The 144,179-nt window shown below is 43.1% G+C and overlaps 1 protein-coding gene and 1 non-coding gene across 5 annotated transcripts; one reads left to right on the top strand and one right to left on the bottom strand.

Moving 5' to 3' along the window:
• Nucleotides 1-31,693: 31,693 nt before the first annotated feature.
• On the bottom strand, nucleotides 31,694-127,677 carry RAP1A (RAP1A, member of RAS oncogene family). 4 transcript variants are annotated; one of them, XM_035124223.2, is made up of 9 exons: nucleotides 127,610-127,677; nucleotides 75,295-75,365; nucleotides 55,652-55,735; nucleotides 47,915-47,983; nucleotides 45,892-45,948; nucleotides 44,680-44,820; nucleotides 39,513-39,656; nucleotides 34,121-34,236; nucleotides 31,694-32,428 (listed from the first exon to the last, which is right to left on the bottom strand). In XM_035124223.2, the coding sequence occupies exons 3-8, from the start codon at nucleotides 55,706-55,708 to the stop codon at nucleotides 34,150-34,152; spliced, it is 555 nt and encodes a 184-aa protein (XP_034980114.1). In that variant the 5' UTR covers nucleotides 55,709-55,735; nucleotides 75,295-75,365; nucleotides 127,610-127,677; the 3' UTR covers nucleotides 31,694-32,428; nucleotides 34,121-34,149. The 4 variants fall into 4 exon arrangements, with proteins under 4 accessions (XP_034980114.1, XP_034980116.1, XP_034980115.1 ...); XM_035124225.2 differs by having other exon boundaries at nucleotides 127,601-127,620; XM_035124224.2 differs by lacking the exon at nucleotides 127,610-127,677 and adding an exon at nucleotides 126,119-127,177.
• TRNAA-UGC (transfer RNA alanine (anticodon UGC)) lies at nucleotides 107,539-107,610 on the top strand. The gene has a single exon. It is a non-coding gene; the product is annotated as a tRNA-Ala (tRNA).
• Nucleotides 127,678-144,179: the final 16,502 nt, after the last annotated feature.

The following is a 144,179-nucleotide window of genomic DNA, read 5'->3' as shown; positions in this document are numbered from 1 at the left end:
CTCCAGTGGATGATTGTTGAAGTGTGTGTGTGTGTGTGTGTACATACACACTCAAACAACTTTGATATCTTTTCTCAAGCTATCACAAGCTGACTTTGCAAATGTGGAGTTCTCCTTCTCCCCCACCCCCACCCCAATATTCGCTTTGTTTCCTTCTGAAGCTTTTGTGAGCTCCCGATTTAATTAGGATGCAAACAATCCCCGAGGAATGTTTAATTAATATTAAAAGGGAAAATGGGATGATTAAGTTGCAAAAGCAGGGCGGGCGGGGGATAGATGCTATTATTTATACAATGGAGCTGGCAGCCATTTGCTGAGAGTAAGAAAAGTTACACCAGGGTAAAATCCTTCTTGGTGGGAAGTTATCCCCACCCCCTAATTTTCTGCTTGGGGCTTCTCTTAAATTTCTTTGGGGTTTTTGCATTCTCTCAAGCAAAGGTTTTAAGTTCACTGTCACTTGTGTCCTCTTGACATAGCTGCCAAGTCTCCCGTTTTTCGCGGGAAACCCCCGGATTTTAATCCGTTTCCCGCTGTTATCCCGAATAGAAAAAAATCCCAGAAATCCCCCGGATTTCCTACCTGCCAGCGAGGCTCCATTTCGGGTGCCGCTCTGCCCGTGTCTGGGCACCGGAAATCGGGCAGAGCGGCACCGGAAGTCGCTTCTATGTATGTCTGGACATGCGTAGAAGCGACTTCCGGTGCCGGCCTGCTGCTGATCCTGTATTTGTCAGCGGGAGACTTGGCAGCTATGTCTCTTGATTATAAGCATTTGGGGCCACGAAGCCTAAAAATAACCAAAAAGATGTCAGTTGAGAAGTTGGCTGAGTAGGAAACAACCTTCAAGAGAACACCACCACCAACAGGAGAATCCAAGGAACATTTGCTATATTAAAGGGCATAACAGGGCTGACCTAATAAATTTTGCTGTCTGAAGTAAAGTATAAGATGGCACCCCCACTCCATATACAGAAGTTGACTGGATTGGCAACTGTTTCTTATGAACAACACAACCAAGAGCAGTAGATCTTAGGCAGTACAGGGTAGACCACATGCTGCATACCAACACATCACCACCGTTTCTGCCTCCCACAGCCCAGCATTGGCTGCCTGAGGCCGTTGTCTTGCTCTGTTTAATGGTAGGACCGGTCCTGAAATTACTTTTCTGAATAATGCCCTTCAGTCTCAGCTGGGTTGGGGGCGGGGTTGAGGGTTGGAATGTGCCCCCACATAATAATTACACAGATAACTAGTGTGTCAAGTACGGGGGAATAATGTTATTCTCTCTAACAAACTGTTTCTGTGTATTATGTTGCTTTATCCCCCCCCCCACAATGAATAGCATATTTAAAATGTGCCTCCACACAAGCTTTATCATTTAATTCTGCTGGATGTAAAGCAGAAACTGGCCCTAGCATGTGACACCTCCCCCCCCCCAAAAAAAGACACACATAGCCAGGGGCAATATTGCTTGATCTGACATGTGGCACTGCTGTCTAACACTTCCTTATTAACTCCTCTGTCTTACTTCTGTGTCCCGAATAGTCCCTAGTGTAATCTCATTCACTGGCACACCAGGAAAAGTCTTCCCTGCCCCCCTTCTTCTCTTTCTCTTTTTCTTTTAGCAACAAGCGGTGAAAAATGGAAGCTCTGAGAAGGCTGCTTTGATGCATAGATCACAGAATCATATCAGCAAAAGAGAGCAAAACCTCGTTTACTCCAATACTGAGCTGTAGGAAGAGCAGAGACAACATTTCAGAGCATTCCGCAAAATGTTGGGATTTGAATGCAGGACTCTGAAGTGCAAGGATGTTGGATTCCCCTTTTGAAGAAATCCAGTTTTGTGAAATACATTATGTGTATAAATTGATGAAGTATCAATAAGGTAATAAAGACAAACACAGCACGATCACACCTTGTTTGCAGAATCCCTTAAATGATCAACAGATGTAACTGGAGAAATTGGAGAAACATTTCATTCTACAAATCAAAGAATAATAGAACTGTAGAGTTAGTCATCTAGTCCAGCCCCCTGCAATGCAGGAACCTTTTGCCCAACATGCAGCTCAAACCCATTACCCTGAGATTAAGAGTCTTGGACTCTACCAACTGAGCTATCATATGGAGACTGAATACGTCCTTCTTCATAGTCCACACACAAACTAGATCTATGGTATTGCATCCCCCCCAAAAAAAGGAACTTCATGAGAAGCTGGTTCAATTCCAAAAATAAGAACTGATGTAGATTGGAGGTTTTTAAGCAGAGGTTGGTTAGTCCCGCCAATGGGGGTGTTTCACAGAGGTGTGTGCCCAATGGCATTGTGGTTGGGCATATATGAAGACTGCAATCCCCACTTCCTTCTTCTTTTATCTGGGGCAGGAGCAGGGAGGGAAATGCACAGAGAACTGAAGGTTTTCCGTATCCTTGGGGTTGCTGTCATGGCGTCTTTGCCAGGAGCAATTCTTGCCACCCAAGGAAGCCCCAGTGTTTCCAAAGTGCTTTACATGTGTGATGCCAACTGACCTTCAGAGGAGCTATAGTTGCTCGCATCGGCCCTGTGGAAAATGCTGCCCAACAAGGATGAAGAAGGAGAGTGTGTAGGAGCCCCCCCTTTTTTTTCGTTCTCTAGCAGTAAGAACAACAGCCAGTAAACAGGCAGCTCAGCTCCCAGGGTTGTCAGAGCCTGTTTGGAAAAATCACAGAGATGAGCAGCTTGGAGAGACAACAGCTGTTTAATGCTAGCATGGTTCTGGGCAATGGGCTGCACAGCCACAGCAAGAAGCCTAAACTACAAATTAAGTCTTTGTGCCATCCTCAAGGCCAGCCCTGCAGTTTACTTTTCTTTCTCCAAATGCCCATAATGTCACAATGAGGAATCTTTACGATTTCAGAACCTGATATCTATCTATCTATCTATCTATCTATCATCTATCTATCTATCCCTCCAGGGTAGAGCCCTGTGAGTTACTATGGGCTATAGTTGAAATGCCAACTTTGAAATGCTTCTGAAAAACCCCAAACCCTATTACCACTGATGTTATCTTGCTGGTGTGTTGATAAAGAGCAACAAAATATATTCCAAATCTGCTTCCAGATGTGGATGATTTAGCTGTACCCAGTTGTTTCTGGCCTACATAAAGCTGGGAGCAGAATAGGAATTCATGACTCAAACTTCTAACACTCCTTAGTGTGGTTGGCAGTTCTCCTTTTCCCAAACCCCCAAGTGTTGCGAGATGTGTCCATCGTGTAACAGAAACAGTTAAATGCACACATGATTGCAGTCTCTGTGCATCAATTTGGCAGGGGCAAAAGAAAGATGCTTCATGGAAACACAAGGTGAAAGTGACAGAGATCCCATACATTCCAAACATTTAAAGTGCACGTATACTACTGTAAAGCTCCTGGGTTTTTCAAAATAATCCTGGGAACCATAGTTTGCTAAAGGTGCTTGGAGTTGTTGGGAGACCCCTCCCAGAGCTATAATTACCAACAGCTTTAACAAACTACTGATCCATGGATTCTTTGGGCAGAGGGAGCCATGACTGTTAAAAGTGCACGTATACTACTGTAAAGCTCCTGGGTTTTTCAAAATAATCCTGGGAACCATAGTTTGCTAAAGGTGCTTGGAGTTGTTGGGAGACCCCTCCCAGAGCTATAATTACCAACAGCTTTAACAAACTACTGATCCATGGATTCTTTGGGCAGAGGGAGCCATGACTGTTAAAGTGTAATAAGAGTGCTTTAAATGTATGGTGTGGGTGGGATTCCTAGAGAGGAGAGATTTACTTACACCGAAGAACATGGCTAGAGAAATCTCAGACATGTTCTCTTCAGCAGATTGGGAAGAGTTTAATCCAGGACGAGCAAACCCAACAGGCTCATGGGGCATCTTCTGTGGGAGTGGGAGAAGAGGCCCCTGCTATGATCTGAGGAATTCACATACCTCTCAAAGATTTTGCAAAGACAATGGGGGCTTCACCATGCGGCAGCTATCAAAATTAAGCAGAAATAGGAAGCTTTGAAAATTCATTGTCATATATGGCTCAGACTCCCTGGTAAACAGGCTCACTCTAGGAATGTTTCAGAGCCTTCAAGCCAGTGTGTTCTGCTACCAAGTCCATTTGAATCAAACAGCCCTGACACTGACAGGCACAATTTCTGTAATAAACTGAGAGAATGACTTTTGCAGCATGCAACTTGTGTGCTTGAGCTCTCTGTGAAGTAAGGGACATCCAAAGGCCTGTATTACCCATTATCAGGACCAACTAAAATGTCACAAATGTATCTTCAATGGGATTTATTCCTGAGAAAGGACTACGACCTTTCTTCCACTCATGAGCATAGTGAATAGGTTTATGTGCGATACATCTCTATGAGAAGAGAAGAGAAGAGAAGAGATCTTTATTGTCATTGTCCCCTTGTGGGAACAACAAAATTTCTCGTTTGCTGTATCAACTCAATTAAGACATGCCACATGAATTAAAATGCTAATAAGCACAATGCAATACAGAACAATAAACAAATAAAATAAAAGGGACCTGTCCTTTGCACACTTTTGTGTGCATATAACACCGGTCCTGAAAGACCTACAATGTCTCCCAGTATGTTTCTGAGCACAATTCAAACTGTTGGTGCTGACCTTTAAAGCCCTAAACCAGGCATCCCCAAACTTTGGCCCTCCAGATGTTTTGGACTACAGTTCCCATCATCCCTGACCACTGGTCCTGTTAGCTAGGGATCATGGGAGTTGTAGGCAAAACATCTGGAGGGCCAAAGTTTGGGGACGCCTGCCCTAAACGGCCTCGGCCCAGTATACCTGAAGAAGCGTCTCCACCCCCATTGTTCAACCCGGACACTGAGGTCCAGCTCCGAGGGCCTTCTGGTGGTTCCCTCACTGTGAGAAGTGAGGTTACAGGGAACCAGGCAGAGGACCTTCTCAGTGGTAGCACCCACCCTATGGAACGCCCTCCCATCAGATGTCAAGGAAATAAACAACTACTGTATATTCATGCATTATAAGACTACTTTTTAACCCCAGAAAATCTTCTCAAAAGTTGGGGTCATCTTATATGCCGGATCATATTTCTTATACAGTGAGTATATCCCAAACTCTATATTTTAACTGGAAAAGTTGGGGGTCGTCTTATACGCCCAGTCGTCTTATACGCCGGAATATGCGTATCTGACTTTTAGAAGACATCTGAAGGCAGCTCTGTTTAGGGAAGTTTTTAACGTCAGATGTTTTGTTTTATTTTTAATATTCTGTTGGGAGCCACTCAGAGTGGCTGGGGAAACCCAGCCAGATGGGTGGGGTATAAATAATAATAAATGGATGATGATGATGATGATGCAGAGTCCACAAACCACAAAATACCGAGTCCACATTATTAGAAATCTTCAGGTTTTACTTTGCTACCGAATAATTGTCCAGAATAATTTTAATACAGCAGAGAATATTGGGTAAGGGGGATGAGAGGTGAGAATGGGAAGGGGCACGTGCTATTGTAATTGTCTTCCAAAGAATAGAACCTCTTTGGAAAAGCAGATTTTCGACTTTCATGGGTTATTTTCGAGCATACTAATGAACAAAGACAGACAAGAAGTGGCAGGTCCTTCTAGGCTAATTCATTGACCTCCTTCACACTGGATACTCTAAGCCAGCCTGCTCTCCATTTCATTTTAAATTATCTTCAGCCATTACACTTCTAATTAGAGCAGCAAACATTTTCCAGCTCAGAGATACATTGGTAGGACCTTTTACCCTTACTGCCATCTTTGACTTTGGGGTATCAGGGTTAGGTGGCTAGAAAACCAACCCAGCCTGTGGCTCCACCTCGGCTTATTATTCAAGATGCCTTGTGGAAAGCCAATGGCCTCCATAAAACCACATGCCTAGGACTCTCCATTTGTTGGGTTGTGCCACATATATTCATGGCTCTCCATAAGGTCAAGATCAAGGCAACTCAGCAGTCAGAATGGGAGCTATCACGGCAAGGGGTTGTAGTTGCTTTCTAGATAAAGATAACTGTTGACATTCCAGGCTCTCTAAAAGGTCAACAGCATCTCTGTATTGCAAGGGAATCAGCTTTCAAACCAAGACATCAAATGAGCTGGGTGACTCCTGTTTGCTGGGCTTTTCCAGAGACATAAAACGACCAATAGTTATGGTGGCCTTGCACTAGCAGAATGTTTTGTATGTTGTGGGGGGAGGGCAATTATTAAGACTCCATCTAGTTTAGCAAAGCTGTATCCAGAGTAGAAAGCAAAGCAGGATCACAGTAGAACAAACGGCAAAATGGAGTGGGGAAAGGGTTAAAGAACCTCATTGCGACTAGATCCCTAATCTGTTCCAGACGCTAATGCAAGTGTGTGGAACATGTGGCCCTACAGAAGTTGTTGAACTGCACCTCCCATCACTCTTTGCTCATGTTTGCTAGAACTGGTGAGAGTTGCAGTTTAGCATCATCTGGAGGGCCAAAACTTTCCTCCTTCTGCTCTAATGTCTTCTTGAGTTACTCCATAGTTTAAGGAATTTAATTCCATAACAACTGGCTCAGCTCAAGCAGTTCAGCTTAACTGGTTTGCGGAGTGCAACCTTGCTTTGCCTCTATACTTCCATATCCCAAAGATCATGAAAATTACAGACGCATTTTCTATTTACAGAGTCATCTTTGAGAACCGCTTTTCTGCTTGTAGCAGCTCTGTCTGAATTGGGATAGTGTTGCTCTCTTGTTAGATGATCATGAATACGGGGGTTCTGGGTTACGTGTGGTTTTTTTGCTACTAGAACTCAAAGCACTTACGGTATCTATATTAATAGCAAATTCATTCTTCGAGTGCTTATTTTTATGCATCCAAAAGAGAACGGACAAAGGAGGAGGTGGTTTCAGCATGCTTGGGGTTCAAAGAAGCACAAAAGCGATTTAGGAATCACCCTAAAACAACTCAATAGGATTCAACATTCTCAATGAGCACAGAATGATGCCTCTCAGTTTCTCTTGGGGGAATAAGATGGAAAAGTAAAAGGGGGTTATGAAATGGAGTCTCCAGAAAAGGACCTGGCTGGTTGGATGGAATTATGAAGAGGAGCATTCCACCCTGCAACATTTTGTTACAGCTCTCATTTCTCAGCTATAGTGTTTCCAGATTTACCTTGAATGCTTAATAAATATTTCCCCCACTTGCAGTAGTCAAAGTTTGCCCTGGCAGTAGGGGTGCTCTATTAATTGAAGCCTGTTTCTGTTCACTGACTGCTTTCTCTTGCCATTTGCTGTTTGGCAGTTCCTAATGGCTTGCAGCCCTGGGCAAAATGTTTACTTGCTTGGATTGCTGATGTTTTAAAAAAGTATTAATAAGGAATTAGTTCTAAAAATAAGCATCACATTTTCCTTTCCGCTGAATATTTAAAACAAATAAATCAAAGGAACTTGAAAATGGGGAAGCAGTGGACTGAAGGTATCGCCATTGCTTACTGAATCCCATTATAAGTCAGCACAATGCAATTGAACACAAATGAATGATTTCAAGCGAGGTAAAACAATTTATAGAGGTGGGATGCAATCATGTCATGTGGCTTTCAGCCTACAAAGTCTTGTATGCATCTGGCCAGCTTCCTCTTGTTTGATTTGGTTTTTTTCTTTACTCTATGACTTCATGCATACTAAGCTGTTTGTACCACAAAAATGTCATTTTTCTCAAAGCGGAATCATTCAGTCTCATCTTCATTATGTTGCTTTCAATTTAGATTAGTTCTAGACCAGACATAGGCAACCTTGGTTCTCCAGATGTTTTGGAACCACAACTCCCATGATCCCTAGCTAACAGGGCCAGTGATCAGGGATCATGGGAGTTGTAGTTCCAAAACATCTGGAGAGCCAAGGTTGCCTATGCCTGTTCTACACCCTATTGCCCAGAAAGATGTGTGTAGTTACTTTAGGTGCATTTGAATCCCTTGATTTCTCCCAGCAAGTGAATGATGAAGGAAGCGGTGACTACAATCTTGCTATACTATACACCCACCCACAATTTCATCTTAACAAACTGACCAATTCTGTCGCAGATTACTTGGTTCTGCCCCCCAAACACACACATAAAGCATGCCCCCCTAAAATAAATCCTGGCTATGCCCATGCCCACATTTTCAAATGGACACACTGTAAAGTATTGCAGAATCAATCTGCACTGAGCTTTCATTTTCAAAATGAAAACAGTCTCTCAAGAACAGGCACCCCCAAACTCGTCCCTCCAGATGTTTCGGGACTACAATTCCCATCATCCCTGACCACTGGTCCTGTTAGCTAGGGATGATGGGAGTTGTAGTCCCAAAAAATCTGGAGGGCCGAGTTTGGGGATACCTGCTCAAGAAGCACTTTTCAGAATCAGAATGAATAGAAAACTTGGCAACTATTTTCTTTAGCAGATCATGCCTACAACTGCTTAAGAGTCTGTATGTTTATGCAGATATAGGTCCCATTCCTGTGTCTTTATACAAAACAGAAACATTATGCAGTACAGTGGAACCTCGGTTTATGAACACCTCGGTTTATGAATTTTCAGTTTATGAACGGCGCGGACCCATCTGGAACGGATTAATTCATTTTCCATTACTTTCAATGGGAAAGTTCACTTCAGTTTATGAACGCTTCAGTTTATGAACAGACTTCCGGAACCAATTACACCCATGTTTCAGTTTATGAACGCTTCAGTTTAAGTACTCCGCGGACCCGTCTGGAACGGATTAATCCACTTTCCATTACTTTCAATGGGAAAGTTCGCTTCAGTTTATGAACGCTTCAGTTTAAGTACTCCGCGAACAGATTAATCCACTTTCCATTACTTTCAATGGGAAAGTTCGCTTCAGTTTATGAACGCTTCAGTTTATGAACAGACTTCCGGAACCAATTGTGTTCATAAACCGAGGTACCACTGTATTCAGAAGCATTACTGCTTCCCACCACAGAGGCAGAGCATAGTCACCACGGCTAGTAAACATTCCCATAATAATAATATTGGAAAATAATAATATATGCAGGGCAGTCTCGAGCAGGTCGCGCGCCCTGGCGCTGAGGGGCGGAGATCGCTCCGGCACCCTCTCAGGGCGCAGCATGGCTTCCGTGTGGCTTTGCCGCGCAGCGCCCTGCCTACTGGCCCGGCGCCCTGGCGCCCCGCACCACCGGGACTCTACCTAGAGCCGGCCCTGAATATATGGATCATCTTTTTTATTTCCTTAGACCCACAAAGACATTGACATTCTAGAGAAGGAGTCACTGCCTGTTAGCGGAACTAGCATTGGGGCATTAAATGTCCAATGTATAGTACGTTTGAGGAGCACTTCATTGCCCTGAATGAATCAGTTTGTAACTGATGCATTTCCTAGTATCATCACACCTGTGCGCTTGAGCTGCAAAGACACAGTAGTCCTTGTTGGTCAATGTAAAAATGCAGGGTCTTTGTTTTAGATAACCAGAGATTTTATTTTATTTATTTTTGAAAATGCATTTCTCTCTCTCCATGAGGTCCATAAGATAGATGTCAGCCTCCCCACTGAGTCGCCTGAGACATGGCAACTCAAGAAGCTTAGCAGGGATTATTCCATAGGAATCTGCAACTACTGAGGAAAGTAACAGCAGAAAGAGTCACTATAAATCAGAGCTGAAGTAGCCACTGTGTTTGGCTGCGCTCTGACACACTTATTTCTTCTCGCTGTACATCAGGGTCCCTAATGGATTTTGTGTCAGAGCAGAATCAATTGGTGCAGGTTGAGAACTTGTGCTGAGGCCCGCCGGAGTATTCATTATACCATGGTCCATTAGAACCTGTCATGTTCAGGATGGATGTGTGCATAAGTATGTCCCGCTCTTAATCAGAGAGGAAGCCAGGGACTTCTTTGTTCCAGCCACACCCTGGAACAACACTGCTCATCTATGGCAGGAGACAAGGAGAGATCTACACTCAGAAACTAGGGCTGGCTTTGCAGTTCAGTAGCCCTTACTTGTAATTCTGAGCTCAATGGTGTCAGAGTAGTTAAAAGTGTTGGGCTAGGAACTTGGAGGCACAGAATCTCCAAGAAAAACTGCAGAGCCCTTTGGAAACTCAACAAATCCTATTCACCCACAGCCACACCTCAACTCCCACTGACTTGAGGCTCCCATTTTTCTTCTCAGATTCCTGCCGCTGCTGGAGAGACCACTACAAACAAAGACAAAAGGAGAATATCCTTTCCCAGGAACTGCAAATGATAATGCTGATGTTACAAGTATCCATTTATACATCAACCCCAATCTTGGGGAAGGACTACAGCTCAGTGGTAAATCAGAATGCAGATGGTCTAAGGTTCAATGTCTGACATCTCTAGGTAAGGCTGGGAGAGATCCTAGTCTTGAAAGCCTTGAGAGCCACTGCCTGTCAATGTAGACCAGCTGTAGACCAGCCTCAAACTCAGCCTTCCAGATGTTTTGAGACTACAGTTCCCATCATCCCTGACCACTGGCCCTGCTAGCTAGGGATAATGGGAGTTGTAGGCCAAAAACCTATGGAGGGCCGAATTTGAGGAAGCCTGATGTAGACACTACTGAGCTAGAGGACCAATGGTATACATTCCTAATCTTCATCATACCTACTTATGGTCTTGCCTGCTATTCATTTTTCCAAACTGAAACATATTTTTAGGGGATGATCCTGTTTTAGTTTTCATAGCATAAGGAAGCAAGCCATTCCAGGCAGCAAGGTATGTTTCTGGTTTCACTAGCCCTTTTAGCACATGTATCTGATGGCCAGCTCGGCTTCTCTGCTACTGCTGTCTTCCAAGGCTTACTGTACAGTCATACTTCAGGTTGTGAATGTGATCCGTGTGGGCAGCATGTAGCAAGGGAGGGGCGAAGGGGGTGGGCAGCCCCTAGCTCCACTCTGGCGGGGGCAGCGTGTGGGGGCGGTGGCCCTGGCCCCGGCCCCTGGCCTCCTCCGCCCAAGCAGGAGGAAGCAGAGTGCGCTATGGAGCGGGTTGCCAGGCGGTGGCAGCGGCAAACCACGAGCAAGCCTCTCTGCAGAGCTACCCACTTTGTAGCCCACTCTGCTGCAGAGCAGCAGCGCCAACCCGGACGGCCTGCGCATGTGCATGTGCGAACATGCGCAGTCTGTCCTGGCTCATTCTGGTGCGCACATTGTGCGTCAGGACGCATGCGCGCTGGGGAGCGATGCCCCGCCCCCAGGGGGTGCCGCCCCGGGCAGCCAAGAGGCACCGTTCGCCACTGCATGTGGGAGGCATGTTCACAACCCGCAGCATTTGCAACCCACAGCGTCGCATCTGTACATGCACGTGGTGCGATTCAGCACTTCTGCGCATGCGCATGACGTCATTTTGTGTTTCTGCGCATGCATGAGCGCCAAAACTCGGAAGTAACTTGTTCTGGTACTTCCGGGTTTGGCACGGAGCGTGACCCGAAAACACGTAACCCACAGCGTTCACAACCCGAAGTATGACTGTACCAAGAATCTATGGGCAACTCTACTGAAACATTCCAATTTTGTGCAATAACAAGCGTAGCCACAACCAACATAAAGCATACAAGCTGTTTTTCTTATGGTGGCCCACAATATCTCCTGCCTATCTCCTTGCTTGTCTGCAAGCACACAGTTTTGCAGCATGGGGAAAACAGCACCTTACCAAACATTGTTAGGTCACCCAGGCATTAAGAAATCCCATGGCTTGCCATAATGCGAGATGTTCCTGCACCTTGTATGTTTGTAATCTTGTAGTACATCTCACGCTTCAGTTATACTCAGCGATTAGGTGACTCCCTGCTTTGGCACAGCCTGGCCTTCGCCCTCTGCCCTAGTTATGCCTGATCTTGTAATTTCTTTTGCAGATTAATAGTTGGTAGTGACACAGACAGTTATAAAGGGATAGCCCTCATATCAAATATTCATTCAGAGGAGAGATTATCCTGCAGGGGATCCCTGTGCTGTCATTTTCAATAGGCCATTCGGGATAAAAAACCCAGCGAGTTTGCCTCAGAGCTTAGTTAGCCACACTGACATAGCAGCTTGGCGTTTCTTGCTTGAAAGGCTAAGCAAATCAAAGCAGAATGTTGCGTTTCTCTTACTCCCAAAGGACCCCCCAGCACTTTCCTCTCGGTTAATCATTATTTGTTGTACAACAGGGCTTAAGGGTTTCAGCTGAGATCAGGGTCACGCTGCTGATGTGCGCTGGGTGAATTTGGTTTCTGCCTCCAAGTAAGTTGCAGCCATCTGAGAGACCTTACAAGGGTTTGAGAGAGAGAGAAAAGGCTTGTCCAATTTTAGAAAGCATGTTGATCCATAGTTGGATCTCACCAATCTGTTCACATATGCATATTCAGTTTCAATCTTTGATGACTGTAAGAGTGAGGGGTGATTTGCAATTGAACAACAGTTCTGACAGCATTTTCATACTGTCTTATATCACCACAAGTACCATTTGTTTATTCATTTTCCTTACAGTTATACCTCACTTTTCTTCCATCATGAACCCAAGGTGGCCTCTGTTTGGTTCCCAGGTGGTCACCCATCTTGGCTCAAGACCTGCTTAGTTTCAGCCTGGTGTACCTTCAGACCATACCTTGAAACAATGATGTCTGCTTATGATCTTGGGGTGGCCCACACATTCATGCATGTGGGATGGCTCTCACATTATCATCAACTGATACCTTGCAGGCCTGGCTCCAGATTTGAGGGGACTCTTGGCAAAATGACTTCTGGTGGGCTTCTCCTCCCCCATGGAAACAAGGGATGGGGGACAGCCTGCCATCTCAATTTCCCACAGAACTGCCATTTCATTTACCCACAACGCACAGTAGTGACAAGACGCTGGGAGCAATGGGCAATTAAAATAACAGCTCCCCAAACCTAACTATCCATAGAATCATAGAATCATAGAGTTGGAAGAGACCACAAGGGCCATCCAGTCCAACCCCCTCCCAAGCAGGAAATACCATCAAAGCATCCCTGACATATGGCTGTCAAGGCTCTGCTTAAAGACCTCCAAAGAAGGAGACTCCACCACATCCATCAGTGATTAGAAAGCCTAGGCCAGTTGTCAGTGTGTGAGAGAGAACAAACCAAGCTATACAGTTTTCTCAGGGATGTGATCTTAGGTACCTATTTTTAGGATGCAATAGCCTTAATTTTTTCAGGCAGGTAAAGAATAAAACCTTCCCTCCTCCTTCAGAAATCAATTCTCTTTAATGCATTTCTAAAAAAGAAATAAAAGCTTAAATTGTGCCCCCTCTTTTCTATCTCTAAGTTTGTTCATTTTACAGCAGGAGGTACAAAAGGAAAGGAGAAGGTGCACATTCAGGGCAGCAAGGAAGCAGTACCACTGACAATGCAATTCTGTTGAGTTCATGAGCAATGCTCCTAGTCCCAGAGCAACAGAAGTGCTCTCACACACAACAGAAAATGCTGCAGGCCATTTAGAATGCCTGTCCTTAGACTGTTCAAAGTGCAGTGAGTAATGTTCTTCTGATCTGCTCTTCTACTAAGGGCCAAGCTAGATCAGATGCTAGGTGTGTGGTTTAACCCTTTTCTCCTATGCCGTCTTCCCAATCTAAATCTCCCCAAGCTGCTATTTGCCAAGGGACTGTTTTCACCTGCAGGTCAAATACCAACCGGTGGCGGCGGTGGCGAGGGCATTATTTAGATTGGGGAACCAGTTGAGGACTTGTTGCACTCCATCATCCCTGACCATTAGCCATGCTTGCTGGAGCCCAATCACATCTGGAGGGCCCTACCTTAGGGCTTCACACCTTTCTTCACCTCCATCACGCGGTCTGTGTAAACAGCTGGGAGCAAATGGAATTGTTGGGGAAACACATTTCGGGTTCCGGAGGATATTCTTCCTACATATGTGAGCAAAAGAGACCCACATATTTACTTGCATAGGCACATCAACTCTATATTTCTAACACCAGCTTTGTCCTTTGGCGGAGTAGGCAAAGGTTTATGGACTCCTGTCAGTTTGCTTCAAAGTGAAGTCAGTGGCGCAGAACAATTGCACAAAAGGAGATTGTGCATTGAGCTTTAGCACATTTTCAGCCACCTGAAATGCAGTCCTTCGCTTTTAATGAAAAAGGCAAAACATCTTGCAAAGAACTGCTACCATTTAAACAGTTTGCATGAAGTAGGAACCCATCAAAGAAAAGGAAAGCTATATCTAGTGCTTACTGGATTATTTTCCTCACTCTCTGCCTTCCGCTGTGCTAATCCTTGCGGAGCAAGGAAGACCCATCAATTAACTCATCCAGTAGATGACAGCACTGGTCCTGCTCTGAAAAATGGTCCCAGTGTTGCTCTACAATGCATTCCTGCTCTACCGGTATTACCTACGGGACCGCCTCTCCTGGTATGACCCACAGAGGACATTACGGTCCACAAATAATAACATATTGGAGATCCCGAGTCACAAGGTGGCTAGGCTGGCCTCGACCAAGACCAGGGCCTTCTCAGTACTGGCCCCGACCTGGTGGAACGCTCTGTCCCAGGAGACTAGGGCCCTGCGGGATTTGTCATCTTTTCATAGGGCCTGCAAGACAGAGCTGTTCCGTTTGGCCCTCGGACTGACACAGTCTGACCCCACGGTTACCCTCCCCTAAGGTTTTATTTTATAATGGTTTTATCTTATTCGTAGATTTTTAATTTAAAATTGAATTTTAACATTGTATTAATCTGTGTTTTAACTGAATTGTTTCTTTTATATTTGTGTCGATATTATTTGTTGTTAGCCGCCCTGAGCCCGGTCTTGACTGGGAAGGGCGGGGTATAAATAAAAATTATTATTATTATTATTATTATTATCCCACTGCTGGATGAAAGGCTTGAGAATGAATACAGTATGGGCATATGGAAGTGAATAACTACCAACACTTGCCCACCTGTAGCAATAGCCCACCCTTTTAGCCATGCACATTTTCCAGCATGACATTCCACTGGCTTGAAGTACTTTGAATCTACAGTACATTTTACTTGCATTGCAAGCTCCTTAAGAGGTACACATTTGAATTAGAATGAAGTAGCTATTCTGGTGGTTTGGTCCTGCCATATCAAAATGCAAACCAGTCCAAAGACTGATTTCATAAATATTGAATACTGTGCTTAAGTTCAGTCCAAAGCTTTCTGGAAGTTGCAGAAGCCTTGCCTCTCAACTTGGTTATGTGGGAGCTTCTTGTCATTCCCCAGTGGTGAGTTACATGCTCAGAGATACTATTTTATATAAAATTCATTCCCATGTCTCAGGCCTGAGAGAGCTTGAGCAACAAATATAGATTCTTGGGTTGAGCTCTGACTCACGCTAAACCATGATGCCACAGTTATCCTAAGTATTTAATATGTTTTTACTATCCAACATAGTAGCCCAAGGATCATTGTTAGCAAGGCTGCATGACATAGTCTACACAAATGAATTCTCAAATTGGATTTACTAACTTGACAGCTTCTCATAATTTCTGCCTTAATTCCTTTCTCTTGTTCTGTGCTTCTTTCCAATGTGCTAAGATTAGTTTTGACATCTTGTCGGTTTGGAGCAGCTAATTACCAAACTCTAGTTGATTTCATTCCCATCCTGCCAAAAAGTACACATGGCAAAGTCATTGCCTAGTGAAGGTGATGATTTTTGGCACTGAAGCAACGCAACAGAATTTACAGCCAGATGTTTTGAGCTCCCCTTCTCTTGATAGATGGATTTCTACGTCAGCAGACTGCAAAGAAATTTCCCTGATTTTCCTATCAATCATACACTAAAGGCTTCTTTCCAGTCAGCCTTGAATGTCAGGCTGAATATTTTATGTTGTAAAAGACTGACTTTCTATTCATCTTTTTATCATGCATTGAACAAGTAGGTGTCATTTGCAGATTTAAAGCATTAACCACTATTACTGGAGTTCACAGTGTTTTTGCATTTTGACAGTAAAGGACTGAATATTTTAAACCATTAAAAATGTTTCAATGGCAAAATTCCACATGAATCATTTTAGAATTATAAAATATTTTCCAAATGAAAAAAAAGATTGTTTGCAAGATTTTTCTTGCTGCTGCCCATGTCTTTAATTTTCAAACCAAGTGAACATTAAAGGACTGGGGTTTTTAAAGGGTTGTGTATGGTGCACAGTCTTGCTGGGTTAAAAAAAAAACCCACATAGGGATAAGAAATGCAACTCACCTGGGCCTATTGCCTTGATACACACCAGTGCTTGATTCTTCTCCAAAAAACAGAACTCTTATTTGGCATACATTGCCAATTGACACCCATTTTCACAGAGCCCACAGGTACCTTGCTTTCCTTCCTCAACAGACTGAAACGAGACCTTATGACTCCAGACCTCTCTTTTAAATGTTGGTGAGCTCCTACCACATAGAAAGCACTGAATGAGGCCTGCTTGTAAGAGTGAAAGGAACACACGGGTGAGAGGTGCGGAACCCTCTTCTCCTGCTGCAGCTCACCTACCTGCATTCCTCACCCTTTTTCTCCCAGCTGAGCACACTCCCTCTATCTGAGCCTAAGAGAAAAGTGGCTGGGGAGACCTTAGAAACACAGGAATCTGCCAGACCATTGGTCCAACTAGAGATGGGACAATTTGTTTCAGTCCAGTCTTTATTGATTCTTGACAGGTTTGCTACAGGGTTTTTAAAGTCAGTAAAACTCCCAGCTTCAAAAGCATTAACTAGTTCAGAACATCATTGTTGGAAAGCAGAAGGAAGCATGTTTTGCCATGGCAAAACTTGCTTTGGGACTTCATGAAGACAGCAGGTGGGAATTTGCTGTTGAACTTATCAGTCAAGTAACAGAGGGGTGGAGTAATACAGTACCCCACGCTACTCTCTAGGGCAGGCACAGCAAATCTCTCTGGTCCACCAGGCCAGATCTTTATCTTCCCCACCCTGGTTCACCAATTTGGCAGGTGATTGACACCTGAGCCTTTAGACAAAACCCTGGGCTAGACAGACCATGGTACATCTGGGATATTTTATATTGCTAAGGAGGAAAGTAAGTGAAAGGATGGCAGATTGGTGATCATTTCAACATTACAAAACAACAAGCGCAGCTAAACAAGACAGTCTTCTTTTTCAAAAAAAAAAAGAGAGAAAAGAACAGCAACTGAGCAGTGTGGTAAACTCTTAAGACAATGAGAAGACATTTTAATTGCTAAGACTTTGAAGTAGAGGAATTTAAATATAAAATAAAAAATGGCAATAGAATGCAGGTGGCTCTCTATTCATCCAGCCTCCATGATGCTTGTGATCAACAAAACTGGCTCCTTTGTAATTTCGGGCTAGTTCACACAACCAAAGAGTAGAAATATGAAACATGTGGCATTAGTCACCCGCCCAACACATATCCAGGCCCATCTGCACACCGTTACTGAGTCAAAATCTCCATTGAAGAGGAGGATCATCCTGCCTCTTCAGATGTCAAGTCCATTTCCGTTTTATGAAATTTTCAAGAGAAGCTTGAAAATGCCCAGACTGGAAGCACAATATCCCTCCCCTGGAGAAGAAATGTTTTTTGGTGCAAATGCTAGAGTGTAGGAGGTGCCATCTGACTCCTGGACCCACAATACAGGCTGTGTGCTCAGGTTACAAGCACCCCACTGTCCGCCCATGAAGTTATCCTTTGTGGTTGCAGCTTCAGCTGCTGCAGTGAAAAGGACCAGTTGGGTGCTGCATAACTGAGTGCATTGCTTATAGGGCACACAATGGCTGGAGCTCAGCCAAGGCTCGGATGGTTTGAGGGCTGGCTGCCACCCGACTTTGCTTCCTGGTTGCTTTTAAACATAGCAGCGTTGTTAGAAGCATGGGGTTCAGTGACTGGGGGCTCCACCTTCCAATCAAGATTCCACACATGGAACTGCTCTGCAAAGAGTTGCCATTAGAACACCGGCCTTCTGTTGAGAATTTAAGCTCTAAAGAGAAGCACCAAAGAGAAGCAGCGACTCACGTTTCATGGAAGGACGGAGGGCGATTTGTGCTAGCAAATTAGCAGCCAACAGCACAATCCTTTTCACGTCCACTCAGATGTAAGATCCACTGAGTTTAGTGAGGCTTATTCCCTATCATTATTAATATCACCACCACCACCATCATCATTCCTTTCCCCCAGAACTCAAGGTGGCTTAAACTTTTTTAAAACTTTTTTTCCAGTTGTACAAAATAAAGTGAAAAAAGAAAAGGAGAAAAGTGCAATATATGCTATATGCATATATTGCATATATATGCCAATACATCTGTGCCAGCCAGAAAATGGGTGTATCCCCTTCCTGAGCTCTGAGATAGTTAGTAGAGCCAAAGGCAAAGTGGAAAGTTTAGGAATGCAGTTGGGGATGATATGGGCTGGGGGGGGGGGGAAGAATATTTGCAGCAATCTGGAGAGAGGCTGAGACACGGCAGGAGTCTTTTCGAAGCCAAGGCTGCTGTGACTAAAGGAGAAGCAAATCCCTTTTTGGAGTGTCAATGCTGTGAGCCCCTTCGTTGTAGGTTCAGGTTGTATATATGTGTAAATCAACCACATTTCATAAAGGCACCACAGTCTCTGCTGTGCCTCATTTCCAAAGGAAACACGAACTCTGAGTAAGCAGCTGGACCTGTGAAATCTCGCACCGCTTAGCGATTGGGGTGGTGTGCAATAGTGTACTCTACCGTGGAGCTAAGGCCTATAGTTTGCCAAGCAAGACCCTCAAACCTAATGAGTTTCTAATCTATAGGAAATACCTGATGGTGAAAATGCTGGAATATGAGGAGACTTCTCCGTTTCGTAAAGTCCATCTGCCATTTCTGACTTTTGTTTTTTGGTTTTGTTTTGTTTTGTTTGGGTGAGGATAATGAGTGTGCTCTTCCCCTCAGCAAGGACAGATGGAGGAATCCTTAGAGCTTTTTGCCCTCAATCAGAAATGTTCTCCATTGCATCCTTGCCTTAGCGCAGCTCATAATAAAGAGCTGGGCAGAAAAAAGAATCACTATTTTAAGCATTCCCTAGGGGGGAGAAATGTAAATACATGGGGACTAATGGGGGGGCATTCCACAGACTGTCCACTGTGGGCTTTACTATGTTGACAGTCATGAAAAAGCCTATGGGAACTGATATTATGAAAGATTTCATGTAAAAAAAGGACCCAGCACTCAGCTAATCAGTATGAAATTGCATCTTCATTGTCATACTCTAGTGCAGGGGTAGGCAACCTCAGGCCCGTGGGCCGGATGCGGCCCAATCGCCTTTCAATCTGGCCCACGGATGGCCCAGGGATCAGCATGTTTTTACATGAGTAGAATGTGTCCTTTTCTTTAAAATGCTTCTCTGGGTTATTTGTGGGGCATAGGAATTCGTTCATTTCCCCCCAAAAAATAGAGTCCGGCCCACCACATGGTCTGAGGGACGGTGGACCGGCCCACGGCTGAAAAAGGTTGCTGAGCCCTGCTCTAGTGGGACGTCTACGCCAGGCACCCTCAAACTCAGCCCTCCAACTTTGTTTTGGGGCTACAATTCCCATCATCCCTGACCACTGGTCCTGTTAGCTAGGGATGATGGGAGTTGTAGTCCCAAAACATCTGGAGGGCCGAGTTTGCAGATGCATGAGCCTTGTACCCAAACATCTTAGGCCTAGGATTGCATCTTCTCTTTCAACTGAGTCACCCTGACCCCACCTCCAACTGCTCTGCAAAAGTGGGCAGCAGCAGAACCAACACAGGGCCTGCATTTTGTTTGGCTGCTATGCAGTGCTGAGCTCAGAACATATGAATCCTCTCAGGGAACTTCTCCTAATCTACTAGCGTAAATAAAACACTGAAGCAGGAGTAAGATAACTTCTGGTTCAGATGAACCTCCCTTAGAGTGCAGTATTATAACTCCCAGGAGAGCCTTTTCTTCTCTACATCAAAGAGGGACAGCCAGTGTCCCAGCTTCCAACACTGCCAGTATCTCCATAGCCCTGACTTGGCTTGACGCTGCAGTTCCAAAATGAAGAAGACTTAATTTAATTAGTTATTTTCAGGCAACCAGGAAACTGCCCTTTCCAGGGAAGGAGGGACAACTGGGAAATCTAGAAGGCATGTAATCTAGTAGAGAAACGAGACAAAGAGACGATGACAATGAGAAGTTTAGAAAAGAGTGGGAATCGTTTATTGTTTATGTGCAAAAATACCGTAAACAAGTTGATATGTTGGCAGGATTTTAAGTAAACGCTTGCAACTAGCAGAACATGAGATAAAATTAAGGGGAATAATAATTGGAAAAGTATAAGTATGGAAATCCAGAAGAACTTGGTTAATATAAGGAACCAGAAGAGGGTATGGAGGGAAGTCTAGAGATTTAAAGAATCTCAAAGAGAAGGTTCGTGAAAAGGTACTTGTATAAATTTAGATTTGGTAGAAATGTGAGTTAATTACTGTTTTTGTTTGTGAAAATGTAACTGTGAAAAATTAATAAAAAATTATTTACAAAAAAGAGAGAGAACTGCAAAAGAGTTGTCTTATGGATGACACAGTGAATACAGATCATTTACAAACTCCAGGGTTTCTACAAAGATTCTCTGACATTCAGTATTTGCATTAATACACAGACATTCTCCCCAGCAGTGTAGTTTAGCAGTTCCCCTTTCTTAAATGATCCTCCATCCACAGCAGATGAAATATTGCTATGGCTAAATATCCCAAAGGCTGCATTGCTTCCACCCAGTGCCTTGCAAACTCAACTGGATATTAAATGTTGGATTTTGCTGTTATGGAACGAGATGAAGGGAAAGCAAAATACTTGATTTTTTATTTTTATTTTACCCTCCTGCTCCATTTTGTTTGTTTGTTTATTATTTATTTCATTGTTGATTTACTTCAAATAAGGCATCCCGAAGCATTTTACAATGCAATGAAAACATATATAAGGAACAGCTGCATATATAAAAACAGTTAAAAATAAATATGCATATAAAACAAACAATAGCAGACACACACACATATATAAAATAGTTTGAAATCCAGTAAAGATACCAACTGGGGTGTTTCTATTTTCCTGTTTTCATACCCTGATTCCCTCTCCTCCCTCCCTTACTTGTGTCCTCAATATAAAAGCAACATTTGGGGTCAAATTTAATAATTTATTATTACTGCTGCTATAATTTATCACCCATGCTTCACCTCAAGGTCACAGTCTGTTTATCTTACAGTGTCTTGGTTCTAACTTTCCTTCCATGAATGCAACTGACACTGACATGAATAGAGGAACAATCTGGGATTCAAGCTAATTGCAAGTGAGTGAACATGGGACATCCGGTCTCAACTCTGATTGTTCTGTGCATTTAATGATAGCAACAGATTTTTTTAAAAAAAAATTAAAAGAAGCTGGATAGACTAAAACGAAAATTTTAGTGACATCCTTGCGCAGGTACCATAAATTTTCCAGAATACAGTGAGTCACCCTGCTTACATCACAATTTGAGCAAGATCCAGGGCTGGAGACCGAGACTGTGCCCCCCCGGCTTATAATCAGATATTCTGCCTTCCAGGGAGATACTTGTGGACCACTCTTCCACATGACAGTTTTAAACCTGGGATATTATTTAGCTCCCAAACCAAACAAGCCTCCAGTTCTGTCTCTTCTAGCAATCCAGTGGGCGATTCTGCCCTACTAGGCTAAACCAAGTCATTAGTGAGGGTTACTACTAGTCTCCATATATATGTCATCTATGTGAAAGCTAAAGGTTCCTGTTGTGCCCAGCTATTCTGGCTTTCACCTGTGAATAATGAAATCTGAGCATTGCTCCTCGGAAGCACAGCAGGGGCTAAATAGACAGTAGAAAGGCAGAGTCATTAAAACAGCAAATTCCCATTCCAGCAAGAAAAAACCCCGTGGCCCCTCTAGTTCTAGTATAAGAGAAGGCATTCTGGGAGGTATTTTAAAATGATGAATTTTCAGATCTTAATAACCTTTAACACAGACTCCTTAAGGGTTTTCCACTACATAAGCAGAATACTTGGGGACAGTGCTGTGGAGAGTATATTCATTTCCCCCCTTGCTCACACCAGATTCTCCAAACTCTTTCATCTCATTAAACTCTCCAGTCCACACACAGCTCAGGAAGGCAGCGGTCTTGAAAATAAACAGTGGGCAGAGATGCTGTCAATGGGCTTCAGTCAAAGATGTGGGATGGAACACGTTGTCCACCCATCAACTCTTCCCATAGGTTAGAAGTATGAAGGGCCTAGCTGAAATAGCTCTCAGCCTCAATGTAAAAGCCTCAGAGACCAGACCGTAGGCTTAGCCAAAGATGCGTTGGGTTTAATCCAAAGAATGCATTAGGCTGCCAGCCTGAAAGACAGAGCTGCTGTTTTCCCAAGACTCATGAGCATGCTTACAATAACTAACACATATAAATAGACCAGTATTCCTTGTTGATGGTCCATTAACAGGTATAAAGAACAGGTATGACACCAATGTGTTTTGGGGGTCTAGGACAGGCATTGGCAAACTTGGCCCTCCAGATGCTTTGGGACTACAACTCCCATGATCCCTAGCTAACAGGACCAGTGGTCAGGGATGATGGGAGTAGGGCCGAGTTTGCCTATGTCTGGTCTAGGACATGAAAATCAGAGACTTTCTCATTCCAACCGTCCTTTTGGGTAGTAGCTGGTCATCAGAAAAGAGTCACCAAACATACAAGAAGGAACTGTAAGTGAACTTAGAACATCATGGCAGATGCAGCTCTAAATGTTGGAGCCACCCTGAACCTTCATGCAGCTTGCCTGTCCAAAGGGTTTGGATTCCACATAGCCAGACCTGTCTTCCCGCTGCTCACTATAATGTTCAGATTAACCTCAGGCCTATCCTCCTCAACTCTATTTCTAATGTATTCCACCCTTTCATCAGCCCCCCCCCATCTTTCTATTGCCTTGCCTTGGATCAAGTCTCTCTCTTATCCATCCCTCCACCAAAGTCTATCCATTCTCGAATGAGGTTTGCAGATGCTGGATGGGAGTCTTGTGGCCTTAATTAACAATTATCATTATTATATTTTTGTTCACCCACCATATGCCAAGAAAGGGTCCATGGCTTAGGGGTAAAGCACATAATTTGCATGCAAAAGGTCCAAGTACCATCTCTGGCATCTCCAGGTTGGGCTGGGAGAGTTTCCCAGCTGAAACCCCTGGAGAGTCACTGCCAATCAGTGTAGATAATACTGAGCTATACGATAATACATAAAACTGAATTACGACGTGCCAAAAAGGCCTCAAGGGGACTTGCAGCAAAAATATATAGCAAATGCAAGCAGCAATGTAAAAGTCAAAGAACAATGACTACTGTAAAGATGCACCGAATTCAAAAACAATTAAAGCTCCAACAACCTCAGCATGATTGCCTCAAGAACACACACACACACACACACACACACACACACACACACCCCAAAGCTATAAGAAGAAAAAATAGCTTATCAAATGCCTGGAGCAAGAAGAAAGGCTTGAGGTGGTGCTGAAAAGATGGCAAGGATGGCACAAGGCAGGTCTTCCTGGGAAGAGCATCCCACATCCTGGAGCCACAGCTGAAAAGGCTTCCTCTCCTATTGCCACCCTCCAGACCTCTTCTGGATGGGGGTATCCAGGTGAGGGCCTCAAAAAAGATGACCCAAGCATCTCCATAGGCCTGTCTAGGAAGAGATGTGCCACAAGGTTCTGGGGTCTTAAGCTGGGCATGGCTTTTAAGGTCCCTGGATTCTGGGGACATCTTATCCACGCAGAGAGGGCTTTTCCGCAGCCCCCTGCAGTAAATTTGTCCGGTCCTCCTCACTTCCTGTCTTGCTGTTTCTTATCGGTGGAAGTTGCACGACATGCTCATTAGTGCTTGAGAAGCCAGATGGGATATATCTCATTTTATCATGTTAGAAATAAAAATAAAACAAGAACAATTCCTTTTAGAGAGTGAGAGAGGAAACCATTATGCAAACTCTCTTCATCCAGAAAAATTATTTCATTTGCTAAAAAGCAGTTTCATTGTTTCTTTTTTTAAAAAAATAAATAGCCACCTTGGTTTTCTTTGGAAGCAAAGGCAGGACACAAATCTCTTCATAATACATGAGTGTCCACAACACCGGGGGCGTTTTTTTGGGGGGTGGCGGCGGCAAGGTTTGGAAGTAAGTACAGATGATGTAACCCATAAGTGCTGGAACAAATTGGAGGAAGTCACATCAGCCTCCTCTCTTGGAGATCAGCCTCCTCTCTGTCATCAGCTGCTTGCTGAGACAGAATACTAACAGTGTGTGTAACTTACTTGTCTGAGATAAGTGTGGCTGCATACAGTATCTTATTCAGTACTACCAATTCAGTCTGCTGTGCCAGCTGTAGCAGCCATGAAAAGAGGTGAGGCCAGCCATTATTGCTGCTTCTGTGGGTAAACTGACCCATTTTCAGCCATCGTTGGGAAGACCAACTCTCAGATCCTGTTGGCATGAACCTGAGGCTGGGGCTGCCTGTTTGGGGCTTGGTTCTCAAGTTCGCAAAGCGGATGTCTATACTTTTTTTAAAAGCTACCACAGCTGCAAGGTCAAACTTCTACAACACACCAAAAGCCATTGATGACACGGCACCCTTTATTTTTCTCCATGCATGCCTTGCATACAAGCAGAACCTTAAAAAGATAACTTCCTGCAGCTGCTTCAGTTTTGCTACCTTCTTTTGGGTGCAATGAATTGTTCTGGCTCAGACACTTTTACCGTTGCCAGGGGCTTATTTCAGACTCCATCTGAAATCCTGGAGGCCAGAGGGATTGAGCAAATGGACGGAAGTTGCTGCGCCGCTTGTCTTTTGAACGGCTTGGAATCCTTCCAAGCTGAAGCCCCACATTGCCTTCCATGTAGAGACAGAGATCTGGCTTACGATATCAGCTTCATGTCCATGCAGGCAGTCCCTGCCTTCCTTGGAAATACACATGCAGGAACAGGTGCAAGATGTCAATCAGGTGAGCAGAGTTATGCCCAGTTGCAGTTCCTGAAAAATTAATTTCCTGCTGACACCTATCCTCCTATAGCTTAAGGCTCACCCAAATCCCTGGACTCCCCTCCACCCCCTCTTCTGGTTCTTTAAATAAACCAAATCATCTTACTTTCCAGATCCCTTTACCCAATTTCCCAGCTACTAAACAATTAAACTTGTGGTATACAGCACATATATTTTAAACATTCAGACCACTTTATACATTGCACATCTATGCTTTCATACTATTTCCCCTTTTAAAATTATCATTACTGTTGCTTTTTGCAAGCATTTCATCCATGTCTGCTGATGTCCCAATTTATTTGCAACCATTTCCCAGACTGTTACCCATTCTTTTTTTTCTTACTTTGGCATATTTAAATCTCCTCCAAAAGAGGCTTCCCATTAGGATAATTTCAGCCCTCCTTCCTTCCGAATTTCTCTCTGTCTCCACTGTTGTGATTTCACCCAAATTTCTCTATTTCCCGTCTGTACTCATATTTAAAGCTCAAGAAGCTGTTACTAATTAAGGCCATTTCCAATTCCAGCTCTTCTTGTCTTAACATTGGTGATTTTACCAATGCTTCCTCAAATATTTTCTGTGTTTGCTGCCCTTCAGATTCCCCTGCTCTTTCCTTTCGGATTTTCTTCATAACAGTTAGCCATTCCCCCCCTTACAAACTTTCCCTCCCGTCTTTGCCCAAGAGTCTCCCCTGCGTCTATTCTTCTTGTTTCCAGTTCTTCCGCTGTGTTGTTATATTGATCCAATCTAGTACTGATGGTCTCTATGATCTTTGCCATATCTTAGCCATCTCTTTTCCTGGTCTGTTCCAGGAAAACTGGGGGAAAGGCAGCTACCTTTTGGTTGAAGGTAGTGGGGCTGCACATTTGAACATGCCCTGCTAGTTGTCCCCTGTGTTACGGAGGTCCAACTGGCCTCAGCTTGAAATCGGGCATTTGGCGTCACCAGTCTCCTGCCATTGAAGACTCTTCCAGCAAAGTTTCCTCGCTTTTGATTTCCAGGTGTTTCTTGAAGACCTTTTTATGCTGAGAGTCCTATGCATCTGTTTCAATTGATTTAGCAAGTCACTTTAATGTTTATTTGTATTTTTTTTAATGGTATTTTATGTTTTAGTGTTGTACACCACCCTGGTATTTTATGATACGGCAGTACAGTATAGAAATACTTTTGAAGATTTATTTATCAATAAATAAATGTTCCAGCTTAGGCTTTTCTTACTATTCCATGTGCAAGGATTTTTTCATAATGCAATATTCCAACTCATCCACCCACTACCAAGCATATTCCACAAACAGCTTTACCGCTTAGCTCTGATGCGTGTTTAAACCAGCTCTAAACTGGCTCAACAACAACAAGAAGAAGAAAAGGCATACTGCCCAGGTTGGAATTTAGTTAACTTTGTCAATGGAGATATTTAATGTGATAAATCCTACCTGCACTTGACTGCTTCCTACTAAGTCTTTACAGTGGTGCCTCGGGTTACAAACGCTTCGGGTTACAAACTCCGCTAACCCGGAAATAGTACCTCGGGTTGAGAACATTGCCCCAGGATGAGAACGGAAATTGTGCACCGGCAGCAGCGGGAGGCCCCATTAGCAAAAGCACGACTCAGGTTAAGAACAGTTTCGGGTTAAGAACAGACCTCCGGAACAAATTAAGTTCATAACCCGAGGTACCACTGTATTTGCCAAATTATTAGCAGACACAGAGACCCATTTGAAAGTCAGACCCACTCTACCTAAGAATGATTCCTACTCCTGTACAGGATTCCTACTCCTGTACATAGGCTCATCTCCTTATTCAAATTAGCTTTTCAGGATTTCAGCCCCAGAGAGTACTCAATCACAGCCCAAGTCCTCACTTAAAACCATTTAGCTGTGACTGGAAATTAGCATAATAATGCTTCAACTTGAGCGGGGGGGGGGCATTGGTAGGGAGTAGTGGAAAATACCCACCCTTTCCTGTCCCTGCATTAGGGAGCTTAAATTATGGATCTAGCAGACATTAGCCAGGGGGGGGGGAAGCATATGGGGATTCAAGTTCAGCCATGCATCTGACAGAGTGGGCTCCACTCCACGAATGCTTCCACCGTCATAAATCCATTAGTCTTTCAGGTGCCACAGGACTCTCTGCTGCTTTGGCTACAAGAGACTAACACAGCTCTCCTTCGGGGGGTGGGGGAAAGTTCAGCCATAGTGATTTATAAATGAAGCCTTTATAAGGTACCTTTCATGAATTAACAATTATGAGCGAAGAGAGTCACAGAAGCGGGAAAGCACAGTGATAAGACCATTTAAGGTTTCGTTGCTCACCCATTCATAGACGTGTCATGCAGATGCCGTTCACAACAGCAATGGGTTGCATTTTGCAGGACCTTAAATGGCTGACCTTAAATGAGCTAAATGAATCATTATCATGGATATGCCCTGTGAGAGGCATATATATACACAGAGTTGTATCAGGGGAGGTTTGCTGGAAGAGGACACTGTAATACCAAAGAGCTGGTGTCAACTGACAGGTGTCAATTTTGAAAAGCACAACTCAGATTTGAACATGAGTTATTGTAATTGTGTTTGGATTGGGGAATTGGGCAACATTTTTTATAACTCGTTTATAACTCGTTTGCAGAGATGGGCTTGCATTCAGTACCTTAGGTTATTGCAGCCTGCCTGGAAGCTTCAACTAGCACACAGCCCATCTCTGCAAACGAGTTATAAACTGTAAAAAATGTTGCCCAATTCCCCAATCCAAACACAATTACAATAACTCATGTTCAAATCTGAGTTGTGCTTTTCAAAATTGACACCTGTCAGTTGACACCAGCTCTTTGGTATTACAGTGTCCTCTTCCAGCAAACCTCCCCTGATACAACTCTGTGTATATATGCCTCTCACAGGGCATATCCATGATAATGATTCATTTAGCTCATTTAAGGTCAGCCATCACAAGGTAACGGCAGTGGACCTCATTGCTAACTATTTTCCTTGGGGGTGGGGGAGGAGAGAGAAGAAAGACAGATCTGATAGTTTACCTGTGACAACTTTTCTTCTCCATTGTTAGAAGTATTATCAAAGTGCCATCTACTGGCATATTAGGTATTAAATTTCAGCTGCTGAGCACTCATTCTGTTGTGCGCTTTGAAATCAATGCAGCAAGTCTTGCTGGGAGTGACGAGTCTTGACGTGACATCACTCTCAGGGGAAATTTTTATACATTTTACATGCAATCCCCAAGTGCAAAATACATGTAAAATAAAGGGTACACAAAATTTCCACTGAGAGCAATGGCATGACATCAAGACTCATCGCTCCCAGGGGACTTGCTACATCAATTTCTATAAGAGCTAGACAACCACCCTTATGCAGCTGAAATTACTTTTCAAAGGCGGCAGGCACCCCTTGGTCCACATTGTATGCAAATCTGTAAGAGTTTGAATCTGGGAATAGCCGGACTCAAGAGCTTCATAATATCAGCTCACCATTCCTCCCGCATCCTTAGTGGCAAACTTTCTGTCTCATTTTCAGGTGTCTGTTACCAACCGAGTCAACAGAATTGGTTTTTTTTAATGATAAATGATTGCCAATTTGCCTCTGTAACAAATAAACACATTTTTGCAAGAACATGCCTGTCTCCTAAAATAATCCCCCAGACCTATCTCCAAGGGTATAGAAATTCTGAAGCACTGGTTCCCAAATAGGGTAGTGGGGTTATTAGGGGCGGGGTGGGGGTTGCGCTAAGAGGCAGATGAGCAAAAGGAGGAGCTGGAGGTGTAAATGACGATCCCTGGATCTAGTTCATAAGTTTTGTTGAATTAATTAAACTAAATAGTTTCTGTTGGATTTTGAAAACAGGAAAATAGTTCCTGTTTTGAATTTTATTTTATCTTCCTTAGTGGGTCATGCAAACTGCTATTCTGAATAATGCTTTATATGGGGTAAGTTAGAGGCATGAACTTATTGAACCAAGGAGGCAGTGGCCTGAGAAGGTTTGGAAGCCACTGTATTAAAGCATCATGTTCTGAAGCATTCCAAACAGTTGTCTTTTATTGCTCTTGCAGGTGTATACCAAATAACAGTTCCCTATGAAGTTCCCTACATATCTTGGAATCAGTGTAGAGCAGGCATCCCCAAACTGCGGCCCTCCAGATGTTTTGGCCTACAACTCCCATGATCCCTAGTTAAGAGGACCAGTGGTCAGGGATGATGGGAATTGTAGTCCAAAACATCTGGAGGGCTGAAGTTTGGGGATGCCTGGTGTAGAGTATTGCCTCTTCATCTCTTTTCTGGGCCTATTTATGTTCTAATGTTGCCATCACACCCCCACTGTTTTTCCCTTCTGGTAGGAACATGTGTAACATTTAATTTTGTAACTCCTATAGTAGCCCTGCATGCTGATTAGAACTGAAAATATAGAAAAACAAATCTGTTGGCTTGTTCAGAAAAATCTGCAATGCATTCATGTATAGTCAATATTTCTTTTTCTTTTTTTAAACAACAACTCCTGCTTTTTAAGAATACAGTACTGTACTGACAATATTGTAGTTTGCTCCAGCCAAGCAGTCTTCACATGCCACCTGGCGGACACAAAGAGCATAAAGTACACCACACTTTCTTCCCTGCTGCAAAACACTTTGCAAGGCAAATAATATTAAGAAATCGGCCTGTTCTATCGTTTGCCCAATGCAATGCTATCCCACAGCCCTAACGTGTCTAACATTGGGCACAGTATGCAACTAATTTGCCCCACCAGTGCAAGAATGTTTACTTGCAAGTGAAATGTCCCCCTTTTCCTTCAGCCACCCTGTGCACCCCCTAAATCTGTTCTGCAGATTTGTTCAACGCTCAGAGCAGATTTGAGAAGACTCTGGGGTTTGTGCAGGGAGAGGAGAAATTCTATTGCACAAGAAGTTGGTTGGCTACTGCCCACAGTCCCAAACTTATTTGGTCTGTGATCAACTGTCAGATTTCCAGTTTAAACAGGAGGTGTTCTACATATATCCAATTCTGTGCAACTGCTTCACTGTTTAACTAATACATTTTCTGCTTTGCAATATACAACTGCATCATTCTAAGGTTGCAAACTCCTCATGCTCAGGTTAGGAGAACCAGTGTGGTGTAGTGGTTAGAGTGACAGACTTTGGCCCAGGAGATCAGAGTTCAAATCCCCACTCAGCCATGAAGCTTCCCGGGGTGATCCTGAGCCAGCTGGCATATCAGCCTAACCCACCACCCTGAGAATAATGTATGGTTTGATGGCATACAAATGTTAAAACAACTTACAGCCGGTGTTTGGGAGTAGTGCCTCCTAATTACATGACTGTACCGCTTTCTGTCAGCAGAATAATACTAGTTTTTAACAAGCAGGCAACTTTCCAGGTTGCAAGTGCTGCAACTAAAAAATGCCATATTGGAACCAAAGCACATAAAAATAACAACTGCAATCTCTGTTGAAGTCAGGGAAAGTGGCAACCTCACAACACAGGCAATGATAGCAAATGGTTTTTTAAAGCCCCAATATGTTTTTAATGTGTTGACAGAGCACAGAGCATTTCTTACTGAGAAGGCTGTTGTATTTTCTGTCCACTAGATGGCATGTGAAAACTGGCTACTAGAACCATCTTAAACATGGCTCCAACAACCCTATGATCACACCCAGACCTAAAATGTTCATTTTTGTCTAGAGTAGTTCCTCCATCCGACCATGAAAAGTACTCTCTCCACCACCACCACCGCAACTCAGCAACCCACTGCATTTATAGCCACCTGCCAAGTCTTCATCCTGCCAGAGATTCTTTTTTAAGGCTCGGTTGTAGTACTGACTAAAGCATTCCAAAACAAATTAAGGGGGGGGGATCAGTTCGTAATTACAATCCATTGCTGTATCGTATCTATTAGAGATACATTATTTGCTACTTCATAATTGAGTCGGATCCAGTCTGGCTTTTCCATTCACAGAAGGGCTATTTCCTTTTGCAGAAGGGACTGAGATCCAGTGGAAGATCTTGGTGGAAGAAAGAAGGGGAGCCCATTTTCACCGGTTAGCTGCTACCTCTCACACTGTTCCAGAGGTTCCCCTACAACCTTCCGGAGCAGGCTTGCAGGAGGTACAAAGGAAAATCGGTGGGGAACAAGGTCTTTGTTCTCTTCCTCCAGAAATGCCACCTAATGAGGCAGTGGGCACTCTTCAGTTAGCTAAGCCCGCTTGCCCATGTGTCAACTCAGATCTTCCTTTGTTATCATTTCTGCTGAATGAGCTCTATGAAGCCTCAAAGTGTACGCAGCCCAGCCAATCGAAACCAATGCAATGAAGTTATAACCTGACCACTCTGGCCACAATATATGCTTTCCCCTACACAAGCATGTCCGCCAGCCAGTATGGTGTAGCGTTTAGTGTGTCGGACTAGGACCTGGTAGATCAGGGTTCAAATCTCCAATTGACCGTGAAGCTCACTGGGTTACTTTGGATCAGTCAACTGCCTCTCAGCCTAACCTGCCTCACAGGGTTGTTTGCAAGGATAATATCACGAGGAGAACCATGTATGCCTCCTTGAAGGAAAGGTGGGAAAGAAATGCAATAATGAACAAGTAAGTGGGAGTTGTGAAAAGCATTTCAACAGCATTTACTGCTACAGTTTTCATCATCCTTTCAGCGAAAACCTCAGACCTGAAATCCAGAACAGAAACACTCAAACAAAATGAAAATGTACTAAAATTTAATCATTCATAAAAGCTGTAATTTAATCTGTGACAGTAAAACACAAGAAGCAATATTAGAGTTGGTTTAGTATATTATATATTTTAGCTTTCAAAGCCATAGAAATCAGTTATCCCAGTTTTTTTCCTATAAAAGACCCATTTTTTTCCAAAGCATTATGCACAATTTTAATTAGAATATAATGGCAGAATGAAAATAATGATATTCCGTAACTTTTTAAATATAAAATGAAGTCAATGACTTGGAAAGTTATTTGCTGCCATGAGTTCAAAGGGTAAAATTTGTATAATTGTATCTATCATGATAGATATAAAGTATTACTGGCTGACCATTTTTAGTGCTGGATGGGAGAAGAATTATGGTAAGAGGTCAATATGAAATTATAGTAGCAATATCTAACATCTGAAATGCATCCATGCTCTTTTGTATAATCATACAACTAGAGTCAATTATATTTATTATCACATCTGTTAACTGCTATTGCAAAGGAGAAGTACTATTGTCTTTAATTCCCAAGAGATATACACAAAGCAATTTTATTTTATTTCCTCCCCCCCAAGGGACCTTTGTGCAAACCATTATAAGATCTAAATTCTTCACATAATATATAAAAACAGAAGCCTCTTCGGATATGTTGTTAATTTGTGGTGTAGTTATTTGAATTCTGGAATGGTGGAACTTTCCAAATTAGGCAACAGTTCTTCATTCCTGTAATCCTGAGCACAAGAAGAGACAGACAATGAAGAGTCAACATCCAACTTAGAAACAGGCTCTGCAAACAAGAGAGTACTTAAAAAAGAAGAAGAGACACACAGAATTGAAAGTACTTTCTCTAAAAATGCTTAAAAACAAGTACGCAGCACATATTCAGAAAAAAGGTCCCAAGGAAGCTGCCTTATACAAAGGTCAGAGCACTCGTCCATCTGGCTCAGCATTTTTTACACCAGGGATGGGGAACCTGTGGTTCTCCAGATGTTGGTAGGCTCCTACCAGCCCCATCCCAGTGGACAGGGATGATGGTACCTGTAGCCTGGACACTGAGGTCCAGCTCTGAGGGCTTTCTGGAGGTTCCCTCACTGCATGATGTGAAGTTACAGAGAAACAGGCTTAGGTTCTCCTCGGTAGTGGCACCTTCCCTGTGGAATGCCCTCCAGGTAGATGTCAAAGAGATAAACCACCATATGACTTTTAGAAGACATCTGAAGGCAGCCCTGTTTCGGGAAGTTTTTTATGTTTTGTGGTGTTTTTATATTTTGCTGGAAACTGCCCAGAGCGTCTGCACCAACCTAATCAGATGGGTGGCATGTAAGTAATAAAATTGTTACTATTAGTAACAATTACTATTACTATTTGTAGTAAAATTGTCCAGCAACATCTGGAGGCCCAAAGTTCTCCATCCTTGGTCTACACTGACTGGCAGCAGTTCCCCAGGGTCTCAGGGATTTAGAATTTAGTTGACTACAACCCTCTGACTCATTTTTAAATTCCTTTCTCTCTCTCTCTCTAAGAGATGACTGAAAACTGGATTGCTGGGACAGTATGGGAGTTCGCTATGCTAAGATGTGTATGTATGTGGCAAAGGAAGAGAATGTTGCAGCGCCTCTTGCATAGCAAACCAGTGTTTATGGTTGTGCTCTCTCTCTTTCTCTCGCAGTAAGGATCGGTAGCAAGGGAGTTAAAACTAGATGTCAAAAGCAAATGAGTCAGCAGGTGGCACTTCAACCCAAAAATAAATGGCGTGTGCAGGCCCCAGTATGCATACTGATGTAGCTGCTGCTCTGCTCAAAGCCCACTCCCATATTATAGAAAAGGGGACGGGACATGGCTCTCCAAACCACTCAAATTTTGATTTCCCCCCCTCCCCAGGTAAACAATGTGCCTCTTCACAGGATAACATTTTAAAATGCTATAAAAACTCCAGCATCACATATAATTGAACCTTCCATTAAAAGCCAAAGAAAACATTTATTTTTAATTTTTAATTCCCCCCCTGTAAGATCTGAAAGCCAGCGGTGTAGTTTTTGAAAAGGAAGCACAGGGTAGTGCCTGTCTGCCTAGCTGATCCTGAACTATTTTAAGCATCCTTTATAAAAGGAAAGGGGAGCCTGTGACCCTGCAGACTTTGCTGAACTGCTACTCCCATGGTCCCCCAACCACTGCCTGGGGTGGATGGGAGCTGGAACCTAACAACACCTGGAGGGCCACAGGTTCTCTACCTCTGCTATATAGCACACACCCCAAATGTTAGTATTTGGCGGCTTATCATTCCTTTGCCAAAGGAATGCAGGTGGCCTTCAGCCCAGCCTGCAACCATCCCAGCATCATATAGTAGCTGCAGCAGCAGCAAGTAAGAGTCAGTGCCATGAACATGTCCCAGGAAGGTCATTAAGATTTCACCATTTGCTCACCTGGCTCAGAGCTGCTGCATGCTGTGGGTCTAGAGCAGCAGACATGATTTCTTTTTAGGCTTCTTCTTTTCCACTGGTGTTTTTCTATTTATCTGTCTGACGAGATCATAAAAGATCTGTGAGAGAGAGAGAGGAAGAGAGCAAAATAAGGTGAGAAATCAGGAGATACAGGTGCCGCAGAACGGCAACCTCATGTTACAATCCTGGCCTTAAAAGCTTTCGGCTAAATCAAGTGAGAAGGTGAGAAATAAATGGGGTGGGAGGCAGCGCAAAGAGAGCTGAACTTCTTGATTTTAGCATGAGTGAAGCAGGGCAATTTATCTAAGCTCCTGAAGGTTTTTGCTTCCTCTTGGGGCTCCCCTAATTGTGCTCTAGCTGCTTCCACTTTCCTCCAGCCGCATCACAAAGGAAGAAGGGGTGGGGGGAAAACCTCTACACTGTTCCAATTGAAAATCACATCACAACCAGGACAACCTCACACAGACCAGAAGAACAGGTACGAAGATGATGATAACCCAACAGAAGAAATCAAATCATTTGAAGAAGCAGCTACCAGTTTAGCCATTATTAGCAACTCTCCATATACGAATGTGTAGCAACAAGGTGCCAGAATATTAAATAAAGGAGTTTTCTGTTTGTCTTTCTTCCTCTTCCCATTTGTTTTATGGTAGAGTTACCATTTCTGAACTCGTATAATACATATATAGAATACTTGCTAAGAAAAGGTGAAAGAGGCCTGGCTATCAAGCATGCAAGCCATTAAGGTGTAAGAGTTTCTTTTGCAAAATGCAAATACCTAATCTCCATCTTATTTATATGTAGGGCTGCCATACAAACAAAAAAGCTGTCTTATAGTCAGTGGTGTAAATATGGTGTGTGTGTGTGTGTGTGTGTGTGTGTGTGTGTATGTCATGGACTCATCCACTCTGTCTCTTATGCACTGTAGCATCAAACCTGCAGATGAAAGCTACATACATCTTTGTCTTGGGTAAAGTCAACTGCGTAGCAATGCAGCTACAGTATTCAGCCTCCTGGAAAAGCTCACTTAACTCACTTCCTCCCCACAACCCTGTGTGATTTCTAACAAGCTTTAAGTCTACAGTACTTTGCTTGTGAACTGCAAAACCTAGAAATTGGATACTGCCTTGATATTATCTATTTCTTAAACACACACACACACACACACACACAAGCACACACACAAGCACAGCCAAGCACTTTCTGAAAGCATGATAAAGCCAGCATCTCTTTCACTCTGTACAATAACACTCTATAACAGGTTTCTCACACTCCCTCCCCACCAGGTTTACAGTTACATGGTTTGATGCTGTCAGCCTAAGGCAAAACACATCAGTTTGTACTCTAGTAAGGTCAGCCTGGCTTCTTGCTCGATGCTCAACAAGATTGCATTGGAAAGAAGTGAGAAAAGGTTTAGGGAGGGTCCCGGAGGAGAAGTGCACAGGAAGGAGGAATCTACCATATCTCCTGCTGAAAGATTATTCAAACCCTCAGACCTTATTGCCAGTCATTTCTAATCACTTATAGATCTCCAAAGTGCCTTTGTGTCAATCCAGCATAGCAGCATAAAGCAAGGAACTATGAAAGGACTGGTCTACATTGCCCTTACTCAAGGAAAACAGACAAACTGTGTTAGTCTATCAAGTATATTAACAGGGCGATTTGGCTTTCCTCCTCCACCCTCCCTTCCCAGAACACTGAAAGGGTATCCAGGGAAGGATTGCAGCATAGTGTTAAGAGCAGCTACTTTGCAGGCAGATGCCCAATCTCTGGCACAACCACGAAGGACTGGAAGAGAGTCCAAAACCTTGCAGAGGCAAGACGAGTAAGTGTGGACCTGGGTTTCCCAAACTTGGGTCTCCAGCTGTTTTTGGACTGCAATTCCAATCTTCCCTGACTGCTGGTCCTGCTACTTAGGGAGGATGGGAGTTGTAGTCCAAAAACAGCTGGAGACCCAAGTTTGGGAAAGCCAGGTGTAGACTGAGTTGGATCTGACTTGGTGCAAGGCACCTTCCTATGTTCCTATGACCAGCACGGGCAGTGCAGTCCCCACATGCATGCTTGTCAGGAGAACACATGCCTTATACCACCTCTAAAGCAATAACTGCCTCTTTGAAGGGCACCATTCATATTTTTGTACACAATGTGATTCCCCCCTTGGTAAGGGAAACAGGGAGGATTACAGTCCACATTGAAAGTGCCCAAGTGACATTTTAAAATGGAGGTATTTTCTCTTGGCAAGTGTTTGGCTGAGGGGATTTGTGGGGAAGAGGCAGCACCATTCCCTCAGAGAACATTTTGGACCCTCCCCCCAGGTCCTCTTTCACTACAAAGGAAACCTCCCCCACCCCCCAAAAAAACCCATTGTCTCCCTATTAAAACCATGCTAAGTAAAAGCAATTGTGGATAACTTTTATAATAATAATAATAATAATAATAATAATAATTTATTATTTATACCCCGCCCATCTGGCTGGGTTTCCCCGGCCACACTGGGCGGCTTACAACAGAATATTAAAATACAATAATCTATTAAACATTAAAAGCTTCCCCAAACAGGACTGCCTAATAGTAGCAATGGTAGGAAAGGATAAAAGGGGGGAAACCATCTCAAGTCAATTAGAGGTGGGCTCAAATCTTCATTTAACTAAATCTCCATATCGAAAGTGTGACAAGGAATGGTTGTATGTGTTTCATTCAAATGGAATAGCAGCCACGTTAAATGCAACAAGATAGAGAAGCTAAAATGTTAAATCAGTATAGCACAGGCCTAGTTCAATGGTGTTTACTCCCAGTTCTAGGACTGCCACATTAACCTCACGGTCTCAGACAGAATAAGGCATGCTAAACTTTCAGATTTCTGTCTCATTAAAGGCTACTGTAAGGCACAAAGGCCTGCATAAGTAGTGTATTCCTCATCTCCTTTGATTCCCCTCCGTTTCCAAAGATTGGCAAACCATTGCTTTCTGTATTGGCTCTTGTTCAACAAAATCATAACAAGCGTGACAACAAATTCTTTTGGATGAGAACGAGAACGGTTTTTGGATTTTTAAAAATGGAAATTACAAGTGGAAGTCATCTGTTGCTTCCAAACACAAAGTAACGAGGCAACTCTTCATAACTGAGGAATTACGAACTTGGCAAAGCCACAAGAATATCAGAGAGTACGCCAGAAACTCAGTTTCCCAAACCAAAACTAAAATCAAAAGAATGAACTAACAAAACCGACATACAGACACTCTTCCAAACTTTTGAGGTAAAGATGTGTCCAGTCCTGAAAACATAAGTCACCAGCTGAGCATGATGATGTAATTTGTGGGTGGCTGTACCGGATACAGCTGCCCATAAACAAATGAGGTGCCCCATCTTCCTCTCCTGGCAGAGTTTACTGACACAGATCAGATGTTTTGGAAAACCTAACTTTAAATTTCTTGAGTGGTCAGGACTTCCTTCACAAAGTGAACACAGCCTAGTTAGCTCAGTTATCTGATAGAGGTAATGGTAGTTAGAGAAAACCAGGCTCTGTGTGTTTTGGGATAAGCAGGCAGGGAATGATGGGAACTGTAGTTATGAAACTTCCAGGAATCCAAAGTGGAAGAACATTGGGCTATAGCGGCCTTCCCCAACCTGGGGCCCGGCAGATGTTTTGGACTACAACTCCCATCCTCTCCAAGAATCAGGGATTACTGCAGATGTAGGGACCAGGTTAAGGAAGCCTGGCCTATAGTGATGATGTTTTATTATTATTTCAGACACTTCTTTAATGTCATTCACCCGAGCTGGGGCAGAAGAGGGTCTAGGTCCCCCCACCCCACCCCCAACTACTGTTTCATCAGGTAACAGCTAACTAAGCTGTGTTCCCTTCCTAAAGGGCCTTTGTGAAGCAGCTCTGCTGCCCAGGGCAGTTCTCAGTCATTTGGAAGCAGATGCTATGTACTGTCAAACGAAGCACCCAGTCAACCACCAACTTCAGTGCTATTGACTTCTCAACCCATCTCAGCATATAAACTATATAAAACAAAGTGTCTCTTGTGGCACCTTGAAGACTTGTTTAACAGTTCCTCTGGAAATTGTTTTATGTATGATAGGTACTTGAACGTATCACAAGAGCTCATGTGATTCACAGCTTGTTCAGAAGGTTTCATCACTGGGGAGGGGGAGAACCACTCCAGTGGATGCTTCTAGGGCTGCACTGTACTTTGGGGCTAAAAATATCGTGAGCAGGAAAGCAGGGCAAAGAAAATATCCCCACTCCACACCAAAAACACAATGGCCAGCTTTTTACACCTGTTCACTGCCGTTTCCTCACTGTCACCCTGTTTTGGCAACGTGGAGGGGGGAGGCAGGAGGAGAAGAGTGTCTCTCGACCCAACATGAGCCCATACAATCAGAGACCATGTAGTGAATGTGATGGGGACATGACTCGACCCAGCTAATCGAGACATGACTGTGCGGCAATGCTAATGCGGGCAAACAGAACCGATCCAGAACATGATGCTTTCTTCACTGGTCAGGGGCGCAATCCCTGCCAATCGATTCACTAATTGCCCTTGCTCCGAACAGACAAGACTTTCAGATCAGCCGCTCTAAAAGAGACTTGAAATGGGGAACTCTTTTCACTGCTACCAAACATATTAGTGGTAAGTGCCCCCCCCCCAATTTTTAGCCCTACAAACGTTCCTCATTCCAATCAGTGCCGCTCTGGCTTTTTTGCTCTATTACTTGATTTCTCGTCTTTTATGCCTTGCTTTTTGCAGAGATTCATCTGCCCTACAGTGGTTACCTAAGAGAAACTACACAGTCTGCCTTTCGTTTAGGTGCATTGAGCTTGCATAAAGCACTTTTTTAAGCGACACGGCTCAAGTTTGAACTCTGGGTCTTGCGAGATTAAAACGCAGTGCGTGGCACACCTATTTGCACAGGTGCTCAGCATGCAAACATGACCACTCACGCACCACATTTGGTTCCACAATAAAGCAGCGTTCGGAATGATTGAGGAAGAGCTCTCAGCTAAGGGATTAGTTTTCTCTAAGGTAACACAATAGCAGAATGAATCACATATTGACAGATCAGAAGAGTGAAGACCGAAACCCTGCAGGTTTTGGCTCAGGTTTTGCACTGGGGCATCTCGCTCTGCACAAATGCACTTCAGTCACCAAAACAGCACAACGGTGGGGATGCAAAAAAAGCATCTTTTATGCGAGCCTTCAGAAAGGATCCACCGAAACGCAGGCTTTCGATTTACGCAAATGTTCAGTCCAAGAGGACTATAGGAATATTTACACGAGGGGATGGTGTACATACATATATACACAAACCCAAGCCTATAAAAGGGGGTTGTGTGCTGCCTTGTGAAATATTAACCAATAGTTACCTCGTTAACATTGATTTTTGACTTTGCAGATGACTCTAGAAAGGCACAGTTACACCACTGTCTTGCTAAGTTCTGTCCCTGTTCTTTGCCAACTACACGTTCATCTTCCAGGTCACATTTATTGCCAACCAGAATCATGGGAACCTGCGCAGAAAGAATAAGAGAGTTATTAACAGATGGCATTCAAAGCTGCGTGCTTAGTCTGAGCAGACCTGCAAAAATACTCGCTGACTAAGGTTAGCAGTCTCTAGAACGAAGGAGTCGCGCCTCCCCCCCTTACATCTGGAGAAATTTCCTACTCTTAGTTTTTCATGATTTTGCTTAACAGATTGATTACACATTATTGCTTTCTACTGATAACATGTTTCAAAAAGCAAAGATGTGAGAAATTTATGAAGACATTAAAAAAGGAGTTTCATCATATTGAAAAAGGAAGGCAGAATCTGCACTTTTCAAAAAAAAAAATCTAACACCAGCAATAGGGAACCTGCCGTGGCTGTTCTCCAAGAGCCATGTCCATCTGCCTCACACCTGACAGCCTATGTATCATCAGGGGTGGGACAGGTACTATTGCTGCGACAAAGAAACTATTGGGAACTTAAAGTGAGGTCTCAATTGTTCTTTTGCAAGTTGAGCTCCCTGTCAGCCACGAACAGCTGATCGGCGCCAAGAGGAAGCTCCACTCAAATTGACACACTGAGGTGGATCATTGTCTCAGTTTGAAGCAGTTTGCTTTCAAATGACTTCCTAAAATGAAGCTTTCTTCCTCTGCAAAGGGTGGAAAAGGTTTGATTTGAGGAAGGAGAACTAGCCCCTCTGAAGTCGCATTCCCAGTTGCAATCAGTGTACCTTTAAAAGAGGGTGTAGATCAGTGGTTACAGTGATCCCCTTTGATAATAGGAGATTGAGGGGTGGCTTAACCTACCCACTTGTCGAAGTGGGCCTGTGAAGGGTGGGGAAATCAGGCTAGTGCCCCATCACTGAATAGGAAAAATATGTATTAGAACTGTGTCACAAATCTGTATTATTTGGACACAAAACCCCTATATTACTTGCAAAGTAGAACTCCAAAGTACATTTGGAGGATAAATGACTGAATTATACATTAAGTACCTGCAAGAAAGTAAGCAAACAAACCATTTTGTACCCGTCTTTACCATGACTACATCACACTGATAATTAAACCGTCTCATGGCAACTATCAAAGAAATGGAGATACCACAGTCTGGAAGGTTCATTGACACACAATCTATTTCCACAAGCACTTACCTTAATGTCAGTTTCTACAACAACACAGAGTTGACATTTCAAACCCTCAGATAGGCAGTAGCTACTTTTCAATTCAACATAAGTTATACAACAGGATTTACATCACTTCCCAAGAAATACGCTGTATGTATTGGCCCCAGTAATTTGTCCTGCTTAGGCAATAAATGCCTTCTCCACTCCAGAAATGGGGCTTCAGAGTCATGAAATGCAAAGACAGCTACGCAACCATTATGTTCTTATTTTGAAGTGTTTGGCAGCATGCTTGACATTAAAACTTTAATTGCAAACACTGAACACACATGCACAGAGACACATCCTGTTTCGCCTGAGCTATCTAAAAGCGCTACACACAGAAAACTGATGATAATGGGTGTGCACACCATTCTGTTTCCTGAAGTATTTAAAACACACACACACACAGCAAAGTTTGCACTTTCCAGAAGGAAAGTACCTCATATACTTCCCCTTAATAAATAATTAGCAATATACAGTAATAAAAATTAAGCTTTTAATATTTAAACTCAACTGTGTAAAATTATTTATTAAACCAAGTCTCCCTCAGGTCATTTCAGAATAGTTCTAACATTTGCTAAATTTCTGAACGCACTCTCTTATTCATGGAAGATCAGTTCCAGGTAAAAAGAAACACATTTCTTATGATTCCCCCCCCCCAGAGGTGTAGTTAAATCTGCTACTATACAAGCTACTATCCTGCTAAAAGAAATGAAATCCATACCGTGTTTCTCATATTATAAGACATGTCTTATATTTATTTTTTCCTCAAAAAAACACACTATGGCTTATTTTCAAGGGATGTCTTATTTTTTTCCTCCTCCTCCTGCCGCGGCCAGCATTGATGCTGCACCTATCATTATGTCTTATTTTCGGGGTATGGCTTATATTCCTTGAATGCTTAAAAATCCTGCTATGTCTTATTTTATGGGTATGTCTTAAAATGTGAGAAACAGGGTACTTCGTTTAAAACAAGGAAAGAAAATCATCTAGCATATTAAAATCTAGAAGCTATCACTTAACATGTAAAGTTTTTTTTAACAATAGTAACTTGTTAGAATTAGGGGATTTATATCCAGCATAATTCATTTGACCCCAAACAGGATACATGTGTAACCTCAAACAGTTTAAGTTGCTGCATACCAGTGTTTTGACTTTAATGCTAAGAAAGGAATCAGCTTCTAGGATGAACATAATCCCTCATCTAAAAGATAGTTCATTTTACTTTTTTTTTTAAGCGTAACCAAGATTTGTGTATCAAAGGGGGTTTCAAAAACATTACGGGAAAAGAGAAAAATGAAGCCAGAGATAATGATCAGCAAAGATATAAAAATTGAAGAATAAAAATATGTGGCTAAACTACTTTTAAACACAATTAAGATCTTCCTGTCCACATGCATTGGATAGTAGCTACCTATTCTATGGAGATCTCTCTCATGAATACAGTGGGTTGGACAGACATACCAATTCTGTCCGCTGATTTTCTGGACTAACGGAGAGCCCAAATCAAAATAGTAAGCTAGATCTGATGCTAAAGTAACACTTCCTGATTAGCACAATAAATTGCTAGGTCACAGGTTTTACTGTGTGAATGAATGTTATGAACTTCTGTGACAGCATTTGCTGCTACTGATTCAGACAAAATATTCTCCCTACCTACCCACCCCTCAAAATAATGGTCTTCCATTTCCAAGGGCAGCCTCAGATGTTAAATCATGAGTTTTCTTATTGTTTATTGTTTTTTGATGCACAACAATCCCATTAGAGAAAGATAGAAATGGTTTTTCAAGAAATAGATATTTAAAACTCAAATATCGCAGGACACATAATAGGAGGAGTACAATATTGCACTAATACAAGTGTTCCCTCGGTCCAAGATTTCTGCTTACCTGATGAAACAACCTCCCCTCTCCTCCCCTCATGCACTGTTCTGGGGGGGGGGGTTTCCTCCTAACCCTCCAAGAGCCAACTGGGGTGTGTGGGCGAAAGTCCCGTTGCACTAGCGGGAGCCTTGCACTGGCTCCTGCTAGCAGAACTACTTAGCTGAATCCAACCCATAGTGCAGTTCCACCCTGCACATTCACTCGTTGCATTACAGTGGAACCTCGGTTTATGAACACCTCGGTTTATGAATTTTCGGTTTATGAACGCCGCAACCCATCTGGAACGGATTAATTCACTTTCCATTACTTTTAATGGGAAAGTTCGCTTCAGTTTATGAACGCTTCAGTTTATGAACAGACTTCCGGAACCAATTACACCCATGTTTCAGTTTATGAACGCTTCAGTTTAAGTACTTCGTGGGCCCGTCTGGAACGGATTAATCCACTTTCCATTACTTTCAATGGAAAAGTTCGCTTCAGTTTATGAACGGTTACTCCGCGGACCGTCTGGAACGGATGAATCCACTTTCCATTACTTTCAATGGGAAAGTTCGCTTCAGTTTATGAACGCTTCAGTTTATGAACAGACTTCCAGAACCAATTGTGTTCATATACCGAGGTACCACTGCATATGGGTTGAGACTTACTTCCTAGAAGTAAGTTCAGGGAAGTTTTTAATGTTTGATGCTGTACTGTTTTTAATATTTGGTTGGAAGCCGCCCAGAGTGGCTGGGGAAAACCCAGCCAGATGGGCGGGGCATAAATAAATAAATAAATAAATAAATAAATAATAATAATAATAATTGAAAGTCTATTAGGAATTGCAGCCTTAAGAAACAGGAAGCTGGACTAGGTGGACATTTGGTAGGACGCTGATTAAACAGGGCTACTCTTAACATATGTGGTGGTGGTATCTGTAGACAATGAAAACATCCATGCGCAACATCACAACCTACAGCATGATGCCATGGAACTGACAGCATAATGCAAAGCCCATCAGCTTGAATTGTATAGCCACTTAACAGCTGTGCAAGAGTAATTGACAGCAAAGTCATCCAGGTATAGATCTTCTGCATGATTACTGGTGGAATCCCTGCTTAAAAGGTGATAATCCATATGGGAAGTCAACTGCCTGAGTTGGCGCTCAGTCCAGCCAAATGGAAGTCTTTCACATATTACAGTAAAAGATGGACCTAGGCCAAGGTGGCTAACCTGTGCCCCGTTCCCTTGTGTTCCCAAATGAACTTGCATCACCCCGACTATTGACCATCCTGGCTGGGACTGATGAGAGATGCAGATCAACAACAGCAGGAGGGTCACAAGTTAGCCACTTTAAAATATGCACAAGTTAAAATACTAAAACGTTTAAATTACCACCACTTTCTAGGCATCTAAGCACATTTAAACTATCTTGCAGCAAAGGAAGTTTTATAGTACTAAGATTTTTAGTCTACTAATCAAGTTTGTAGCATTTTCTTTAGAAAAAAACAGTATGGACTTTTGAGCACAGCTATTTTGATTAGCCAGATTATCAAACAACTAGAAAACTGTGTTTTTCCACCTGATGGCAGCCAGAAACAAAATGTCTACCAAAGAGCCACAAAACCCGTTTTAAATAGCAAGTCATAATGGGAGTTACTGAGCCTTCTAAAAACCTGGCACCATATGTAGCCATTTCAGTGACAAAAGGTTGAGCAGGAGGAATTGGGCTTGTACACTGGCGTATTCTACTAAAAATCTACTTCTTATGGGACTTGAACTTTTCCAGAGTTCAACCCCAGTTTGGGATACTGAGCATTTCTGACTAACCGTCCAGTAATGTCCATATGAATAGCTTCCAAAATATCTAAATAGAGAAATTTATGATATCATACAAAACATTCTAGAACAGTGTTTTTCAGTCATCTTATTAACTGTGCAAAAAACAGATGCTGGCTTGTGTAGTTTTTTCTTGGGGGGGGGGAGATTCCAATGGTTCACAAAGCAATAACCCATTTACTTACGTCTTCTGTGTCCTTGACCCGTAAGATCTGCTCCCTCAGGTCCTGCAAGTCATTGAACGTGGACTGTGCTGTAATAGAATATACTAGTGCAAACCCCTGACCATTCTTCATATAGAGATCCCTCATTGCTGTAAATTGCTCCTGTAATCAAAAAATTTTTATAAAAAAAATGAATTAGCAGTTTAGTTTAATTAGCTGTTTAACATACACACATTAAGATGTTCAGGTTTAAACAGGGATAAAAAGGTCATAGGCAACTGGAAATTTCCAGTCTTAGCTCTTGCAGAAATCCAGTGAAAAAATTAATTTACTTTAAAAGGAACCGGCTTTCTCAAATATCCTTCTTTCAATGTTAGAAATTTTAAACAAGGGCTTTGCAGTGTTTAGGGCGGCTTCACACCTTACAACCAAAGGGTGTATCTTCTTCTACTGCGAAAGGCACCTATGTATCGCAGTAGAAGCAGATAACACATACCCCTCCCCTCTCACCTTCTTCACCATCTCTCTCTATCATACACCCAGAGCTCACTTGAAATATGCACCAGCAGCCTGGGCAAACATAGTGTACTCAGGATGAAAAAACTATGTAGCCAGCCCAGGTCGCATATTGTAGGCTGCAGATGATAATACTAAATGCACAGTGATAAATAAAACACACTTCTATCGTAAGATGTGAAGCAGTCTTTAGATTCAGAAGGATTTCAGGAAATCTTTTCAGAACATCAAGAACCACTATAAGCTTTAAAGGATGGACGCCCAAGAAAGCCAGGCAGATAGGCAGTCTCTCTTAAAGGCAGCAATTGTATCGGTACATGTGTTTTACAAGTTTTTTAGCAGCGTGCACACTTTATCTGTCAGCTTTAACTGCCATAATGTTTTAATTTGTTGTAGTTTTCAACAATAAAGAAGTTCAACAAGAGGATTTTTTGTTAGAACTTTAAAGTGCCGGAAATCTGAAAATGTTTTTAAATTTTACGAAGTTCTAATGAAAAACTTTCAAGACAATATTTCAGTTTGTTCCTAATAAACTGTGCAAGGGGCTACCGGTACTTGGAATAATAGAAAAGGCAAGAAATGCTGGTTTGCTCGTAGCCACATAACATAAGCAAGAAAGAGATGGGACCCCCCCCCCTTATAATCCATGTCTTGCGTCACTCTTAGTGTTCCCTTCAAATATTAAGCATTTCAGATTTCAGGATAGATCTCACTTACTGTCCCTGCTGTATCGAGGATTTCAAGCATACATTGTTGACAGTCTACTTCCACTTGCTGAAAGACAAATAAAGGACAGATACCATTATAGCCTTAAGGGGCAGGAGGAAGAGACTCAATTAATGCTTGCTCATAACCTCCTGGCAATAGGGGCATTTAAGCATTACAAACAACTCGCGCACCACCTGTGTACACAAACAGTTAAGCTTCACAGTTATGCACAAGTTACAGTCCATGAATTTATGCAAGTGTTGTGTACACAACTGTTGAGCTGTACAAATCAGCAGGATTTAGAAAAGCCAACGAGAGTGTACACACAAACTTGTACGTGTGTGCAGACAGCTTGCATTTGTGTATAGTGTACATGTGAACAAGCCTTACTGTGAGCTTTTCCACTGCTTTCTGAGTGTATGCATGGGGTTGCATTAAAAAAGGATGGAACGTGGCAGGCAGGAGATAAAATACCCAAAGAGCAAGCAGTCCTTTCAATAGCAGTCTCTAAGTGCTGCCTGCCAGTATCCATTGTCTGTTATTAGGAATGCAGGAAGCTACCTAGTTAGACCACTGGTCCACTGAGCTCGGTATTGCATATGACTGTCAGAGGCTCTTCAAGATTTCAGGCAGGAATATTTCCTAGCCCTATCTATCTGGAGATGCCCGAGAGTGAAACTGTGACCTTCTATATGTGCTCTGCCGTTGAACTATAATACCTAAATGGATGTCAAGCATGTATTTAATTTTTAATGGAACAACACTGACATGTAATATGATCAAGGAAATATTTGTGTGGGTGTGCTTGTAATCTAGGAACACAGGAAGCTGCCTTATACTGAACCAGATCTTTGCTTCACCTAGCTCAGTTTATCTGTGGTGACTGGCAGGGCCTTCCAAAAAAGCTTTAGACAAGAGTCTTTTCCATCTGTGCAAGAGGTGCTTGAACCTGGAATCTTTTGCATGCAAATATTATGGTTAAGTTAAAAAGTATCCACAATGAAACTGCAGTGCAACAACAATAAAGTAATAATAAAAACACTGCTTCATAGGGTTGTCCAAAACGTTTGGCTTCTGATTTACATCCTGTTATGAAATGGGAGTGAAGAGTTGAGTTGAACGCTGTTGTTCTTGTTTTTTTAATGGAATTAAGCAAAAAACTTTGGGCTTTTCTCCAAAACTTATAAAATCCACAAATGCCAAGGAGTTGCAAACGCTGATTTAAAATGCTTAATTATTATTTATTAAACTTAGTATGCTGCTTTTTTAAAACAGCAAGTAGCTTAAAATTGACTTACACTTAGTTTGACATTGTGAAATAAGGCTGCATGGCATTAGACCTGATCACCTAGAATGCTTTGGATGCTGTATCAGGCCCAGACTCAACTGGTGCTGACCACGTTTCTCTGTCCTGGGCTTAGTGATTGTGCCCCTCCCCCTTTTTAAAGGAAATGCAACTACAGGGAGGCCCTCTCTAAACTGGGAATGTAGCATTCAGAGAGCAGGGGAAGATTCATCTTTCCCATGCTGCTTTCCCAACCCACAACCACCATAGAAACCATTTGACCCCGAAGGTACCAACTTTGGGAGAAACCAGCAGTTTCAGGAGTAATTCTTGGTAGGAAAATGGCATAGGGAAAGGGCTGTCCCCCATTTACCATGCCACAGTTCATATCCAGATTTGGTCCTCTCTATATCAAAGACAAAACAAGCCCAAGATAAACCAGGGGTAGAGAATCTGTAGTCCTGCATATGCTGTTGGACTACAACTTTTTGTTGGCCAAGCTTGCATGGGCTGATGTAAACTGGAGTCCAGCAACATCTGGAGGGCCCTGGGATAGACAATCATGTAATTATTCTCTTGGGAAGAATTAGCAACACACTATTAGGAATATGATCCTAATAATAGTCTGATCGTGTTGTGGGAGGAGGCCATGAATTCTATACCAAGGGGGGTGGGAAACTGGGCAAGGGAAGTCTTAAAGTTACTGATCTGAGAGTGGGTGGAGAAAATCACAGCTTCATACTTTACCTTTCTGTAGGAGTCTTCTATTGTGGGGTCATATTTTTCAACAAAAATTCCCTGAACAAACTGTACAGTCTGGAAAGAAAAACAAAAAAGGAAAAAGAACACACAGAGAGGGTCAGCCAGCTGCCTCCAACTGAAGATATTCAACGGGATAATCGGGCAAAGTGTTTGCAAAGCACAGACATTTTGCTTGGTTCTCCCAATCTTATTGTCAAGCTGATGCCTAGTTAGTGAAACAGGAAAATCAATGCAGGTAAAAGTAAAGGTTTAAAAGGTGCAAGTCTCCTTCAAGTGCTTAATCCATAACTGATATTCAAACCCCATTTCAACAAATTTATGCAGATTTCAGGGTGAAAATGTCTCTTCTCCAGCTACTTATGAGACTGGTTTAAAGAAAGAGCTTCATTAAGCTAACTTTCTATAGGTTGGGGCAATCTGCATTATTTACCACAGTTTACATGTTATGCTAAACTGTGAAGTACCACACAACCCTGACCCGCTGCCTGGGGGTTGTCATTTGTCTCACTCATGGATAACTGCTACAGCCCACCACTATTCCTCTTGCACTGAGCATATGCGGTAATATAAAACACCAGAGAAACTCACATGGGATGCGATTTTTTTGAAGCTTTGCATTAAAGTGAATATGTGCACATAGAAAAGATTTAAATGAAAAAGGGCAATTGCAGCAAAAGGGAGCAGAAAGTGTAGGTTTCGCTCCCCACACCTACTGGAAGAGCACTGAAAGATGCAAGTACATGTAACAGGTCAAGTACATGTAAGTTAGGTAGGTAGCCTAACTTAATTGTTTACAACTGACCCTGACCTTAATCCTAACTCAGGTAAGGATCCCCAGTGTTACGCAAATGCTCCAGTGACACTAGGAAAGTCTTGGGAAGTCTCCAAAGGGCAGTAACATCCGGACGGACAAACCAGAAGATGGGATTGAAAAGCAAACCAGAAGTTAAGGCCGAAGGGCAACAACATACTGCAGGGGCATGGCAGAATTTAGGAAGACCTTGTTGCTCAACTGGAATAGCTAGTTCTATTATATCCCTGCCTGTCCTGGCCAGAAGGTTCTTCGCTGAGAAGTTGCTGACTGCAGTTCAGTGGCCCACCAGCAGCTCATCCCAAAAGGCTTACAAACCTGGACCTGATTGTTACAGTACAGGTGAACCAGGCTATATGAACCTGGTTCTAAACTAAAACCCAGTTACAAGACTGAACATGGGTAACAATTTCTGTGCTTCAGATTCACAACCTGTTTAATTATATTTAAACACTTGTAGCACCGTCAGGGTGGAGGATGAGGTTCTAAACCAACTAATACCTACGAGACATTTAGCAAGACCAATGATGTAAATTGCATCGGCCTTTTGCAAAAAAGTGTTTTATTGTAACAATCCCTCATTTTCTCCCCAGGAAGTCTAGGAGGTAAGCCATTAACAGCACTGTTTTGCAGATTTGCCCAAGAACAGCATGCACACACAGGGTCTCAACAAAGGTTTCCCAAGACCATTTTTGACTACTGAATGGGCTTTATTAGCTCTCAAGAATATTCTGCCCTTCTGTGGAATGTGATCAATTTTTGCAGTGCGTACACATGCATGTACAGGTATCAAGTAGTTCCCTTCAAATAATATAACAGCCACCTTTTCTGCAGTGACTCGTGCAAATGTCTTTTCCAGCTACTGGCTCTAAGAAATCACAAACAGCCTTTAAACAACAGCCTGTTTTGTTCAGGGTCAAAGCTGGGATTTTTCTCATGATGACAAGAAACACAAGCACTATAGCTCCTAATAAGTGGTTTCAGATTTTGAAAGGCCAGTTATCTGCAAAAGGCATCATTGTATTTGGGGGGTGGGGGAGTCCTGAACGCTCCAATGATTTCTTAACAAGGGAGAAAACAATTTTCTAGCTTTCATGTTCAATAGAGGAAGGGAGGCACCATTCAAAAGTCATTCTTTCAGCATAGCACAACCTACACACTGCCTCCTAGAAAAAAAGATCAAGGCATCTACTAAAGCAAAAAGCAATGGAAAGTCCATATATAAAGATACCCTGGGACGATATTATTGATCCCAAACCTTTCGAACTGCAAAGGAGGTTAGAAGGGTGATGATTAGACCCAAATATGGTATGGAGACCTGATAGCTTTGCCTAAAGCCTATAATCTAAGGGCTTGTCCAAACTTACCTTTATTCTGCTCTTTCTAGGCAAAGTTTACTATTTAAAGCTCCTGTGAAAACCCACTCTTTAAAGCTCAATCAGAGTAAAAGTCAATCCGCAGAAAACCCAAAAGTCATTTATTGACAACGCAACACAGATTTCATTATTCTTGTTTCTTATATTCATTTCTCATTTTTTAACAAAATGTTTCAAAAGAGACCTGCAGGTTTTAATCTCATTTGCAAATGGTTAAAAAGCCGCAGAGATCTCACTTACGTTTTAAACACAGGAAGCTGATAGGCTATATGTACAAAGACAGCCCTCCCTCAGTTTGCTAAATAAGAGTACATTATTTAACTACTCAGAACATTCTGTATTTCACATGCCCTTTAGTACCAAACAGTAATTTATCAATCACATCATCAGGTCTTTCAGATACTAAGGCAAAATAAAAATGCATATGAGAAAATACAAAGAGCCCCGAAGTACTTTAAACATTAGCTTATTGTAGCATAAGCATCTGGGAGTAGGAATTTGTTATTTATACAGCACCATCAGCATGAATGCTGATTTACAGAGTGGAAGAAACACTGGTCTCCCACCTCAAGGAGCTTGCAATTTTTAAAAATTGGCAGAGGGAAACAAAAAAGGGAACGGAAGGTGTGAACAAGGACATACGGTAATATATGATTACTTCAGTTTTACATACACAGGATTGTAGTCAATTAATTTGTGGCAATAAAAACCAGCGCAAGGAATCCTGTTAATGCAATGGGACTTAATCCTGTCTCCTCCCACCACACCCTCCCCAAATCTGCTCCAGAGGGTCAGAAGAACTCCCAGAACTGTGTGCAGAGGGAGGAGAGGAAATATTGTTCTTCCAGGCATGCAGAAAACCTTGCCCGGAAAGAACAATCTCATTAGCGCTATAATGAATGCAAGCCATAGTTCAGTTGCATGCAGCTACTTCAAATGCATGTATAGGAACCAGGGATAACAAGAAGCTAATTGTCCGTCAAGATCTTCTCCAAGCACTCCCACCCCTCAGAGGTTACATGGGGGCAGGGTGTTCAAGGTGGCAGTGCCCAAATTATGGAACTGCTTGCTCTTAAATTTTCAACCAGTGCCTTCTTTGCTACAAGTTTATTCTTTTATATCAAGACTTACTTGTTTGTCCTAATGTAGAAAACAGGAAGGCATTGCTGGCAGATGATAGAAGCCTATTATCATCAAGAATATATGGGCAGAAACATGACCTCAGAAATGCCAATACTCAAGAAATGGGCAGAGAATATTTTAACCTCTCAGGTCACACTATTGTTTACCTGAACTTAAGAGACATTATTGAATGAGGGTATACCTGCCTACTTCAGAATGAAAATGCTGAATTCCAAAATGTCGAGAAGTTCATTTTTGTCATCTCTGGCATGGACAGGCGTTAATAAAAACAAGCATCCTAACATTGGTGATGTCATTATCAGCTACTGGTGTTGTGAATGGTTAGACTATTTAATATTTAATGGCACTGTGTTTTGCAATGCACTGCATTTCCTCACCTGACCATTTACATTTTCTCTCTACGTCTATGTGCATATGGACCTGCCAACTGAGAATAACACTTTAAGCATCTGACCAAGTGGGCCCTGGTCCATGGAAGCTTAAGCTATAATAAACGTTAGGCTTCTAAATGATTCTTTGTGGGTTGGCGGCAACAGACCAACATGGCTACTGGAATGTGCACAGAATGTCTTCCTGAATTAAAATAAATGACAAGATATGTAAAGCTTTGCTCAGCAAAACATTCTATTTCCCCTGAAGATTAAGCAAAACCTACCACTAATAAAGGATGTCCTTATTCAGCATACTAACCAAAGCAACTATCAAGTCAGCTTCTCATTAAGAAGCTTGATATCACAGCGCAGGATTCCAACCTTGGCTGCAGAAAAGCCAAGGGCACTTGTCAGCTTTGGTGAATGACACAACCAGAAGCAACAAAAACTTGCAGGTAAATAATCAAGTGCAGCTTTAAGGCAGAGTGCCTGTGATTAAGTAAGTTCTTATGCAAAATACTCAACTTGAGTGCATAGTGCTTTGCCACAGCAGTGGAAACAGTGAACATTGAACACCATAAGCATCTGCCTTGTCCTGGCCAACACATTTGCATTGTACAAATACGTACGGATAGGGAAGAAATTCAGTTCGGTCCACAGACCAAAACACTGCCTTTATTTATTTATTTATTTATTTGCACTTTTCCAAATTTTGTAGTGTAATTGTTCAGCAAAGTAATACAAAAATGCATGCAATGGGGTCAAAGTGTGCTTTAAAATGCATATATTGGTGGAAATGTCAAAAAATGCATTATATTAGGGGAAATCGCTTTGCAAAAATGTATATATTAGGCAATATTGCATAGAAAATGGGCATATTAGGAGAAATTAACACAAAAATGCTGATGAATTTTCATGAAGACTTTCATTTTAATTGCAAACTGATGTGGAAATGTGGGGAACTGAACATTTGGAGATATGAGAGACTGAGAGAAACCAAAATCTTCTACGAATTGACAGCTACACAAACATAAGCTATTGTCAATTATTGGTTTCCCAATACCTTCCTACCAGGTAAGCTGTTGTCATAGCAACCTTCAACTCATTTAACTGGTTCTTAGTCCTGACTGCCTTAACCTCCACTGCCCTCAGTTCAGTTGGAGACAGTCATAATGATTTATTTCTATATCCAATAATTACTCATCCCAACAGGAAGAAGATATTGTTGGCAGGTGAAGGCTTATATCATATTGGAATATGCAATTGTGAATGAGCTCCTGATGATATGGCTAGCATTATTAGGTCTTTTTCCAACATTGCCAAAACAGATTTCAGCAAAATCCAACTATTGCAGGACAGGCACAGCAAAGAGAGAGACAGAACTTCACTTGTCATCTACAGTTTACAGAATTGTAGAGTTGGAAGGGACCATGAGGATCATCTAGTCCAACCCCCTGCAGTGCAGGAATATTTCACCCAACATAGGGCTTGAACCCATGACCCTGAGATTAAGAGTCTCATGCTCTACCAACTGAGCTATCCAGTTGCCAGATAAAAGCATTCCAACCTATCAATGGGTGACAGCCCATTTGGGAAAATCGAATCATATTATAGGACTTAGATGGTACACCTGTATTTCCTTACCCACAACCCCTACTCAATCTAAACTAGCCACTCACCAGCATCAACTGACTACCCAGGGGCGACCATCTTTCAGAAAGTATTTTAGAGGCAGGCTGGTGCACAGAAATGTGCTAGACTTAATGCTACTCTTTACACTGTTTTGTTTAGACTCCCCCTATACGTTTAGCACGTATGTCTATATAGACACACACAAGTTCTGTAACTTGATTTTTCTATTGTGGTGACCTTTTCATAGTAGGTGTTTTGTGTAAGATTATATTTGACAGGCACACATGTGACAACTGAGGAGAAGCACTTCAGACATCAGATGAAGAGGGTTTTAATTCAGAGGAGCTTATTATTTATTCAAAAGACACTTTCAAATTGAATCGTACTCATTTTATGTTTGGGAAAGTGCACAGACGGGAATGCGGGTTTCAAATTGCGGTTGCCAACTCGGGAATGGACTTTTGGTTCACTACATTTGCTATAGGAAGTGCAATAAATCAATCTCCTTTTTTAAGTCAGCAACCACAGCTCCACATTCCTGTCAGAACTTTCCAGGAGCACCTTGAATTTCTATTATTTGTTGTCTATGGATTCTGTATGAAATCCTTGACCAAGAGTAATGTGAAGACACAAACGAGATCATTCTCCCACCAACCCAGTTAGCCAGGAATGCTGCAACATTCCAAAGATTATCAAAGACCTTTATTCCTATTGCTTGACAGTTTGAATTTTACTGTTAAGACTACAGAGGAAAGTGTTGTACAATTTTAAGTATCTCTGTCCATCATCTCACTATTACCCCCCCCCCCAAAAAAAACAAATAGCAAAGGAGAACATCTTGCTCCTGAGCCATCCAGGAAGTCCACAGCTAGTACAGTAAGTGGCCAAATTGGCTTTGCTCACTTGCTTTGTCACCATAGCATAAGCCCTTTTGGGGAAAGACATACGTGCCCATTAGGTGTAAGTTGTTCTCTCATTCTGGTTTTATTATTTTAAAGCATATTGTGGGCATCCACTAAAAATGGCGTCCCCATCCTGCCATGACAGTTTTTAGTCTGCATGTCTATTTCAATTTCACCGAGAATGGCAAACCATCAGCCACAGAATGCTACAAGAACCTACACCACATGTAATTCATTGCCTCTCTGAAGCTCAGCTCCCCACACGTCTCACTTTATTTAAGGCTGCTTAAAAACAGGAGAAGAGCAAACACGGAGGAACAGTAATTTGAAGGCGTCTAATTTAAAATAGCCAGCCATGTTTACCAGCATCTAAAACTGTGGTATTTTAAAACTTTCTACAGTAGTTCAGCTTTAGCAATTCAGACACAGTTAGCCAGAGCACAAGGTGCAAAGTCTAGAAAGCTACAGGGCTGTGACTACACTACAAAGCTTAAAAAAAAAGTGTATTCCAAGAGAAATTCATAACCTCTCCAGAATCCTAGAGATGAGCACTTAATCAGAATCTGTTTTTCCATTATGTTGTGTAATAAAAAGGAGCCTGAGCAGCATGGCCAATTGTCGAACAAGCTCTCAGCAGAAGTCCTAATCCTTTCTTGAGGCATATAACCAAGGCCCATCCCTATTCCCAAGGTGACTGTTTTACAAAGCCCAACACTATACGTTATGTGGAGTAACGTATAGGAAAAAGTGCACATTTTACAAAAAATACAGACATAGACAAATTGACCTAAACTAGGAATAACCAACTGGTTTCCTCTGGGCCAGTTGCAAGCCACAGCCCAATTTAATTTGGTCCTGATGCTCCTCCCTGATTTGAATCAAGGCCTGCTGAGAGGTTTGTATAAAATTTCACTTGTGAGGAAAAGAAGTAAAACCTCAACTTTCAAGGCACTGTAGATATCCCTTGGATGTTATATGAATTATCTACATCTACAGTATATGCGTTTGTAATGCTATATCTGAACACATGTACATCGTAATTTAGATGTCATTGCTGCTAGACAACACAAAATATTTACGGAGGCAATCTCATGAGGGTATCAGCTTGTACAGAGCAACACACGTTTTAGTCCCTCAGAGCACTTTAAGAGAATAAAGTAGCCCCCTAGTAAACGGAAGTTGGAAATCTCTCACCTAAATAGTCTAATCACAGATTGCAGGCTTTTCTGGCTGCAGAATTCAAAGAAACCCTCCCAGTCACTGCCACCCTTAACTCTAGAATTCCCCAACATCAAGCTCAGGCCAGCTTTTTCCTCCTACACTTACACCTAGTAAAAGTCATTGATTTCTTTGCTTTGTACGTCGAATGCAAATTATTAATTATGGCATTAACACCCAGGGTCGAGCATTTCAAGACTGCTTTTTTGATATTATTATTTGTATGATTATGGTCATGACGATGAAAAAAAAATCAAGACTTAACTCACCAAAGCAGACTTCCCAACGCCACCTGAGCCAAGGACCACTAGCTTGTACTCACGCATGATGTGGTCTATTCAAATACTGACAGTCTGGAAAGAAAAGAAAAGAAGTAATTGAGTTATGGTCATCATGTGAAATAATGCATAAGGGATAGTAATGAACCAAATTGCTTCTGAATCTTCACATCCACGCCTGTTAACAGAGGTATATAGTGGCCAATGATAGACAAGTGTGATGTGGCTATTCCTTCTGCCAAACTTGATACATATCTCCTAAGAGACTCAATGAGATTCTAGGGTCCACAAGTCTGGACTGGACCTGGTAGCCAGCCTTTATTATTTATGGTTGCTCTACAGCTATCTCTCACCTGTGTTTCCTAACTGACATAGAAGATCCAATATGGGTGGAGGGCTCTGGCTACCTGTGTCTGAATTGCTGGGATTGGGGGGTTGGCAATGGCAGCTTTTTACCTTCTGCAAGGCTTTGTAGATGTGAGAGGCCTAAAGGAAGGCTCTCCACCAGGTACAAAGAGTGAGGTAGCCTTCTCTCCTCTGAGTTTTCTTGATGCAATGAGAACTAATAGGAGGAGTGGCTTCTATCACACAGACATTCACCAGAAGCAACTCATGACTACAACTGCGAATCTGTAGATGTGTAGAGAGCAAGCAGTATGAACACTCACAGGTTTTAAACTCCAAGCTGTTGGTGTTGGGAGCCAAATGGGTCAAACCCTGGCTTCTCTAAGAACATCATAGATCTTTATCTTGCCCCTCAAGAACAGATGGAGACATTAACAAAACGAAACTCCTTTTAAAAGCAAACAAACCATCAAACCACAGCAGGATGACTGAAAAATGTGTTGCAGTTTCCAAGCACAGGAAATATAATATGTCAATACAAAAAAACACCACCACCACCCTCATGTAATACTGTTGTTTTAGTCGATATGTTCTCTTTGAAAGATGTTATTTTATGAGCAAATATTACGATAGTAAATATTGAATAAACATAGTAAAAAGAGACTTCAGAAGCAGAGAATCTGATAAAGGATCGCCTGTATATTCTTTGCCTAATCAACTTTGAAAAGCTAAGTTCACAAGCCTTTGGCAATTGCATCAACTTGCTTAGCACAATACTTAATTCCTTGTTCCAAGTATTTTATTACTTTTTGTGTAAGTAAAAACATGTAACAGGCTTATACAACAGACATAAAATAACCCAGGTTTCCGCCCATACAGCTGGTTTATGAACATACAGCTGGTTTATAACAATAAAACGGGACAAAGTCAAAGCAACAAAGGAGGGAAAAATGGAGTAAAAATCTAAGAAAAATATAATGCCTCCCACTTGTGGTCCACTGTGCCACATTTAATGAAAGAGGTGGGGAAGAGGAGTGTGTGTGTGTGTGTGTGTGATCTGGGGCACCCTGAAAGGAGCAGTTTGATATATGTGGTAGAAAGTAAGTTTTCCAGTTTTTAAATAATAATAATAATAATAATAATAATAATAATAATAATTTCCTTAGTGGCAAAAGTGAATATTTCAAAACTTCACTGAATAAAGGAAAACAGACTGAACTACTAGTGACAGGTGAAGCACACATTCTCCAGCTCAATTTAGAACTGGACTTGACAAAAATAAGCAATTTTCATATTTCATTCATATGAAAATCTCATCTATTTCTGAGATCAATTATGCATTCATTTGTGGTCCTACCAAGTGCGCAATGCCACGGTGAGTGTGATGGAACAATTCCCTCCAAGTCCAGTATCCTCATTTTATCTGGCTGCTGTGGCAAAGTTTTCTGCCAAGCAACAAAATGTGCAAGGGGGTCCCCACCTCGGTTCCTGGTGTGTGGGGGTCAGTGCTGGAGGTCAACCTACCTGCTGTCTCTGCCAACAGTGTCAGGGAAGGAAAGGGAAAGAGAAAGAGAAAGGAAGGGCCAAGCAAGTACAGGCGGATGAACAAGTTACAAATTGCTGATATTGCCAAAGCCAATTTAATGAGACTGAATTTAAAGATTTTTTCTATTGATTAGAAGCTTTTAACTGTTCCCCTCACCCATAAGTTTTAATTGTATTGTTTTAGTGTTTATATGTTTTCCCTGGTTCCTTTGGAGGAAGAATGTCATTATTATTTATTATTTATTTATTTATTAGATTTATATACCACACTTCATCACAAGATCTCAGTGTGGTTCACAGAAGATGTGTGATATAAATGTAATGAGAGATATGATAGCCGTCTTCAAATATCCAAAGGGCTGTCACATGGAAGATGGAGCAAGCTTGTTTTCTCTTGCTCTGGAGGGTAGGACTTGATCCAATGGAGTCAAGTTCAAGAAAGGAGATTCCAACTCAAAACTGGAAATAACTTTCTGGCGGTAAGAGCTGTTCGACAGTGGAACAGACTCCCATGAGAGGTGGTGGGCACCTGTTGAGATTCCTGCATTGCAGGAGGTTTGACCAGATAACCCTTGGTGTCCCTTCCAACTCTACAATTCTGTGATTCTATAAGTAAGTAAGTAAATAAATAAATCTGAACTTGGGAGAGAAATGGGCAGTACAAAGGTACAGAGGCTGTGAGAGGAACTAAACTAAGAAACCTGCTCTGTCCTCTGATATTCCTGAGCTTCATTAAGCCACACAGAGAACTAATGCAAAAATTATCTTTTCCCTCTTAGATGATGTCAAATATTATCAAACTCAGTTCTGGTGGGTTAAACTTTGTAACAGTGACAAATAAGGCAGCTAGATGCATATATGAACTCTGGCAAACAAGACCCTCCTTAAAATTCCACTAAACACATTAATACTTGCTTATGCAATTTATCTTTTCACACTCAGCTGCACAGAAGTATGTACAATTAAGCAAGAAAATTATAGTGGCAAGTTGCAGGAGACTGAGATTACTTTCCCATCCCCGATAGGGAATGATTTAGGTCAATATTTTCTCCCTGTAAAAGGTCAGGCCTCACTTGCCATTGCCAACTGAAAAACCTTTCTGCTCCTCAAAGCAATGTCTGTGCCTTTTTATGGAAATCTCTCCAGTCACTAAGCTGCACCAGAAAACCTTTCATTCTCTTCAAGATTACTCGACAAATAAGGAAAATGACAAAACCAATGATAAACATTCTAACAGTGTTTACATTATAAACCAGCCTTCGCTGCCCCAACAACTGATCCCAGCCAAGCCATGACATCACTTTCTCATTCTTCCCCGTCCTCCCCAAGAGAGCCCTGCTCCCAAGTAAGGATTCAGAAAAGCAAAAGCTATGGGATCAGAGCAGCCTAATTCTTTTGGAGAAATCACAATTCAACTTTGCCATTAGATTTATGAGAGTCCCCAACCATAACTCCTACTCTTGCTCTTATCCTCAGAAGTACAACATGGGAGGAAAATGATCTAGTTGACTATATAAGTAAGAAAAGTTATAGGTATGTGCACAAGACCATTTTTGACTGTTGTGATGCTAATCTGCTCTGATTAAGTTCCGTCAGAGGTAGTTGTGTGCCCATGAGAAACAGCAGCCAATAGCAATGGTACAAGACCAAGCAGTTATTACCACAGGCAGCAAAAAGCCAAGTTGTTTAGGCTTTTTACAGGAGCAACAGGACATCCTTCCTTCCAGCACTGGTACCCAAGCATGGATATTTTTGTCTGAGGAGGGGATAAATACTATACTGTGTGTTTCTATAGCCAACCAGAAAATAATCACTACTACAGCTTCCCTATATAAGGCTGCACATCTGAACCAGCTATTATCACAAGGTGCATTTGGTTGAAAATGCATGGAGGGGAGAGCTGGAATGTACCCAGTGCCCCTCAGTCGCATGCCTATTGCCTGGCTCTACCATCTCCCATATGTTCAATGAGGAAGGTCTTAAGTGGGGGGGGGGGGACTGTTCTACATATGTAGGCTCCCTGAATATGCAGGGTTCTAAATCTACACACCTCGAGGATGCTACCTGCTTCAGAGCTCCCTACACCACCACCACCATTAGTACTAGGGCTGGACATCCGGATGTCAGAGCCAAAAAGTACAACGCCATTTTGCCTGCTTATAAGAGTGAATGCCTAAATACCACTAGTGTATTGGCTCCAGTAGTGCTCCAGGTCTGAAAATTTTATGCACTCAAGGAAAGTGTTCATTAATCCTTAGTGATTTCCACCACTAATACTCCATACAACAGGTACACTTTCTAGATATGTTGGTACAATGGTGTGAGGGATGCTTCACTGGGTATTGCACCGCATACTTTTATGTTTCCAGCTACCACCCGGAGCCTGCCACTGTCTGCAGCAAAGCCCTGCAATATATTTGCCCCGTTTTGGACAGTGATTTACTTTGCTTCCTGCCTCCCAATGTGAAGCAGAGACTCACCAGCAACACCTAATGGGAAATGCAAAGCACTCGGCTGGTAAGAATTTCAGAACGGGAGGGTTCAGAATTCATTTTTGCTAATTAAATCTGCCAAGTCTTCTTCTAATCCAGGTGTCATATAGACAAAGCAGCAATTTCTTAGTATGGCTGCACATCCACTCTACCAATTTACCTGCCATCTTACCCTACATTTTCTCTGAAGGTATCTTGTGGGACCATAATCTCCATAGGCAAGGAAACAGGATGAAGAGCAGACAGAGGACACCAACTTACAGTCACCAAAGAAACAAAATCGCATCCCCTTTGCAAAGGAAATATGCTCCTCACATGCTCAGAGGCACTCACCTCTAGCTATCAAATGTGCAAATTCGCCCTCTATGACTGCACCATTAATTGTGGTAGAATAGACAGGTATTCTTTTGTCAAAAACACACAACCTTTCTGTCACAGTGGTCGGATGGGACTACTTCAGAGTAACGACTCTCCACCGCTCTGCATTTTATCTTTTTATTGGTGCTGCGTATTTACAGTGCTGAAGGTAGAGCTATTTACAGAGACACATCTTTTCAGCTTTCATCAGAACCTCCGAATGGCTTTTGGCGCATCTTGCGCCAGCATAACAACTTGGGGAGCCCCATCCTCTTCCCCCGACGCTTTCTGCGAAGTTCCGGAGTTGGGGGGATGGGTCTCCCCCCCTCTTTCCTCCTTCCTGTCCCACCTGGGACGCTGGCTCTTCTACCCTGCCAGAGCCTTGGATCCCACTTCCTGTTTCCCCGCTGGAGCTGGAGCTCTCCCTGCTCTCAGTCGTGCTCTGGGCTGGGCTGGAACTCAGGAGGGGAGGGGCTTCGCGATACCCCTTGCCCCTCACATCCATCCCCCCCCAGGCCCCCCTTCCTCCCTCCTGGGCGGTTGCACGGGTGTTGGTGGTGACTGAAAGCCTAAGAACTCCGTGCTGTCCGAGCCGGTTGGTGTGAACACCTCCCCCCAGTCCCGTTGTCCCCCTCCTCCCTCCTGGGAAGAGGGAAAGCCCAAAAAATCCGTGGCCTCAGAGCTGGTAGGGGTGAAAATCTGCTGCCAGTCCACCTCTTCTCCTGACTGAGTGGACCTCGGAGATACCCATATCTCCTCCTCCGTGTCCTCAAACTCTGCTTCCCATCTCCATGGTGAACTGCTTTCCCCCTCCTGTGCGTTCTCCTCCTCCCCCTCCCTTTCCATGTGCCAGGGCTTGGGCCTGTGTGGGAAGAGGGCGTGAAATTCTTCCACTAAGAATTCCTCCTGTATCTGGGTGGCTGGGACCCATTCATTTTGGGATGGCGGGGCGTCCTCCCATGCCATAAGGTACTCCAGGCCCCCCACCCCCCTTCGTGAATCAAGGATGGCCGTTGCTTCATTGAGTGGCTCCCTGCCTCCTCTCTCCCCCCCTCCCTCGGGGGTCTGTGCGCCGTCTCGGAATCTGCTACTTTCCCTGTACGGAGACAGCAGCGATCTATGAAACACTGGGTGTACCCTCATGTCCTCTGGCAGTGCCAGCCTGTATGCCACCGGGTTCACCTGCTGCGTGACCGTGAAGGGGCCCAACCTTCTGGGTGCCAGCTTCTTGCACCTCCCTCTGGTGGGAAGGCCCTCCGAGGACAGCCAAACCTTGTCCCCTACCCTGATGACCTCCCCCGGTCGCCTGTGGCGATCTGCCCCCTTCTTGTACGCTTCCTTGGCCCTCTCCAAGTGTTCTCTGAGCTGCTGGTGCACCGTCTCCAGCTCCTCTGCCCAATCCTCTGCCTGCGGGCCCTCCTCCTCCTCCTCCCTCTCCGGGAAAGATCTGAGGTCGCGCCCGTAGTTGGCCTTAAAGGGCGACACCCCTGTGGAGACGTGCACCGCATTGTTGTAGGCAAATTCTGCCAGTGGCAGACGATCCACCCAGTCCGTTTGCCTCTGGCTGACGTAGCATCTCAGGTACTGCTGCAGAATGGCATTGACCCGCTCCGCCTGTCCATTGGTCTACGGGTGCCGAGCCGTCGACAAGCTGACCTCCACCTGCAGGAGGTTCATGAGCCGCCTCCAGAACCTGGAAACAAATTGGCGGCCTCTATCCGAAATAACTCTTAAAGGTAATCCATGCAGTCTGAATACGTGGTCAACGAACAGTTTGGCTGTCTCTTCTGCAGAGACCGCCCTGGCACACGGTATAAAATGGCACATTTTGGACATAAGGTCCACCACCACCAACACTGCGGTCTTGCCCCTGGACGACGGCAGGTCTGTGATGAAGTCCATGGACACTACTTCCCACGGCCTGTGCGGGGTGGCTAATGGCTCCAGCAACCCTGCTGGTGCTGCTCTGACTACCTTTGCCCGCTGGCAGGTGTCACAGCCCCGTACATAGTCTCGAACATCTTCCCGCACCCCTGGCTACCAGAAGTGTCTCATGACTAGGTGAGTGGTTTTGTCCCTTCCGAAATGACCCGCCGTCGGGTTGTCGTGCATCTGCTTGAGGACCTTACCTCTGAGCTGGTTGGTGGGCAGGTACAGGGCTCCCCTGTAAAAAAGCAACCCCCTCCTTTCCTCAAAGTCTTTTGCCTGCTCCCTCCCCCCTCGCAGCTCTCTGAAGATGCGGGTGGCAAACTCATCTGCTGCCGTCAGTGCTGTGAGTTCTGCCTCGCTCACCACTGCTGCTCCGCAGGACCATGCTGATGGGGGGGAAATGTGTCGGGGTGCTGGTGGCAACTCCTCCTCCATGTACTCAGGCTTGCGGGAGAGGGCATCCGCCCTGACGTTCTGCTCCCCCGGTATGTAGTGGATGGAGAAGTTGAAGTGTGAGAAGAACTCTGCCCATCGTATCTGCCGCTGGTTGAGCACCCTGGCTGTTCTCCAGAACTCCAGGTTCTTGTGGTCCGTGCACACCTGAATGGGGTGCTTGGCGCCCACCAAGAAATGTCTCCAGTGTTTAAACGCAGCGTGGATCGCGAGAAGTTCCTTATCAAACACCGTGTAATTGCGTTCTGGCTGTGTCAGCTTTCTAGAGAAAAAGGCACAGGGTCTCCATTCTCTGTTGGCATCCAGTTGCAACAGGATCGCTCCCAAAGCTCTGTCTGAAGCATCGGTCTCAACGCGTAGGGGCGCATCCTGCACCACGTGGAACAGGTTCTGGTCGGAAGCGAACACCCTCTTGAGGCTTTTGAACGCTGCTTGCGCCTCCTGTGTCCACCTGAACTTCTGCTTGCCTCTCAGACAGTCCGTGATGGGAGCCGTAACGCGAGAGAAGTTCTTGATGAACTTCCTGTAGAAGTTGGCGAAGCCTAGTAGGCGTTGGGCATCCTTGCGCGTCCTGGGGCTGTGCCAGTCCAGGATGGCCTGCACCTTGTCCTTGTCCATCGCCAGCCCCGTGTCTGACAGTTTGTAGCCCAGGAAGTCCACCTCTTTGGTGTGAAACTTACACTTCTCCAGTTTCACATACAGGTGGTGCTCCTTCAGGCGCTGCAACACCTCTCTGACATCCTTCACATGCTGCTCTGGGTCATTGGAGTAAATAAGGATGTCATCCAAGAAGACCAGGCATTTCTTGAAGAGAAGGGACCCCAGGACGTGGTGCATGAAGGCCTGGAAGCATGCTGAGCCCCCTTGCAAACTGAAGGGCATCACCAGATATTCAAAAGAGCCCAGAGGCGTGAACATCGTGGTTTTCCACTCATCGCCTTCCCGGATCCTGATCAAGTTGTACGCCCCCCTCAGGTCAAGCTTGGTGAAGATCTTGCCCCTGCGTGCCGCTGTCAGCAGATCGTCCACTCTGGGCATTGGGAAAGCCACCGGTTCTGTCATGTTGTTCAGCCGTCTAAAATCCACCACAAGACGGCGCTGTTGCGTGTCTTTCTTGTCCACCCAGAAGACCGGGCTGCCCCCTGCTGCCTTGCTTTCTCTGATGAACCCCCTCTTGAGGTTCTTGTCTATAAACGCACGCAGATCCTCCAGCTCCTGATCTGACATGGAGTACAGCTTGGCTGGGGGTAGCGTGGCCCCCGGCACCAGGTTGATGTGGCAGTCAAATGATCTGTGCGGGGGCAGGTGGTCGGATTCCGCTTCACTGAAGACCTCCTGCAGGTCCCAGTACTGCTTGGGTATCGTCTCACCCCCCTTGACGTGCATGGTGGCCACCGTGGCTATTGGAGGCCCCTCCCCTGGTTGGTGTTGCATGCAATGCTCCAGACAATAGTCTGAGCCAAACGTGATGCATCTCTGGTGCCAACTGATGGAGGGGTCATGGCACGCCAGCCAGCTCATGCCCAAGACGATGGGGGGGTCTGAGATGGTGGTGACGTTGAATGCCAGTGTCTCAGAGTGTCTCCCCACCGTCATTCTCATGGGGGGGGTCTGGTGGGTGATGGCCCCTCCCAGCAACTCCCTGCCGTCAATGGTGGAGACGTGCAGGGGAAAATCCAGCTGCAGAGGTTGGATCTGGTGCGCTTCTGCAAAGTTTCTCGAAAAGAAGTTGGCCGACGCCCCCGAATCGATTAACGCGAGGACCGTCGGGGGATACCCATTAGGGAGCGTTAGCGTCACTTCTAGAACCACCCCTGCTCTGGGGGGGGTGGGCTGGCGCTGCTCCTCGCTGTGCGGGCGGGTGGGTTGGGGCTGTTGTGTGCTGACTGCGCCTGGCTGCTGCCCCTTGTCTCCTGCAGCCAGGCTGTCTCGTTTCCCTGCTGTGGTGCTGCGTCAGTGGGGGAGGGCACAACCGTTCCCGCCTTTCCTTGCCATTCCCTGCGATGTGGGCAGTCTCTGACGAGATGCTGAGGGGAGTTGCAGAGAAAGCAATTCCCGCCTCTTCCTTCCCTGCGTCTTGGCGCCGCTGGGGTTTGAAAAGCCCCCCCCCCCCGCGCGCGCTATCAATTTGCATGGGTTCCTGGTCTCGGCTGGCCCCTGGCATGGCGTGAGATGGCTGTTGGGGGAGTGGCTTCTCCTGCGACTGTGGGAACCAAGCCCGCTTTGCGCGCGTTGCTTGCTTGTCGTTCCACCGGGATTCCTGTCTCACCCCCACCGCCAGAGCCGCTTTGCTCAGCTGATCCATATTACTGGGCTTTGGACCTCTCGAGAGCTCATCTTTCACATCCTCATTCAACCCCAGGTAGAACGCCGCTTCCATCGGAGGCGAGCGCAGTTCCCACCCCAGTCTGTGCACCAGCATGGTGAATCTCGCCCAATATTCGCGAACTGTCATTGTTCTCTGTCTTAAATTATGCAGTTCCTCTTTGGTCTGGTCCATATGGCTATCGGACGCATACATAGTTTTTAAAGCCTCTAAAAATAGTTTGACATTCTTCATGCAAGGATTTTTTGTCGCGATTAACGGTCTGAGCCACTCCCTGGCTGCCCCGGTAAGGTGTTCCACAATAAACGCTACCCTGTGCCCATCATCAGGGAACTCATCATGGTGCAGCTCAAGAGCATACACGATCTCAGTCTCAAAGCCATGATATTCCCTTGGGTCTCCATTGAACTTGCTTACTAGGGTCCCTGCTCTCCTTCCTGGCAGCACTTGGAGTTGGGCTCCCCCTCCTCCCTTGTTTCTCTCTGCATCCAACTTGTTTTGGAGGTCCACGGCTACCGCCCTTAACTGCTGCTCTTTGTCCTGAAGTGCTCTCACCTGTTCAGCAAGGTTGTGCCTGTCCTCTTTAATTTTCTCCGTTTCTTGCTTCGCCGCCTTTAATTCCCCCTGTGCCTGCAACGCCAGTTCCTGCAGGTCCTGCTGGGCTTTCTCCGCGATCTGCCGCCATGTCTCCGCTTCTGGCGCGCTCATCCCGGCAACTCCAAAGTAGCCCAAAAAAGATTCGGAGGTTGCTGTCACAGTGGTCGGATGGGACTACTTCAGAGTAACGACTCTCCACCGCTCTGCATTTTATCTTTTTATTGGTGCTGCGTATTTACAGTGCTGAAGGTAGAGCTATTTACAGAGACACATCTTTTCAGCTTTCATCAGAACCTCCGAATGGCTTTTGGCGCGTCTTGCGCCAGCATAACAACTTGGGGAGCCCCATCCTCTTCCCCCGATGCTTTCTGCGAAGTTCCGGAGTTGGGGGGATGGGTCTCCCCCCCTCTTTCCTCCTTCCTGTCCCACCTGGGACGCTGGCTCTTCTACCCTGCCAGAGCCTTGGATCCCACTTCCTGTTTCCCCGCTGGAGCTGGAGCTCTCCCTGCTCTCAGTCGTGCTCTGGGCTGGGCTGGAACTCAGGAGGGGAGGGGCTTCGCGATACCCCTTGCCCCTCACACTTTCAAAATAAACTTTCTTGGGTGCTGGAAAATGAGTCTTGCAGAGAAAGTTAAGACAAAGCATTAGGTTTTTTTAATGCTGCTTTTCCATGGAAAATCATGCCCAAAGTGGTTCACAAAATTGGGAAAGTTCACATGAGAAAAACAGCAACGTTTTAAGGTAATTCACGAATAAAAGGGTACGTCTACAAATTTTGAGCAAAATAGTTATACAATTATGAGACCAATCAAATCATCTTGTATTAATAAATATACATTGCAATTAAGCAACAAATTAAACCGTTTTTACTAAGATCTAAGAGGAATGTAAAACCAAAATCCAACTAGCAGCAAAGGTATATGTACTATGGAGTACTATGGAGGCATAGTATCTAGCATGCATCAGGTGGTCTTCAAAGCAGCCCATAATAAGCATGCATGATGAAGGTGAATCTGGCCTCAAGTGACAGCAGCTGCTCTAAGATCTCAAGAAACATTTGTGACAGCGGGTGGCTTTCTCCTCCTGGTTTTCTTAATCTACACCCATGTGCTGCTATTGCAATAGTGGGGTTTCTTCAAAGAAGAAGCTTGATGCCTGGGCTAGGCAACCCAGCTACCAAATTCTAGGAGGTCAAATCCAATCTATTCCTGGTAACAGTTCGCTGTGGTTGTTCCTATAGATGTGTGCAGACTAATAATGGCCACAAATGAAATCACTCAAGTGTTTCACTGGTGCTAGTATGTGTGTCATTTAGTTAGTAGGTCAGGAGGAGGATAACAATTCCCTTCTTGTGCAGGCATTTGAGTCAACTGTTCTGCCAATTACTCTGCTGGCTGGCAGCTATGGAAAGAGTGCAAAGAGTGCTGAAGTTCTGAACAATGGCCACATTGGTTTTTCTTGAAAGAATGGGTTGCAAAGGAATCTTCTGAATAGCTGTCTGTCTAGTTTGACACTCTGGTGTACAAGATATAGTATTGGGGGATGGGAAATTGGGGAGGGCCCACTCCAGACCAGCAATATACTAAGGTGAAATTGTGTTATGCACCTATTGATTCAGTCTGATCCTTGGTTTTTTTGTTTTTTAAATGAGACAAATACCCAAGCAGATATTTATTGAAAAGAATTCTGCTACTGTTTATGGGTGACTTTTACTGCTATACTAGCCTAGCCATTTTTCTTTTCTTTTCAACAAACTGCCACAATTGCTGACTAACAAAGGGTTTCAATGCAAGCTTTGCTGTAAAAAGCTATGTGACAAAACACATCTGCAGAAATCAGAAGAGCCAACAGCAATTTACTAAATAGGAATGAGAACAGCTCCCAAGCATTAGATTGCCAAAGGCTAACTAGAGGGCAAGGTGGAGGACAGGGCCCGAACAAGTCTGAAACTAGTTCTGTGTACCCAGAGGTTTTTGCCTTGAGTGTTTCTCAGTTAGAAGTCCCCCGCCTCCCGCACTCTAACATGTTGCACCACACCAAAAAAACTGATCTTGAAAGCAGGGAGCGTTTCAAAAGCCAATTATGATGCAGCATAGCAGCTCAAGTAAAGTGTGTGTGTGTGTGTGTTTTTAACAAAATGAACAGGCACTATTGGTTGTACAAGCCTGTCATTTTAGGAGAAATGGGAAAGAAACATGCTATGAAGACATGACCTTCACACAGTATTACGTAAGTAGCTCCCCACGCTTCCTGCAGATGACACAGACACCATACTAAACCAACCAGCAACTTGGGAGTTGAGCACTTCTTATGCACTCACAGCTCTCAGCTTCATTCTCCCCATGTGTAAAATGCCAGGACCTGGCCTCATTTCCTCATAGGGATGTTGGGAAGCTTAATTAGGTAATTGCCGTAAAGCTTTTGGCAGGAATGACAAACATCATTACAAGAGCAGGTGCAGAATGCTCAAGCATATCCATAGTATTCAGGGAGAACTGCCAGAGGCCAGGCCAAGGCACTCCCCACAGCATCAGCTCACTGGTTTTAGAAGGTTTTTCTGAGTCCCAGAAGGCTGCCTGCCCCTCCTCTTGTTTAGTCTCAGGAGAGTTTCCGACCACCCTACTACAAATGCTTCCCAGGTCTAGCTGGACCACATTAGCATAGGGTTTATCTATGGGACAAAGCTGAATATTTAAGGCCTCATGATCCAATGATTTCCATCATGTATGTCAGAGAAACCTTTCAGGCCCTTGCCTGGAGGACTTTTCAAGGAGGGTAGCAAAGCATAGCTTTCTCTTTATCCAGTGTCTCTCCTTTCCCAATAGCAGAATACTTGAATGTACACTTTTGGAAAAAGCTGTAATACAGGATCTGCATCTCATTATATCTCAGAGGGCTCAGAGTAGTTCCCATAAATCTGTATAACTACATAACACTATCTAAACAGGAAATATTAGAGTTATGTGGACAAAAGGTCAAAGGGCTTGGCAATTTGGAGGGAGGAAAAAATTGCGAAGAAAGGACACCAAAACAGCAAAGTGCTTTTTCAGTTGCAAAGCCCTAAAGAACTCGAAAGTTACAAGTGTTGTCAGAGTGGGAAACTACGGCAAACCATGGCACGAAAAAGTCCTGGGGGTAGTCAAGGTAGTTTGTAGGAGAATTCTTGTGGTATCTTAAAGACTAACAAAAATACTGATCAATTTGTTTGCAACATGTTAAGAGATTCCTCTTCCGTTGTAAATGAACCAAGACTCCCTTTGTTGTTGGACTCCACCCGCCATCACCACCAATCATTGTAGGAATCCAACAATATCAAGAGGGCCACAGGTTCCCCGTTTGTACTTTAGGGTGACAGTGCATTCAATACCCTGGCCATGTTTGCACAGTCAGATCCTGACATAATAAACTGGGATATGCATGGACTGCATGCACCTGTATACAGCCCCGTTGCTGCTGCTTGCATTCTCCTGCATGCACAAGCAGTGAAACAAACAAGAAAGCCAGAGTTAGCCATAGCTTCCTGTCATGTGCAAACTGGAAACTATTGTCAATGGCTTCCAAGCATTGGCATGGAACATTTGGCAAGCCAACTTTAACCCAGGATTGAAAGCTGTCTTTCAAACCCTGGCCAGTTTGGAAGCTGCTAACCAAAGTTCCCAGGAAGCTATGGTTGACTGCAGCTTTCTGGTTTGCTTTACCCACTTCCACAGAGGTAGGTGTGATGTGGTAGCAAAGGCAGGGCCGGCTCTAAGGCAAGGCTGGGTGGCGCGCTGCGCCCACCAGACAGCCGTGCTGGGAAACGGGGGGGGGGGGGCGCCGTAGGGATCTTCGCATCACGGCGCCAGGGCGCCAGATATGCTTAAGACGGCCCTGAGCAAAGGAGTTGTGTGTAGCTGCACACAGTTTGTGCGTACCTAGTTTCTCAAGCCAGGATTTGATTTTGGGGGGGGGGGCTGCAGGAAGTGTGTTACAATTTGCTACACACACCAGAGTCCAGCGTAAACATATTAAGTGCGGAAGATAAAAGTTATGGGAAATGATAGGCCAATCTGCAGTGATCAATAAAAGCTTACGGCAGAACAACTAGGCTCTCTCACTTATGGGGCAGAATACAATTCTAGACAACATGATGAGCATCTAAAAAAATGCCCCCCACTTTATATAGTAAAAATTTCTAGGTTTCATGCTGGTATCACATGACAGGCAGTAAAACTGAGACTGCAATCCTATTCTCATAGACTGGTTGGATGCAGAGGAATGGTGGTAGGAATCCCCTGGGGAACCACCAACGGAAGAAGGCTCAGAGGCCAGGGAGTGGTGGTGGGACAACAATTAATAGTCACAGGGAGAAGATGGAAAAGACTGAGGAGAAGCTGAAGGGGTAACAGGGCTTAGTAAGCTGGGAGAGTCTGTGGCAGACAGAAATCCAGAATCAGAGGCAAAAGCTGAAGCGTGGAAGGAGGGAGTCAAGAGGCCGAGATGAGTCAGACTGGTGAAGAGTGAAGAATCACTGGTGTCTCTTGCTGCGACATCCCTGGTGACCGTTAGTTTAGAGGCAAGAGATGCCTATAACTTTACAACAATGAAAACTCAGTTAGCATTCAGTGTCTTCTCCTGTACAGCTGCCCTGGATGTACACAAATAAGCAACCATATTTGCACATTAAAGGTGGCAAAGCACTTCAGTCATCATTATTTGCATCTTGTCTTCTACTTGAAAACTTCCCTAAGTAGCAAAATTCACTTTCTTCATTTTATAAGACTGCTTGAGAAGAGGGGAAGTTGTAATTTTGGAAAGTACCGAAATTGGTAACACCAGAAAGGAAGCTTTATGTTCGAGCTTTAAGAGAAGCTAAAAATTTAAAGAAAAACAGAAAATGAGGTTCAATTTATTCAGACACTTTTCTACAGGCAACTTTTTTAAAAAGCAATGCAATTAAATAATGGAATCTATATTAAGCTGTGACCCTATCCCTTTCAGCTTATCTTAGAGACATAGATATATGCACACGGCTGCCTTAATTTTTGCAAATCTGTCTGGGCCTTCTTTCACCCAGAACAGTATATTACTCTGATTCAGGATTAACTGTATATGAGATACATAAAGCAGCTTTGAACTATAGGATGTAGACAGACAGACAGACAGACAGACAGACACACACACACACACACACACACACCCTAAAGACTACTGCCATAGGCTCAAGACTACTGCCATAGGCTTCATGGTTAAGAATACTTAGCCACAGTTTGATGGTGTGATGCTTAAAACTGACAAACTGTAGTATAAAATAAACCAGCGAGCAAGAATTAGGAACCATATTTTGTGCTAAGTATGCTATAACATGGTATCTAAATTGACAAACTACAGTTCTGATTGTTCTTCCTCAGTGAATTACTACACCTACCGTGTTTCCCCTTTTTTAAGACACCGTCTTATAACATTTTTTTCTCAAAAAAACACAGGGTGGCTTACTTTTGGTGGGATGTCTTTTTATTATTATTACCGATACAGTTTTTACGGTACACACACACACCCATGCGTGGGGAGGGAGGGAGGAAGGAGAAAGCCAGCCATCTGCCACCGACAAGAGATGGCAAACAAGCTGCCGTCTGTGGGCAAACACTCCCCCATATCGGACCCCAGTGGCTGTCAAGGAAAGGGGGCTTTCCTCTCCCTCACCCCTGGAGATGGCGAGGAAGGAGCAACACCACGCTTCTCCCAGGATGCAGCGACTGGTGGCTCCTTTCGAGGGTGCTTGTGCAGGGGAACTTCACAGGAGTTTTTGCTTCCTGCCCCTCATAGCGCGCATCTCTCAACATGTCGCCTTTAACGGCACCCAAAATCAGTGCTGACGCTTTCCCTCGCAGCCAAGCCAGAAATTAAGGAGAGGGTTTTTGCAGTTGCCTTTGCAGCTGCAGACATCTTCTCTGATGTGTCTTGGGCCTCGGGAAACTTTGTTGCCAAGGGAGCGCCCCAACCAAACTCCATGCAACCTTTCCCCTCCCCGCCCCTGACGCCCCTTTCTCTCCAGATCGTGATCTGAACACCCCTGACCCCTTCCCCCTCCCCAGGGGAGCGCGCGCCGGTGGTAGGGAGGGAGAAGGGGAAGCGCGAGCCCTTCCTTAGTGCTTCAGCCTTGAGGACTCTCGCTCGGCGCCTCCTTCAGCGGCGGGCTGTGCTCGAGTCTGCCGGGAGATGGCCCGCCAGGCCGGGATTCATCGAGGCCACCCTCCGGTGTCGCCCCTTTGCTCCGTGCCTGGCCCCTCCCGCAGGGCTGGAGCTCGCCCTGGGCTCGCCGGGCGGCGCGCTCGCAGTGCCTCTGCAGCAGCGGCAGTAGCGGCTCTTCCTCGCGCTCCCGCAGGCTCTTTCCCCGAGGCTCCCGCAGGCAGGATGGTTGCCGTAGCCCGGCAGCCCTCGGCGGGCTGCGGGGCAGGTCCGTAGCTGGTGCGGGGTGGTGCCCTTTGCCGCGATCAGGAGCTGGGGGCCCCGGCCGCTGCGCTGCGCCATGTGCCCGCGCGCCCCTCTTCCTCTCACTCTCTATGGACGGGGGAGCGGGGGGGGGGGGCGGCCCCGGGGTGCCCGGCTCGGAGAGCCCCAACCGGGCCGTGGAGAACTCAAGAACATAGAGAAAATGCTGGAGACGCAGCGGCGCCGAATCGAGGAGCTGGGCTCACTGCTTCTTCCAGGGAGACTTTACAGTGTCTTCCTGCGGCAGAGGGGCTGCCCGCCACCGGGACCGCTGCCCTCAGGGAGACAAGAAACAGGGTCCTCTTAAATGGCATTTTTAAACGCCATTTTCTTCCCCGTGCTTGCCGCCTCCGCTGCGTCGGAGTGCTGCAGAACAGCTGACTGGAGCATGGCTTCACAACTGAGCGCGCTCCTGCAGTGCCGGCTGCAAGGAGTGACTCTGTGAGTGGAGGTGCCTGTGGGGGTTGGTTTCCGCGGTGTGGAAGTATGTCTTATTTTCGGGGTATGTCTTATATTTCTCAAATGCTTAAAAATCCTGCCATGGCTTACTTTATGACTACGTCTTAAAAAGGGGGAAACACGGTAGAGACTGAAGTGCTGAACGGATGGAAAAAGAAAGCAGAGAAGCATTGTTTGCACTTGCATATTTTGGAAGCTCAAGACATGCCTGGCACAAACCATGGCTTGGCATGTTATCTAAATGGAACCTTGCAGACTGTATCCAGATTCTCATGTCTCAGCTTAAAAAACTAAGATGTGTGTAAGCACTGGCGGAGGAAGAGGAGTGCAGGGGGAGCGCACCGCCCCCGGCAGCCCGACCCTGGTGGGGTGCCATTGCGGCTGCCCCCCCGCCTGCGCTGGGCGCCACGCCCCTGCAGGCGGTGCGCCACGTCCCCGGTACACACGGCACACCCCTGTGGACAGCGTGCCACGCCCCCGGGATGCCCACCAGCCCCGCCCCACCTGCTCTCCGCCCCCTGGTGCCACAGCGTGGAGCTCCGCCACTGTGTGTAAGCCTCTCACCCTATGCCACCTCTTTCCTTATTTGTGTGCTGCAATAAGCTGGGGAATCTAGCATAGCAATCAATTAACCACAGCTTCCCATTATGTCTGCACCAGGGCACTATGGTTAACAGGTTCAGAAACAGATAGGACATTAAACAGTTTGAAGTTGATTAAGATCCTAGCTTGTTCCGAACCTTGTAACCCTAGTTTTGTGACTGTGGTGGGAAACTATGGTTAACTGAAAATGTCTGGAATTAACTGCAGCACAATGAAACTTAATATCTGTTGCTGGTTACATCATGCCTCTTATTGGTTAGTCAGCAGATACCTGGACCAAACTCTATGCCAGTTTTAAACAACCTCATTTTAGATGGATTGCACAGCTCATAAAACTATTATGAGGTGGAGGTGAGGATGCAAGTTTATTTATTGCTTAGATTAAATGTGACACACTCTATTAAGGAACTACATGTTGCTTACTGACAGATGAATAGATGAATTTAATCCGGATCGGTGAATTCAGAACACTTTCTGTAAATGCAAAGACCCGCCACAAATATTTAAGCTGGAAAAACCTGGCCAAACTGAAAAGCATTGTATTATGGACTCTGTACGTTATAATTACGGTATGTAGTAGTTGAATAACTCCAAACATCCTCAGAGCACTCAGCCTATTGCCAGCCTTGGGATATAGGTCAGAGATACTTGCTTTATATTAAATATATATATGCAGAAAAAAAGATGGGTGGGTGTGCTGAAAGAGCTAGCACTCAAACTTCAGGAATGGACTAGTTAGCAAGAGCCACGATGGTCCAGAAAAAATATTGTTTAACTGATCTGGGAGACCTGGGTTCAAATTCTGCCTGACCCATGGATGGCCTTCTACAATCCACTTTCAACTCAGTTCAACAGGCACAAATTGGGGCAGTGATTTTCTGAGGGCCATTGCAAAGAAGTCCTTAAAGTGATATATTAAATCCAAGAAAGGCTAAAGGGATAAGACAGGGATGTATTGGTAGAGTTCTAGGTGGTCTGCAGTAGATCCTGCCAGAGTTTTCAACTTCTAGCTGCTTAACAATAACTATCCTAAAGTAAACTTTTCCCACTTAAATTAGGAGGTAGAGATTTAATTTTATTTTTAAAAGCAAACCAGAAGTGGACTGTTTATTTTTTTGAAAGGATAGTGAACTCAGTTCAGTTCTGGTACCAAAAATGAAATTCCTAGGCTCAGAAAGCACTCAGAATTTCCCTGCTCATTATTTTTTAACATGTGTCTTTTGTACCTGGCTGGTAAATCTTGGGGCTCTAATAAAACACACACGCGATTCAACAAGCCTGAAGACTACTCGCCCTTGCTGTAAGTGTCATGACTCCTGTGGAAACATCTTGGTGGGACTGGTCAGAGGAGTAGGAGGAATGGGACAAGGGCAGGGAACTGGAGGAATCCTTGGGATTGACCCAGAGGGTTGGGCAATGCCAGTCTGGACCCAGTGGAGTGTCCTGGCAGACTGTCAAAAGAAAACCCCACCTCGGTGCCACTGGACATCCCAAGAGACACCCTGAAATTCTTTGCCTTGCCATCCTCATACGTGGGTACATGCATAATGTAGTTTGAACTGCGTAAAGGCAGTTTGATTTGGCTGTACCCATTCTTCACCTTTCATTCACTGTTAACTTAGGAATAAGCTGTGTTAGATGCAAAGGTGCATCTAAATATTCAGAGGATGCAAGCTGATGTGTTCGAACATCAGGAAATATCTATTCCACCCACCCACATTTAAACAGGAGGATGTCAAAATATTGAAAACCTTGATGCATAACAATAACCTAAGCAAAAAATGGGATGTTGTAGTAATGCTTTTGTGGAAGGATAGTTTGTGTTAACTTTTGATAATGGCAGAAAGCACATTGTTTAAAAACATACTGCAGGAGGTGGAGAGAATAGAAATTTTGAAATGCATGGGGCTCTCTCTTGCTTCCTCAACGCATGCAATGTCATATGCCCTGCATGCAGAAGTCACAGGTTCAATCCAAGACACCTCCAGTCAGAGCAGATGTACTAATGTAGATACCAGTATTATTGTTTTTTAAAAACAAAACAAAACGCTCCATACCTTGGCATATAAGATCTCTCATCAGTATTGACAGCACCTGCTAGAGGTCTTCCCAAACTCCCTCCAAGGGACTAAAAAAAGAAAAGAAAACTGCAATTAATTACTTTTAACCAATTTAAAAACAGAATAAGCAAGATCAAATTCTTATTTTATAGGGTTTGCCTGCCAAGCCTTACTCAACAAACTTTAAAGACACTTCTCTCTTCTCCCCATTCAATGAAATAATGCTTCCCAGTACTTAGTGCAAATGACTGCAGAGAGATGAATTCATCTATTAACAAGTAAGGCTATCTGGAACATTTCAAGTGAATGTAAATTTTGGAATCTCGCATTTGTGTTACCTTATAAAACCCAGCAAACAAAAGTTTACAAAAGTCTAAAGTAATACAAATTGAATTGACAAGATTCAAAAGGGCAATATTACTATGTAATTTCATGACAAAATGCCTCTGTGTCCCCTGAACATGAACTACAATCATCAGAATATTTGCAGGCTCAACATTTTCCAGCCTATAAAATTTTAAAGTGGTACCCAACGCCCAAGTCTAGGAGTTTTCTCCTCACAAACACACCACACTTCCTAAATTCATGAAGCAAAATAATGGCAGTTAGCTTAAACAATTTAATGCTAACCATAGAAGCCTCCCACTGTACATTCTTACATTATATTATGCTAACTGCTGAACAACCCAGCATTGTCTAAAAACTGTCATGCTATACTGAATGGCTAGTACTAGTAAAGAGAACTTTTGCATGAACAGTTTGATGAGTTTTATATTAATTCCCTAAGCATTTTTGAAGCATTTGTACTTTTACTTTATCTACTATTGCTTTGTGGGGACCCAGAAGGGCTATAGAAAATATTATGACACTCAATCACTATTTTGCTCCCCCCCCCCACCTAGAAAAACTAGCTATTAACACACACAACCTAAAGAAAAAGCCAATACTGTAGAGGACTCATAAAAAAGCAAAACTTCCTGAGGCTCTACAACAGCTCAATGCAACTTCTCATTAAAGCAAAGCTACAGTACGAGCTAGCAGCCACATGCCTTCACATGGAATACTCTGCTTACGCAAAGGATATACTATGAAGTTATTTCTGTTGAGGGGACATAAGGTCCCAAGCAGTACCTTTTATACAAATTCCCCTGTGATGCTTGGAATTACAGCAGTGTGGTTCATGCAGTACTGTCCCACAATTTCACTAATACTTAAATAGCTTCACTAATATTTAAGTCTTTTTGGAGTAAAAGGGGACACAGCTGTGTCATTTATTGCCACGTTCTTTTTTCTTGGTATAGCCTTTGCTTTCTTCAACAGTTCTCTCAGTTCCAAAATGTATCTTTATTGTAGCCTGTGCATTATAAGTGAAGTCTTGCGAGAAAGATTTCTCTCCAGACAATTGGCTAATTATTTGCTTGCTTCTAAAACCATCTCCCATTTTAAAAGCAACGGATCGTATTTTCCTGCGCAGAGACAAAGAGGTAACTAGTGTTTTAGCATTCTTTCTTAGTCCACGAGATCACTGAAGCGCTTATGAGCTAAAATTAGTAGGTTTTACACACAGTCTGAAAGCCAGCACAGAATGTCTCCATTGAGAGATGACAGCCCATTAGAGGAACTGTGAAGGGCCTGGCTTCAGGCCCAAAGGAGTCTTTCGGGGACAAGGTTGGGGAAGAGAGAGATCATCCCAAGTGGGCTTTTGTCTCAGGCAGCCACAGGCCAGCTGGCTTTGTCTTGGGCAAAACAGGAAGGACTACAGACCACTCACCAGAACGTGTTCTATTGAAAATACAACAATTCCTTCTCTGGGCAATTTCTGGAGTTGAATGTGGCACTTCCAAAAGCAGGTCAGGCCCTAAAGGTTACCTGAATATATAGACACAAAGACCATGTCCCTATTCTATAGGGATCTGCTCAGTGTTAGCTGTGAAACACTTAACAGTGTGTGGGGTGCCATACACATATGGCATGGCCACAGAACAAGAGAAGGTGACAAGAGATGAAACAGATGATGTTTGGATAATCAGTCATATGGAGTATTACAGTAAGCATGGGGGCAGGTTTGACTCTCACCCCCCCACCCCGGTCCTGTTTTCTATGTCTCCCTCTCTGCTATTACTTGTGAGAAGAAGGAAGGGCTTTGTCACTTTTGGTAAAGCATAACAGCCTTGCCTCAAAATTTGCTGACTTCACCTTGCTAGCAATTCCAGTGTGTAGGACAGCCTGGTGCCATTCATTCTGCTTAGATAAGCAGCAAATGCTTGTCACTAGCAAAAATGTAAAAGGTAAAGGGACCCCTGACCATTAGGTCCAGTCGTGACAGACTCTGGGGTTGCGGCGTTCATCTCGCATTATTGGCCGAGGGAGCCGGCGTACAGCTTCCAGGTCATGTGGCCAGCATGACAAAGCCGCTTTTGGCGAACCAGAGCAGCACACAGAAACGCTGTTTACCTTCCCACTGTAGCGGTACCTATTTATCTACTTGCACTTTGACGTGCTTTCGAACTGCTAGGTTGACATGAGCTGGGGCTGAACAACAGGAGCTCACCTTGTCACGGGGATTTGAACCACCAACCTTATGATCGGCAAGCCCTAGGCTCTGTGGTTTAACCCACAGCGCCACCTGTGCCCCTGTAGCAAAAATGTAAGGCGCAGAATAATTGCATTTCACAGTGCCAATGGGCTCCTCGGTTACCCAAGGATACAGTCTAGAAGAGCTCCTTTGGGGAAGGGGGAAGGAGAAGCAGCAGCTATGCTTTGAACAGTATTGCATTTTGCAACAAATTCCATCAAGCTTGTTTGACTCTAAGGGAGTCCATCCTTCACACACACACACAATCAGAAACCAAATTACCAGTAGGCTACTCTTGTGCACAGACTATACAATAGAAGAAAGGGGAATCGGTACTTAACAATAAGACACACTATCTCACCACATTCAACAAATCAATGTACTTAAAAAGGATCCTTCTTTGGTATGTTTTCTATTTTTGAAATAGAATTAAATTCCAAGTATACAAGACATGGCCAAGAGCTACACATAAGCATCATTCCATGTACTCAGGCTGTACGCCAGTGGCCTAAAATATGCACGTCCCACTGAAAGGAACAGCTTGGGAACAGCGGTGCCTTGATCGTATAAATCCTGGGTAGAGCAAGGTTTGCCACTACATTAAACCTAAGCTAAAACCATTACAACTATAATGTACACCAAGGTCATTAGTAGAAAAACCCCCATTTGACGGTCTAATAATGTCAACTAGACAGCCAGTGTGGTTCAGACTAAAACCTGGAAGACCAAGATTCAAATCCTCATTCATCCACAAAGCTCAATGGGTGACTTTGGGCCAGGCTCCATCTCTCAGCCCAACCTATTTCAGAGGGCTGTGGTGAGAAGAAAATACTGGAGAAAGTGGGAGAAATTGTATGCCATGAATTATTTGTAGTAGAAAAACAGACTACAGTGGTACCTTGGTTTACGAATTTAATCCGTTCCGAAAGTCCGTTCTTAAAACAAAGCTCTAGTTACATGTAGGTAGCCATGTTGGTCTGACGTAGTCGAAACAAAATAAAAAAATTCCTTTCAGTAGCACCTTAGAGACTTAGTTTTTTTTAACCAAAGTGTTCTTAAACCAAGGTGTGCTTTCCCATAGCAGCGGGGGACTCAATTTACAAAAATGGAACACACTCAACAGGAAGCGAAACGTGTTCTTATTCCAAGGCAAAGTTCACAAAGCAAAACACCTACTTCCAGGATTGCAGCGTTCTTAATCCAAGTTGTTCATAAACTAAGCTGTTCTTAAACCAAGGTACCACTGTAATGGTATTTAAAAGTCTCTTTTTATTTCAGGAATCTCGACATATTTGTTTCAAGGCTTTCCTTGGATTTGCTATTTTGGTTGTTTATAAAGTGTGCGAGAAAGGCAGCTCAGATTCCTGCAAATTTTGAAAATGGTGAATCAGATGCTCAAAGCCATAGGAAGTCAGGTAGAAGAGACGATATATGAAAACATTTTGCCTACATTTTACCTGCTCTATGTAGCTCTCAAAAATTGCTAGGAAATATTTTGAACCTCTTTACAAAGTGTAGGAGCTGATGGATAAACAGCTCTACGAAACTTGTGAAGGTTGCAAGGCCTAGTGTCCCCTCTCTCTTACAGTACTGGATGCAATGAAAAGCACATTTATATTAAAATTCAGTGTTTGGGGGTTTAGCAAAGTGATTTTAGGCAGCAAAACAATAGGGCAAATAAGTTTGCAAAAAAGATAACAAAAAGGAAAAAATTCAGTTTCTACCAGTGTTTTCCTCAGCAGTTCAGAAAACATAGCATAGTGCTGTCAAATTAACAATTAAAACTCTTTTACACAGCACAGCCTTACTGTGCACTGAAGTCTCATGTGACAATCCAAACTGCCTAATGCAGGGCTGGGGGGCCTGTGGAGCTCCAGTTATTACTGAACTCCTGCTACCTCCTGCCAGATTGGTCAGGGATGATGGGAGCTGTAGTCCAACAACATGTGGAAATTCACAGGTTCTCCATACCTGGTTTAACGGATGGCAGACCTAGTGCTTTGAAGGCCAAACTAGAAGCTGCGGCACCAGTTCAATGTGTCTAAAACATGGAACCATCCCAGAAATATAGAAAAAGTGGGCCCGGAGGTCCAGTTTTAACAGCAAAAGGTGTGAGAGTAGCTGATGAGTGAAGAATCATCCTTGCTAGCAACCAACCTCACCAACCCCTCACCCACGTCACCCCAGCACCCCAAACACTGAAAAGCAATGTTCTCCTTAGCTGAACTCATATACTGAAGCAAAATAAAAAAATTCCTTCAGTAGCACCTTAAAGACCAACTAAGTTTATATTTTGGTATGAGCTTTCGTGTGCATGCACACTTCTTCAGATGCACGCATATACTGAAGCTTCCTCAGCTGGGTGAAAACATTTAGGGAGGGATGAGATGAATTGCAGGGAGGTAAGCAGGGGTGCAGGAAGGATTGGGGAGTAAAACCAGAATTTCTGTATTTGTCTGTGCGACCAGGAAGGTTCACATTTGAAAACACTGGCCTGCTGCCATTATGTCCAGTTTTGCCCTAAGTGTCAACGTAGCTTGGCATTTGGCATAAAATGCAATAATAATAATAATAATAATAATAATAATAATAATAATAATAATAATAATAATGTTATTTCTACCCCCGCCTATCTGGCTGGGTTCCCCCAGCCATTAACAAGACTCAAGTGACTATTGTTGGGCTGTTTAAAGAGATCATTTTACTGCATATTTTAATCATGGACATCTATATTTTAATGTTTTGATGGGATTGTTTTGTTGTCTTGTAATAATTGGTTCTTATGTTTAATTCATCACTGACGCCATATTGGCATTAAGCAGTATTCTTCATTTAATTAAGTAATTAATATTTTCACGCCAGCGCTAATTTGGTAAAATATTTCAGGCATTCCTATCAAGGTAGAAATGTCCGGATTTCACTCTGCCACCACATCTCATGAGCTGGTGAAGACTTTCATGGCACCAATTCACAGATAATCCTTTAGTTGGATTCTAAACGTTTCACTGCCAGCGTGAAGTTATTCAATCCATTTGCTTAAAAGATCTGCAGGTGTTATTTTCCTTTCACTATCATTTTCTGGCCATTTTCCCAAGTTCAGAATAATAGAAATAAATTTAGATGGTGGGGTAAGTGTTAGTACTGTCTTACAGGGCAACATCTCCCTGGGAATTCTATTCCAAAATAAAAGTATAGTGCATCAGCTTTCTCCTTTAAGACACATGCGAGTGACAAGGCGAAGAATAATCAGGCCCCCTCACATGTATTTTAAAGAGGGAAACGGCAACTATTCTCTCTTCCCACGCATCATTGCAAGATTAAAGCCTAAATGGATTGCTGGCTCCTCCTCTGCTATTCAGTTATTCTGGGCCCAAAGTGGAGGATGCATCCGTTCTCTGCCTCTTCTAATATGTACGTTTACCCCTGGAGTCAGGCAGCTCTCTTTCTTTACAATCATCGGCACTTCTAGAGCAGAATCATCATGTTTTCCCTTCTATCAGATGTTGCACTTCTTTAAGCCTCCCCTAGTTTCCCAAGTGCAGCACTGCTTGTTCCTTTAATATGCCGTGGTTCTGCTTTAGCACGATTCAAAGATCAAGTTCACAATGATGGAGATAGCTAGAGATATATCACAAGGTTAGTTTGCAAACCACTTACATAAAGGACTATACATATACACTTTATTGGGCACTTGTAGCTATGCTTTGCATTTCATTCTTAGCTCTATTTGCTTCTTTTCCTAGTGAAGGTAGAAAATCATTTAAAGCCCACCACAGCAGAGAGCAAAGTGCTGAAGTCCACCCTACTACACCACTACAGGAATATCCAACATGAACCACAGGTGTCATGCAACAATGGGGAAAAATAAGAATGAACAGAGACAGGTCACTGCCCATTTCAGGCAGAAAGTCCCTCCCACCTTAGGTAGGTAGGGGAGAGTGTGCAGAGATAGACATGACAGCCCAATTAACATGGCCTGCAATGTGTGCAATGGTGCACAGATGAGGATAAAAGGTCGTTCTCACCTTACTACTTCTGAAGAGCAAAGTGCTTTTTTAAGAAGACAGAATACAATAGCATTTGTTTTGTATTTTATCTCTTGACAAGGGGTGGGATTAGACATTGCAGAAGATACGTGACTGTTATGAAACAGAGCAAAACCATCTAGCCCCAGCCTCTATTGACGTTGCAAATTGATAAGATACAGTTTTATGTTGTGTGCTTTGGAGTTGCTCTGAAGTTCAAACTTGCAGGGCTCACATTTCACAAACAGCAATTGATTAGAGATCTGGTGTCCTAATGCTGCTAAATATGTATATGCCTGGGAAAGAATGCAAAAGCAGTCATGATAGTACTTAATTTGTATTTTCGGGTGGGGAGGGGGGAAGATCTACAATTCCTACCACTGAAACCGGTTATTTAGGATGTTGGAAATGGGCCAAATGGACAAACAGATGAAATTACACGAACAATTTCTCTCCACAAAAGCAACTTTTGGTTAGGCGTTTGAATTATTATTTTGATTTGGAATACTTATAGACATTTATGCATTTGAACATTTGTGGCCGAGAGGGGCTCGAAGCAAATTGTTTAGCACTCTGTCCACAAATTCTCACAGCCGCTCTCGCTCTCTCCATATATGACTGCACTCTGAATGTCCCTTTCCTTGGTCCATTTCAATGGGTGCCATTTATGGAGGCAGGGGGAAAAGCCCAGAGGTGTCACTTCATCATTTTTGCTTAAAAGACATTACAGGGGCCACATATGGAGGACAAGTGTATATCTAATCTCACCCTAGATGTGCATGCTGAGTAAATGCATTTGCTGTGCAAGATACTGTTAGTTCATAAAATTCACACTTAACAGAGGGGTTAGCAATATGTCACAATACTAAAGCCATACAAGTAAAGGCCAAAAGCCACTTCTTGGTATTATTATTATTATTATTATTATTATTATTATTATTATTATTATTATTATTATTATTATTTCACTCAGAATTTGCCAGGAACAGGACCTAGCTAAAAGGCTATTCTAACTTCACCCAGTGATAGCTGCTAGAGAAAGGTATTTACCAATGACAGATTTCTTACCTGCAACTAGTGACATTCGAGTGGTTACCAGTATAGTCACAGTTCTGAGTGTGCAGAAGCCCAGATCCCATTGGCGTCACTGTACAGAGACTACAGAGGAGGAATTTCCCGTTCTGTTTAAAACCTGTATGCATTTGGCTACATAAAAGTTCCATCTTTCTAGTTTGCCTTGCAGATGTACAATCAGTATCTTACTCAGATGAGAAACAATGCAGTTCTAATTAATTCTACTCAAAAGTAGTCCTACTGAATTCAAGGCAAGTGATTCCCAGGCAAAAATGAATTAAGTGTATATTTAAAAAACAAATAGATAGATAAGGCAACTAGAACCTGTACAGAAAGGCTGTTTCTGATCAGATGGGTCTGCAAGGAATGCAACCTCTGACAAACAGCTCTGCCAGTGATAATGGTAAATGCCAGGATTTTCATTTGTTAATTAATTCTTGCAGCTCATGCTGAGCTGTGGCTGGCAGAGTTACTGTTTGGGGAAACATGCACAATTGAAAAGAAAAGGTTGGTAGATTTTCATAAACTCTTTGTTGGCAATGAAATCAATTTTGCACCATTTATTTCATTTTGTGTTTCAAGTGTTTAGATCAAGTAGGTTCAGGGATCAAAAAGCCATGCACATGGCAGATTTAAGTGCTTCATTGGGTGGCTGTTGTTTCCAGCTTCCTGGGGGAAAATATGAAGCATAATGAATCTGCTTCTTTCTACTTCTCAAATAGCAAAAAAGTGTGGGGGGGGGGTAGTGACAGAATGGCTGCATTCACACTTCATGGTAAGCCATAGTTAATGGTTTACTATAAATGTGCAGATGGCTCTCGCTGCATTCTTCCCCAGCCTGAACGTGAGTAACAAACCATGATCCCTAGCTTAGCATCATGTCTGAACTGAATATTGTTGTTTGTACAAAGTGATCTTTGTCTTAACTATTAACTATGCCAAAAATGAAGTAATATATTTTAAAAAGACTTATGGAGAAAGCTAATTTTTGGCTTTTGATCCTGCAGTAGTAGCTCTACTCTCTTCTGTTTCTAGGCCTCATCCATATCCTTTCCCTTAAAATGTGCTTTAGCGTTTTAGTACCAAAGGAAACGATATGCTAAAAATTAAGTCAAAAATCATCTATATGTAAATCACACACACACACACACACACACATATCACAGGGGACCTCAGTAGCAACTATCCCTAGAGTGAAACTTGTCCAGTGTCACTTAGATTTCAGCAAGAACATAACTCAGGACTTGCTGTTCACACACACACACACACACACACACACACACACACACACACGGCAGAAAATGTGATGAATTAATGGCCCTGAGACTACACCATGTTCCATTCATAGGGAAAGCTAACAGAAGAGAAAAGGCAACTACTGAAACTCTTCGTTCCAAAGGCATCTGCTACTCATTCCCCTACAAACAGCAAATTACATAGCTATAAGGAAATTACCAATGAATCACCCCCATTTCAAAGTGACTTGTGATTTTTAGCAAAAACAATGCAAACATGGCAAAGCTAAGAGACCACGGCATTTTCTGGCCTTCCAACATTCCAGGTGGCCTTGGTGGTTAGGAGTGTCTATTTCCAACTATGGTTGGTTTGCCAGCTACAGCCCCTTTTGGAAAGAGATGACTTAGCCATGGTATTCCATGCTCCAGTAACTTCCAGATCAGATTGTTGCAATGTGCTCTATGTGGGGCTGCCCTTGAAGACAACTCAGAAACTTCAACAGGCACAAAATGCAGCAGCCACAATATTGGCTGAAGATTCCTATGGAACTCATATAAACCCTGTACAAAACAGCTGCATTGGCTATTTGGCTGCCAGCTCGTTTCCAGACCCAATTCAGGAGCTCAAGCAAGTGTGTAAAGCCCTAAATGGCTTAGTCCTAAATATCTGAAAGGCTGCCCTAGATCCTCTAAGTGTTAAGATCAGTAGAGGGCTTTCTTGGTAGTTCTACCTTGCTCAGAAGTTTGGGTGGTGGTGGTATGGGACAAGGCATTCTTATTTTTATTTTTTTATTTTATTTATAAGCTTTTACAATATACAAAATAAAAATAAATTTAAATCACAGACAATCATTCTCTTATTTTGACTCCCCACACCCTTTTTCTGTGGCTCCTTGTTTATATTTTAATTTACTGCATATCCAAATTATACTACATTGTTATTTACCCTCTATGTTACTTATATGTTGTTGTTGTTTTTTTACTGCACATTGTTTGCTTTAACCCCACTAACGTCTTTATTTGTTTATAATAACTTTGTAAATATACTATAAATGAGTTCCATTCTTTCTTAAAAACTTGATCTGATTTCCAGCTTCTTTACTACACAACTTTTTGAGAATGCTGGCCTTTGACAGGGTCCACTCTATTCCTGAGACTATTCTGTTTCATCTGTTTTCATTTCTGAATTTTATACTGTTTTAACTAACCGTGGGATCTGCTGGTGAAGGGTGGTAATAAATTTACGGCAATTATCCTGATGATTCGTTGAGGGGCCTTCTGAGCCAAGGAAGAATAAAGTTTACCCTGTCCAAGTATAACTATTGGTTTGCCTGCATTATGTATCAATATTAGCTACAAAGTAGCAGATTTCACCAACAGGTGAGTTGCTGCCATGTTCATTTTATCCTGTTACAGTACTTTGCTTCATCAAATTCTGGGTGTTACTACACAGTTTCTCTATGAAGTTCTCTGCAAGATTAACAGAAAAAGGACAACCAATGAAGGTTGCTGACTTGCAAGGTGATGAATAACAGAAAGAAATGCAACCCAGGAAAAACCTTTTGTGGCATCTAGATCATCAGAAACGAGGCGGCACAAACCCCACAGATCTATTCCACAGAAGTGTGGAAAGTTCACAAACATATTGGTCACTCGGTGGTGACCATTTCCAATGCAAGGAAAGTGAAGAGATTAATTGCCTGGAGGGTCCTCTGAAGACTTTATATTCCAGAGATACAGATTAACTGCACAAGATCAAGAAAGTAGTGGCAACAGAGTCAGTTAACTTGTGTGTGCATGAGGTCATGCTGAACTCACTTCAAGGCAAAGAATGAGAACACCCCTTCCTAACTCAATCAAGAGAAAACAAAGCTGAGCTGAGATCAGTCTATTTTATCAAGCTATTCTGATCTTTTAACTGGAAGGCCAAATACCATTCAAAAATGTCGTCAGGGTTTCCAAGCTAACACCCTTGCTTCCCTAATTCTGCTATTGCTCCATTTATTGATCCCCCTCCCCGCTATTTCAGCCAAGGCAACTAAACTCATATCATAAAACAATCCAGCAAACACAACACAGAGCAAGAGCACTTATTTACATCATCCTTAAGGTTCTCTGGAGCCTTTTTTCAGGCCTGTATAGAGATATCAAGGATTGACCCTGGAACTTTTGGCCTGAAAAGTATATGCTCTGCTCCTGAGATTCAAAGGGGAAACATGGGACATTTTGCAAGCTAAACAATCTTGCTTTCCTATGCAAACATCACAATGCGGAGAAAACCGTGAAGCCAGCCAATGCCTCTACATGGCTCCATTCTTATTTCAGACATAGTTTAGCTGATGTTAAAAACCAGATATCGTCCAGCCCTAACACAGACACTTCACCGTGGATTAATTTCTCAGACTGTTTACACTGAAAGCTTGAAATGCAGCAAGAGTTGGGGAGGGGGCACCCACTACACATAGGGCTGGAGTGCCAACCTGACCTCTGAACGATGAAGATTAGCAACAAATGGACATTGTATTGCCAAGTAAGTGTGTAGCTTAAGCTGTTATGGACCGATCAATCTACAGACATTGTTTGATTCTCCCTTCAAGGTTATGCATAATAGGTTAACAAATTAACCGGAATAGCTCAAGGTTGAATGGAAAGTCACTTCCACATTTAGCTTTAAAATGTACCTATGATAAGGCAAAACAAGTACTATCACAAAAGTCAACACCCAGTACACAGTGATTATTAGGATGAGTCACCAAAGAGAAGCATGGTAATATTTTATCACCCCACTGCAAACAAGTCAAATGCATTTAAAGACTCCCTGTATAAAACATCTGCCTTCAGTAAGAACAGCTATTTACTTTGAAATTGTATGCTTCCCCATCCAAAAAGCCAGAAAAGGAACAGTCTTAAAGCAAGGAAAGATACAAAATAGCAAGTAAACAAGTAAATTAAAATCATTTATGGCTTAAACCCTGGCTATTAAGTGTAAACCTAAAGAGACTTTTGATGAACTGCCAAAAAAAAAATCAGGACCAAAGAACAGGTAGAGCGCCGCCCTGGCATCTTTCTTGATGAAAGGCTTTATAGGTTGCCCACTGTGATCATAGAAAATGAGCCATTATCTAAGCTTGTAGGTATGTAAGCTTGTAGTGATGCAGTATGTCAAGGTACAGAAGGACTCTCCAACATGGTTAAACTTATGAAGTAGCTCACAATTATACAGAATCTGCAAAGGGGGTTCTAAACCTCTGGTATCAGCAACAAACCTTCTAGTTCAGATTAATTAGGGACTGGACACCACCTATGTTAAGATGGTAACTCATCCTGATCTTGGCAACGTGATCAGCCACATCATGTATATAAATCTCATCTAAAAATATTATGGGTAATGAATGGCAGTCCTTTAACAATGGGCTCGATCCAGACAGCCTTTTGGTGCCACATTTCAAGGCACATATCTAGGCTTTAAACTTCTGTGTTTGAGCGTTTTTTGCATGTTTTTTTGTCCCGGTGGGAAAATCCACGTTTGCTACTGAATTGGCATAAGCGGCAATTGAGTTTTTGGCGAATTACCGTTTGCTCCAGTTCAGTGGACCTGGATCTGTAAAGCGTGGTGCAAAAGGAAGCCTGGGTGTGCCCCAACAGTAAACGGCAACAGTGAATATATCAGGAGCACTGTTTGCCTCAGTCTTCAGAAATAAAGCTCTCTCAGTGTGTGCATGCATACTGCCTTGCTCAAAGCAAGCTTCTGATCACGGAGGGCTAAAAGGTGTTTGAAGGTCATCAAGCTTGGTTTCAACAACTCAGCACTCTCCATTCTCAGACACCCTTATCAGATTATCCCATATCAATTAAGCCATTGTGCTATATGCAGAGAGCAACGTGAGCCAGGTACATTATGTCGGAATTGCCCATAGTTGCACACCGTAAGTGCATAGCACACCTATGTGGCTTAAGTAAGCTATTCTACACATTACGATGATCAAGGTTCACTTGATCCTAAAATATTAATACCAGGTTATGTGAAACTGCTAACTTTAGGCATGGATTTGGAAACGGTCAACTTCTTGACAGCTGCAAGGACCTACAAAACAGCACTCCAACCATAGCTGATTAGTTTGATAAGATATGGACCATCATAACAATGATTAAATGACATACTACAGAAGACCATGGAAAGTCAAGTACGTTTATGGAAAGAAGGTCCCTTTTGTGATGTATTGGAACATACTGACAATAAAATGCCCAAGTCATACAAGACCTTCACTTTATTGCAAAGATATAGATAATGACTCATGCATGTACAAAGTCCATGTGAATACTGAACTCGGTATCTTAATTTAAAAAACAAGGTTACCTGTCAATCTAACTAGAAAGGTGATGTCATCTCAATTCTCTAAATGGTTAATGTCTTGCTTGTTGTTGGTTTTTAAAAGCAATTTTGTCAAGTCAATCCCAAAGCAAAAGAAAAGAAAAAGCCGTATCTGTTTGACTCTTGAACTTCCTTTTTCTTACAGCCAACAGCAGCAGCTGGACAACCCACTCAAAATCCCTTGATTAATATGGTCAAGAATAATATCTCGAGGGATGAGGGCCCAGAATTCTTTCGACTGATACGTGTATATGCATTTGGGGGCAGAGAGGCAGAGAGAAGATGTCACTGACCACAAAAACAAACAATCTCTCTTGTTGCACAAAACTCTTATTTCTCTCACATGAGAACTCCTCGTATCTGCATAGTTTCTATCTCATTTCAGACCAACACCTTCTCTAGACTTGCCATGGGAGGTGCTGTAAGCTCAGCCAAAAGTAAACAGGGAGCTGGAAGATAATATGCTGAAGATAAGCAGCTATATAGTTGTGAAGAGCTGTTGTCATCCAGGAACTCAAAATAGCTTCCCTCTTATGAAACGTTTGGGTACAATGCTTGAGAAGCCCAAGGATATAAACCTACCTGAGATATATCACAGCATTGGAAGCTACTGTGATTGGAAAATGTATCTAATTCAAATATTTAGCAGGATAAGTGGTTGCACCACCTGAGATATGCATGTGGGTAGGATTGCATGTCTGAATGTTCTCCCCTAGCTTCACACCTCTCTGCCTATGCAAACTAGCACGAGAGATGAGGCTTCTTTCTGAAGTTACATGCACACCACACATTTACATCATCTGGCTTCCCCCTAAGTATCCTGGGAACTGTAGTCTATTAAGGGTGCTAGGAAATATAGCTCTGTTGGGGGAGAAACTATAGTTCCCAGGATTCTTTGGGGAAAGCCATGTGCTTTAAGTGTGTGGTGTAGGTGGAAAAAGAGTCTTTGATCTGATGTGCTAACTTTGCATAATTAAGAGAATTATCAGGGCTGGGGATTCAAAAGAGTTATTGTATGAGAGATTTCAGCAGCCCAGAAATATGCAACCCACCAACAGAAGCAAGTTGTTCCTATATTGCACAACCTGGCAATGTCCTACAAAGGCTTTTCTGAGAATAAAATAAGAAAGGGGGATGGAGGAACTGTTCTGCAACCACTTCCAATTAGGGTTATATCAGATGTCACATCCACACAATACATTTAAAGCACTCTTATACCACTTTAGCAAACACGGCTGCCCCCAAAGAGTCCTGGGAACTGTGGCTTGTTAAGTGTGCTGGGAATTGTAGCACTATGAGGGCTCTCCTAGTAACTCTCAGCACCCTTAAACTAGAGTTTCCCAAGATTCTTTGGGGAAAGCAATAACTGCTAAAGTAGTATAAGGCAGCTTTAAATTTATGGGGTGGGTGTGACCAGAGTTTTCAAATGCAGAGGATGGGTGTCTATTCCACCTGAAAGTGTGTAACAGGAGAGAGGAAATATCCATAATATACGCTCAATACATACTTTCCATGAGCCACTAATATTTCCCCTCCCCTTCCTCTTATTTGTAAGCCTGTTTTAAACCCACACTGGCCTAGAGATAAGTTAAAAGTAACATCAGAGAGAACATTTTGAAAAAGTCCACTAGTGGGAAGCTCAGCAGCTTACTTTTCACTTAGCTAATGCATTTTTCGGCAAGTTTTTTAGTCAGCGATACTGAGTCATATGCAGAGAGTCCAAAAGTAGGGGGGTGGGGTGGAGTGGGGGTGGAAGAAACTCCTCATACCAAAACTCCTACTTACTGAATGAATCTTTTCAATTTGTTTTAGCGTTAACTTGATGAGATAGCCCAAGCAGAGGAAGAAATGCTGGCCAGGGCACTGAATAATGCTGCTCCCTCAAACAGACAGCAATCTAATTTAAATCAAGTTAGAAAACTGAGCTGCTCCTGTCGATCAAAATTTTTCAAGCAAATACGCAGGCTCACAGAAAATATTTGTTACAAAATGATCCTTGTGCAAATAGAACCAAACATACATATAATTTTCGCTCCCCTTTTCCAAGACTTAAATGACAAACACCACAAAGCTCTTGATCCTCCCATAAGGTTCAGCCTTTGGATTTTTTAAATGTATTGTGAATTAAGCTTCAAGTGTTATCTAAAGCAACCATAAATATGAGTTTGAGGTTACTAAAAAACCGAAGGGAAAGCAATTTACTTTTTTTCTAGACTCTTTTTAAACAGGAATATGATCAAGCATTACTCTCAAAAACATTTGAAAATGTGTTGTATTTAGAAACCATGCTGAAGTAATCATGACATCCATGAAATGAAATATACAGTATAGTTCAACTTGTTAACATTTTAAAAACTGGTAACCTAGCCAAAGCAGACTCAAGAGACTGAAGTCGGGAGCCAGAGTCAGGAAATGTCAAGAATTCAAAGTGTGCATAATGCTGGCTTGTGCACAAAGAGATCGAGACAGTACGCAGGAAGGGAAGTGAAGCTTGTGATGGCCCAGACAGGAAAATGAAGCAGAATATTAGTACAGTATTGAGAAGCATACCCACCAAGGAAGAACTGGCTGGGTAGCTTCCTGTAGATACCCTGGCAAAAAGGGAGGAAACTATATGCATCTCAATACACAACCAATGTTTGCCGAGAAATCATCAGTGGCATGATACAGAAGTCACTGGTAAAACAGATCTGGACTCCACAATGCTGGTGGCTTTTAGTTCATATAAAGACTCCTGAAGACAGCAAAAAGTCTTCAGGCTCATTCTCAAGTTACTCCTAGAGATGGGATGGAGTTGCAACATGACAGACTTCGTTTTTGTTAAACAACTAACAAACTGCAACTAACTACTGCAGAAGATTCTCCAGTTTGGAAATGCCCCCTGAGATGTGCCCGCCTCCATCATTATTAACTTTCAGGAGGAATCTGAGAACATTCCTGTTTATCCAGGCATTCGGTGACTGAAGGATACTGTTCCTGCCAACCCTGGGATCACTGGATGGAAGAGTGGTTTTAACCTCAACTGCTTTTAGAATGTTCTTAACTGTAATAGTCTTTCAACTCCTTTACAGTAAATGCATTTGCTATGTTTATGCTTTGTGTTTGTTCCTAAATTGTGGATTTGTTTGCCACCCTGGGCTCCGCTCCCTTGGAAGGTTGGGATATAAATTTAATCAATAATAATAATTTGACAGTAACTGCCGAGGCCATTTTCACAGCTCGTGTTGCTGTGCAAAGAGGTCAAATAAGGCAACAGTCACCATCCTTGCTGGCCTCAAAAACTATGATCACAAGGGACGTCAGACACTGGCCTCGAGATATCATTAACTTTTGTTTTCAGTTGCTGCAGCTTGCAGGTTTCTAAGAAAAGCTATAATTAGGTGGCTTATTAATGAAACAGCTTTAATATTGGCAACTCGGGGACAATTATTTAGAGTGGACAATGCAGAGCATGCTGTGCATTACTTTCAACTATATAATTGCATGCGGAAAAATATTGCTGAGCAATTCCACGGTTCACAAAAATGCAACAGTGGAGCATGGTGAAGCTTTGTCCATTGTTTTTTTTAAAGGATAATAGTCAACAAACTTGAAAATTGTTGTGTCTTTACATGTAAACCACCAAACATGCTGTAGCAACATGCTGATACATGTGTATCATAAAACAGAAATAATCCAGTGCAAAGAGAACTCTGCTGTTACTGTTCTTGGAATGTCCTGTGGTGGGGGGTTTTATTGTTAATGCTCTGTTGGAACTCCAGGCAAAATGAAACTTCATGAAATTGCAAAAGCTCGCTCTGGTTTTCCCCTATTGCAGCAGTGGTGAATCTCTGGCCCACTGGCCAAATAAGGTCTGGCACAAATCCCAGTCCTGCCTGTTCCACACCCACCTGAACGACCTCACGTCTCACAGAGAATTGTGAAAGTCATTATCTTCTGGTGCATGTGACCTCCAGAGCATCTGAAGTTAAATTATCCTCTATGTCAAAGAAACAAAGCAAATGAATTGCCCTTCCTCAGGTTTAAAACATGTGAACGGGCATCAGTTTGAGGAACCTCACTAAAATTCAAAACACACATATACTCCACAGGCCACCATTTTTACCCCGATTCCCTACTTTGTGCTTCATCTTTCCTGCAGTAGCGGGAGTTGAATAGAACAAAAAATTAATTAAAAAAAATCCATCAGAGATTCTGAAAATGTGCCGTTTAAATCTTTACAGGAGACAAGAATTTGCCAGCACATGCTGGCTCCTTGCTGCCAATTCTACTGTCAAGAATTCCTAGACAGAAAATAAGATCTGTGATTAATACTTGGCATACTGTGGTTCCGTTTCTGCAACAGATTTTATCCACACTGCTATTTCCAATAGGACAAAACAATAATCTGCCTAGGCTAGGATATTATCTTGTCCATGTGTATCAGCATGCAAAATCATTAACATTAGTCAGCTGCCAAGGTGCTGTCAACAGATTTCAAACAAAACCTCAGTTATTGATAACTGAAAAGTTCCTGATCTAAGTTTACTGAACGGGACACCATCAAACACCAGCATCTGAATTTAAAGACTGCTTTGTACACGTCTTCATGCTCTCACAGGACAGCAGCTTCAGAAGATCAGCAGCAGCATAAAAGCTTCCCTGCATCACAGCTCATCCTCCAAGACCTCTCGTCCCTTGCAATGTGCCGCTACAGGAGGGCACTGTTGCAGGTTGAACTCTCAGTTCGGGGTGTGTGTGTGTGTGTAGTGATAGTAATACATTTTATTTATACCCCGCCCTCCCCCGCCAAGACCGGGCTCAGGGTGGCTAACACTGGATATAAAGCAATTGATTAAAATACAGCTTAGAAACAAGATTAAATACAACATTAAAATGCAGTCTCATTTCAATAGAAACTCAAATCAAAAACTGTTTGTGGAAGAAAATGTCAGATCTTCATCAGGCCAACTATCCAGACTGGTCCTACATGGGCCAGAAAAAGTCCCCAAATACAGTGGTACCTCTACTTACAAATAACTCTACTTACGAATGTTTTCTACTTACGAACAGAGCTCCATCTGCCATCTTGGATGCGGTTTAGATAGGATTTTTTCTACTTACGAATTTTTAGATAGGGTTGCTTTGACTTATGAATTTTTCTCCCAATGCATTCCTATGGGATTCGACTTACAAATGTGCGTTCGGAACACATTAAATTCGTAAGTAGAGGTACCACTGTATGAGTTCCATCACAGAAGGAAAAAGGAGAGAGGAGGAGGCGGTCAAGCTGGTTCCAGGCCAGAGGCCAGGTAGAACAACTCTTTCTTACAGGCCCTGCAGAAAGAAATCAGATCTCGCAGGGCCCTCATCTCATGAGACAGAGTGTTCTACCAGGTTGGAGCCAGTTTTGAAAAGGCCCTGGCTCTGGTCGAGGCCAATCTGACTTCCTTAGGGCCCGGGACCTCTAGGCTGTTGCTATTTATGGACCTTAAGATGAGGCAAGTGCCCTACATGAACCTAGCACCTGTCTCAGAACCTTCTGCAACCTGCTGATCTTCAGCAAGGGACTCAATTGGGTCCTTGAGTCCCTGAACGCAGAACTTTTGGAACACCACCATGATAAAATGTATACAAGGTCTCATATATACTGGACTCAATCCACTGAGCTTCTAATAAGGTAGAGTTTCCTGCTATGAAATGTGCCTAGAAAAACTACTGTATTCCAAAATGATGAAGGTAACATGCAGGGATGGAGCAGAATTTCTTTTGGTCCACATTTTTAAGCAAACTGATGTAATTCCACACCTCTTATACCAATATATGGATCAGAACACTTCTGACTTTTGCAATGAATTTCAGGCTAAAAGAGTACCACAAGACATACATTATATGTGTTGTGAATTTCTGGTTTTACTGGACTGAGTGCTGCTTTAGTGCTCGATCTGGCTACAGATTTATTTATTACTTTGATTGTTATCACCTGGGTTTATTGGTTTTGTTTTAAATTAAGGTTTTTTAAAATATATATTGTTATAAATTTGCTTGTAATAAATATATCATTTTCTGTTGCCTTGTATAGTTCTCCCCCTCCAAGGGTAGGATATAAATCAATTCAATACTATTAAATAAAGTAGTTAACTTTAATCAGTTACATTATTTCAGGGGGAGAGCTCCTATCTCCTGCCTGCCCTGTTTCTTTAACTTCCCTTCCTTCTGTCATAGGGAGTTGAGATATCCCACACACTACTTCAAAATGCATTTATGCTCAAAACTCCGTCCTATTACCTACTTCCTGTGCCTCAGATCCAAAGCCAGCCTTCTCTTCTTCTAAATCAGGCATCCCCAAACTTCGGCCCTCCAGATGTTTTGGACTACAATTCCCATCTTCCCTGATCACTGGTCCTCTTAGCTTGGGATCATGAGAGTTGTAGGCCAAAACATCAGGAGGGCCGCAGTTTGGGGATGCCTGTTCTATATGTTTCTTAATAGCCTGCTGTCATGGCTCATCTTATGCTGGTTCTTAAGGGCTGTATAATCCACATCTATTTACTGCATCTTTATTTATCAGAGAGACAAGTACCCTGCCCTAAGGAAATTGCACTCTGCTTTTGTGAAGCTCTTTGTACATTCTGGGTTAAAATATACAAAGCCTTTGGAAGCGTACCAAATATCCAAGCCCTCACTTGAAGTCAAGTGTGTGGCCACATGAGCTATTTCTAATTCTTGATTCTATCTGCACAGTCAGCCTTTTCCCTCTTCATGATACACTACTGCTTTTCTCTTCGATATTTACAGAAACAAGTGCCTTAGAAATTCTCTTTATGGCTGTAAAGGCCTTTGAGCTGAAATTATGCCACTATCTAGAGTGCAGTTATAGTTTAGTAAAAGATTCCTTTGCAAACTAGACTCCCCATCTATGTATTTATAATTGAAGGACTGAAAGCCCCTGGCTGATTGCTTCATAGTGTATGTTTGTCACTCTTAATTGCACACAAATAGGTGATAGAAACTGCAAAGGAAAGAAGAATTCAGTCACCTTGGCTGTTGAGTCCCTGAAGACCTGCTTCCTGGCTTGCAGGCCTATTTGTGCCAGGCCTGGGAGGGGCACTGACTGACTCCAGCTACAATGGCTGAGGCAGGTGAACGGTCTTGGGCTGAGTGTGTGTGATTTGGGGGAGGGGGTTTGTTGTAGTATTTTTGCTTTTTATCATCTTTATTTTAGATCTTGTGATAAATGTGGAAATTTTCCATTTGGTTGTGTATTTTTAATGTTTCATTTCTTGTTTATGACTACTTTTGTTATGATGTAGTTATGCATTTGTTTCGTGTTGTAAGCCACCTTAAGCATGGTTTGAACTGTAGAAAGGTGGCATACAAATAAAATTATGTATATAAAACAGCAGGAATGGGTGGGTGGATAAAATATACTACTACTTTTTTATTTTTATTTTTTTTTAACCCTCTTTTTGCACCTTCTTAGGCCTACATGTTTTCATTACAAGTTCCCCAGAAATCCAGGTAACAATTGTGGAAACTTCAAACCACCACTTGCTGTTCTTCTTGTATCAAAACCGTGAATTCCTGTTCGGAGCACCAGGCTTGCTTCTGACATCACTTTCAAAGACTTGCTCTTGCATAAATGTAACATTAAAAGTGCATTACACTTGAATGATCATCTTGGTACCTAGGACAAGTTTCTGACAATCTACCTAACATCCATACTGCCTAGCAAAGGGGAGAATCTGCATGCAGTATTCCATCCATCTCTAAGAATTATACTGAATGCATCTCCCAGCATTCTGAATTTCAAAGCTCTTAATTTCAGTACTTGGTTTCAAAGAATGTATATGACAGACGAGTGACAGATTCAATTATCAATGCTGCGGGACCAACTATTTTATTTGTAACGTATGATCAATCAGAAGAAATCAACACTACGGAGTTGTCCCATGACATCCAAACCAGAAAAACATCGTTCAAGTGCTTCCTGGAAACTAGGATTGCAATGCAGATCAAACTGTGACTTGTAGGGCATGCTTGACCCACAGTTACCCAGTTTGGACATTATAGGAAACAAATTTAACAAACCACTCTTCTCTAGTCAGCCTTGTTTAAGAAGGAAGGGGTAGGGAAGAGGACTACTGATACCCTGGGCCCAACAGCCCCCAGAAACCTGGAACTAGCCCTGGGCATAAGCTTACCGGATCTAATATCAAAAATAGATAATATACGCCTCCCCCACATGCTGCTTACAACACACACATTACATTAAGTCAAAGTATTAAGGAATTAAATTGCTAGCCTTTTAGGACTTGACAAGAGATGTACATTTTAAAGTGACTGTTTGCACATTAAATAACACTTCCATTAAATTGCCAGGGCTACGAAAAACACCCCACAACAAATAGACATTTTCTCACTTTCCCTCAGAGACAAAGGCAGATTCTTGAAGCATTACAACACACCTCATTCTGTATATTTTTGCATTGGAGTTCCAAACAAAGTTAAACAAATCTTTAATCCTCAACAAGTAAATGCCCTGCATTCCAGATCCAGAAGTTACCATGACCCATTTCCTGAAATACAAATTCTCCTATTACACACCAGTACTAATCCACCCATTACGAACAGACTGTCATTTTCAAGGCAAACATTCATTTATGAGCCACTGTTACAAAAAGCTTCTCCCAAAACTCCATAGTATTTTTTACTGATAAATCAGGGTCTTGTGGAAGAACTCATTGACACAATAAAATGGCAGGCAGCAAATCTGTCTAATGATATCCCATCACCACCCTTTTGAACTGCAAGTGTCCATTTAATCACCAATAAGGAGAATGCAACAGCACTGATTGGGATCAAAGTACTCAAGTGTCTTTGAAAGTTGCATGGCAGGGATAGATTCTAAGCCCAGAATACTGGGGAAATGAGCAGCTGCATCTGTCAAAGCAGCTGCTAAAAGTCTAGGTCGTCCCTCTGCACCACAATCTGGCAATCCTATTAAGGGCTACCCTTTAAGTAGAGGTAGTTATAAACAACCTCATCCTATGCAGCTAAGCTGGTGCCAAATGTATTGCTCTGCTTTCTTTGGACCACATCAGCTAGGCCAAGAGGGGGGTCTTGTTGTCGAGGAAGCCCAGGACCTCTATACACACTACCCAGGCTTGCACCCCAAAGAGGTCACTTCAGTGGTGTTAATGCATCAAAAGCAGCACAGGAGGCAGCAGATACGTGTTACCAGTGTCTGCAGCCACAGCAGGTGCTGTGATTCTCCAGTGCTTTGACCTCAACCCCAAAGGCGCAACTCTATTATCTCTGAAGACAGTCGGGTGCCTACCTCATCCTATACCTCATGTTAGTTGCTGTAGCACAAGCTGTAGAGGTGAGTGAGGCAGAAGTAAGCAATCTGAACCCCTCTTAATATATATAAATATATTGCCAGCAGCAATATTTGCTTTTGCTGGTGTGCTTCTGCAACGATCCTGTTGAGTTTGGCCTGCTCCAACTGCTTTATGATGTTGCAAACAGAGCTGCTGAGTGGCTCCTAGGCGTTGCTTCTTTCCCTAACAGTAGCTGCAGTGTAAGAAGAACTTTTTTGTGAGTACAGCACAAGACTGCAACAAACCGAGACTTGATCAAACAGGCATAGGAAAATCGGGGAGTTGATTTGTACACTGTCACAGTAAGCAGCAAGACTAATTATAAAACTGCTATGAGTTAACAGCTCTTTCCATAATAGCCTCATAAAGCCACCTGCTATTCGTATAGCCACATTACAACCACATAACATTTTACTTTCAGGGTTTACTTTCTTCTATAAACCTGCTAGCGGGAAGTGTCCAGCACTGTCCGGGAATTCTACGGACAAGAAAATAGTTTTTTTTTTAATTTTGTTGAGTTGTAGGACACACACAACAACTCAAGACTCCAACCTGATGCAGAGGGGGGGGTTATGTTTAATTTGGGCTAATTTGGTCCAACATCTTGATTCAAAATGGTTTGTGACATCCAGTTGTAAACAAAGACTGACCCCTCCACATAGGGAACCTTGTGCCAAGTTTCTTACGGTACATTGAGAGGCATCCAAGTCGGTGCAGGTTGGAACTGTCACACCAAATTTGGCAAAGTCACCAAAAGCGGTGGTATCTTCAGAAGTGTCCAAATTGGCACAGCTTGGACCTGTTAGGTCAAAAAATGGGCAAAGTCACATCAAATTGACATTTCGGTATTGACAAAGACGACCGCCCCTGCACCGAGAACCCGAATGCAAAATTTGGCAACAATATCTTGAGAGGTGACCAAACCCATAGAGAACAGGTAGATAGACAAACTACAGTACTTTCCAAAATACATAGTAGATACACTGTTCCTATATATTATAACTACTAAACCATTTAGTTCCAGGGAGACTTTAAAGTGCTATACTTCAAATTCTTCAGGTCAGAGTTTACAAATGCTTTCAAAACCATGAATTCAAAACAGCTCCTTGACATTCCTATGTTTTTATTGTGAAAGATCACTGCAAGGGAGCAATATACCCTTGAAAAGAGAAGGGCACACCTTTATGGGAACTGCTCCCAGTTGGGCATTTGAAGACCAAACCAGGAATTTGTGAATTGAGCACCATTTGATTGTTATACAAAGTCACATAGAAATGCTCTAATCAATGGTAATGGAATAAAACCTCCTATTGCTGCAGTGCTTAAAATAATTCAATAATGAAGCTGTAAAGCAAGACAGTCCATTCATTTACTCTGAAGAGAGCGTTTCCTTCTTTCTAATAAACCTATCATTGCAAATTTATTACATACATGTACAGTCATACTTCGGGTTAAGTACGCTTCAGGTTGAGTACTTTCAAGTTAAGTACTCCGTGGACCCTTCTGGAACGGATTGATCCACTTTCCATTACTTTCCATGGGAAAGTTCGCTTCAGGTTAAGTACGCTTCAGGTTAAGTACGGACTTCCGGAACTAATTAAGTACTTAACCTGAGGTAAAGGTAAAAGGGCCCCTGACCGTCAGGTCCAGTCGTGTCCGACTCTGGGGTTGCGGTGCTCATCTCGCTCTATAGGCCGAGGGAGCCAGCGTTTGTCCGCAGACAGCTTCCGGGTCATGTGGCCAGCATGACAAAGCTGCTTCTGGCAAACCAGAGCAGCACACGGAAACGCCGTTTACCTTCCCGACAGAGGGGTCCCTATTTATCTACTTGTACTTTGATGTGCTTTCGAACTGCTAGGTGGGCAGGAGCTGGGACCGAGCAACGGGAGCTCACCCCGTTGCAGGGATTCGAACCGTCGACCTTCTGATCAGCAAGCCCTAGACTCTGTGGTTTAACCCACAGCGCCCCACTGTATAAATAAATGTATGAGTGTATTATGAACATTCTAAGCTACTGAATCAGTACATGTTCCATTTACTGCCCAATTCACACAACCAACCTAACAGTCAAACAGACAGTCAAAATAATTTTCACATAAATTACCACAATGGGTGAATATAAATTACCATTCCACCTGCCAGACATCTGCACCCAAATCTCTGATGAAATCCTTATCATCACCTGGCAGGAGGATACAGAACATCAACCCTAGGATGAGCGATAAAATGCTACTACTAAATTATAGCTACTACAGTACTAATATCTAAGGACCAACTTGAAGGCTTAAGGCTTGTGATTATGCCCTGCCACATGCTAAGTTGCAGGTCAAAGTCCAAGGGCCTGGAAGCATCAAGTAACTCAGTCACAACGTGCTAGCCAGCCAGTTTCTATGCTCCTTGCATCTGCCAATAGGCGGGGAAGGGGGAAGAAATTCACACACATCTCGTGCTTCCTATGTTCAGTAGCACACATGAATGTTCCAAGTATGAGCCTTGCCACATACATGATAGATGACCTCTGAACATTTAATTCATCCCCGAAGTTATCCCACATTAAAATATAACCAAATTGTTTCCTCAACATGGGATTATTTCATCCTCAACCATAATCCTTCTGTGATAACAAACAAATCCTAAAATAGGCATAACACCAGACAGCAAGTTTCCCGAATACTCAGTTGTGGCTAGGGCCCAAATTCCGACTTTAGGCACTCCCAACATAAAATGTTTGCCTTCTCTTTTAAGCAGCAGACTCTGTGTGTCGTATTACAAGTTCCTTTTGAAATTGTGCTCATTCCCAAAATTTCCTTTCAAATAAGGTTTGCCCTTCAAAAGCAGGAACAGGCAGAAACATTGGGAACTGACTCATAGAGTGTCATATTGTTGGTCTATCTAGCTCAGTACTGCTTCTCTATGCTGACTGGCAAGGGCTCTCTAGGGATTCAGGGACATGCCAATTCCCAGCGTTCTTGGAGGTGCCAGGGACTGAGCCTGGCACATTCGGCATGCAAAGCAGGTGCTCTGCCAGAGTTATGGCTCCTCTTTGGATCCAGCCCAGTGCCTCCTTAATACTACAGTAATCAACCACCAGCTCTCAGAAGCAGCAATGCTGTTTCAAGCCTGGTGACAAAACGTCATAGAGCTTCTATGCCAACACAAATATTCCCACAAAACAATCACTTCAACAGGAGAACCTTACTGTCTGAATCTGAATCATTGCCAACGGAGTTGTTTTTGCCAACAAGCTTTCGACCCCAACCAAGCAGCACTCCGCCACAGGACAAACCTACATATAGTTGGAAGATTCACAAACAAGACTCTTGTGCCACATCCTATGCTAGAATCAAGAATTTGTGCGTACCCTGCCTCCTACACGCACACGCACACACCTGCGTAGGGGGGCACCCCTTTCTTTCCTCCAACTATTCATCTGTGGGGAAAAGAAAGAGGAGTTAGGTAGCCAACGTGATGCTCTCCAAGAAGATCTGGAGGATGCTGCATTGGAGAAAGAGATGGGGTGCCAAAGAAGCCTACATCACATTACTAGCACCAACCCCATTCAGCAGCAGCAGCAGTGTAATATCCTTTCCCCTCTCTGACCTTGCAAAAGATGAAAATAAGGTAGCTCCTGCTGCATGACAGCCACTTTAAAAAAGCTATTTCCTTACATTGAAAAATGTAAATAACAGCAACAGACAGCTTTTTATTTTTAATGACACATCTTAATTAAATTATTATACATCTTAAACATAGTATTTGTGTGCATCCAGGAAACACTCCTAGATTGGAAAAAAAGGCGAAGGCAAGGAAAATGAAAACCAATGAATTTTCAGTGCACTCATAACCTTCCCCATGTTGTTGGCTGAGGGGTGGGGGCACACAGGTGTCTCCCCAAGCAGTAAGGAAAAGCAGTGCTGTGGGGAGTGTGTGTCTTCCACCACTGTGGAGGTTCAAGTTTCACCCTAGTGGGTAGGAAGCTGTTTCTGACCGGGGAGAGCCCCCAAATGGAACATTTCAGGGCATGGCACTAGAGGATTTTAATCCACTGGAGATGGTGGAGGAAAAAGCCACAGGGAAGCTTCCTCACCTTCTGGCTTGCCTGGCACCAGTGACAGAGCATTGGATATAGCAGTGGGTTGTCCCCCAACCCCCAATGCTCTTGGTCAAGAGCTTGGACTTTTTTATATAAAAAACCACACACATTAAGGCAATGGGCTGAAAATGCCAATGATGTCCATTTTAGGGCATTGGCATGCAAATAGCTCCACACTCCTTCCCAGATTTCAACTGTCATCGTTTTTGTGATTTACATCAAGCAACACTTTTCCCAGGGTCTGATGAGCACAGACATAGGGATGGGGGCACTTAATCCAACTTTCAAGTAGATAAACGCTACAGCGGGAAGGTAAACGGCGTTTCCATGTGCTGCTCTGGTTTGCCAGAAGCGGCTTTGTCATGCTGGCCACATGACCTGGAAGCTATACGCCGGCTCCCTCGGCCAATAATGCGAGATGAGCGCGCAACCCCAGAGTCGGTCACGACTGGACCTAATGGTCAGGGGTCCCTTTCCCTTTACCTTTTAACCCAACTTTCAGCTCATCCTGCAGTGCCAATTCAGCTTACCAGAAGGGGGAGTTTGTCTTCCATGTGATTACGGTAAGCCTGACCTCTTACCTATGAGAACAGGCCAAGATTGTTTTGGCACCCAAACCTCCAAGTTGTTGGGCTTTACATGACCATCTCTCCCACTTCAGGCATTCAATGGGAGAGAAGGAATGGATGACATTCACCATAAGCACACCTCAGTGGGCATGAATGATCCTCACATTATTATAGCCCATCTAACGCTCTAAATTGCAAGAAACACAATGTGGTCAGTGACAAAACACTGCTGTTGGAAGGCTGGCAACTACATACTGTAGTACCTGAGCATTTACTCCACACTCCTGCTGCTGCTCCTCCTCCTGCTGCTGCTGCTGCTGTTACCACCACAAAGTCACTTGCCTGGGAAGGCCCATATTTTGAATCCTTTTTATTACTTCAAGGACTACATAGCATTGAGCTCCTCTTGCAAAACACTTTAGGGAGTAGCCCCAGCTCTTTTGCCTGCCTGCAGTTACCAGGTAGAGGACTTCTAGCATTCGGCCACATAGAATTTCATTTTTATCCTGCTAGTGTACATTTACAGGAAATTTAAGGCATGTGTGCCAAAACAGACAGAAGAAGAGGAAACAGCACGTTATACCCGTTGCTCAGTATAACAAAGCACAAGTTCATTGGTGGCTGTGTCTCCTCTAAATGGACAGAGGTTATTGGCACTTACTTCAACATGGCTGTGGGACAGGAAGGATAGCTGCCTACCTAAGTCATGCTTTCTTTCTTTTTCTTGGAAAGGAAACTGGTGGTAGAGAGGGGTAGTGGTGGAAGAGAGACAACATTCTTTTGTTGTGCTGATTAAGAAAAAAACACACAATAGAGCTACTTTGACATAAAGGAAGGACTGCTTGCGAACACTGTGGAAACAGGTGGTCACAAGAAATCACACCGTTCAGAGAGAACAGGCGCACATGACTAAATGTCAGCTTCAGCTGCCAAAATATATAGTTTAACACACAGCTTCTCATAGCACAGAACTGCAAAGTTTTCAACACAGGATGCATTACAAGGTGGAAAAATTCCCAGTAGCCCTTTCCTCTTCCATTCCTTTGGGGCGAAGAAGGGCCAGACCTTTCATTTCCCCTTCCTACGGTGCAAACACAAGCTCCTATATGAAGTCAATAGTCCTAATTACAGAGTGGCAGGCATGGAGCCTTCTGGTGAAATATCATGCCACCATGCTTCATGGATGCTACAATGGAGAGAATAAAGACAAAAGAATTAAATCTGTTTGTTTTATTATACTATCAATCTGTATCCAATGTAGCATTGTCCCATCTTCCCAATGGGAGTCCCTCTTCCAATCTGTTCTGGAGGATTGGTGGTGGTGGGGGAAACAGATTTAGGGAGCACATAGAGGGAACGGGGTGGCGAGTCCCATTGCACAAACAGAAATCCTTGTTCTGACAGTAGGACAGATACTTAGTGCTACACTGAATGCAAGCCTTTGTTTGCAGTAATGAATTTTAATTGTTTTTAAACTGTGTTGATGGCTAGTTTAGTATTGCAAGCTGCTTTGTGGAGGCTTTTTGCTGCTTTGAAAAGCAAAGTACACATTCCTCAATAAATATATTAAATATATTCCGCTATGAATCTCCTTTTCCATCCACTGTCATGCCAGGTCTGCATATATCCTGCCACAGACCATATGGAGAAGTACTAAATTTGTCACCTTTCAAAAATGATTATCTTTAGTCAAGAAGGGAACAAACAAAACTTAGTGCATTTTTATCTCTAAACTGTGTTGGCAGAGGATGAAGAGAGTTATAGTCCAAAACATCTGGAGCACACCAGGTTGACACAGGCTGACTTAAGATTTTCCACTACTTGGTTACTGCTCACAGGCTGTTTGTCATTTCGCTGATTACAATTTGTGATTTATGTTATTGGAATCGTTTTTATTTATTATGGCTTGAATCTTAACTAGGACTCTGCAAACATAAGGGCTCCTTCCTCCCATTCATGGATGGAGCTGAAGTCACATCTATACCTCACATTTAAAGCAATCTTATACCAAGAGTTGTTTTGAGACCCCCTCACAAAGCTTTAATTCCCAGTACCCTTAATGCAGTGGAGTCAACTGCATATTGATGCTAACACATTGTAAACGCATAAAATGTGGACCACATGTTCTTGTATTTAAAAACTTACATTACAGCAACTGGGAACTCTGATTAGAACAGTGTAATGCAAGACATTAGTGAAGCATCATTATGCTGGTGCATTCAGTACCCAATACATTTTGAAAGGTGAGCAGGCACCAAATTTTAAGGTGGCTTTCTCCTTCTTCAGCTTGCATGTAAGATCAAGACAGCAAAGAAAGGCCATGCTACAGCCCCCCCTCTGTATTCACAGTTCAAATTTTCGGCACCACTCACCCACACCCGCCACAGTCACTTACAACGGGAGATATTACCTAGCAGCCTCCACTTGCAGATATGCACACATATCAACTGCCAAGATAGGGATGTTTCTGATCCTGGTGGCCCAATTGATGGAGTTGTCACTAAAATTCTTAGTCTATCACAGCTGACAGAAAGCTACTTTAAAATCAAGTGGAAATGCTATTCAGAGGATGACAAGGGTGCATTTGACAATGGGAGGGCTGGAGGGATCTGAAGAGACCTTGACAGGCTGCTGCCTCTAACTGAAGAGAGTGGGTTGGGAAAGAGAGACAGTGAGAGCCTAATATTAGGTATAGATTTGTTAAGCTGAGCATCAGACAGCTGCAAAAAGAGATTCCGTTGAGTGTGTGCAATACTCCACTCCTAAGAAACAATTGTCAAGAGCTGATGAGTCAAGTTTGCTTGCTTTGAGCCTCACATGAACCCAATGAGCTTACAGCAGCCTTCCTCAACCTGGTGCCCTCCAGATGTTTTGACTACAACTCCCATTATCCCCAATTATTGGCTATGCTGGCTCTTGCTTATAGGAGTTGTAATCCAAACCATCTTGAAGGCTGGTTCACAGTTTAGGCTTTCATGTGATCTGCTTTAGTCTGACCTATTACTTTCAACAAACTGCATTACAAGCATTGCATGTTTAAAACTAATACAGATCTGTCTTGATCAAGTAAGGGTTATCCATATACAGAAAACAGGCTACTCAAGTAGCTCAAATTCCCCAAGCGCTGAAGCCAAGCCTATGCCCATATAGAGGCAAAAGCAAGGCTTTTAACTACTGCATATCATTAACTATCTGCCTAGAGCATTTGCTTGTGTGTGTTTTATATATTTCTACTTCACATCAGCAGCTAGCTTTTGTCCTCGTCTCCAATTAAGAGTTCTCCAGGACTCGAAAGCTTGCACACAATTTTGTTCCATTTTGGGTGGCATAGGAAAGGTATTGTCCTATATACAAATCTGGGTTTTTCTTATGGGCCAACACAGCTTTCTTCGCTTTTTGTAATCTTTGCTTTGGAAAACTTTGGGGCTAGGATGTCTCGAATGTGGCCCAGCTTTCTAGAGCAGACCTTAAGTACCTAAGTAACTATACTTAATGACACACAGTCCTTGGCATGGGAGGGGGAGAGCATTGCTGGATGACTAAGAGGAAATGGAGAGCTCCTTCCTGGTTGCTGATTTAAACTCCCGGAGCTACTGATAGAAGAATCACTATGCTAAAAGGTGAATCTTGTCAGGGGAAACTGAGGTTAATTTCAGAGCAGCAAACAGGACAAAAGGAAAGGTCTGCCATGCACTTGACAATCATTGAATCTTCAGCAAGACATGCCTAACATGCCATAACAACAACAACAACAACAACAACAACAACAACAATTTATTATTTATACCCCGCCATCTGGCTGGGTTTCCCCAGCCACTCTGGGCGGCTTCCAACAAAATATTAAAATAAAATAGTCTGTTAAACATTAAACACTTCCCTAAACAGGGAAAGCATGGGTTCCCATTTTCCCCACCCCAATCAATATATATATATTGGTGTGTAGGGACTCTGTTAAAGCCTTAAGAAAGTGAGGACGACCTATTGCCTTCTGTGTTCTTAACTGACCTGTTAAACCACAAAATGAAGCACTGGTTTCAATTTAAGAAGCATGCTGTTGCTCTGGTCATCCCACAGTGCTTGTCTCCAACCCTTCATCTTGGGCTTAAAGAAAGGGACAAAATCAATTGACGGAACTTTTGCATGTTTAAAAGTGCAATGAAGGTCTTCAGGGAAGACACAGCAAGTTGACAATCAGATTGTCAGATGACGCTTAGCAAACAGCCTGCAGGAGAAGGCAGGCAACTGAAGTGGAGCTGTGTCTTTGCTACAAGAAGAAATCCTGAAATCATGAGCCCAAAGCGGTTTCAAAAGCTCCAGATTATAATCCTGGACTGTGCTTTCAAGCATGTTCCAGATGGCTGACCCCACTACTTGGAGGGTAAGAACACCCAGGCTGATGAATTACCACCTGGATTGCTGCAGCTACTCAGTTGCAAGGCATATAGCAGACTCTGGGACACACAGGGGTGGGGCAGAATGGTTTTGCACTATTCCAGTGTGGTTTCAAACAATTTTACTTACTGTGCTGAAGTAAATATATTATTCAGGCTCATTCCAGCTCTTGCATATAGCACTAAGCCTGGAAGCTATGGCCCTCCAGAGGCTATTGGACTCTAACTTCCATCATTCCTGATCACTGGCTATGCAGGCTGGGGCTGACTGGAGTTTGAGTCCAGCAACATCTAGAGCACCACACCCCATCCCTGAGCTATATCATTTTGTTAAGGCAAATCTGGTTCCCGCTCCTCCCCACACACAAAAAAAGCTGCCCACTACTCTCAGCAAAAGAAAATCTTGTTTCCCCAGAGCGGAAAGTCCTATAACCAGATCCTGCTCCACAGACCCCAATATTCATGACACATAACAAAGCAGAGCAACTTCTTGAATAAAGAACCTCTTTCACAAACTTATTCTATACATCCTTGACATTGGGGAAGGGGCTGTAGCTCAGTGCTAGAGCATCTGCTTTGCATGCAGAAGGTCCCAGGTTCAATTCCTGGCATCTCCAGGTAGGGCTGGGAGAAAACCCAGCCTGATCCAGCATCCTCTGCTCCTGTTTCAGGAAAACACAAGTCATGGAAAAGCAACTGAATGCCCAAGACCACGTGGTCCAAAAAATTCCTCCACATTCCAGAGTCACTTTTATATTTGGATCAAGAGGGGGCCCCAACAAAGCTTTGAAAAAGGCCGTTATCCTTATCCTGTCCTAAGTACACATTAAGAGCCCTATTGAATCAAACCAGAAGTGTATCTAGTCAAGTACTTGTGTTCTCACTGTAGCTAGCCAGCCAAGGCTGGCTCAAGACATTGGGCTGCCCGAGTCCAAGGACAAGATGCCCTTCCCCATTCCACATACAGAAGGTGGCCTGACTAGTAGTTGAGTCCTATTTCAATACTGGCGATGGGAGAGTGCTCTCCACAACAACAACTTGGAGCAGCAAGCATGCTTAAGGGAGTGTTGGGCAGGCCACATGGAATATACAGCTCTGTCCTCCAGAATATTGCTCCCACTTCCTGCTCCCCAACATCTGCTACCTAAGGCAGCTGCCTCAAAACGGTAGGGGTAGTCCCGCAACCAGATGCTTAGGGGAAACCCGCAAGGAGAACATGAGCACACTTCTGCTTTTGATGCCTTTAACTGGCCTCTGACACTGGAGATAAGATAGCCATCATAATTATTAGCCACTGACAGACGTACTCATGTAGGATGAGGATAATTCCCCTTTTTAAATCTGTTAAATTGGCAGCCAACATGGTGCCATTTGCTCTGCTACCCTAGAAATGCCACAGGAAAAGTGATGCTAGATTCTGGGACCACCATTTTTATTCGGTTTTGTCTAACAGCACTCCTAGGCACACCCAACCGGGTTGTAGATTCACCTACTGATACAGAAACCTGGCAATCGCCTGGAGTTCACCACCACCCCTTCTAATATATATGCACCTCACATATAACCTTGGATTCCTGTGCTTTTTACGGCACTGACATTCAGAGCTCCACTGCCTGATGATTTCCAAGGAACTTTCTTCAAAAGGAGGAACATGACTAAACTCCCAGCTAGCTGAAGTAAAAAAAGAACCTACAAAAACACACACAAAAAGAACTATTTGCTGGCACAATCTGTAAAGCATTCTATTTTGAACATCCTTTAAACAAAGGAAATAAATGCTAAGAAACAGGGGGCTGAACCTCCTGGCTTTCATTTCACCTTTCTTGGCAGCTTTATCCACCCATCAACTTACACATATCACACTGACTTACTTCTTGTTTTACATTATTTTTAATAAGTCATACTTTGTCTAGGTAGCCACCAAGGTGGTGTTGACACCTGCTTTCAAAACCTCCCACCCATCTGTACAGGCTGAGCCATTTACTATGGCTAGTGGCTGATGTAAATAAAGATTCTTCTGATCTGCTGAACCATTCTTCCTTGTTCCCTGCTCTTTCATTTAAATATCTCTCTAAAGTTCAACACTATCCAATATAAGAAAGAGGAAACAGTCTAGGGAGAGATAAACAGAAGGCAGAAGGTACGAAATTTCAGTAACTGGCCTTTGCATTCAGAAAGGTCATTATACATGCTTCCAGAGAGATTTTATTCAGTAATCCTAAAATGTAACATCAAAAAGGCTTCAACCATATCTCTCTTAAATATCAATATTTAAAGTTTTAAGAATGGCAGAGACAAGAGAGAAGGAAAGCTCAGTGTTATCATCTTCAAGTACTGTAGATGGCTCTGAACCACAATGGTAGACAGACACCCCAGAATTTTGTAAGAAAAGCTAAGAATGTCAGGTTATCATGCAACACCAGAAGCTTCTAAGTAAGATAGTATGATATGATAAATTCATAAACCTGGTGCTATTACAACTTACATAGTTCAGTGAAACACCTGCCACAGCAATGACAGAGATGTGAAAATGTGACAGAGGGCTGTTCTATGATTTATGGGCATTTATGGTCCAGCCTAGGAGCAGAAATTTTCCTATGCATTTGGGGCTCAGATACTACAAATCAAGTGTCATTACAGCTCACCTTGTGAGTACTCACAGCTCACCCTTGTACTCTGTCTCAACTGAGTTCCTTACAAATTTAGTAGCTTCTTGGCTGAACATCAACTCCCGAAGTCACTCTCAGTGATCACATGCCAGTGGTGGGTGAGGCCAGAGGCAAGCAAGGATAGAACAAGTTTACATCCATACCTCTATCCTCCATCCAGACAAACCTGAGTTCAAAGATACATTCAAGTGAAGCAAAACATTCAAGGAGAGTGTGTAACAAGGCTGGAGAGCACCCCAAGGGACAGCGAAAGCTGGGTCTGAGACTGGCCACCAGGTCTGAGGTTCCTCACCCATGACTTAAGACTGCCCACATCAGGAATAGGGAACCTACGGCCCTCCAGATATCGTAGGACTACAATTCCCATCTTTCCTGGCCATGAACCATGCTGGCTAGACCTGATGGTACTTGGATTCCACCAACATCTGCAGAGCCACAAGTTCCCCATCCCTGATTTACACACACTGAAGAGGCTAAAGTCATATTCATGCAGTACTGTGCCTAAGTGCTCATGCTGCTCCAGTAATATTCTGATCACATGGGGCTGCCAAGATTGCATAGGCTACTGCCCCTTCCCTTCTGAGCTGCTGACACAGCCAAACATAGTACCTCTGCCATACAAACACTACAGTAGCAGGATGGTAGCCAGTCACAGCAAGCAGCAAATACACCTCTTTGGTAATACTGGAATCCAACCTAAATACCGCAGACCTGTCAGGGGAATTATCAAGCCATTGCTAATAGACTGGGGTTGGGTGGGGAATAACTTCAATTGAAAATAAGCAGGACTGAAAATAAGCAGCTTTCATTTTCCCATTAGAAAACCTTGAGAAAAAGTCACATTTCTATTTTTATTGGTTGGGTCATTCGTGCCAAGCTCTTTAAGTCTATATTTAAAGAAAATATTTCAGAGTGAGTAATAAAGTAAAAGACTAAAATATGGCCAGGACTTTTTCCCTATTTGAAGTTTTTGTCTTTTATCAACTTAAGACACCATACCAACAACAACGCTATCTGAAGAAGACAGAATTGCTAAAGTTATCTGTGCTTTGCTAGCCTGCTGTTTGGATTACTGCAACACATTATATGTGTGGCTGCCTTTGAAAGTGGTCTATGTCCATATTATGCCAGTGAATGTCATCTGCACTGGCTTCCAGATCCTTTCTAGGCCTGATTCAAAATGTTGGTGTTAACCTTTGAAGTCCTAAATGACTTGGAACTATCTTACCTGAAGGATAGCCTCCTCGCATATATTCCTTCTGAGACTTTAACATCCTCTTCAGAGGCCCTTGCCATGCGGCCTCATCCAGTTAGGTGAGGCAGTTGGCTACAAAAGAGGACCTTTCCAGTAGTTTATATTTTGGTATGAGCTTTCGTGTGCATGCACACTTCTTCAGATGTATCTGAAGAAGTGTGCATGCACACGAAAGCTCATACCAAAATATAAACTTAGTTGGTCTTTAAGGTGCTACTGAAGGAATTTTTTTATTTTGCTTCGACTCAGACCAACACGGCTACCTACCTGTTACTTTCCAGTAGTGGCACCCTAGTTCATGAATTCCCTCCCCAGAGAATACCTTTCCCACCATTTCTAATCTTAATAACTTTTTGTGCTTTTCGAATACCCTACTGTAATCTTTTAGTTATTATTTTGGTTCTAAACTGTTGTTTTTATTCTGTTTTAGACTTCCTTTTTGTACAGTATTTCATTTGCCTTTTTGTTTTAGATGGTTACTGTAAATTATCTGAAAAACCTTGGTTATTGGGTGGTATGATATTTTATAAACACATACCTAAATAAAAATACTCATTGTATATGTTCAAACTTTTTACTGGCCTAGTCTGCGAACAAAAAAGATATATTGTGATATTCTAATTTAGTCTCTCATGGACAAATTCAGAATGTCTTAGAACAGGCTGTCAAAGGTCTGGCAATAATTGCTTAAGTACACTTGAAACCAGAAGGCTCAAATTCATTTTTGCTTGCAATCTAAACTTTGCATCCATCTTCAAACAGCAACAAGAACTTGGGAAGTTCCAATCAGAGTCTCGCTCTTTACACAATACAGTACAAGCCAACAACCTTCCAGACTGGCAATTTTTACTTTACACAGCTAGACTGGAATCAGGGACACATGAAATGTAATGGGAATAGATGTACGGAATTGTTTAAACCAACCAACCCTCTCCCCCTGTCCCCCCACCACATAGACATACACACACCCCAGGCATGCCCAAGAGTTACAGGCAATACCCTTCAGCAAAGTACGGTAGTTGCTGCTTCAAAGCAAAAGGCATACTTTAGTCCTTAAGTCAAAATACAGTGTTCTGCATAAACAGACCAGATGGGCTGCATGCTTAATGATGGTGGAAAGGCAGATAGTTTACTGCAGCTTTCATATATGCGCTGCAAAAAATGTATGAACAAATGGCGTGCTGTGACAGGTCTACCAGACACTTTGAGAGGGAAAAACCATTCGCCTTCATGTGGATTTTGATGCCACGGTTAATACAGTCTCTGGGGAGGTGTCCAGAGTTTGTGTCCACAGTGATTCATGCGCTGGTAACTTCACGTTTAGACAACTATAATATGCTCTGTGTGGAGCTTCCCTTAAGGCTGGCTCAGAGGCTGCAGCTGGTGCAGAATGCTACAGTTCAGGTGCTGAGTTCTGCTCCTTACCAGTCAAAAATCATGGCAGTGCTGCAGATCCGAACTGGCTGCCTATTAGTGACTGAGCCAGTTTTTAAGCTTTGTTACCTGAATATAAAGCCCTAATCAACTCTGGGCAAGGTTACCTGAAATACCAACTTCATCTCTGCAGCCTTGTAATGGCATTAAGAAGGCTGACAATTAGCCTTGCCATGGCCTGATGATTATCAGCTCATAGTAACTCAGAGGTGAGCTTTTTCCATTGTTGCACCAATGTTGTGGAATGCCCTTCCAGTTGAAATGCAAGAGGCAACATACTGGCATTCCACTTACTTTTGAAGATGGACCTATTTACACAGGCACACCCATGAATTCTTGCTCTGTATCTGCCTCTTGAAATTGCTGGATTGTTTTAATGGGTGGGTAATATTGTGCATTTTAACTGTGGATCTTAACGGTTCTGCTCAGTCTGGTTTTTATATTCTTTAAACTGTTTAGATATTTACTCTAATGAAGCTTTGCATTGGTAGATGATACTATAAGCCATGCAAGAAGAAGCTCCTTCCCTCCCTCCCTCATTCCCTAACACACACTCCCTGGGAGACAGAATCAAAGGTACTCAGTATTCTTTTTTGCATCAGTCCGTAGCTTTTTATTATCAGCAAGACCTTCACAGTAGCAAACTAGGAACCAGGAGGCATGAGTTCATGTCTTGTACCGAACAAAAAAATGGTTTACATGCTACCCAAGGAGTATTTGAAAACAAAAGTCTGCAATGTTTTCTGGCCATTGGAACATGGCACTTTCCCACACACTCTAAAATTGCGAGTCCTAAATTACTTGCTTAAATTACAAGTGGCTCTCTTTGCAGCTTGACAGGTTGGTCCCCTGTCTTTGCTCAGCAAGCTCCTGCAATCCTCACCCACACATGGCTTTTGGAGGACTGCAAGGAGGAATCAGATGTCATTTAAAGTTTGCACAGAATGAGGCTGGGCCTACACCTCCAGCACCATTAGGTAATAAAATGGCATGGACTGTATGTACTTCAGATGGAAGATACCAGTTTTGAATGTTCCCTGCTCTTCCAAACACCCCCCTCTCCCAGCTAGATATTTGGGGGGAGGGGGGGGTTAAAGGGCAAAAGAAACTCAAACAAGCACAAGTCTCTGAAACTAGCCACGTGCAGAGAAAAGGTTCTCTCCCAGCCCTCTGTCTGCAGTGCTGATGTTTTATTTGCTGTTGGTTTTTAGCAGCACAAAGAAGCATGTGAGAATGCGACCCCACATCTGTGGTCTGAAGTGGTGAAGCTCATCTGCATCTGCAGCATCTGTAATTGAGGGTTGGAAGTACAGCAAGGTAAGAACAGGCTCTGTGCTCCCATGTCCCACTAACCTAGTAGCTGAAATATTTTCTTCCACTTCTGAGAAACTAGCATGGCATTCCACTGCACAGAAGCTTCCAAAACATACCTCAAAGGCCCATCACCATGAGTTTATGTAACTTTTGCCAAACTTGCTGAAAGAGCTGGGTCGAAGATGCCTGGGATAAATGGACAGAGTGACTTTGGCAGCCTACCCTTAAACCTGTTAGGGGAATTAATCTGGCACCTCATCTTCAAACGAAAAAGAGAAGAGTGTGCATTATAATAAGGCCTCTTACAGCACAGAATAGTAAAACGCAAGTTCTTCTAAAGGATGCAGACACAAGAATGCTTTACTCAGCTCCATGGCAATCCAAAATATGAGCCTTAATGACTGCTTGCTGAATGGGAAGTTTAGCAATTCAACACTACATTTGCCACTTGATGGTGGCAGCATCCATTTATGACTTCCATTATCTGAAACAGATAAAACATAATGAAAAGTATTTATATTATTATCACCACCCACCACCTGGTAGCTGCAATACAATACTGCCCAATAAAGGTGCTTCACACATTCTCTTGAGAGTCAGAGCAACAAGACTTAAGAGTATTGCCTTGTAGTGAAGTATATGCATGTGTGAATCAGATCTTAGATACACTGGAAGAGAGGTGAACAGAATATTTCAACTCCCACTGGAACACGCATCATGCTAAAATTACTGGATAAACTTGAAAAGGAAATAGGAAAAAATATTACTGTCTATCACAACACAAGGCTTCCTGTTACTGATTTTTGAGTGGAAACAGATAACTATTCATCCCATGGTGACTGCTATAAAGCATACCCTGGCAACAGAAAGCCAATTTCCCCCTCTTACAAGTTAATAGCTCATCATTTGGGAATCCCCATTTTTTAAACCTGACAATTCATGACATTTCTTATTTGTACCTCCAAGAGATCAAAATGTTGGAGGAAGGAAAATTAAGAGCCACCCAGTTCCACTCCTTCTGCAAGCCAGTTTAATAATTATAGGCTAGCTACCTCTTCCTCATCACATTCCAATTTTGTTCCATATTACATTTTACATAAATTGTAAGTGGTGACACTACCCAAGCCAGATAATTCTGTCCATCTGACATAGATCAGAACAACAGTGGCTTATGGCGAATGCTATTGTAGCGATCTCTAATGACTCAATATCACACATTCCAGTCTCTTGTGCGTTTTAAATCTGCTGATGTCTTAAGAGCCATAGTTTAACAAAAGCTCTTCATCATATACTTCTGTTAATTCTTCTCCTGAAATTTTGTCATGTGTCAAGTCAGCTGTCTTCCTCTTTTGAGCTATATTTCTCCCTTCGTTTTCATTTTTTTAAAGTACATTTTTCTGAGCTACAGGGTTAGCAAAAACAATTCAAAACAAGGAAACACCACCAAACAGCTGTTTTTATGAGACGTGGAAAATCTTTCCACTTTGCAAGAGTTGCATGGGAACAAAGATGTTCTTTTTCCAAAGACCTGTCTGACAGAAAGGTAACAAAAGATTTAGAAAGTATTATATCAAAGTTAAAATGATTCTTGCCCTTATCGTACCATTTTATATCTTACAGTACTGTCTTTGTAGTTTACTATCTACACGCAAATGAAAGAAGTGTGCATGCACACGAAAGCTTATACCCAGAACAAACGTAGTTGGTCTCTAAGGTGCTACTGGACAATTATTATTTTTCTCAACTACGTCAGATCAACACCTGAATCTAGTATCTACACAAATATCATACTAATGAATTAGTACAGATTAGTTGAATTTGTTTCTATGTCTGAGTAGATATAACAGCATAATCCATCGAAAAAACACAAAAGGCTTGAACAACAAATTAGTAAATTACCATATATGTTATTCAGGGGGCTATGGGCACCCACCCTCTCTTCGTACCCCCTAGACTAGACCACTGCCCTCATACACAAGAAATAGAGGAAGTGCATGCATATTTCACTTTTCCAAGAGTTCCAAGTAAAAGTCAGGCACGGTAGAGTTAATCTGAGCCTTGGAAAGCACAGAAAGCTGACAAAGGAAGTGGGAAAGTGTGTGTCTTTCTTAACTTTATCTTTCTGCACTATGTACTTTCCAAAGGAGAAAGGGGTCACCAGTCCTCAAGACCATGGTGGGAGTAAGGGGGAATCTCAGAGGCTTCATCAGTGCCAGGGGAAGACCTCATAATTTAACATGTGAACACTTCAGAGAACCCATTTTCCATCGATGGTTAAAATATACCATGAGAAGGGACAGGCCTTCAATACAGATCTATTAGTTATTTTCCCCTCCAATTCCCACATAGAAAAATAAGCTAAACATACCTGCTTCAGTCATTCTACGCATTCAGCGTCTCGCCCCTTCCGCCACAAAAAACCCAACATGACATTTTGTTAGTATGGCACTCTGGTAACAAGACCACTTTAGTTAAACGGGAAGATGCCTGCAATATTGACAGAGTGAGATCATAATTCTCATAGCCTGAACAAGACACTTAGGTAAATATTTCACCCTGTCACATGTCTCAAGAAAGTTACTTGAAAAACAACAAATTATCCAACATAACTAAATTACGATAACATAAAATGCTTGGAGCAAAGCAAATATGTCTGAAGAAGGTGAATTTAAATCCTGCTTAGACCAATGCCAAAGGAACGATGCACATTCAGGAACCATATCTATGAACACAGTATCTTCACAAAACTACAGTATCAGGGTAATTGAATTTAGACCTCAATTTATCTCGTCTTCAAGTCAATCGAAGATTGAGCGAGGCAAAAGCCAGTCTCCGACACCTCTGTTCTTTAACACATTATCAAAGCCGCACCAACAAAATAAATTATTATTGTTTCAAGCAGGAGCAAGCAGTGTTAAGTGCAGAGAAGAAAAAAGCTAGCGTCAAGGCATTGTAGTGGTACACCTCTGCTCCTGGGTGCCACTTTAAAACGAAGATCCTCAAAGCAATTTACAAAACGCTGCTTTGAATTGCACTTGTGAGAAAAGTGCATTAAAATTACATGGCAGTTAATAAGGTGCCACTGAAGGGCTGCTTTATTATGCTGAATAGTTTCCACATTTGGCTAACTAAAATAATTTTAGTGAAGGTTTAATTTAACACATAGGAGGTGACAAACTAAATGAACCTAGCTAATAAGGCAGCAAACAAAACAAATGCTGCTAAAGCACCCTGAACTGCACTGTACCCAACGTAAGTCCACTTTCTTTAGTTATCAGGTTAATACATAATGCAAATTTTCCCACCAAGAAATTGCACACAAGAAACTGGAGCCAAATCACCGGATTTCAGATTAGAATTGAAATTAACATCTAAGTGGGAGTAACTTCACTGAAGCCACAAGACTTGAAAGCAGAATTACCACTAAAGAACCACTTGTTAAAAGGCAATTGGGGGGGGCAGAAAGAATAATGGTTATTATTAAATATGAAAGGGTTGCATTCACCAACATTTTATTCAGAACAGCCCCACTGAAATTATTCAGGTCTACTATGAGTCTCACGCACACTGGATACAACCCATAGTATTCTGACTTCTCACCTGCAAAAATCTCAAACCCCTGGTATCTTTTTAAATGGGCATTCTCATAACCAAACCAGAATTTTCTATAAACAGAGTGCAATTCTGCCAGTTATGAACATACAGCTGAAGCGATCTGCTAACTCATAACTCATGCACAATGCACAATCTGCTAGGACAACAAGCTCATATTGCACACAGATTATGGATTCTGAAACCATCAACCCAGTGCACCAACGGAGGTGCACCTATCAGGAGCCAAGTGAAGCTGCAAGAAAACCAGGCCCAATCCATTTCGAATTGTTAAGACTGAAAACTACCATCTTAGAAAAGTCTTGCAAATATAGGCTTACAAAAGTTACTGGCTCACAAAACATTTTACGAGTTGGCTTGTTAGTCATTTGTGGTAGCACATCAGTGGCCTAAGGAGCCAACTCTCCTGTCATTTACAGGGAAAGGATGCTTAAAGCCAGACTTAGAAAAAAACAACACACCACATACAGTGAATGAGGTGAAAGCAGCTTAGAATACATACATGCTTGTCAGCTTTATTTTAACTGCTTAGCATTTATTGATTAATTTATATCCTGCTCTGCCACTGCAAGTAGTCAGGGAAGCATACAACCCAGGCAGAAAAGGGAAGCATGAGGTTCCTGTTGTACATAACTAGCACCACAAGCCCCATCTAATAAGGTTCCTACTGATAACTGAGCATTCAACAGACGCTGCCTGTTCCCTTATTACATTTTGCTATGTCATCAAAAGGCTAAAAAGTTACTTTCATTTCTTGAATAAAGTTCTCAAGAAGCAAAAAGTACAGTGGGTACAATTCTACATGATAAGCAAACATTTCACTTAGCCAGGGAAGGTTCACAATGCACTGTGGCATCACAAAGTGCTCCTGCTCAGTGTACAATCCCATTTCCGCCCCGGCATGGTTTTTCATCCCCCTTCAAAAACAGTCAAGTCAGAGTTATGTGTCCACCCAATCTGCCAACCCATTGCTGTGGGGGGCGGGTTCCACTCTCATCTCTGAACTTCGAAATAGAGGCAATTATTTGAGGGAGATATTTCACACACCTAGAGATTCTAGACATTTGGAATGCCCCCTATCGCTTTCTAGCCAAGAAGAATTGTATGGTCACATATGCAAGTTCTTCAACCATTCAGATTGTATTTTTAATCAGTATTCCTGCAGCCCAGGGGGCTGGAGTAGATCATGGGCCGGCAACCTAAGGCCCATGGGCCACAAGCGGCCCACAGGGGTCATTTAACCAGCCCATGATCCACCCCCCCAACCAAGCCGCCCACGCAGTGAGTCCCTGTGCACTGCACTAAACCGGCGCAGTGCAGCGACTCACTTCCACGGCACCGGAAATTGCAGGCATACACGCGATCCGGCCCACAGAGGGATCTCCTCTGGAGTAAACCTTGCCAACCCCTGGACTAGATAGTCCATTGGGCTACCAATTCTGTGATTCTATGGTTTTCCCCTCTTTTAAAACTTTTTACTGTATCATCATCATCATTATTATTATTGCATCTATATCCTGCCCCTGCACAGTGGACCATGCAAACGAAAAGAGAAATGTTCAAAATTAAGCTTCACAGGTAGAGGGGATTATAACAAGCCATGCTTAGATTTGAAATGTTGTTTCCCATCTACACTTAAGTCAATGCTTGGAGAAAATAAGTTACCGTACTAGCTATGCTCCTTGAAAACAACACATTTCATTTGACCTTTGAGGATTCTCTGTTGCAGTCTGCTTAGACATTTATTAGGAAAAGCAAGATCAAATCAATTCAGAACATATTCAACTGGGGTCTGAGAGCTTAGATTAAAACCCTTTAATCTCATAGCAGAGAATACTCTATGAAGTAGAATCAAGACAACATGATTTATACCATAACCAGGTTTTATCCTTGGAGCCTTATATTGTAAGAACAAATAATACTTTCTGAACTAGTAAAAATGACAGCTTCAACATAGCAGTCATAGAACAGCACATTTTGCAGCTGGTTGCAATGTTCACAAGAGTGCACAATGTTTCATAGAACGCATAAGCATCCAGAACCAAGCCCAGAAATAAAAAAATTCTTAAAGGACATCCGGGGGGGGAGGGGCAGAGAGAGAGAGAGAGGACAGAATAATGTTTTCCTATATAATACTTTATTTTAAAAACATTAATCATGCTGCAATTTTCAAGGTCACTTATGGAGAGAGAAGTACATTGGGGGCAAAAACAGAGGGGGGGATAGGACTACAAAAGATTGAAATGATCAGTGCAGGGCAGGCTTTGCCCCACTCATCTGTCATGGCCACAAAGGTCCCCCACCCCTGGTCTGAGTTGGGGGGGACGTGGAGTGTTTGGCAATATCTGGGGGTTCGGGGGAGTCTGGTGAGTTACGGGTGATAGATGTGGCTGGCAAGCAGGGGGATAGCTCCCAGCAACTATTTAAAAGTACCTGCATTCATAGGGTTCCAATATGTAATACAGAAATCAGGATTAAATTAATTCCATTCTCTCCAGCTAATTGAACTTAATACAGTGGTACCTCGGGTTAAGAACTTAATTCATTCCGGAGGTCTGTTCGTACCTGAAACTGTTCTTAACCTGAGGTACCACTTTAGGTAATGGGGCCTCCCGCTGCCGCTGCACGATTTCTGTTCCCATCCTGAAGCAAAGTTCTTAACTCGGGGTACTATTTCTGAGTTAGCGGAGTCTGTAACCTGAAGCGTCTGTAACCCGAAGCATCTGTAATCCGAGGTACCACAGTATAAATGGGAACAAACTCTTGTCTTGTTGCTTACACAGAAGTTTATGGGTTCTCTAGAAAAGCACAGAAAACTAAAAAATAGGAGTTTCCAGATGAGCCCTTTATCCAGCATTAATGATGTGAAGACTATCCACGGAAGTCTTCCCCACCTTGGTGCCCTCCAGATGATCTCGGGGCTCCCATATGCCCCAGCCAGCCTGATCAATGAGCAAGGATGATGGGAGCTGTAGTTCAACAACATCTTGAAGTCACCAAGTTGGGGGAAACTGCTCCAAGGTTCCAACTGACAACGGAGGCTATCATAGGGCATGACAACTGGTCCTGATGTAATGCAAAGGTGGTCACCTATAGGAATGTACATGCTTACAGAGCATTTCATGGGTTCCCCCCCCCTTTTTCTTAAATTACCAAAATATGTAACATTAAAGTTGAAGCCAAACAACAAGCCATCTTTAGAGCAACTTGCCTATGTGCCAATTGTTTTGGGATGGAAAGTGAACACATCACGAATGCGGCAACTTGACAGTCTTCATTTCAACTCAAATGCATATACTATGCCAGCAGACCTAACAGCTGAATAATAAGGTTTCCTTCAGCCATAAATAAAGATACTTGGTAGTTTCCTGTGTCTGACAAACACAATAATCTTCCCCTCCCAGCTGGATTTCAGAGTTTATTAACGTGCTGCCACTGTACCAGGCACATGAAGGAAACAGAGACACATGCCAGCAGAGGCACAATGTCCTTTGATGACATCCTGACTAGGCTACAAAAAGGATCACAACCTCACCCACACTTTAGGTTCTACCTAAAACTAAAACTAAAAAAACATCAGGCAGGTTTTAAGTTAAGGGGCTGAGAAAGAGATCAAAGTAGTGTCAAACATGGAAGGATGTATTGACTGAAATGGAGAGAGTCACATGCATTTGTTTCTCTGGTGCAATCATTGAACGTGCTATCTTGCTTCTTCCTCTTTGCCCAAAGCCCTTTATTTCCCTTAATCTTTGCCTATTCTTCCATTGGCTTCTTGGCTATGTCTCGATCCTGATTGATTTCGCTCTCCTCACGCCACCCCATGGTTGGCCTCCAAAGCTATGCTAAGCCAGGGCTTACAAGGAGGCATGTGATGCAAGCCCTAGTAGTTCCATTCTCAAAATCCAGAGTGCAAACACTCCCAACTTACTGCGCGCGCACTGTGATTCCAGTGCTGGATTTTTAATCTGTGTCCGCACAAAGGGATCTCTACTGCATATGTATCCTGCACTTTGTTATAAGACATTAGTTTGGTGTGCTGTTTCTCAAACCAGCTTCACACAAACTGGCATCCTTAAGTTGCTCCTAACTAGTTTCTAGTCAAGGTATGTGTGAACACCTCTGCATGGGGGTAAAGGAATCACAGAAACAAACTGAAGCCATGCTGATGTGAACAGTGTGTGAGGAGGGAGAGACCTGTTAAACAAACAAACACACAAACACACACAACCCCACTTCAGTGCACAATAAGACAGTAAAGGGAACACACCCTAAGACGGAACCAAGAATAATCACTTGCTGCTAAGTTTTCTGTCCTTACAGAGGGGAGAAAGAAGGGCTACTTTGAGGAAGTCAAGCATGCTTAAAATGATATATATATATATCATGTTTGTCTATCAGCCATTCTAGTCAGATGTCATGGACATTTTGGCCCTAATTTATTCATAACATAACTGATTGTGTAACCAATGTGCACTTTAGAACTTTATGCTCCATTGCACACTTTTTCACTAAATGGAACATAAGATAGATTGTATTTGCAATCCTACCCAATTACTGTAAAAAGCTGATTAAAGTGTGTTTTTCTCATGAGAATGTTATGCAAGAAGACTTTCCCCTCCCCTGCTGAAAGGCGCCACCATACAGGAAAGGAACTCACCTCAGTTATTAATGCTAGGATTAGACTGCATTGCCACATTTCTGATACTTCAGCAGTAAACACAAATAGCGCTCAGTTGCTAAGGTATAGCCAGAAAAAAAGGAATATTCCTGTATGCAATTTCGTATTATGTTCCATTTCCAAACAAGGAAGCTGGTCAGATTCAGTCCTGGTTTATTTTGCAATCCATGGGGATTTCTAAAATCCAGGAGCTTTGGCTGCGTATGTACATCTGGTAATTTTAGAAGGAGTCAACTACTGGAAACTACAAGGCTCACCAGAACTGTGCTTTATTTCCTTCCTATCACTTATTTAATAGAAAGCAAACATTTTACTTGACTTACTCCCAACAAATGCCCTAACCGGTACCCTATGAACCCCCAAGAGCCTGCAATTCAAATGTTACATGAGTATGTGAATGAACAGATTGAAAACCATTATACATTTCCCCAAATTCCCAATGGTTACTTATTCTATGAGGATTTAGGTATTTGGCCTTTCAGAGGAATCCTAAGACCTCTGAATTCAGAGCAAAGTCAATAGTCACAAGAGATAACCTGGTATTGAAAGAAGATTAAAGAGCAACTTCACTCTCTTCTTCCTGACTGAATCAAGTTGGCTATCACAATCACACTCTAAAAAGATAACCAGTTCTAATCCTTAGGAAGGGCAGATACAATGGCTGCAGATTCACTGGCGTTGGGCTACAGTGCTGTTTCCTGAAGCAGTGTACACACGGTGGGTGGCAAGACCTGTATATGTAAATGGCAGCAGACACATGTTGGGGAGCCCTAGGGCCAATCAGCTTCCCCAGGAACACATGCATACATATATAAAGACACAGGTTATACTGTATATTTATATATATTCACACTTTTAAATAACTGTGTCAAACACCAGGGTACACACAACAATCACATGGAGCCACCCAGAGTGCAGCTGAGTAGCAAATTCACAAGAGCAAAAAAATCAAAGAATACTGTGATATTATATATCCATGGTCTTCTAAGGAGGGTTGCTAATGGTTATTTGTTTTATGAGAGTGTATGCCATGACAAAACAGTGCAGTTACATATGCAAGCCCCCTATTTCAGAGCAACACAGCTCTACGACATTCTAAAGAATTTACACCAGAATTCTAAAATATTCCTCGTTTTTTTACATTCTGATCTGGAATTCTGCTACATGCTTAAGCATCTTTCTCACTAAAATGAAAGGGACTAGTGTACCATGATCTCTTTAAGTTTTACATGCAACAAAATGTTATGTTATACAAGGTAGGTGCTCCACCATTTTGCTGCATATCTTCACAGTGTTTCCTTACATGATCACTCTCACACACTTGAAGCTCACACTTCACTGTGGGCATTCTGCTGCAAGTAAACATTTATAAGGCTGGTAAAGAAAGCCACAAGTTGAGGCCCAATTGCAGCTCAACCACAGCTTCTACAGTGCAAAACCAATCAAGTCGTTTTAGAAATAAGCAATTCTGTACCAGCACACATTTGTAAAGGCTCAGTTAAACAAAGATTTGGTTGTTGTTGTTTGTGCACTATAGCTGCCAAGCTCAATTCTACTTTATGCCAACAATGCCCTCCTGAGTGTGGGAGGGGGCATGAAATCTATAGCATTTGGCACATCGGAGCACACACTCGCTCTGTGTGTGGCTTCAACTGTGAACTGTTCTGATGGTCTTTATGCAACTGCTTCAAAGAAAAGTATTAGCACACAAAACTCACAATGCTCTGCACTAAAACTCAGCTCCAACAGTTACTGCTGAAACTGAGGTTGTAAAGGACACTTACAATGGAGTAAGTTCAACTGAGCCATGTGGAACTTACTTTTGAGTCAGTATGCACAGGAGCATGATTTTACTGTAATCTTGCGCACATTTACTTGGGAATAAGGGGGGGGGTTCCAAGAGCTTCAAGAAACATTAGCACTGCATGGTGTTTCTTGCAGCAGACCCAGGAAGTTGTATTAACATGGATACACACATAATGGGCAGAGCTGCCCTTCGTCCTAATGGCAACAGGGCTTAGTTCCATGATAGGCATGCTTAGATTTGACAAGTTAAAGGTCCAATCAAACTTACTCAAACTCTAGCCAAAACTTACAATTATTTTGCCCCTACTTTGAGCCCTGCATTTAATTGCCCTTCAAATACTACAAGGACCTAATATTGTTTCCTTGATGGTATCGATCAAGGTTAAAGAGACTGGGGAAGAGGTGAGGAGAGCCAAACCTTTATAAAATACAATATAGATATTAAAAGAGAAGAACTCATAATCTATCCTGAATGTTTAAGTCTTGTGGCCTTTTGAAACAATAGCAGTTTCTCTGAAGTGTTGTTTTGATGAAAATACTGTGCATGAAAATATACAGTATTTATTTATAGAAACAGAAGAACACAGGACTTCCTGTTTTTAGCTCAGCTCCACCTTAAAAGCTATACTTTTTCTCCTGCCGATTTATTCTGAAATTAAATGCACTTCTTTGCAATTGCCAAATAAAAACAGTTGCATTTTATTCATTCGCTGTTGTGGAGAGAGAGAGAGAGAGAGAGAGAGAGAGAGAGAGAGAGAGAGAGAGAGAGAGAGAGAGGAACACTCAACTTTTCCACTGTAATAGGATGCAAAGAATGGCCTTGTCAAAATCACTATAACAGGATCATAACAATGTCAGAAAAATCATAATAGGATAGTCTCCAAAATCCGTTCCTGCAAAGATTAAAAACTTATTTAACAAAGATTTAAAACAATCCACTCAGCACATTTCTTGCACAAATACCATTAAAATAAGTATAACTGCACAAGAAATATGTGTTTTCATACTACCATCATTCATTTTGATGGCATCTGCACTGGAGAGGCTCTCAGAGGCGTATAACTTAGATGTTTCATGTCCTTAAAAAATAGGTTGTAACAGCTGAGATCAAACACATTCTGGAGAATTATATTTAAAATGCTCCTATGCTTGCATAGAGGAGTTACAATCTATATGATAATCTATAAGAAGTACCAATCAGGCCAGTCCATCCATCCCCCCCCCCCCCCGCATTCTGAGAAATAGAAGACTGGCACCAAAAGGAGACAACATGACCACTCTTACTTCCTCACGCCCCACCCGTGACATTTTGCAAATAGTAACAATATCTCCCAAAAGGAAACACAATATACTCTTTCAAAATAGGAAGTACTACAGACAGGCAACTGCATTAATGACAGGAGTGACTCATCCCCCCCCACCCCACCCCCAAAAGAAACCTTGCTCACTGGTGTTGTGGGGGGGGGGGACAGCACAAGACCAGTTTCTTGCAACACTGCCAAGTTTGATATTTCAGTAGTACTGCCAACTACAGAAGCCACTGGCAACTCAAAAACTTTAATACACGTGTCAGAGCAGCCTGCAAAGTTGCCCCAAGCTCCCCACTAATCTTTCCCTTTCAATTGTCAGTGCTATGAAGGGAGAAAAAGAGGGAAAACACACACACTTAATTTAGTCAGCTTTCGGAAACAACAAAATACACACTGTCCTCACAATGGTTCTACTCCACACCTGGATACTAAGGTGAGATGCCGTTCCAGGGACTGCATCTACAATACTGACTGTGGTGCCATGACTAAACTGGGCAAATAACGTCACTTTAGGAAGCACTGTGGAAAGAATCACTGTTATTCAGCAGCCCAAGTTCTTGGAAAACTGAAATTCATATTCCAAATGATTTCTAATGACCCCACTTACTACTCTCACTATGCAGGAGGAGGTCAGGAATGCTCTGGTGATACCTTTTGGATGGTGCCAGTGGCAACAACACGAGGCATCGCAAGTCCCTCCCTGTGCCATTTTGAATCACCCATCCATCAAAAAGACTTTCCTGCCAATGCACTTTTTAATTTCCGAGGCTATGCTTTGCACCTTGCAGTGTTCCCAGCACAAAGTTGAAACCAAGTTTTATTTTAAAAATTAAAAGGGGTGTGTGTGTGTGGGAGGGAGGGAGGGAGGGAGGGAGGGAACACCTACTGCTAGAGAAAAAGAGGCATGGCACTTTAAAAAAAAAAAAAAGAAGAAGAACACTAATTTGGAAGCAGCCAAAAGCATGCCATAAAGTCAAGGGATGTATTTTGACCCAAACTGGAACCCTCAGCAAAGAACACAATTACACAGCAGAAGACAAGACCTACCTCCTCAGGAGCTCAGCAGCAGAGTGACAGCAACAGGATGAACCCTGCAAGCAGTACAGAGAAGCCAAGCTGCCGGGGATCTTCCCGCCAACCACAACAACCCAAAACAGAGAAGTACAGGGTCTCTGGCACCGTTTCTTTTCCTGATATCCTGTTGCATGGGAAACTGTGGGGAAATCCTGTATTTTACTTCCCTATTACTGGCGCAAGCAAGAAACTTAAGTCCAAGTGGAGTGTGGTGGGGAGGAGGTGCAACACTGGCCACAAGTTAACAATGTGCCATTCTAGGCGTTGCCTGCCAATGATTTGCCTTTCCCCAACGCAGATGGGTCACGACCCCAAAGTGCACCAAAGCAACCTTGTGGGAGGGTCGCCAAGATGTTAGGTTTTGGAGACACAAGTTAAGAAGCATGTTCCGCTTTATTAAACTGGGGGTGGAAGTGAAGAGCAGATCCCAGAGTTCAGATCCTATTGGCTAAACTCCCTTATATCGCCTCTCCTCTCCCCCAGAAAATGTTGCTATACACCACAAGAGGTGTCCAGGCAAAGACATCAAAATAGTAACCAGAAGGCGTAAGGAACATTTGCCTGCCTGGCAGCCACTCCCAACAGAGATGCCTTAGAAGGAAGAAAGGATTCTAGTTTATGTACACCCTACAAAGAAAAATCCCAACATTCAACTAGCCCTGGTAGAGGAAGGAAGGCCCCCCTCCCATCACATAAATGCATCCACATTAACCATAATAGGAGCTCCTAGCACAACACACCCCTTTCTTGATGGAGCAGCCTGAGTTCTCCTGCTTCCAGGATGCAATTGGGACACCCTCCCCCGCCTAAATAGCAGCTATCCTTCATTATCTGACGGGAAGAGCAACCCAATCATACAAAGGGGGGGGATTCCTCCAGTGGCAAGTCTTTAAAAACTGCGCAGGGGAGGGGGTGTCAAAGAAAAAACGTGTCTCTGTACTGTCAAAATCGCACAATACCCACCAACACCAACATGCAATCTGGGGTCCTGACTCCTGTCACCCTTTGGTTCACATCACCCATGGGTGGGTCAGGACCCCCCCCCACTCTGGAATCCACCCCCCCCCCTCGCCCCGCCAAGCACACACACGTACCCTGCCTGTCTGCACTCCGGCCAGGCACTACACTGGCCGGGCTCCAGCCTGGCTGTCAAGGCTCCTCTCCTTTTCCTGGCCGGGTGCAAGACCTCTCCACCCGCTTCCCAACCTTCCTGGGGGGGTGAAGCGGGGAGACGCTTCGGCTGCTTTCCTTACCCCGTAGGGAGCACACCCTGACCCCTCCCTGCCGGGCCCTGAGCCAAGGGGAAGCAGCAGGGCCCCTCGGCCTGGCGGCGGGAGGGAGGGAGGCAAGCCGGCCCCGCACTGGGCCGGGAGGGGAGGGAGGGAGCGGGAGACCGAGCGAGCCGCCGCCTCTGCGGCCGCAACAGCAGCGCCCCAGCTGCCCCTTCCTGCGCACCTTACTCACCCCGTCGCCGCTGCCTGCCGGGGCGAGCCAAGCCGGCCGGCCGCTCGCTCGCTCGCTTCCGTCCTTCTTTGCTTCCTTCCTCCGGCTCTCCGCTCGCTGCCTGCCTGCCTTGCTGGGCTTGAGGCGCGGCAGCTCCAGTGCGCGGCGGCGGCGGCGGCAGCTCATCCGCTCCGCCCCCCTTCCCTCCCTTCGCTTCCCTCCTCGGGCTCGGGGAGGAGCAGCCGCGCCGGCGGAGGAGGAGCGAAAGCGGCGGAGGGGCGGAGCAGCGCGCTCGGCCCGGGAAGGAGGGGTCAAAGCGCCCGCGCGAACGTTGCGCCACTTTCGTTTTGGAGCAGAGGCGACGAGCTCGAGTTAATGTAGTCTCCCAAGTCTAGAGCAGATATAGATCAGTGCCGGATTTTCGAGCTAAACAAGCTATAGCTTAGGGCCCCACTCTCTTGGCCGCCCAAAAAAATTCAAGGGAAAAAAAACCCTGGCTGTACATTTCCAAAATATAAGATAAAAAACAAATAAAACTTGCATGCAGCAACAGTGTTTTGTGTTGTGTAACTACCGTAATGGGCCCCCAATCATTTTAAGTTAATAATTATTTCACTATTAATATACTTTTTAATTACAGGTAGGTAGCCATGTTGGTCTGGCGTAGTCAAAACAAAATATTTTAAAAAAATTTCTTCCAGTTATCTGAAGAAGTGTGCATGCACACGAAAGCTCATACCAATGACAAACTTAGTTGGTCTCTAAAGTGCTACTGGAAGAAAAGAAATTTATTTTGTTTCTTTTTAATTGTATTTCAGTTCAACAATTACTTTGATAAAATACATACTGGTATTTTGTTATGTGCAAATGGATTTAGATACCTATTAGGTCCATAAATTACCACATAGCATATATTCAACACAAAAAACAGCAACAATTTGTTGTTGACAAAGGACAGCTGGACATATAAAGGGTCCCATTACCTTCAGTAGCTGAGGGCCTCATCAAACCTAAATCCGACCCTGATAGAGGTATAGATATATTTATAGAGATATAGTACACGCACATGCCCTTGTGAAGGGGGGGGGGTTGCTAGTTTTAAATGCTTCATACCAGTAAGTAATAAATTGTTGAAGATAGAAAATTAGCAGAGCAGGAAGAGGGCTAGGTTAGGAGGGTGGGAAAATATTCCTGTGTGCTTAAAGAGTTTAAAAAGAAGACAGCATTCAAGAAAGGGGTGATGTGGTCACCGTATAGATGTTGCTTCTGTACTATTTATTTATTTCTGACTACTGTACATTTTATTAGGATTTATAAAGAGAAATGCAAAGTTTATCAAATATATTTTTTGTCCAAAACTATAAAAAAGATCAAAATACAATAAAAACATAGGGGAAAAGAGAGAAAAAGAAAAGCAGGAAAAATAGAGAGAGGAAAAAGATTAAGAAGAAGAAATTGGCAAGAGAGAGAGAGAGAGAAAGTATTCTGTACTGTACTATTTACACAATCATTTAGGGTTTGCCCAACCTGTAACAAGCCAAACATTCACTGTCTTCTATGTTACAAGGGGGCAGAAGTCACAACGCACAATACCAAGCCTTGGGTTCAGCCTGATGTGAAGCCAAAATAGGCCTCTCTCACACCATGTGCAGGACTGAGCAAAGATCAACTGCTTGTGAGCATCACAGCTGACTGGGAACCAGAGCTGAAAGGCTTGTGTGAAACTGAATGAGCCTACCTCTCCCCAAGCTGGAGTCAGCGATTCCTGACCTCTTTTCCCCACTGTGAGTTTGTGAGACAGTGCACATGCTATACCTTTTAAAGCACATCTGAAGCACATTCTTTCCCTCAAAGAATTCTGGGCACTGTAGTTTACCCCTTGCAGAGTTACATTTTCCAGCACCCCTTAGGAAACTACAATGCCCAGAAATTGAATTCTTTGAGGGAAAGAATTTGCTTTAAAGGTACAGTGTTTCTGCAAGCCTTGGTGTGATGTTTGTCACATGGTTTGTCCTTGCAGGATTTGTTTTTCTTTAACCAATAGCCTGCAGGGGTGAGGAGAACCAGATTGGGGCTGGCAGAATAGGGTGGGAACATTAACCCTTTCCCCAGCCTTAGAAGAAAGTATCCTATTGATGCCAATGGGATCTCTTCTCTAATTGCAAATAGACTCTATGCTGGGAGGTATGAGATTATTCTGATTGTGACCATTGACCCCCCCCTTCCCCCCCACCATGATCTGGCTCACCCCACCCATGTGTGCCAGCAATTTGTTTAAAAAAGATTTACGTCTGCTTTGGTCCTCTAGAACAGGGCAGGCTTCAGTGAAATGTTGAGCTTTGTTTTAAACTGAGGGCTGTTTGATTATTATTTTTTGTCACTTAAACATTTCTTCCATGACTTGCAATACAGGTATTATTAAGCATGTTCTTATTGCTAAGGATTCCAGCTACCAAAACTGTCAAAGTCAGTTCCACAACACATAACAGGCAGCCTTCCAAACTGCATCCTGCATTTGAACTGCAGGCTTACATAATAATTGCAACGGACAGATAAATGTGGTCAGGCCAATTTGCATGGAGAAATATAACCTGTGATTATTAACCATGAGACTTGTGTTTCTTATTGGAAATGTTTGACATATGCATTATTCAGACAACTTTTTTTGATGCAGACAGTATCTGTCAATGCACACTTATTTATTTTTAATAAATAAATAATTTTTTGTTGACACAAGAAGTACTTTTAGTATACACACATTTGAAAGTTGTGTGAAATATACGTTTAGTATAAAGTTTCACATAAAAGGGCCTGATCATTACACAGCCAGAGATCATCTTGGCTGTGAGTCCTGGAAGACCTGCTTTGCAGATCTTTTTCTACCTGGCTTGGGAGGGTGGGGCCCTGACTGACTCCAGCTACAAAAGCTGAGGCTGCTGAACAGAATCTTGGGCTGGGATCTTCTTTAGGGGGTTTTGCTGGGGCGGGTGCAGTTGTTGATGTAATTTTGTTGTATCTTCATTTTGGATCTCATGATTTATGTAGGAAACGTTCAGTTTGGTTGTGCACTTTTTGATGTTTTGTTATTTTTTTTATAACATTCTTTATGTTCGCGGTTATGTAAGTTTTTATGTTGTAAGCTGCTAGAGCATGGTTTTAACTTTGGAAAGGCAGCATACAAATAAAACAATTGATTGATTGATTGATTGATTGACAGATTGATCATCATCAAATTAGATTTTTTTTAAAAAAAAAAACTCTGCTACTTATGCAGAGCAGTTTTCATGCATGTTTAATTGCAGCCAGATAAGGGTGAATTTCAACAGAAAACTGGTTCTATAGAGTGCTGAACCAAAAGAGGAGCATGTTCTAGACTGGGGGCCCTTAACCACTTCCTCTCCAAAATGAAAACCAGGTTAAGCACAATTATTTAAGCATGTGACACAGGTCATTAATTGTTTATTCCTTAAGTTTATGACATTCAATGAAAGTTACTCCATGTGTGCTTAGAATGGTAGCTTTAGTGCTAACAATGTTTTAGCCCTCAATAAACAAAAGGAAGGCTGTTGTAATAAAATTAAAAAGTGAGTCCTGTGTCTTTGAGAGGAAATCAGGGTTGACGTTTTGCTGGCCTTGGTGTAGGACATGGTTTGCATACTTCTCGACCCACTGCATTCCACATATAGAAACTGACTGGGCTGACAAATGAATCCTGCTTCAGTAATGGCACCAATATAGTGTCTATCTATACCAGGCAAAGGCAACCTTGGCTCAGATGTTTTGGAACTACAACTCACATGATCTTTAGCTAACAGGGCCAGTGGTCAGGGATCATGGGAGTTGTAGTTCCAAAACATCTGGAGAGCCAAGGTTGCCTATGCATGATCTATATCAGGCATCCCCAAACTTCGGCCCTCCAGATGTTTTGGACTACAATTCCCATCTTCCCCGACCACTGGTCCTATTAGCTAGGGATCATGGGAGTTGTAGGCCAAAACATCTGGAGGGCCGCAGTTTGGGGATGCCTGATCTATACATTGAAACAAAGAGAAGGACATGAAAGGTAATAGGATGATGCACAATAGATGTACATCAGGCATAGCAAAATGTAGTGCTTTACATGAAATCAACAGTAAGACATGGGTCACCTAGATGCCAGCAACCTATAATACCTGTTGTTAAGCCCTTAGTGGAATTTATGCCGGCAGTAGGTAGGATTCCAAAGATGATATTCATCCTAACCAAGTATTACAACACTTCCTTAGAATTCCTCCAACTGTCTTGGTAAATCTGGATCTTTAGAAAGAGCAACATATGCTTCTCTTAGCCCTTGCCACTTCCAGACCTCACACCAAGAATTTTGTTTAGGACCACATTATACAAATGTAAACAGCACTGTGGATTAAAGTTTTTTTGGAGTAAGGATCATCAGAAGCATTTGCGATGGCTTGGATAACACAGGAACAAACCATGCCAAAGCAGAGAGCAAGCAATTAAGTAGATAACTTTTTTCTCCTTATCAGAACAGAAAAATGTGTGGTTAACTGTTCACAATGAAGAGCACAACTGGTGCAATGTACAAGGAAACCAAATTATATGCTTGCTGCTTGCTTTGTTTCTAGTGCAAGGCTGGCTTATTTCGAATTATTTCCGGATTAAACAGTTAGCCTGTCTCCTACCGTATAAAATGCAGCTTTAGTTTCTTCACAGTCTTTTTGGCCCTTGAACATCTACAGTTGGCTACGAAATCCCTTTTGGTGGACTGCGTCTTCACTTTAGAACATGCTCTTTAATGTCATTGCCGTAAGTATTCATTGTGTTGTCATGAAAAGCTTTTATTGCAAAACTCATAAAACTAGTTAAAGACATGTCCTGTGGTGGATGACAAATGGCCATAAAGTTATTCAAATGCTGCTGCAGGACTGTAAAACTTCCTTGATCATGGAAAAAGACACTGCAGTTGTTGGAAACCCTTGAATTTTATTAAAAATTAAAAAAAAGCTGAGGAAAGACATGAGAAACTATGCATCTTGCTCAATGTTTCACAGAATATAGAATAAGAGTAATCTGCGTGAATATCAAGAGAATGAAATATGCTCTGACCCTTGATGGTTTTCCCTTCCGTTTTCCCTCCTTCAGAGTTGGCTTTGGATTTGAAGGTCTGTCTTGCAAAGTGCCTCCTGGTAGGCTCTCTCCAATATCAGTGCCCCCTCAGGCAGTTTATCAGCTGGTGATGGCAGCAAGCAACAAGTAGCCCTGCGATCATTGCAAGGTAGCTGTGAGCAACCCACCATTTTAATTACTGTTGCGCTTGTTATTTATTCAAGGTATTACCCGCCCTTCACCATCAGCTCCCAGGACAGGTTACAACAATTGAAAGGTCAATTTTTTTAAAAAAAAAAATCAAATTACCCACAATGTTTCTCACATAGATCCAGTGGGGCTACCATTTTAATGGTCACCATTGGCCTGGAATGACATATCAGGAGCATTATGGGTAATTTAAATGGCAGTTGTCCCAGGGACACATATCCCAGCAGCTGCCCAAGGGTACTGGCACCCACCCCTCCCCTTCTTTCACATTTTGCTTCCAGGAAAGAGTAATAAACAATATAAGTAGAAACAGAGTTGAAGTAGTTCAGCAAAATGACTCTTCACTTCATTGTCTGTCTCCAGGAGATATAGATTTTCCCATTTTCAATGGTGATGAAAGAGGAATCCATTTAAAATCAATTTGTACATGGAATCTGCCAGTTCTGACCCAATCAAACTTTACCTGCATTACTCCAGCAAGTTGCTCATACATTATTGGTTGTTTTGTTTTTAAGTTCAATCTCACATCAAAAGAGACAAGCCCCATGTGGTACTAGATTTCTACAACTTTTTAAATAAATATTTTACACAGTTATGTATGCACTTATGTTTATCTGTTATTGTGCTGGAGTGATATGCATATAATACTATATGTGTAATAGCGCATATACTGTAACATGCTAGAATTTGTAATATATTTTAAATGGAGACCTTTAAAAAAACCACTTCTCATTGAGATCAAGAATAAGGAAAAACAAACATGCAAATGAGTTCAATGTCAAAATTATCAGAAAAATTCATCCCTAATTGCAGATTTTATGGAGCTTGTTGCATAATCAAGAAGATCACTGAATGTCACCTAATGGAATGTCCCTTTTAGTCACATCAGCAGCACCAATTGAGGCATGAATACTTTCCAGCTATGGTCTGCAGCAGGGATTTTAGTAATCATACTGATAACCCATTACTCATCACGCGTTGACAAGGCTGCAGAGCAAGTTCAAAGAGCAAGTTGTATTCATATAAGCTGGCCAGTCTATTTCACCAATTTTTGAGTTATTGACGTACGGCATTGTGAGGAAGACCACCTGAAGGCCAGGCACCAAATGTGCCTATAAGTGATGGTTTGTGCAGTGCTTGGCTTTCCTTAAATGCCATAGAAGATATTGCTGCTGGAAATCAGTACAAATTTACTAAAAAGCCCATAAAAAGTTTTTATTGCCAGATAAAACCATTTCTGTGTGCATAGTGAATAAACGCTTTTAATTCTCAAATGGCACAGTGAGAGACTCCAAAGATTATGCCCTTACTTAGGTCCTGCGACGAATCAGCATTTTCCAAGAATCCATTAAGAACGATGGGTTTACTAGAACTGTAACACACTGACCCAAGTCTGTCCATAATTTATGACGTATTTATTCCATTACCATTTTCCCCAAGTAGTTCAAGTTAGCATTTATGTGTTCACACACACACCAGCTTTATTACCACAACAACCCCATGGTTGTTGCATATCAGTCATTGGGAGCTGTTAACCAAAGAATTTCTCTTCTGCCTTTTTACATCTGAAAGCTTCCTACGGCAATCAGGAAGAATATTTCTCTGAGAACAAGATTTACACACACAGGCTGAAACATCAAATGCATTTAAATGTTAATGGAATGATGACCATTTTGATGCATTAAGTTATCTGTTTTATTTATTTAGATTACTTAAACACCCTTTAACATAAGATCCTAGTGCTGATTACCAAAAATATAAATATAAAAAATCCAGTTATCAAATAAAGATAACAGTTACAGCCATCAAAAAGGAAAATGTAAAAGCACTTAAAACAGTTTCATCTGTAAAACAACTCCACATAGGAAAACAACATGAACACTTTAAAACAATTCTGCATATAAAAACAGTTAAGTTTTTTTTAAAAAAATCCAAAACAGATGCAGACTGGGACCTTACAACTTTGTCTTCCTCACCTACATTTCTTCTTACCCAGCTTCCAAAACTTCATGAAACTTTTTTCTGCCTCCTGGGTCAAAGAATATGCACTATTTACACTGGTTATTGGGCCTTCGGCCTCGCTAGACATGTCTATGGACATTCTGTGACATCACAGCAGCTCAGCCTATGGTAAGGAGGGATTGCACACAAGTATTGTGTGGGTTTTCACCTTATTAAAATATGTTGCATGATAACTGCCCATTGTTCCTTACAACTTTTTTTTTAAATACCTTTCAGCCAAAGTCCTTTAATTTCCCTCTAGGAAAAAAAAGCACATTAAGCGGGGGATGGGGTGGGGAGACACATTAAAAATGCCTCAAACTAGTGTAAATAGCTGAAAAGTTTTATGCCTCACATGAGTATTACTTTAAAGCCAAAAGAGAGAGAGGATATTTATCTGCAGGCACAGCTACACAATCAGTTACCTAGGGGACAAAACAAGGACTATTCAGCTGCCTCAATTTCTAGAGATAGTCAAGGTTAGACTAGACTAGACAAAGGACTCATGGGATACTCCAAGAGGTGAAATTATGCTTTCCTGCAGCAGACCTTGCAAGAGGACAAAACTGAATCACACATAGCTTGTGTCTTGCACATCCTAAATGCTGATAAATTGAAATCAATGAGAGCTTGCCAAAACATAGAAAAAGACCAATACTTTGCCAGTCACTGTCCTTCATGACACTGTAGTATATTAGTGAACATAACTGATTTCAATGGGGGAATTAGGATACAGTGACATTCCAAATGTTTTTATTATAATTAACTGTCAATAATTTCAATAGGACTTGTTTTGCATGCTTAGGACTGTGGCCTGAAGCAGAGACTGCAGGGCCGTCTCAAGCAGGTCGGGCGCCGTGGCGTGGAGATTGCTCCGGCGCCCCCACCCTGGTGGGCGGGCACAGCCCTAGCGCCCCACGTCACCGAGACTACCCCTAGAGCCGGGCCTGAGAGACTGGTTACCTTTCATTGGGAGTGGGAAACCTTTAGCCCTCCAGATGTTGCTGGCTGGGTTACCATTTTCATCATCCCTGATCATTGGCCGTGCTAGCTACAGGCTGATGGGAATTGAGAATCCAACATCTGTGTTGTTGTTGTTTAGTCGTGTCCGACTTCGTGACCCCATGGACCATAGCACGCCAGGCACTCCTGTCTAGCACTGCCTCCCACAGTTTGGTCAAACTCATGTTTGTAGCTTCGAGAACACTGTCCAACCATCTCGTCCTCTGTCGTCCCCTTCTCCTAGTGCCCTCAATCTTTCCCAACATCAGGGTCTTTTCCAGGGAGTCTTCTCTTCTCATGAGGTGGCCAAAGTATTGGAACCTCAGCTTCAGGATCTGTCCTTCCAGTGAGCACTCAGGGCTGATTTCCAACATCTGTAGAAGCCATGAATTCCCCACCTTGCCTTACATGCAACTGAGATGCAGGAGGACACAGTTCAGGCTGCTAGAGTCAAGGTGCATCCATTCCCTCCCTCCCTCCCTCCCTCCCTCCTCTCTCTCTCTCTCTCTCTCTCTCTCTCTCTCTCTCTCTCTCTCTCCTCTCTTAACCAAAGTATCAGTAACCACATGCAGAGGATTGTCTTACTTTGGGAATGATAGGAATAAATGGTAGCTCTAGACACAGCATGAAGGTAGACTCCATAGTAAGGGAGCTCCCTGGAACTTTTTACAGCAGTAATGTAATGTGTGTAGCTGATTTCCTCTCTAGAAGATCATATTGGTTTGTGCAGCATTAATGACTAGGTCACATATCATCACTGCCTGCCTGTCAGAGATATGCACCAGATCCTAGGGTGCTGTAGATTAAAATAGCTCCTTTGATTTCAGAGCTCAGCAAAAACTAACTCAGCACATCACTTGCAAATGGTGCTCAATTAAGTAATTGTAATTACAATAACAACAAAAATTGTGCTCTCCCCGGCACAGTGCAATTGAAATAGAAGCTGCAAGTCATTGCCTTTCAGCTCCCTGTTTTATGGATTGTATATTAGCTCATTTTGAGATATTCCCTTTTGTTTCTGAGATAGTCCAAGGGGCTATGATTGACTGGGCAGATTAAAATTTAAAAGACACTTTGAAATGTTTATGCTTGGAATCTCCTATTCCATGTAAATGAGCCCCAAAGACTTTCTTGTTTTGTACAAGACTAAGGTCATTTATTAATTCTTATTGCTTATTATATAAATGCATGCCCTGTCTTTCCACACTAGGCTCTCAAAGCTGCTTTCCCAATGGTTTTTGCATGGGTCTGCTGATCATCCTGGATTAAGACAGGAACTTGCCTGCCTGAATTTGCAATTCTGTGTCAGTTTAACTTCACTAATTTAGAGAATTAGCATAATCAACCTGCACTGGGACTGAGAGTGACTTGTTCCATCTTCTAAGTCCAATTCAAGGTGCTGGTCCCTTTGGGTTACAGTCTCTGAAGCTTCAATATGTGGGATGGGGAACAGACCTGTAGCCTTCTGGAAGCTGTTACAACTTCTGTCAGTCCCAGCCAGCAAGTGCCACATCTTAAAAGCCTACATTGTGCTAGGGGCCAGCAGGGCTGCAACATTTAGCCACTCAACTGGTTGGATTTATCAATTGAAAACCCTGCTGGATTATTAAAAAGGAGCGCCTGATTTATTAGACCAGGGGTCAGCAACGTTTTTCAGCCATTGGCTGGTCCACCGTCCCTCAGACCATGTGGTGGTCCAGACTATATTTTGAAGGAAAAAATGAATGAATTCCTATGCCCCACAAATAACCCAGAGATGCATTTTAAATAAAAGGACACATTCTACTCATGTAAAAACACCAGACAGGCCCCACAAATAACCCAGAGATGCATTTTAAATAAAAGGACACATTCTACTCGTGTAAAAACATGCTGATCCTCAGACCGTCCGTGGGCCGGATAGAGAAGGTGATTGGGCCGTATCCGGCCCCCGGGCCTTAGGTTACCTACCCCTTAATTAGACAGCAGCGCTTTTAAAAAAGAGATAAATAGATTTTATAAAGAAGTACTTGGGAAAAGTTGATGTGGCAGGTGCTATTTCAGAAGAAGCCTCTTCCCTTCTCTTCCAACATGGGACAATCCCTCTAAGATGGTGGCAGGTGTAGCGAAAATTGTGCATCATCTAAAAACCAAGAAAACACTACTTTTGTCAAGACTCTGTTTTTCATTCATATGCAAATATATACAGATGATGTATTAAATGGTTAGAAGCTATACAGTGAATTGACTGAATACAATCTTCTGTTGGAAGACGGCACTAATGCCAAGTAATGTCTTTCAGCAACACCATCTGTTGAGACACTTGTAGGCCTTTCGTCTTCTGCGCACTCAAGTTCTTAGAAGAGTCATCCCGGCTCTGAAACATTGAGGATAGGACACTTTCAAGCCAGCACCATTCAGCAGCGCAGGCTAAGAGTAGCAGAGTGCACCACTGTATTTGTTTATGCTCACTGCCACCAGAGAGCCACTGGTGTAAATAGCAGGGTGGTTTGTGGACCTATCCTCCTCTTCTATTGTCATCAAATATGCTTAGGCTGGATCAGCCCTGCAGGTAAATGAACGCGATATATCCAACCACCTCCACAGACCTGTGGATCTGCAAGCCGCTTGCACAAGAGGGGACGAAGCTGCTCACTCAGATGTTTGAACTACTCACTCAGAAGTCTGAGCTAGACAGACATCTAGTTGATCCTGATCAACCCCACCCAGAGTTCTTCTGTAGGTCTCACAACCAAAGCAACTTACCAAACAATAAAAGAACAACTTACAGCTGAGGTCAAACACCCACATTTTCTCAGCAACATTCTGGAACAACCGGCTGAGTTTTATAGGAGGACTGGGCCTACCCCCATCCTCTGAGAGTTGCTACCTAGCCAGTTGAAGGGTCAGTGCCTTCTGCAGCCACTGGCTCCTTCGAGGCAATATTTCCACTTCTGGAGATCTCTCTTGATACCCCATCAGAGCCGGGTAGCAGAGGTGTCACCTCATGGCTCAGGAAATGTGGGCTATGGTGCCCATGGATATCTGTGGCTTTCACAGAGCTTTGATATGCAGAAATCAGCAAGTAACACTCTCCAAGCCTTGATGCTATGCATGATGACCTGCTAATTGCTGCACATCAAACTGCAGTTAAAGGGAGTGGGGTCCTCCCCTTTTCTGAGAATTCTGGGACTGCTTGAAAGCTTATTAAAGGTAAAGGGACCCCTGACTGTTAGGTCCAGTCGTGGACGACTCTGGGGTTGCGGCGCTCATCTCGCTTTATTGGCCAAGGGAGCCGGTGTACAGCTTCCGGGTCATGTGGCCAGCATGACTAAGCTGCTTGTGGTGAACCAGAGCAGCGCACGGAAACGCCGTTTACCTTCCTGCCAGAGCGGTCTTATTTATCTACTTGCACTTTGACGTGCTTTCGAACTGCTAGGTTGGCAGGGGCTGGGACCAAGCAACGGGAGCTCACCCCGTCACAGGGATTCGAACCGCCAACCTTCTGATCTGCAAGCCCTAGGCTCAGTGGTTTAGACCACAGTGCCACTCGCATCCCTGCTGAAAGCTTATTAAGAGTTCCTTAAAAAAAAGTCTGCCAATCATGCTGGACAGGCTTTCTGAAAGACAGCTTTTCTCCCCTTAGCAATCTTACTTTGCAAAGTGCAGTGGCAGGAGATTGCTGGGCATGTTCCAGCACACAATCTCAGTTTGTTTGGGGTGGGTGGGCATGCTATAGAATCATAGAGTTGGAAGAGACCACAAGGGCCATCCAGTCCAACCCCCTGCCAAGCAGGAAACACCATCAAAGCAAAGAAGTTCAACAGGACTTTCTGGTGCCCAATGCAAGTAAAGAGGGCATCCCAGAATGGGCCCCACCAGAGACTAATGCACACAGGAGTTTCCTGGCAGAGAAATTATTGGGTAAAGTATTCTCTTGAGGGAGAAGGTCTGAAAAAATATCCAAGAGACAAGAACAGCTATCTAATTTTTAGATTTTTTAAAATTCTAACATTGCTCCTCTGTTTTGTGAATTAAAGTGCAACACACACACACACTGTTGATGACAAAGGGGATGGGTAGGATTCAGCATAGGCTCATCTTTACCATGGGACTCCACCATTGAGGCTCCATGCCTCATGGGATCCCCTTCAGAACAGGGATGGGGGCATCTTAGGCCTGAGGGCTAGATGCAGCTATCCAGGACTCTGTTGCCCTTGGGACTCCTCCCATGACACACTTCCTCCCATGCCACACCTTTCACCAGCCCTACTCTGCTCTCCTCCCAAGAGCTTTTGCTAGGCCTGAATGCATCTGATAATGCCTTTTGCTTGCATGGATGGAGGTGAGGAGTATGTGAAGAGGCTAGCCTACTACTGCACAAACATAAAATTCACATTTATCGCTCTCCACTCACTTTTGCCTCTGAGCTTGCCTGTGGGCTGACATTTGACCCCTGAAAGGTTTCCTGGAGAAGAATGTGGCCCTCGGGCTGAAAAATGTCCCTCACCCCTGCTTTAGGGGGCCCAATCTTCAGGCCTGTCAACTTCAGTGGCCTGGAACAGGTGTAGCAAAAACCACCATGGCCGAGGCAAGCCAGCAGCAAGGGGTCCACCACCACTGTCCTCCTGGGCCCCTTGTTAGGCTTGTTCCTCCAGTTCATTTTTTATTCTGGGTTTTATTGTTGGTCATTGTTTATAGAAAGGCAGAGTGTAAATGCAATAAAATAAACAAAAATAAACCCTACTGGTGGTGTGTGTTGAATAAGCAGCCTGACTTCTGCATAAAAATAGCAGTGGTGCTTAAGCTTCAGTTTCTAAAAAGTATACTTGATACTCTACCACTAAAGCATCACAGATCATTTCTCCCACTATAGAAAGGGTCATCTGCGAGGCCCATGTGCCTTCCAAATCCCTCTAAAGGGCTTAATACTGGTGTAGCACAGAGTTTATGCTCCCTCCCAGGGCAGGCATGAGTGCGAGCCTGCATTTAAAACTAGAACAAAGCTTTCCCCCTACTATCTATTCATCTGCATCTTTCCCCACTCAGCACTCTGCTCTTTTATTGTGACCAATGACTCATGGCACTCTTATCTCTTCGATACCTAACAGTCGTGGAGATCACATTGTCCATTTCTAAATAGGGGCCCAGCACAGTGACCCCCATTCTCTTCCGTTCTGCTTGAGCGCCAGGTTTTTGCAGCAAGGTGCAAAAGCCAGGCCAATTTATTGCTGAGTCAAAGTTTGTGACTACCTGTAACCAGATCAAATGTAAGATATCCTTTTGCTGTTAGGGAGAAGATTCCCTTTAATTTGCATGTTAGTGATATGAAATTGCAAATTGTGAAATGAGTTTGCTCATTTTTATAAAACAACAACAACAGATAAACAATAAAGACAAGGGAATATTTAAAAGTGGGGTAGAGGAGAAGAGAGTTTTACCAGTGAAATGGAACATCTCAGGTGCAGTATTCAATTTCTCATCTAGCATAATCCTTGAGAAGGCAAGTAGTGAATGTGTGTCAGATAGTCAATTGTCTGCAGTTGTAGTTCAGGGTGTTGAATGCCCCCTCCCTTAGGAATGCATGTATTTATATTAATCAAGGATGAAGTGCCGGGGGGGGGGAGTAAAGGACCCTGGACACTTAAGTCCAGTCAAAGGTAATTATGGGGTATGGCGCTCATCTTGCTTCAGGCCAAGGGAGCTGTCATTTGTCCACAGACAGCTTTCTGGGTCCTGTGGCCAGCATGACTAAACTGCTTCTGGCGCAACAGGACACTGTGACGAGTGCCAGAGCGCACAGAAATGCTGTTTACCTTCCCGCCGCAGTGGTACCTATTTATCTGCTTGCACTGGTGCGTTTTAGAACTGCTAGGTTGGCCATAAAGAAGGCTGATCACTGAAGAATTGATGTTTTTGAATGATGGTGCTGGAGGAGACTCTTGAGAGTCCCATGGACTGCAATAAGATCAAACCTATCAATTCTGAAGGAAATCAGCCCTGAGTGCTCACTGGAAGGACAGATCCTGAAGCTGAGGCTCCAATACTTTGGCCACCTCATGAGAAGAGAAGACTTCCTGGAAAAGACCCTGATGTTGGGAAAGATTGAGGGCACAAGGAGAAGGAGACAACAGAGGATGAGATGGTTGGACAGTGTTCTCGAAGCTACCAACATGAGTCTGACCAAACTGCGGGAGGCAGTGGAAGACTGGAGTGCCTGGCGTGCTCTGGTCCATGGGATCACGAAGAGTTGGACACAACTAAATGACTAAACAACAACAATAACAGGTTGGCAGAAGCTGGGACAGAGCAATGGGAGCTCACCACCGTTGAGTGGATTCGAACCACTGACCTTCCGATCTGCAAGTATATTTACCAGTAGGCTTCTGCATAAAGGTTGACAAGGTGGGCCAACAGACCTGGCAGTCTTAGTTACCCACGCTTAGTTAAAACAACTATCAGCTTGTCTAAAATGAGGCCAATGCCACAATCCCTCCCTGCTCCTCAGTGTTAAGGGGATGAATGTATTCAGAATCATGAAGTGTTCTATCCCTACGTTCCATTTAAAAGAACAACAAGATTCAACATACTCTAGATTTCCTAAACTAACAGAGCTGCTGTACATCGTCTGTTCCCTACTACAGGGAGATGAAAATGACTCATAATCCTCATGAGATCGTTTTCAGATTCAAAACTGCAATGCCCAATTGGATAAATTATCACAGCTCAAGCTGACGCAAATGCCTTGCTAATACCCATTTGTCAACTTAATGAAATTCAGAAACAAGTTGCATGCTCATAATGAGCACAGATGCCTTCATGATGGGATCACAACCTTGAACAAGAGGAGAGCCAAGCTCGGAACAACAGATCAGTGCTCATTTAAATGAAAATGCATTCATGACTCTTACATATAGGCCATGGGTATCATGAAGCACAGAAGGCACTGATATTATTTGGATCATGTTCCAAAGGTGGCCTACTTTTTAAATTGCAGGTGAGCAGGATTTCTTCCTTCCTCCTGCCTGAAAAAATCTCATAGTTTTCAAAAATAAAGCCAGGGAACAAACATTGGTGAAAGGCTTGCTGTAACAAACTAGCCACAAGAACCTCTGAAATATAAGCAGAAAGATCATAAGATCATTCTGCCAAATACTTACTCTGTTCTTTCACTAGACTCAATCAGCATTAATAAGGTATAACAACAGCTATAACACTTTGATTGCATTAGAGGAGGAGGTTGTGCAAGGTATGTGAGTGCAAGAATCACTCATTTCTTGAAGACTCATGTCACAGAGCTATGCAGCAATTTGATGCAATGCACCAAATAATAAAAACCGGAAAAACCCTCATCTCACTCTACCTCCAGAGTTAAGACCGTATACTTTATTTTCTACATGCACGGGTATTTCTTCACGAAACTTGTAGACAGCTGAAATGCACCATGGCAGTGACAGTGATAGGGTCAGATGGGCTGCTCCACTCTGGGCATCTTTATGTCCCTCTAGCTGCAGAGTCTGCCTGGTGTTCTCTACTGTGCTGTCAGTCTGAGCAACTCAAAGAAGCAAATTATTATTCCCCACACTTGGAAAGGCAGAAGGTCCTGAGTGCCTTGATCTAGGATGATTTCCTGGCCAAAGGTTTGTGAATAACATAACCCATAAGAATCACAACTATTCAGTGAACTCATATATATAACCAAAACAAAGACCATTCCTGGACAGGAAGGAGCTACCATCGGGATTTGGGGGACCCAAACATTTGTAGGAGTACAAAAACTTTGGGGAGAATTAGGGGAGATCCCCCCTCCCCAAATAGAAAAAAAACTCAAAGAGGACTGAGCATAGTGACTGTGGAATGCTGGTTTATGATTGGATAGGGAAGGGGGTGGTAAATTGAGGAGTGTACAAGGGAATGGAATATCCTGGAACAGGGCATGGCTGGCTGGAACCAGCTTGTACTGGTAAGTCTTCCCATCAGTTGAGTGGTGGTTTCAGTATGCTTCACATGTATTATCTAGTTGGAAGCCTTTCAACACTGCCGTAAAGCAGGGCCGGGGCATCTTTTTCAGCTGCATTGCCTTATGGTCAACGTTCTGGGGACCACATGCAAGTGCTGGATGGGGCCAGAGGCAAAAAGTGGGTGGAGCAACAGGTGTGACTTTTCCCTTTGCGGAAGAGGCTACATTCCAGCGGTGCAAAAAATAATAATGAAAAAAATCTCTATCCCAGCAAACAAAAGGCATTTTCTCAGTTTAAGGACAATTCCCACTAGGCAAAAGCACTCAAGGAGGGCA

The sequence above is a fragment of the Zootoca vivipara genome, chromosome 7, assembly GCF_963506605.1.
Source record: "Zootoca vivipara chromosome 7, rZooViv1.1, whole genome shotgun sequence".
NCBI lineage: Eukaryota > Metazoa > Chordata > Lepidosauria > Squamata > Lacertidae > Zootoca > Zootoca vivipara.
The sequence above is the reverse complement of the archived record's forward strand: the minus strand, read 5'-3'. Positions and strand labels throughout refer to the sequence as shown.

What these genes read in the sequence shown, in the direction of transcription:
- RAP1A (XM_035124223.2), bottom strand. Translation starts at nt 55,708, where the DNA reads ATGCGTGAGTACAAGCTAGTGGTCCTTGGCTCAGGTGGCGTTGGGAAG. An exon ending in TAGAAGACTCCTACAGAAAG is followed by an intron (nt 45,949 to 47,914) that starts GTAAAGTATGAA and finishes TTTGTCTTTCAG; the next exon opens with CAAGTGGAAGTAGACTGTCA. An exon ending in CAAAAATCAATGTTAACGAG is followed by an intron (nt 34,237 to 39,512) that starts GTAACTATTGGT and finishes TCTCTCTCACAG; the next exon opens with ATCTTTTATGATCTCGTCAG.